The 144179-nt window shown below is 37.9% G+C and overlaps 4 protein-coding genes across 4 annotated transcripts; 2 read left to right on the top strand and 2 right to left on the bottom strand.

Annotated features, from left to right (window-relative positions):
- Positions 1-1856: 1856 nt before the first annotated feature.
- Positions 1857-35667, top strand: LOC139735544 (uncharacterized). The gene is made up of 14 exons (XM_071646299.1): positions 1857-1932; positions 3564-3706; positions 10982-11117; positions 11520-11608; positions 12754-12850; positions 14424-14572; positions 18437-18563; positions 19546-19628; positions 22527-22611; positions 31530-31708; positions 32556-32700; positions 33637-33795; positions 34958-35104; positions 35516-35667. Exons 1-14 carry the CDS (start codon positions 1857-1859, stop codon positions 35665-35667), a joined length of 1767 nt encoding a protein of 588 aa, XP_071502400.1.
- A 12353-nt stretch (positions 35668-48020) lies between these two features.
- On the bottom strand, positions 48021-91639 carry LOC139735560 (uncharacterized). Its single transcript, XM_071646317.1, has 14 exons — positions 91501-91639; positions 76818-76876; positions 75349-75403; positions 66519-66593; positions 65178-65272; positions 61671-61835; positions 58346-58472; positions 56832-56906; positions 55365-55495; positions 53708-53768; positions 51838-51882; positions 51207-51263; positions 50025-50237; positions 48021-48685 (listed from the first exon to the last, which is right to left on the bottom strand). The coding sequence occupies exons 1-14, from the start codon at positions 91528-91530 to the stop codon at positions 48578-48580; spliced, it is 1296 nt and encodes a 431-aa protein (XP_071502418.1). The 5' UTR covers positions 91531-91639; the 3' UTR covers positions 48021-48577.
- Positions 91640-94694: 3055 nt separating this feature from the next.
- LOC139735561 (fas apoptotic inhibitory molecule 1-like) lies at positions 94695-102917 on the top strand. Its single transcript, XM_071646318.1, has 5 exons — positions 94695-94805; positions 98639-98766; positions 99394-99616; positions 100426-100475; positions 102470-102917. The coding sequence occupies exons 2-5, from the start codon at positions 98656-98658 to the stop codon at positions 102617-102619; spliced, it is 534 nt and encodes a 177-aa protein (XP_071502419.1). The 5' UTR covers positions 94695-94805; positions 98639-98655; the 3' UTR covers positions 102620-102917.
- Positions 102918-111629: 8712 nt separating this feature from the next.
- LOC139735545 (uncharacterized) lies at positions 111630-130646 on the bottom strand. The gene is made up of 16 exons (XM_071646301.1): positions 130519-130646; positions 129391-129489; positions 126682-126782; positions 125738-125833; positions 122767-125023; positions 122329-122424; positions 121361-121522; positions 120414-121066; positions 119367-120140; positions 118452-118666; positions 116623-116858; positions 115669-115854; positions 113906-114093; positions 113356-113473; positions 112274-112448; positions 111630-111785 (listed from the first exon to the last, which is right to left on the bottom strand). Exons 1-16 carry the CDS (start codon positions 130644-130646, stop codon positions 111630-111632), a joined length of 5640 nt encoding a protein of 1879 aa, XP_071502402.1.
- Positions 130647-144179: the final 13533 nt, after the last annotated feature.

Below are 144179 nucleotides of genomic sequence, written 5' to 3' on the forward strand. Positions count from 1 at the left end.
AATGTTATAGATGATGATTATGTAAAGAACATTTTCAAAAAGGATTTAATAATGATGGCCTTTTAAAACCGCGGTTTATATACAGGTATATTCATGTACTTTTTTGGGGTGATGGGGGGGGGGGGACGGGGGAGAGATGATCCTTTTTCCAAGAAATCTATTGATATATCATTAAATTAAGCATCCACAAGTCAAGTTTGGTTGAACTTTTCAAAAATAAAAGTGTTCTCTCTGTTTTGCCTTTTACTGCGCATAAAATACAATGACTGCACTGGGGCAGATACATTCCATTACGTACATGACGTAAAGTATTTGAAGTACATCTATAACATATCCTCAGGAGCCTATACCCCCCCCCCCCTTATTTTTTGTTAGCTGTTATACTCTGTCACTAACTTAATCTATAGCTTCATGTTGAATTTCATTCTATGTGAACTGACAGTAATTAACCAATTAAGGAAGTATGTATTTCGGTATGCCGAAAGACTCTTATATATCTTTATCATAATTTTAGCACCTTCCGAAATCATGTGATTCAATGAGTCATTGCGTGTATGATGTTATCTCACCTATATCAACTGCGTAAGCCGCACTTCTGATACACGTACTGCAGTGACTGAAATAAGTATAGTGTAACCAAATGAATTAAACCATATAAATTGCATTAAAATCGGACAGAAAATTGAAGAGAATTAAATGGAATTTCAAGATCCATGTTTACAAGAAACAATAACAAACGACAAAGCAAGACTAGTGTTCCGTGTAAAAGAATGAGCACTAATAATTGTTGTCACTGATAAAGTTCAAAATTAAGAAATTAGCAAGTATTAAATTGAAAACTGAATGAATTAGATGGATTATATACTATTACAATATAAGCGATGAGAAGAATAAGACCTTTTCAGCAAACTTTTTATTGAAATTCAAAATCCTTGAAGGAAAATGAACTGGGTTGATATCGCACAAGCACAGTGAGGTAGAAAATTTGTAGTAAAGGTGAGTGACACAGCTATGTAAAACACAATACTCTTTCAAGGTCTTAAATGCGTGATTGAACCTTTCATGTAAATGTTTTCATGCTCCCATACACACTGGTAACAGAATATAATTATGCTTTCATTAAGATTCTTAAATAAAAATAAATCAAATACTTCCCTTCTGTCCATGAATATGCGCACGGTGCTTGGTAAGGCGTGAATGAAGTGTATATCTAGAACAGATCGAACTATAAGTTATTACAATGGGAATTTCGTTTAAAGTTCACCGACGAAATTCGCCAGCTTTGCTTTCATTCTCTTCATCGGCTTTCCTTGCCCAAATATTTCTACTCTTGCTTCTACTGTTCATTTTCCTTAATTCTCCTTCTCCCTCTCTTCCCTCTTCTTCTTCTCACATCCATGCCGTTCTCTTCCTTTCCTTTCTCCCACTTCATGGGATATTCACCCCCGCTATCTGCACTCCTAAAAGATGTCAAATCGTGTATTTTGCCTGTTGATTCAAGCGAAGTCCTTATCTATCGTGGGGCGGTTAGCTTCAACAACGCCTAGATCAAGGGAAAATCCCTTTCAAGCACGCTGGAAGCGCACTGGCACAACACACAAAAAAGTTCAGTTTCACACGCACGCACGAAGAGATGTTTTTCCTGGAGAGAAAGTAAAGAGCGGCATAACGTCACCCACTGGATCAGACGACTCGAATGCTTTCGAGGAGAAAGAAAGCAAAGAAGGATAGTGTCAAGCAAGCACTTACTTTCATTTAGTATATTCGCACATCGACAAGAATGGTCTAAGGGAGCATCTTGGTGATTATATGTTGTTCAAGACGGATATTTTGGAATTAACAGCAGGAGATTCACGATGAAAACTTCACCAATATCCTTTGCAACTTGCGTATTTGTTGGGATATGTTTGTGTTGGCTGTCTCCGGCGGCAGGTGAGTGCATGTTCTCGAAGCTGTAACAAAGCTCCAGCCGTATGCTAGTCAGAATGACGTATGGATTGTACACCGCAGAGCTTGGCAACATCGTTGAGTTTATGCCAAACCATGATTGAGCAAGCTTTCATGACTACTTTTTTAAGTGTTTACTGATGCTGTGAATATGCTCTGTCAGTGTCAGACCATGGAGTCTTGACTCTGACTGTTTTGATTCGTGAAGTGCCAGTTATTATGTACTGCTTTATAGTTTCTCCAAAATTACTCGTGGATCGAGCGAATGCAGCAATAATAATATTAGTTTATATAGCACATTTTATCAGCCTGAGGGAAGTCTTGAGTATGAAAACGAACAATGCATTCATTTTAAAGTTTTAGTGCCACCATTGCTGGATGAGAAGAAGTTTGTGATGTTGTGATAATAAATTATACTATATAGTTGGAGCCCTTGGGGATACTTCCCCTTTATATGAACAAAATGATCATAGGAAAGCTATAAAGTGTAACTGCATTTTTGCCCCATTTTGTTTTTACTGTCAATCAGAATTAAGTAATTATTCATTTCCACAACTTTGAAAAAATTAGATGCAAAACTTTATTTTTTTTAATAAAAAGTAATTTAGTGAACTTACTGGTAGGCCTACACTGTATTGTGTATAAGTCACAGCTATGAATACTGTGAGGTGACATCAACCAGTGCTCCAAATTTCCAATGAAATGATCACTCTTAATTGTTTTGTGAAAACATTTAAAACTTAAGAATTCTGCTGTTTTTTTCAAATGATGTAAAATTTGTGTGAACTTTTGAACTTTAATGTTCAGATAATGTTTATTTCTTCAAAGTGAATTTGAAAATGAAGTAGAGCAACCCTTTAGCAACCTATAGAGATGGGGTTAAAGAGGAAATCCACCCCAAAAATAAATTCATAAACTCTCGAAGAAAGAAAAACAATTCCCTACAGAATATTCCAAAAATGACAAAAATCGGATAAGAAATATTTGAAGAAAGAGTATACATATATGTAATTTTGAAGTTTCACATTTTTCCAGAAAAGATTTCTTTGCCTGTCCTGATGAATATTCAAATAAGCGAGTTGATGATGTCATGCTGTCACAATGTTCATGAAGGCCTATGTTATGTATGAAATTCTGAAAAATTGTTATTTTTAGCTAATACAGGTAAAAACATTCTCATACGGTACCAAAATATATCAGAGTTAACATTTGTGTTTTTTTTTATTTTAGGTGGTTTAAGCCAAGGCAAGTTTTGCAGGCTTTATACAGCTTAAATATTAGATTTTCGTCATTTCTTTATGAAGAAATAGTGAGAGCATGATATCATCAACTTGCTGATTTGAATATTCATAACAAGTGGTCAAGAAGTGTTTTCTGGAAGAAAGAAGAAGAAATGTCAGAATGTCATACCTTCCTTGTTTCTTATCTAATTTTGATCATTTTTGCACTGAATGGATTTTTTTTGTATGAAATTGCTAAAATTCTTTGGTGGACCTCTTCTAATGCTAGCGAAAGCTTCAGCCTCTGAATGAATGGCTTGTAAATATACTAGCTCAGAGCCAACTTCCACCATTTGTTGTTACTTAATGCTATTTACTCTGATTTGTCCAATACAGAGGCTCGGTTTAAGCCAGAGTGTGTGGCATGGGATCAACTAATTCGCACCATTTCTCGCAATGCGAGGGCCATCCCAACAGCATCTGCGAAGTGCTCGAGATCGGCAGACTGCACTCGCTTTGCATGCAAGTTTCTTATGCTGGTATGTAAGCCAGGACACATAATTGAATTTGAAGTACAATGACAGAGACTCCAACCCAAAGCACCTTCTGATCTGGAGATTCTCCCGCCTGAAACCCCTAGCAAACGGGAGACTCCAAGTTGATATGCGCGAAACGCGAAGTTCCTAGGGTTCTAGATGCTCTCTGGTGCTATCGAAGGCTTATTTTTTCAATATACAATAGCAATAAGTAAGAAATCCTTTCCAACGGGAGACACAGAGCCAGGGCGGGAGAAATTAAATCTCAAGCGGGAGAATGGGAGATTTTGCAAAAATGGGTTTTCGGTGGGAGATCTCCCGTCGAAAACGGGAGAGTTGGAGTCTCTGCAATGAATGCTGCAATCGTGGTGTGTCACAAGAAATAGGCACTGACGACTGAGGTGTCCAAACTCTGTTTTGCTGCATTCATTTCTCATGACCTGTCAGGTTACAGCTGCTACATGGTATGACCTTTGTGAAAAAAACAGAACGTTTTGCATAGAAATGAGCTGTCAGTGTCTCTTTCCTGTAATTATGACTTAATATCCTTTGCAGGGACCTTGAATTCCTGCCAAGAGACACTCTTTCTTGCCATTCAACTCAGATCAGTGGTATTCTGATTTTAGGGGAAAAAAAATGGATTTGAGCACAAAGACTGCAAATTTTTGAATTTTATCTTTAGACAGAAAAGGTTTGTTCCGTAGAGAGAAGCTGTGATCATCCCCATAGCATATTGGTACCTACTTGGTCAATTTATATCCAGGATCACACGTTTAACTCGAAAGGGAAGTATAGTTTACATCATAGAGCAATAATTACAGAAGCCCTTGATGAAATTTACTCAACTTTGTAGATTGTTAAAAAAGGCTTTATCTTCTCTATTCTTGGTAGATCGGGCATTGCAAAAGTCAGATCAAATTATAATCTTTCACAAACACTGACTAATTCAGTGCTTATTTGCATCAGTAATAGGGCAATTTAAATCAATCAGGTGCAATAAGGTTAATTTACTCTTCTCTAAAAAAATGGATGTATTTCTTGAACTTTACAAACCTCCTACCAAGATTTATCAAGGCATTATGCTGATATTATTGTGAAAGAGATCTGCCAATAAATAACCAAAGGCCTTGCAGTGTAACTTCCTTCTTTTTTGACATTTTTTTGACAAAATTTCATTTTTAATGAAAGTTGATTTACACATATGATTCCTTTTACTTGTTACTGACGTTTCCCCCCCCCCCTTTGAAGGAGGTAAGTCATGAGCTCTTTTGCGATGCTAGAAAAATGAAAATATGAGGAATTCTCTTTGTATTTTCTTTCCAGTGTTCACTATTACTGTGACAATTCATGATTCATTTCAAATGGGAACTTTTCTAAGCATTATAAAGTTAGTCATTTATAATTTGATGACGCTTTGCCCATTAATAAGTCAAATAGTGAATGATGGTCTTATTTTTGAAATAGAATATGTTGTATGGTATTGTCATGCTGAGTGCAGTCTTGCAAACTTAGAAAATATAACATGCCTTCCAATTTCTTCAAGAGTAGCAAGTGATACATAATGAATCTCATGTGCTTGACAATATTTAGTGAAGTCTAAAGCATTTATACTTTGTATGACCCAGTGAAGGGGTAATTTGGCTACATCCTCGACAGGTTGAATTTGTTAAAAATAGCATAAAATGCGGCATCAGCTGGTTATATGACTTCATGTGACTAAGGCAGTGAAGTCTTGAAAACAAGCAACCTTTGTGCTGCTCTGCATCATTGTGTGCCTTTTCTGGTCTTTAAACTCAACTACCAAGAGTGTCTTGTGTGTGCATGTACCACATATAGTTTACTGTCAAAATCCAACCTCTTCAAAATTATGTTCACATTATACATGGACACATCTGCCCCCATCTTGTCCCTCTTCTTGTTGATATTACCCCATTCAGAGCGCATAGGAACCTCAGTCATCCTTGCTTTCCCCCTACCACCTGTATCCTCATTGCTGATTTTCTCTTTTGTTTGTTTACAGGAGGTATACTAGTAGTCATATTTGCACCCCATTTGTACCTCACCCCCTCTTCCTGTCTCCTTCACCCATATTGTCAGAGTCAAGGATGTCACAAGCCTTACACTGGAAGCACTCAGTCGAAGCTCCAGACAGGTCTAAAAATAAGCCTGCATCCAGCAGAAAAATTAGAAAAATAGAAAGAAAGAAGTGCCTAGTAAAGTTGTGAATCTAGCTTTTGTAACCTGAACAGATTTACTTGTACCTTTATTATGTCAGTGCTTGACAAAAATCGTAAAGTGACTCATTGAATGTATAGCTGATATGATCCTTTTCATCTGTTGTTTTATATTCATGACTGTGTACAAGGAGCATGAGATACTATACTTATCATTTATAAGCTTTGATGCAGGGCCCGGCTTCCACCGATTGTCCTCAAAGTAATTGAAAGAATTTGGATTCTAGTGGCAGATGGTTGATTTGTATGCAACTGGATTTATGGTAACATTTTTCACCCCATATTCTGTCATGTACCGGGTATTGGAAAATACCCAGTATGTCAATAACTTAACAGAAGCAACAGAATTAAGCATAAATGAATCTGTGTATTTTCCCAGAAAATAATGAGTATTCCTCATGCTATCTAAAACATTATTGGTGAAAGCAGCAACCATTGTGACGCGGCATTCTCTTTCCTAGGATCTATGATTTCTGATAATCAACCATCCACAAGAATGAAGAAACATGGTATTTATCAGAAGGATTAATTTTTCAAACATGTTGTACACAGTGCATGCACCATGACGTCAGATTTCTTTTAGTCACCATGTTTGTATCATTTTAGCTCCTATTTTCTGTTGTGCTATGACTGGTATGTCATCCTCCCTCTCCCAGTTATAATTGGTATATTGTCTACTATTATATAAATTACATTAAATGTAAATATAGAAAGCAAACATTTCAATGTTGGCAAATGTCACAGGTATACACAGTATACATGTAGATCACAAAATGTTGTAATTGTGCAAGTGTGGCACTTGTTCATGAAATCTTTGTCAAAATAATCCAAAGCAAACACATAATTGATATTTTAATAATATCTTATATCTATTCCCCCCCCCCTTCAGATATCACACTATTACAAAGATTACTTGATACTGCATTGGAAAAGCAAAACCTTACAGCAAGCTTTGCAGTATAGGTACTAAGTTCTCTAACGTTAATGATATGGTTACAGAGTAGTAGTATCCCACTTGCGATCCACAGTCACATGCCACAGAAATATAGCAATCAACAATTCTGTAAAGTACATAATTGTAGAAGAGCAAAGAGTACCAGAGAAGATAGCTTTAGTCAGACAATGACAGACATGGCATTGCCACAACTTCCACAATATCAGTTTGCAACATACCCAATCTCCTGTTTTTATCATGGTAAATTAGAAAAGTGCTGTGTTGCTTGAAGGAAAAAGTGCTGCTTTCATTTCTGTGTTTTAATTGATGTATACATCCAAATTGAAACTTTGTTAGAACTGCTACTTGTAGAAGATAATGTCCCAGAATTTAAACCGTTCGTTTGTTTGGAAATAAATTGTGTTGGGGATTTTTTAGTTTGTGGCAACATTGGCAGTAATGAAGGAAGCTTGCCTATCTGTCACCTTCTTAAACTTCTTAAATGACACATGAATAAGCAGGTAGGAGAGAAATTGGCTGAGGAACAAGTTTGGAAGGATATAAGTTATTCTGGAGAGTTTGAGGTGTGCTCATGATGATGACTCATAGCCATCTTGCTAACCTTTTGATCTGTCTAGTAGATTAAAAAAAGAATTAATAGCGAGAGATCAGTGAGAATGGCAGCTTTAGTGATTTACATTACTCTATGTCTTACAGACATGTGAGTAGCATTGGTTTATGTACATCCACATTTACCCTTGTGACTGGTGATTTGAATTGTCATGCTTCTGAGTAATGGATGTTCAGTATGATGCTAAGTGCGGTACATGGAAAGTGAAGAGTCAGCTTCACCTGACTAAACCTGATGTTCTCCCTTACCAAGAAAGCTTGTCTGCCATATTCCAGACACTGGCTGAAGCCATGTTTGTTTCTTTTGTTTTGTTTTTTAGAGAAGAATACTGGTGACAAATAATTCTTGTCAAGACTGCAAATCTGTCATGTACTATGGATAAGTTACAAGTAATTCATCTGCACAGTTTGATAGAAGTTACTCTTATATGAACTTTGCATGCAGTTCAAACAATTGAATAACAATGTACTTTTGTAATGGTCGTTTTCTGATTTGATTACAAATTATGTTTAGTGCTGATGAAAACAGTAGCAGCATTACTTTTATTCTTATGATACAATAGTGTTGGAAATGGTAATGATAATCAAGCTCAGTGAGAGGACACTTTACTGTAGCCCTTAGAAGTTTTTCACATGGGAGCCCCAGGAAAGCACAGGTGCTGAGGATTTGTTGGTGTGAGCAGAGATCCAGTTCTTTTATGAGAATTCTAGCAAGGACATTAGGCCTATTGACCAGACAATTTAAGATGTCAGTTGAAACATCAGTGTCAATGTTGGAGTCTTAAAATAATTAGTGTTTGTCCTTGCCTCTTCATCATGTTGATAATTGTTTTGTCAAGTAAAGAAAGGAAGACTTTTCTTCGAAGTTGCTTAACTTAGTTCACTGATTGGCATACATGGTGGAGACATCAACACAAATGTCTGGAAACTAATTGTCAATGAATAGAGATTATCTAATCTCCCTAATCCCTATTGTGTCACTATGGACTTCCTGTTGGACTGAGGTACATTGCCACACCTGAGCGCACAGGGTTTGCTGACTTTAGAACTAGGTCAAGTGTAGATGGATTACTGACTGTTGATGATAAAGCTTGGCAAGTTAAACCAAGTGCCTGGGCATATAAAGGATTAATGCATGAGATCTGGTGCTGATGGCCTACAGAGAATGTTCAGGAGTTTGAGGTTAAAGTGGCAGCCTGGTTTGGAGCTTCCAAGAATAGAAGGGTGAATGTTCGAAGACAACCCCATGTCTGCAACCGCTGATGGTGAGACAGATGCCCTTTTCAGATGTAGGCCAGTTTATACCAAAACTTGATAAAGAAATGACGTATAAAGAATCATCGTATAGCGGACAGACCACTCAGGTGCTAATCTTGACATTTCTGTAAAATGTTGTATAGATGCGCAGTTTCTCACTGTGCATGTTGTTATGGCCATGGCGTCACCACTAGTGAATGGAATAGGGTCACCTTTTGCGCGTTCACACAATAAGCCCCGCTCAGTTATTGTATACCATTAGATCTGTATGGTTGCGTATGTTCAGACATGATGGAATGCTGATCTGTTATCGAGTTCTAGCTTGAAACGATGCTCTGACCGTTGTTTCGTTACACATCGTTTCGTTATATGTCGTTTCGTTAGTCAGCATTCACACATATAAATTCATTGCATAGCCATTTCGTTTTGGTATAAATATTTTTTCGTCTGAACACCCTGAGAGAAGACAGGGGAGAACTGGGTATCCATGATGGAGTAAGCCACAAAGATGTGGGAACAAACTGTCCAGTGCAGTAAAAACATACACTGTACTGTATATACCAAATATTTTGCAAGGTTTTAATTTTCATGAATTTTGCGAGTCAGGTGCTATTCATGAATTAAAAGACATACCAAAATATTAACTCTGCTGTCATCATGAATGTGACGTGCACACATACATTTCTCTGTTCAGTACTGTGCTCCACAAGCGCAAATTTAACCACTTGTGAAATTGTCGGGAAGTCCCGATTCGCGGAAAATTAGACTCACTAATATGACATAACAGTACATGTAGTGGAATGAATGGAAGCCTCTGGCAAGCAAACTGCTTGTTAACAGTTGGCCAGAACTGCCAGGTACTTTATTAGTCATGAACCAGCTCCACTGGGGATGATGAATACAGGGAGCTTCATGGCTAGGAATACAAAGTCTCGAGCAGGCCCTGTTACCATGGTAACATGTTGGCTCTTTAGGGAGAGGAGACAACAGCCTGTGACAGAAGGGATCAAGAGACTCTGCATTAAAAGTAGTTTTTATGAGCATTCACTATTCCTTGACCTCACAACTCCAACCCTGTTTAAAAGAGGAGCTGAACAATGATACATTATAAAACTAACCAGATATGGCATACAGTAGTGAGACCTTGATGTTGCAAGGGAGATACAAGTTGTTAGACTGTCATAATATAGACTTATGTCAGGAGGAGGTGGAAGTCATTGGCTGCAGAAGGCTGCAAACTTTTCATCTTGTGGATCAAATCAACTTTCAATCTGCTGGATGTTTGAAGCCTATTTCCCTCTGTATAGTGATTGAATGCTTGTTGGCAATCTTAACCTGGGAGCAGGAGACGACCTCGGGGCCCAGAATTTGAATGAAGTTGTGCAGGAATTTCCATCATAGATTGCTGATGTTTGGATGATTTTTATTTTTATTTTGTAATATTTATTCATTTTTTATTGTCTTACAAGGCTAAGGATTTGAATTTAGCTGTGCAGGAATTTCTGTTAAGCCCTGCCAATGTTTTGACGATTTTATACTGTTTTATAATGCCTAAATTTTACATCACCTACAAAGATTCTTGCTACCTGATTACTCATCACATGGCATTAAACTGAGTACCGGTACCTAAAAAGTGCAGTCGAGTTCGTTTGCTGTTGCCTTGCCTTGTTCAGTGAGGCATCTCATCTTCAACATCATGAGAAATCTTGACCTGTACACTTGTAACCATTCACAAATTGTGGGACCTATATTATGCTATATTTCTCCAAAGTCGGTTGTGCTCTGAAAGAAAAAAAAAGACAAGCATAGAACAATTTTTGTTATCACATTTGGGCTCTCATCTGAATATTCAATGCATGAATTGGGCTATGAGCATATTTACTTTGTAATCTTTTTGTCTACCATCAGATACAATACTCTGACCCATAATACACGAGGGTTACTCAGTGCAAAGCAAGCAAGAAAGCATAAATTATTATATGAGAGTGATGTCTAATATTCCTCTAGAAATATGTTCATTGAATGTTATTAGCCTAATGCAGCTGCAAAAGTCATGATTCAAAGTTCTCCATGTACATGATTGTGATACTTCGGAAGAGCATTTATCGTGTATGTGCCCTGTAAAAATATTGACATGATAATATCATCAATGATTAGTAAAATGTGAAAAGATGAATATATATAAATACTTTCTTTTAATTCTATATCTCTCTGTGTTTCCAGAGAAAGGATATAATATTTGATGTGAAGCTGCTTCCCTGTGCCACCCCAGCTCAGATGAGACTTCTTGTACTGAGCAACACCGATAATGTTTACTTCGAGCAGACTGTCATGCACGGAAACACATATCCAGTTCCAGGTAAACCAGAGGGATATGATTCACATTTACAATTTTTTTTTTTCCAGCCAGCCTTGTAAATCTTGCACTTATCTTAAAAAAATTACATAATTGCATCTCCAGTGACAACAGTATTAGCCAAGTATGTTATTGCTCTTAATTTAGCACATCTTTTTTAACTCCTGAAAGGACACTTTTAAGGTCACAGTTTACAGACATCAGAAATTTATTCAAGATCTGATGTATATGTCTCAGAAGCGTGTAAAGGATGACACACAACGGTCCGTGCTCACTTGCAAGGCAAGTGGTAAGTCAGTACAAGAGTATTAGCTTGCTGTGGAATAGAATGACTTGATATTACATATCTCCATATTTCACTTTCTTGTTGATTTCACAGTATTATATCCTCTTTTCATGTTTCAGGTTTAACATACAACCTGTTTCCCGGAATGCGCCTTCAAATATCAGTCCAGGTTCACTTCAAGAAAGTGACAGCAGGTCTTGAAATAGGGGTGAGTCCTGACAAACAGAATCTATCTAAGACCACAATTGACAGTCTATTGCCAGCAAGCTGAAGATGTCACAGATATGATGAAATACATCATCATTTTTTTTTTAAATCCTTGACGGGACAACATGCACGCAGGAATGGACTGTGAATTATTCGTACTGTTCTGAGATGTATAAGACACTTTGATTAACTGAATTTCATTAGAAAATGCAAATGGACTTAGCTGGCTGGTCTGAACACCAGGACACCATGAAGGGACTGTAATAGTGTAGTACAGTACTACATACAATTCTCCTCCAATGTGTTAAATTTTTCTTATGCGGAACTTGTGAAGTTTATCACATGACGATAGTCAAAGAACAGAATCAATTCTAACAATACAGAACATGAGCAGATTAAGGTGCACTGATTTTGGAATGACTTTGATCGCCCTTGAAGCACAGCAATATGAAATGAGCCATCTGTTCGTTCAATGATCTTACATGATTTCAAGCTGATTTTGCAAATATGTTAGACAGCTAGACAGAGCACAGATGTTTGCACTTTGTGAAGGGTCAACATTTCTGGTTCACTGTATGTCTCTTCAGTCCATCTGATTGCCAAATGTGAGGATATTCCAGCTGTTGCTTTCAGAGGTTGACTCCCAGCTTTGCGTGATACTGCGATTATACACGGATTGTTTCTGTCTTATTTATGTGATCAGTTCATCGGAAAGTTAATAATGATTTTTGATCATGTTCTAACAGATCCATTGTCATGCACTTGTTCCTAACAGCCATGAGGACAAAGATAGTTTAAAAGCTTTAAGATTCAAAAATGCCAGCCAGAAGGCACATGGATGAGAGTGTGATTTTCAGTGTGATGAAATTGATTCAGTCTATGCTCTGAGAAAGCTGATGGCAATGAGAAATGTTGTGACTTTGGCATCAATATATATATTTTTTTTTCATCTTGTTTCATGGAGATGACATGAATGCTTGGTTCATAAATTTGAGAGTAATCTCAGTGACTATTGCTTTGATATAGAAATAGATGAGTTGATGTTTGCAACAAACTTTATCCAAAGAAAGTACCAAATGAAAATGTTTGCTGTATCAGCATCACTTTATCCGTTTTAGTTTCTGTCTTATCCACTTTGCCTTCCAGCTGCGCCTTAAATTCAGTGGACCAACGCCCCTGATTACATTCTCCTATCCGATATTTCCAGATTACGTCATTCCTGTGCGTGACTGCACAGCAGCAGGTAAAGTATACATCATCTATTTATCAAAGCAAGCTGAGGTTAGGGCTAAGTTTGAGAGGCCAAGTTTATCAGCATGTATTGTATATCTACATGTCATGTCTTTTATGTCCTCCCCCCCCAAAAAAAAAAAAAAAAAAATTATATATATATACCGGTATATATATATATATATATATATATATATATATATATATATATATATATATACATATATATGTATTTCATTTCATTTCATTTCAATTTATTTTCATATTTCTCACATATATCACAATATAAAGTAAATTGATACGAAATTTATACAGAACATAATTCAAAATAGAACTTCACTGGAATGTTCAAAAGTTTGTCTTGGTATACACAAGGTCTGTATACATGCGAGTTAAACTGAGATCATAATGCGAAAAATATGATGGGGCCTGCGTAAAAGCAAGCTTGTATAGAGCCGCAGGTCCCGTGATAAAATCAGATTAGGGGAAGCATAAGTACAGATATTTTTAGACCATACTATAACTGGGGGATCCGATTAAAATGAACAAAGATCAAATCAAATAAGTGTTACTAAATAAAATACAGGATAAAATACAGAAAGGTCACATGTTGCAACTATAACCTACTACAAGTATATAGACAGTATACAGAGCGTATCAAAAAAAAAAGGTAATCCAACTTTGAAGGGCTACTATTTTATAATTGTCAGCTATGGAGAGCGCAATGTTGGATGTGAGGAAAGGGGAACTCTTCCTCTTTCCATTGGTACCTAATTATGTTGACAAATGTTATGCATGACTGAGCACATGAACTTTAAAGGCACCAATGACAAATTGCACTATTTCTAAGTTCGTGTGTTATTGTGAAGGAACAGTGAAGGTCTCATTGCATGAGTGAGATCTGTCAATGAAAGGGGTCAAATCATCTGGCCAGCCTGCATGACTGCAGGTTCATGCGTAGGATTTCTTCTAACCTTCTATGATTCATAACTTTCAACACTGCCACGTTGTCGATAACGTGGTCCTTCCCGTAAAGGCTAAACATTACCCATTTTTCTCTCTTCATATTCAAGACATGGTTTGTCGCTGTGAGCTATGTGTTGAATATGAACAGAGAAAAATGGACTGTGTGGGTTGGCCTCTGTGGGAGTGACCAAGTTATCGGACAGGTGGCCATGTTAAAGGTTATGGACCATAAAATGTTAGAAGAAACCCTAAACACAAACCCTAAACACAAACCTGCATTCATACAGGCTGGCCTGATGATTTTACCACTTAAGTTCCAATCTGAAATCCAAGAGTTTTCAGATATCTGCTGTCAAGTGTTGGATACTGTATCAAATACAGCCTGCTATGCTTTCATAGTCTTTAGCAATCCAAAGTGTGTGTGACTGAATGTGGCAATATACAGTCATCATTAACAGCTTCATGGAGCTAAGGGATTAGAAATCTGCTGAAGAATTCAGAATAAACTGTTTTCTGCTGAAAGCAGAGGTTTATCGCAAAGTGTGCTAGTTGTTTTATAATCACAAAGTGTGCTAATTGTTTTACTATATTTAACATGATGTTTAATTTTCACCATGCAGTGACCCCCACACAGATGCACTGTGCACAGATGAATAAGACGATCACTGGCTTGACCCTTCCCCAGAGCCACCTGTGTACGATGGTCAAAGGATGTGGAGGGTTCAATTGCAATGGACTGATCCCTTCTGGACAATCTTCCACAGCAAATGTAAGTCACACATCCTATCCTATGTCCCCCTATACTTACAATACTTGTCCAAAACTTTAGTTAGCCATATTGCCCAAATAATGAATCAAACCTTTTCCCTTTCTCCCTGAACCATACTTATGGGGAGATATTGTGCTACATGAAAGACAGCACTAAGCAGTTACAATAGTAACTTTATCATCATGTTATGAGAGCCATGATAGCGTCTTTTAGGTTATATAACTGATTTTTTTCTCATCTCTTTTAGCTTACTAGTCTTCGGAATCCTCATTGTGTACTTTATTTGCATACCCGGAAATAGGAACATAATCGTTCTATGCAGACTGTTCATAGAAGTGATCACGAGTATGGCAGGTCATGCAGTGAAATATGGATTTGCACTTGACATATTAAAGGGAATCTCTCAGATGTTTTTAAATGCCCTGTTAGACTGTGAACCCAAGGCGTATGAAGTCGAGTCTCGCTGTCTTTTTCTTTCAAGTAAGATTATGGCCACCTGACGTAAGTGGTGCTTGAGTACCTGATGCTGTTAGTGGCAAGTGCAAATGGGCTCCAAGAGGACCGGGTATTAGGAGATAAACTAATTAGGAAATTGTACTCCGGCAAAGTAGATAGTTCAGTAGTTGCCAACGGCATGAAAAGAGCGAAGCATAAACAGTTAGCCGTATGGATACAGCTACATGAGAGGGAACAGAACTGTGGCATTTGGTTCAAGACAGATGATGATAGCAAAAAGCTCACTCTCCACAGAGTCTATTCAGTGTATATAGCTACAGACAGTGACATTATTGTGTACTGCTACATTGTAGATTAACCAGCAAGTACTTTTTGAATACTGCAAAAGATGATATAAAGTCATTTCCATCTTATGAGACACTTAACTTAGTCTGAAAAACAAAGTGTATTTTGCTTAACAAAATAAATACTTAAAATCTTGAGGTATATTCTGAAGGTATATTTTTAAGAAAGAGGCAAAAAAATACAATGATTTGCATACTGGGATCAAACCTGAAGAGTAAATCATTTGAACCTAAATTTTCAATTGAGTTCAAACTTGATTTACCAGATATTTTCACAAAAAGTAGACAGTGAAATACAACATTTTGTTTAAAATTTGAGAGATAATAGTTTAAAAATTATGTTAGTCATGACAAGAAAATGTTCAATGACATGCATTTGTCTTACCCCACAAGAAGTCTTAGAAATGAACAGTGGTAGATCTGTATCTCTTGTAGATCAATGCATACGGTACTAAATGATTGTATTTAGATTTGTGAGCAACAGGTGGAAGGTGAAAGAATGACTAGTTTGACAGAAGACACTGGATACCATTTAGAATTTGCAAGGGAGAAAAATGGGAGCACTCTCCTGTAGTAATCCATAAAGCAAATGCATTCATATAGTCACTTAATTAGTTAATTGTCACAAAGACTCATATCATCATGATAAATGTGATAATGCATAACACAAGTTGTTAAAAGATACCTACATCACCTCAGGTGTACAGCCAAAGATAAAATTCTTATTTAAAGCATAGAACCATTGCTGTTTTCTATTCAATTGAACTGATGCCAATGTGGCTGCTAATTGATGCAGTCTGTGGTGCAGCCAGCTAAGTATTTGAGTCAAATAAAACATTTCTTTGTGCATGTTTCATCATTAATACGGTTCTCTGTGCTCTGCTCACTAGAGGCAGATAGATTGAGGGGTGGGGGGGGGGGGGGGGGGGGTGTGCTTGACGTGATGCCATTTTAGGAGGAAGAAGATAGTTCCCCTATGGAGTGATTCATCAGACTTGAATAGCCTGTCAGGTTGCATTTCCATGGGCTCTAGCCTGTACCCTAACAGGTTTATTTCCTGAGCAATGTCAAAGCAATATGAGCCGGTAGCCACACTAACTTTATATAACTTTTATAATCTCTCTCTCTCTCTCTCTCTCTTTCTCTCCCTGTCATTTTTTAATCTTTAAAACTCCCAATACCTGGATATACTTAGAATATAACTCTACCATATCATACTGTTATCATTAACATCATATTAGCTATGATTTTTAAATGTTGATAGGGTAAATCATGTAGCCTGCTATGAGCTCTTATTTGTAACCTGTGACCCTTTTTACATGCATACCATATATGTTATGCCAAAACTGCTTAGCAGTAATGACCTAGTGTTGCAAGTGTATTATTTTGCTAAACTGTGACATATAGAAGACATCATGATTTAGAATAGAACAAATCTAATGGTCATCTTTATGGCATATATGGAACCAGTCACAACAAAACCACGTGCTCACTTGTTAAACCTCAAATTCACAGTCAGGCATGTAATTTGAATGGGCATTGGCTTATTTAAAATATTGAAGCTGTCGCTCAAATACCTGAGTGTGAGAAGTATAGCTTTTGCAATGCCCTGTGGAACTGAGGTCTGTTGTTGAAGCAGTCTAATGTGACTTTGATGATATCTGTTTATGAGAAATTTGACATGTTTTCCTGTTCTTTTCATGATTGAAATGCATGATTTTAATTACTAGAAAATATATTTTGCACCACCTCTATACAGATATGTGTATACCACACAGGAATGTGTTGAGATGCATGCTCATATATACTGTAGTGTGTGGTATATATAGACAGATATGCTTTATATCTACATAAATGATGTATTTTTTTAAGCATGATATTTTGTGAATGGGGGCTTGAAAGTCAATACTATTAGTGGTTGAATTTGGGATTGAGAACAGCAAAGACTAATAAGAAATAAGAATTGCCCCTTTTCAAGAGAATGCCCGGTGATGGTGATAATGAAGATGATTGTTATGATGGCAGTTGTATAGCACATTGCTGATGCTTGTGATGATGATAATGATGATAGTAATGAAAGTGACCATAAATAATGATGATGGTGAAAGAAGAGAGTTAATATTGAGAATGAAATGGATGACAGACATCACACACATAGATTAAGGTTAATTTGTTTATTCATCACTACTTGTCTAAAGAATAACAAAATATGTACCTAAATCTGACAAAAAGCATGATGCCATCTAAGAGGAATGCATCGTGGTGTAGGAAAACCACTGCATATCAATTCTTGTAAATCAATTTTATCAATAGAAGATGATGTTGGCATGTGGACTAGGCACTCAAAAGGTCATGTCCACATTGTTTAATACCTAGCTGCTACAAGCTTGCACAAGAATGATGAAGGCACACTCTGGATCGTAACATGACTCAACTGTATAAACCCACAGGAGTATTAGCGGGGTCGCCATGGTCACCCCACAGCCCTTCTGGACGTCATAAGATGGCAAATCTCATCATGAGAACAGCATGAATCACCAAAAGTTCCTCGCAGGCTCCTAAATCCGATGGCAAATACATGTCCTTTCTCTCAGCAGGTTCAAGGCATACTACAAAACTCTAACAGCACCATCATTTTGTTACTAGTAACTGGGGTATATATTATAGTACATGTCGTAGGGTCTTCAGAGCATTCATATTAATGCATACCAACTTTTATGTGATGATCATCAATGTAAGATACAAAACCTCTGGAAGAGATGATGCAGTAGCTGAAACTCAGGTCACAAACGTGGTTTGCCCCAATAGCATTGAAATGAGTGTATTTCGACCACAGCAAAAGAGGCCATTTCTGGGATGTCGGGCCATTTTCTGTTTCCAGTGTGCATTACCCCCCAATGCAATATAATGATCTTTAAGAACACGTTAATGAGAGATAACTTTGCCCTGAAATTACTTCAAACAAGCAATGTTTAAGATTTTTTTTTGTGCTAAAATGAACATTTTTGACAAAAAAAATCATATGATTTTAAATGATCTAATCCTCCCTTTTTTCAATTTGCAGCCCATAAAGTATGGCGTGAGTCTTGTCATGAATGGATGTGACAGCCCTCTGTCATACTCCTTGGGGATCCGCTCAGCCTCTGGTAGCTGGCAGTACAAGTTCTTTAGGTCCAAGGAAGTCTTCGTCAGTGAGTATCAGAGTTTGTCTGTCTATCTGTCTGTCTGTCTGTGTGACATGGTGTATGTGTATTTCTTTAATACTGACCCCAAAAAGTGTGTATGTGTGTGTGGGGGGGGGGGGAGGGAAGGGGGGCTGCAGATAATATTGAGTTATCGAGGCTTACTCCTCTTCTCCCCCCCCCCCCAAAAAAAAAAAAAAAACAAAACAAAACAAAACAAAACAAAACAAAACAAAACAAAACAAAACAAAACAAAACAAAACAAGACAAGACAAAACACATCAGATGATATTTTCTCCCCATCCTAACCCAAGTCTAGACATTGGCCAGATTCTGAATAATTTGACCTTATATCTTATCTGTGATTGCTATAAGAGTATAAGAACAAATAAAAGGTGAAAGAAAAAATCAGATGCACATGAAGGATCAGCATACGTTGCGAGTTTGAAAATTTAGTTTATATATGTTTGATACCTAATAATTTCTATCGTTATCGCTTTCCAACTAGATAATTTGTAACTGAATTATTCAACATTTTTGACCATCTATCTATCAAAATTCTTAAGATATGACATCAAATTTATAGAGAGAGATAGGTGGACAGATAGAAAAAAACATAACATATGAGTTAAGTCATCTTACCAAAGAATGAATGTATTGGGTTTTAAGAAACATATTTGCTCTTTTTTCTCTCATAGATACAACTGAATTTTTTCCCCATCACATTTATATGTTTTGTAGCATTCTATGAATTTGATTTCCTTCCTCAATGTTGTAAAAGCTTTCACTGTCATATCGTATTGATTTTCTGTCTCATGAATAGCTGATTTGAAATCTTACCACCATTTACACTTGTCCTCAAAGTTTTGCATGCATATATATTTTATGTACATGTATGTCCTCATTTTGTAGGCAGGAGGAGCCTACGCACTGTAGATGTTATTGAGTTATTGAGGCTTACCCTGCTGTGTTCTCATTTTACCCATAACAGACTTGACGTTTCCCCATCAGACAGTGCTGCATGCGAATCTCATCATGACACCTGACATCAACCTGGAGACAATGACAACCTCGGTAAGAACTCGTCACTCTAGAGGGCAAAACTCCACTCTGTATCCAAACTGACTTTAAAGGACAAGTTCACCTTCATAGACATGTGGGTTGAGTGAATGCAGCAATATTAGTAGAACATATCAGTGAGAGTTTGAGAAAAATCGGACAATCCGTTCAAAAGTTATGAATTTTTGAAGTTTCTGCTCAGTCACGGCTGGATGAAAAGACTACTATAGCTTGTGATGTCACATGAGTACAACGATATGAAGAAAGAATAAAGAAAATTCAACATATTTCCGTTTTTCTCGCATAACAAAAAAACACTTGACTTCTCTCTTTCAGAAGGCAGGGGGAATAATATTACCCTCAACATACATCAGTAGCAAGTCAAAGAAATGTGCACTTTATTCAAAAAGTAAAGTTTTGTGAAATTCTCTTTTTATTTTCCTTATATAGTCGTACGCATGTGACATCATACACTGTAGTAGTCTTCTTTTCCAGCAGTGACTGTTCAGATACTTGAAATATTTGTAACTTTTGAACAGATTGTCCAATTTTCTTCAAACTTTCGATGTGTTGTACTAATATTGCTGCATTCTCTCAGTCTTTAAATGTATATGAAGGTGGACTTGTCCTTTAAATCCTCTGTCCTGGTAACGAGTATGACTGCCTCTCAGGAATAATCACCAAAGTAACCACACCTGCTCTTATGTGTATATTATTATAATATGTAAAATGTATGTGTAGGGACCTATAGGTGTGTGCATGTATGAGGTGCAGAAGTGTAGAAAATATGTGTGTGTATTCTTTTGTATGGCTCTCAACCCTGCGTGCCAATGCCTTTGAATATACCATCAATTTCTCTCATCCGTGTGGAATTTACTGTATCTGACAATGAATAGAAACTGACATTCTGTAAAACTTGAAGGTGCTGATATGGGCTTTAAGGAAGAGATTAAACACATTTTCATTTTCAAATACTCAATCTTTAAGGTCATAATGCAAGAGTTATGTCATCCCTTGGAAACAAGACCTTGTATCTCAATTCACATGCATTTAGACATTAGCTTCTAAACTCAATTCTCAGATGTCAAGATGTGAGCCTTCAAAGAAAACAATTGGTAATTTAATCCAAAACAATGTTTCTACATTATGTGGTGTCAGCATTTAAGTTATATTGACATTTTGAAGAAAAAAAAATTGTTTTCGCTCTCCCGAAAATTCATGCTTTTGAGATATGAGGTCTATATAGTCACACCAGAGATGATATGCATCATTGAAATGTTCTTGTTGTGTGGAAACTATAGGACCTTTATGCAGCATGTACTAGAGAAGACAGCTCGCAGAGAAGTACTGTAAGGTTTATTTCCAACAGCCAAATTAAAACCATATATTTTAACTAATCTATTTTGTCTCTGCTTGACACCTGAAAAGAAATATCATGAAGCTTGTATATGAGAATTAAGTAAACACTTTATGAATATGATTAAGTGAATATGTCTATATGATGTAAATTCATCTAACGATCAAAATCTATGAATTTGGTAATTCCGGTAGATTGTTTTATGGTATTCATATATCTTCCATAAAAATATTTGCCACTTGCACCAAGACATTGCCTGTACGCATGTGTGTTCAAAAAAACGTTGCGACCAAGGCCACTGAGTCATGCAGACCGAAGCGAGACAGATTAAGTAAGCTAAAGGGGATATGTGGGGGTTAGCTGTCATGCACATGCTTTTTCGTATCCCCATGGGATCAAGCCCTTGTTTGGAGAGGTTCGTGGCCTCTGGTGGATTCTGTGCGTCACCCAGAATTTTGCTTCCTTCCATTTTGCTTTGCCTCCCCGTCCGTCCCTCTCAGATTCCAGTGCATGTGGTGCACACTGGGGGCCTGGTGTCAGATTTTGTTCAAACTTGAGATTAAATACTGATGGTGTGATAATGAAGTCATATTTAAAATGGATAGTGCTGGGAGGAAATGAAAATATTTTTCAAAGATTCAATATATCATATAAATCATATAGCAGTAATGCAACTTGCAACTGGTTTAGTTATCACGCACTCAAAAGAAATATTGTGGAGCTGTATTTTGTAAGTATTCTGTGAAAGCAGACATCTAATGATGCCAAACAAACTTGGTGGAGGAAAAGCAATGCGAGACCAAATGTTAGACCTTCTTATACCAATAATAGGACTTAAATAACCATTTGTCTCATGCAATGTATCAATCTATTTTCATACAGTCTACTTCAAGTTGTCATTCTATACAAGCTGGTATAAAATGGGATTGATACATTAGATAATCCAGAACAGTGTGTTGACCAAATTCATTCAAATCATGTAATGAAATCATCAAATTTTAGATTGGAATATCGGAATTGTGCAAGGGCTTTCATGTCATATTATGCTCTCTTCTATGGCTGTTTTGTATAGAACTACCCTATTGAGTGTTCATAAACTTGTGTGTTCAGTGAGAATTGAAGTAGATACGGTAATGGAAACATTTGTTATTTCTTTTTAGGATTAGGTATCATGGCAATTTGTATATTATTGTATTTGTTCTATTTATCTGCCATCAATCTATTGAGTGATATAGTGATTTATAAAAGTCTGAACTATGATTTATAAGGTAATGATTCTAGTGACAATATGATTTCTTACCTAGAATATGATTTGTTTGTTTTCCTGTTTAGAAAGGGCAAGTAGAAATCACTACCTCACTTGTGAATGTGTGAATCATATATACAGAGAGGAATGCTATTAGTGGTAGTTAGAATGACAATGTTTATGATAATAATGATGATAACGATGCTGATGTATTTAGTGAAATAATAACAGTAATAAAAACAATAATGCAATGCCTTTTCCTCATATACTGCCCTTACAGACTAAGATACATTTTTCTTTTAAATTACAGCTTGCACTAAGGAGCTGTGCTGGACGGGAGCCTTGTTTGAATACAACAATTTTGGATCAAACAGAAGTACCCATCCCACCCTGTTGTAAGCTCTCAGTCAAATCATCATTTCATTTAAAATTGTCAAATATTGATTTTGCTACAGTGTCCTGAAAACACCATGTTTGAGGAGATAACTCCTTACTGTGTTAAGACAGACCTTCTCAATCACATACAGTAGAATCTATTGAGCATGGTCAATGTTTCTCTTGTGTAATTGAATATCAAACTATCTGCTTTGTTCATGAGTCGAAGTATTATGTGTCTCTTTATACAGTTGAACCTCCCTTATCCAGCCTCCCTTTATCCGGATCTCTCTATTATACGGACGCAATCTCGCCGCGATTTTTTTTTTAAATAATTACGGTAGGAAAGGGGGATTCCCAACTCCTTGAGAATTCCTACACAAACACACATGAATTACATATACTTGATACATTTCTTAATAATTATTTAGGTAAATCATCCCAAGAATTTATAAAGGAAAATGATTTAATTCTTGCAAACACGAACCTCTATTTTGGGGTCTGTTACTGAGTGTAACAATGAAAAGGTTGCAGTATACACATTACTACATGTGGTACTACAATGGGCTACATCAGTACATGTGTATGTACATGTATAAAGCATTGAGTCTCCCGTATCCGGCCAAATCCCTTATCCGGATGAGCCCCGGTCCCGACTTGTCCGGATACGAGAGGTTCAACTGTATTTCATGTCTTTATCATGTGTGTATGTTTCAGACTGTGTTTTGAGGTAAAATGCATCTACAGTGTGCCCTAAAATAGATTATGATTCAAAGCTGTATGCACTTTGGAATGTAGTGAGTGAACAGGGAAAAGTATTATATTTTTGTCTTACACTGATTTTTTTTTTTTAATATCTGACTGCAGTTAATTGCCTAAAATCCTTAAATGTATTGAAATAGATGAAAGAAATAGTCCATGGATATCCACTTGTCTACAACACCAAATATACCTTTTTGCCATGATTCAGAATGGTCCAAAATCTTAAGTTAATACATTTTATAGACACTATATTTTATACAGTTTTGAAAGCTTCCATCAGTGTGAAAAAATGATGTATATAATGAAATTGATGGTCAAGAATGTAATTTTCTATATTTCGTGGGGTGGGGGGGGGGGGGGGTGGGGGGCAGAGAAGGGGAGAGAGAGGGATAGGTTAGCAACAACTATTAAAACATTACAAATACAATAACTCTCAGTTCTTGTTCATTTATGTGTTTCTTTGTTATTTTTGTAGAGTGGTTGTGGCATAAGGTGATTTTGTATGAATTACCCTCATTCGCACAATCTAGGGAGTGTGTAAATCAATGAAATATACCATTCTGATGAAGACAGCTTATCTTCAAATACTCTTACTGCACAATTGGGCAGAGGCTGTGTGGACTCCATGATGAAATGGATGGGTCCTAATTGAGACCATTTGCTTTTCTTGGTAGTGTGGAATATATTTTGGAGGACTGTGCAACTTGCTAAAATACACATTTAAATTTTTTTTTTTCAACAGAACACAAATTAGCAAGATATGCAGCTGATATTATCTGACAGGGATCAGCCTTAAAAAGACCTTAAGTGTATTGCTGATTCCTCCACTTGTAACATGTTGAAGTATCTTCAATAAAGTGAGCTGCAATTTTTATTTCATGTACTCATACTATGTGGAAATAAATAAATTGAATTGAAATGATGATACAGTGAAATCAATTGGCAAATATTTTCTATGAAAAAATGAAAACATACTTCTCATAACATAATAATAAATGATATTTATTATTATAATTATTATAACAGTGAATTCCCAGTCATGTACCAGGCACAGAATTTCAAGTGTAGTTGCTCCTCCGTGTTTTCATTATTTTTGTCAATTAGGAAAGTATCATAATTGTGTCTTTATCTGTCTGTCTGATTTGCCAGCTTTTACTGTGCCCACAGGAGCATGATACAGTAAAATCGATTGGCAAATATCATTCTTTTAAAACAAATAAACTTTTCATACAAGTGTCATACCAATCATGTGCCAGATATAGAATTTTAAGAGTAGCTGTTTAGTCTGGTAGGAATGGGGGGTCCCCATGCACCCCCCGAACACATTTTTTTAACTTACTTTTTTGTAACCATTAGGGTGTCTAATTAATGAATTTTTTTGTTCCCAAGAAAAAATCGTGTCCCATGGGGGTCATTGGCGGCCATCTTGGCAGCCATCTTGGATTTTCAGGGAAAATCATTATCTTCCATAACTTTTGAACTACACAGCATAAAATTATAAATAAAGCATTTCTGCAGAGTAAACATGACACGAGGAATCGATTGCAATGGTTATTTACATGATTAAAGCAAGTCTGAAACAAGGAAAGCCTAAAAACATGCAAATTTCGGTGTCATTTTCACAGAAAACTACCCAAATAGTTTAACTTTTGAATTACATAACATACAGGGACAAATAAAACAGTCATTTAGAGTTAATACGGCATGAGGAATCGTTTGAGAGAGTTATTTACATGATTAAAGCAAGTTACATACAAGAAAAGTCCAGACATGCGAGGAAAACCAGTGTCGTTTACTCTAGAAATATTCCCAAGTAGTCTATGTACATATATACATGACAATCTCATACCTCCTAAGAGTAAACTTACCTCTTTTTCTTAACAGTCTGGTATATAGGAAAGGGGGGGGGGGGGGTCCCGTGCACACTCCTTTTTGTATCCCTTAGGGTGTCTATTTGATATTTTTTTTTTGTCTCCAAGTAAAAATCGTGTCACATGGGGGTCATTGGCAGCCATCTTGGATTTGCGAGGAAAATCATTAGTTTCTATAACTTTTGAAGTTTCCAACATACAAGGAAAAATAAAACATTTTTTCAGGGTAAATGTGACATGAGGAATCGATTGAGATGGTTATTTACATGATTAAAAAATGCTTGATACAAGAAAAGTCCAAAATATGAAAAATTCTGTATCGTTTACACTGAAAAGTACCCAAATAGTTCAACTTTTGAACTATACACAACATACAGGGACAAATAAAACATTTCTTCAGACGAAACACAGCATGAGGAATCAATTGAGATTGTCATTTACATGATGAAAGCAAATTTGATACAAGAAATGTCCCAAAAATGAAAAATTAAGTGCTGTTACTCTGGAAATGGCCCAAATATTTCATGCTACATACATGACAAATTGCATACCTCACAAAAGTGACTAACAACTCTGTCTTTAGATCATTGCCCAAATAGGCCTTTTTGTTTTGTATCAAAAACATTAAATAGAATCTGAAGAGAAAATTCATTTCACCCCTCACTTGGTGAAATAGAATAAGAATGTAAGCACTGTGGTAATTCATATGCAAATACCCTTCAAAAGAGGTGACACATGATAATAATGTTGATCACAACACTTAAAAGTGACTAATGGACAAATATAAAACTTGAACTGAAATTTAACACTCTTTGTGCGCGTTCAATTTTGTTTCATTTTATATTTAAAACGAGATTGAGTTGGGATATATTCAAGAAAACAATCACTCTGTCAACATGTCGAGCCGATTAAAAAAATTTAGATGCCAAAATGGTTTCATTTATTCTCAGGTTAAAAAAGCAGTTCATTCAAATGTATTTGTTTAAAGTTTATTGTCCGAAAACAAAAAGAGAAACATTTCATTTGACAGCCGGATATCAGCCTGTGAATAGGGACTATCAATGTGGATTGCTGCTACTTTAATTTAGAAATATTTGCATATGAATCGCTTTTGTGCTTACATCCTGTATGCATTCAATTCAAGTTCACATTGATTGGAATTAAGTTTCCTTTCGAATTCTGTTAAAAGTTGTCTGATATAAGACGCAATATTCAAGCTATTATCAAAAGACATAATGATATTTTGAAAGGGTTAGTCACACACCGATTAGTGATTGGCTGAACACAGTCACGTGATGGAAGTACATTCGTTATGTTCGCCCATGGGCGAACATTCTTGAAATGTTCTCCCATGGGAAAACATTTCCACGTGACAAATGACAGAATTAAGGCCTAGGACCGCACCGCACTTATAACATCCCTCAATAGCATTTCAAACCCTTCGGGTGGAACATTGGGTATGTTCCCTCCGCCGCCAGTCATCATCTATATATTTCAACGTTTGTGACATGTGTAACATATGCTTTTCATGAAGTATGGAATTAACGTATATTGAAAAAATATAAAGTAACACAATATGACTTCACTTTTCTTAAAAAGTATTCTGAATGCTCATCCTGTGTAACTGTACAAACCACAGAAGCGGTTATGCGATATATCAGGTTTTCACTTCACACTTCTTTAATTTCTATACCGGTAGTCATCATCAAAACGATCATTGTAATCAATGTCTGGCTCCTCTTCATCATCCTCCTTCATTTCCTCAGTAATTTTCTGAAGCAAGTCAATGAGGAAAGTCGGAAAGATAGGGCCACTTGACCACACTGGCTCCATCATAACAAAGGCTACCTTCTGCCATCCTTGTCCAGAATCAAAGGAGTCATATACAGAGCACCAGAAGATTGGTTGGTCAGCTCTCTTTAAGATGGCAAGGCGATGGGTCACACATTTAATGTGTGGGATAAGGTTGTCTCTGCAAGGTGGGAGCATGAAGAAATCCACATTGGAGTTTGTCGTCATTTGTTCGCCCTCTCCCATCATCTGCTTTGGATGATGCTGCTGTAAATAGACTTCTCCAGCTCTAATGGTCATACTTTAGGCATGTGAATGCTCCAATGTCTTCTGTCACCTCTTATTGGCTCTATAGACCATCCATCTCCAAGGTTTAAGAGGGGGACAAAAAACATTGGCACATTTCAAAGTCATGTTGTAAGATTTCAGCAGTGTTCATTATAATGTAATATTGAACAATTTACCACATTTCAGTAAAATATTGCAGAGATTATAATGTCATACCACTCTCTCCTGAATGCTGTATGGTACATGGGGTGGCTTTGTAGGTTCTTTAGGGGTCCGACTTTGCCCCTACTCTTGAAGGCACTTGCTATATCTTCCCCTGTAAACACATGTCGTCCAAGTATTGTGGTACAGTAGCCAGCTCCCTTTGATTCTGTATGCCACCTCAACGACATTCACAATCTGGCAATGCTCGACAGTCCATTTATCAAGGAGGATAGTGAGGGTGACGGAGTAAGCATGGTGCAAGAAGATAAAGAAAATGTCTGTGTCTGGTGTCCTTACCACAGCTGCTTTGTACCCAAGCTTAATAGTGGAATATTCGAGGTAGAGCGCTACCCTGGTGTCCTTCTCCTGGTTAGACGGCAGCTCATGGATAGAGCTTATTGTCTCCTGGGATGAATAATTAGGTGAACAAAAAGAATGTAACAGGAATCACTTAAGCTTCAGAGAATGTGATTTCTGTTACATTCCTTTTGTTTACACAATGATATGTTCCAAGAGACAATGGCGCGATATCCATGAGTGACTGTCTAATCAGTATAAGAAGACGGACACCAGGATCGTGCTCTACCTCAAGTGCGCTGCTAAACTTGGGTACAAGGTAGCTTTGGTGAGGAATCCAGACACACATTTTCTTGATCCCCTTGGTCCTTGCTTAATCCATTCTACAATGTAGTATCTTTCTTAATAAACGGACTGTCACGTATTGCCAGGTTGTCAATGTCAATTAACTTGCATTTATATAGAATCAACGGGAGCTCATATACTGTAAACACTTAAAGTGCCTTAATGGGTTGGGAAAAGTTGGACCCCTAAAGAATATACAAAAGCCATCCCATATACCACATAGCATTCAGGTGAAAGTTGTTTGATTTCATGATTTCAGAAGTATTTTACTGAAATGTAATAAGTTGCTCAGTATTATATCATAATAAACACTACTAAAATCTTAGAATATGACTTTACAATATGCCAAGTTGAGTGTTTTTTCCTCACAATTCTTGGTGATGGGTGGTCTGTGGAGCCAGAGGTGACAGATGACATTGAAGCATTCACATGCCTAAAATGTATAGCGAGGCCCGGGAGAAGTCTATCATAATGGCGTTCGCAGCATCATGCTGAAACAGATGGTGGGAGAGGGCGAGCAACTGATGACCAAATCCAAGGTGGATTTCTCCTTGCTCCCACCTGGCAGAGGCAACCTTATTACACACTTTCAATGTGTGAACCATGGGTACCACCTTGCCATCTTCAAGCGATCTGACTAGCCAATCTTCTGGTGCGCTACCTCTTTAATCCTGGACAAAGGTGGCATAAGACAGCCTTCGGTATCATGGATCCGGTGTGGTCAAGTGGCCCTATCCTTCCCACTTACCTCATTGACTTGCTTCAGAAAGTTACTCCGTAGACGGAGGAGGATGAAGAGGAGGAGCCAGACATTGATTACAATGATCGTTTTGATGATGACTGGAAATTACCAGAAGTGTAAAACCAAAAGCTAAGATATTATCGCTTACCGAATCTGTGGTTTGTATAATTGCATAGGATGAGAATTAAGAATATGTTAGACAAATTAAAGTCATAGAGAGAGAGTGGATTTCTGACTGTCAAGTGATTTTCATATGTTTATTTTCAGACAGGAAGGCTTTAAACAAATACGTTTGAATGAACCATTTTTAACTTAATCTTAAATAAGTTTAATGATAACAATCTGACACCTAAATTGGTGAAACCGACAGAGCATTTTGGTACAGTGGTTTCCTTTATGAAAATACACTTACTCAAACTCTTCAAATACAAAATTGTATGAAATAGAAGATGCACACAAAAAGTGTTCAATTACATTATAGGTTTGAATTTTGCGATTAGTCACTTTCACATGTTGTGATCAAAATTTGTATGTTCACCTCTTTCGATCTGCTTTTTTAGGGGTATCTGCATATGCATTGCCATCGTGCTTACATTTTTCATTTGATTTCAACAAGTGAGGCGTCAAAATGCTTGGAGTTGCATGTTGCATATTTTTTTTAAACATACAAAACACCATATTTGAGCTATGATCTAAAGACAAAGTGCCAAGTCACTTTTGTGAAGTAGTTTGTCATGTATGTATACGGATTTTGGGTACTCTACGGTGTAAATGACACCAAATTTTTCGTATTTTGGACTTTTTGTATCAAACTTGCTTTAATCATATAAATAACCATCTCAATCGATTCCTCATGACACAGTTACCCTGAAGGAAATGTTATATTTATCCCTGTATGTTGTGAAATTCAAAAGTTACAGAATTTACTGATTTTCCTCTCGAATAAAAAATGGCCGCCAATGACTCCCCCCCCCCCCCCCCCCCCCGACACGATTTTTACTTGGAAACAAAAAAAAAATCATCAAATAGACACCATAAGCGATACAAAAATTTAGGGTGCATGAGGATCCCCCATTCCTAGACTTTAGTGGTTAGTCAATCATATGAGGTATATAATTGTCATGTATGTATATGGACTATTTGGGCAGAGCAAACAACACTGTTTTTGTATTCGCATGTTTGAATTTTTCATGTATCATAATTGTTTTAATCATGTAAATAACAATGTCAATCGATTCCCCATGCCAAATTTACCCTGGAAGAATTATTTATATGTCCTTGTATGTTGGAAAGTTCAAAAGTTATAGAAATTAATGATTTTCCTCGCAAATCCAAGATGGCTGCCAATGACCCCCATGTGACACGATTTTCACTTGGAGACAAAAAGAATCAAATAGACACTCTAAGGGATACAAAAGGAGGGTGCATCGGACCCCCCACCCCAATCCTACCAGACTGTTAAGAAAAAGAGGTTAGTTTACTCATGATAGGAGATATGAGATTGTTATGTATATATGTGCGTAGACTACTTGGGAATATTTCTAGAGTAAACGACACTGGTTTTCCTCACATGTTTGGACTTTTCTTGTATGTAACTTGCTTTAATCATGTAAATAACTCTCTCAAACGATTCCTCATGCCATATTAACTCTGAATGACTGTTTTATTTGTCCCTGTATGTTGTGTAATTCAAAATTTAAACTATTTAGGTATTTTTTGGTGAAAATGACACTGAAATTTGCATATTTTTAGGCTTTTCTTGTTTCAGACTTGCTTTAATCACGTAAATAACCATTGCAATCGAATCCTCGTGTCACGTTTACCCTGAAGAATGCTTTATTTATAATTTTATGCTGTGTAGTTCAAAAGTTATGGAAGATAATGATTTTCCCTGAAAATCCAAGATGGCTGCCAAGATGGCCGCCAATGACCCCCATGGGACACAATTTTTTCTTGGGAACAAAAAAAATCATTAACTAGACACCCTAAGGGTTACAAAAAAGTAAGTTAAAAAAATGTGTTCGGGGGGTGCATGGGGACCCCCCATTCCTACCAGACTAGTTCTTCAGGGTTTAAATTTGTCAAAGGGCATCATAATATGGTATCATTATGGCATCAAAATATTGTATCATACTATTGTCTCTTTATCTGTCTGTCTGATTTGCCAGCTTCTACTGTGCCCACAGGAGCATGATACAGTGAAATCAGTCGGAAAATATTCTTTTAAAAGAAATGTGCTTGTCAAAACAGTGATTTACCAATCATGCACCAGATCTAGAATTTATAGAGAAGCTGCTCCTCAGTGTTTTGATTAGTCAAAGGCATCATAATATGATATCATAATAGCATCATAATATTGTATCATAATATTGTTTCTTCATCTGTCTGTGTGTCTGATTTGCCAGCTTCTACTGTGCCCACAGGAGCATGATGCAGTGAAATCAGTTGGAAAATATTCTTTTAAAAGAAATATGCTTGTCAAAACAGTGATTTACCAATCTCGTACCAGATCTGGAATTCATAGAGAGGCTGCTCCTCAGTGTTTTGATTAGTCAAAGGCATCACAATATGGTATCATAATAGCATCATGATAATGTATCATGATATTGTTTCTTCACCTGTCTGTGTGATTTGGCAGCTTCTACCGTGCCCACGGGATCTACTCCTACTGTTGCCACCACCCCACAGGCTGATGAGTGTCAGGTGTGGAAGAGAGTGGAGAATGAGTTGATACAATCGGCTGGACCGGGGTATGGCATTACCTCATGCACGACCATCGAGAACTGCAGTGGCTATGACTGTACAGGAGAATTTGAGGTGAGCGTGCACACAGGGAGGGATTTATTATTTTCTGGAAGATGTTTACTGTTTCCACCACTTGATGGTAACGAGTGAAAACACTGATTTTGCAAAGCATATTGAGACTTATCAAACAGAAAAGAAAGAGAGATTGATTGTCGCCGACCATCATTTATAACCTCAACGTATCATCTTTAAACATTAAAATGATTAAGCTTTTTTTTTAAATCTATCCTTGCATCTTTCTTCAAGAAGTTTATAAGCATATCGTCGCTGGGGTGACACGACCTTGTATCTGCAATTTTGGTGAAAATGACTTTTTTGCATTTATGGTCAAATAATCGGTTAAGTGATGTCCTGTCCAATTCCTAGCTGTGTTACCCCAAAAATGAAGCCACCATGGCAAGACAAAGGAACAGCTGTCCCATTCGGTATAGTGCTTTGGCCGCCATGTTTTTTAGCTCTCCTGAACATTTGACATTTTGTAGATACGAGGTCTTGTCGCCCCAGCGACGATATATTGTCACTTATTGTCATGAAGTGATTACTGTAAAGCAAAATATTTTTGTGGCATGAAATTTTCACAAATTGGAGCTGATGGCTTTTTTTGCGGCATGACATTTTTGTGAATTGTCACTGCCATTCAATGCATATAGTGTAGATGAGAACTTCTGCGTGCATTTTGACTTCATGAATCTCGTGAATTTCACAGAATTAAAATGCATGTGAACATTTCTGGTTTTACAGTATTCAAAATGTGACTCTTTGTTGAATGTTGAGGACATACATGGCAAAAGAAATAGAGGCCAGTCATGAGTAAGCAGTTACAGTGGAGCAATTAACAATTTATTTTGTGTGTCCCCAGGGTCACAACTACACCATTGTGACAGTGCTCAGACACTGTGCAAACCCTGTCGTCTTGAGTATGACTGTGCGGAGTAAAACGGACAGGTTCTTCTGGAAGAAAGCTGTAACTCACAATGACAACATCACAGTGGCAGGTAGAGCTATAAAACATTGCACTTCATGCTAAAGCAAAAAGTGTTATGTTCACCCTCAGTTTAGATGATATTGTAAAAGTACATGTACCTGGGCCCTATGTTATAAAGTTGTTAAGCAGCAACCATGTACTCACCTGTTGTGTGGTAGCGTCAATGAATAATTTGGAGCAATTTATGCTTGAGTGAAACATGTTTTTGTAAAAGAGAAGCATCGTTATGATGTCTTTCTTATGGGATATGATTGCATTCTCATTCTATGTATGTTTGCTTGAGAGCAAGTAGGGGATTTAATGCATATTGTATAATTTTGAATTGTTGGGGGGGGGGGGGTTATTAACCTTTTGACGTAAAACAGTGATGTTTGTGTTATCTTTAAACTTATTCTGAGTTACTTTTCACTTTAATCCCAATAGTTGTGATATATGACAAGAATAGCAAATTTGAAAGCTATTTAAGTTGATGCTCATAGTTTTAAGCACCTAAACTTTGACTCGTAACAGAACGATGTTGGCCTACTTGTGTATGTTGTTTTACCTGGGAGGGGAACTTACTTGAAGCATTTTCACTTTATGTATAAAAAATAATTAAAAGAGTGGTAATAGCATGACAATTTAACTCAGTGTGCATGATTTATAGATTATGTGATCAGTGTTTACTCCCTCCTTCCTGGTATTTGTTTGACATTAACTGAATCCACATTTTTCATGATATCAAAATCTATGAGTGGCTGATGGAGGAACCATCTAAAGGTGATGAAATTATTATGGTACGATACTGTAGGACATAAACATGAAATGTAGCCAACAAAATTAAAGATTGATTATTTCGTGATTAAAGCAGGCAACTAGTGCTCTGTACAAATCAAAGTAGTATGTCTGAATTCACCAGAGGATATTAGCCATGCCTTTGTAAACCTTTCTCTTTGTGCATGTATTTCTCTTGATTAAGGTACACATGGAATGCTTGGATTTCACATCCACCTGTTGAAGCTATCTGCCAGGCAGGTGTTAATAGGGGTGTATGCCAAGGTGGGCCTACCTGGTCTCTCACCACTCAGCGTACCCCTCATCAAGGATCAAATAATGCCTGTCTCAAGATGCAGAGGTGAGACTCCAGCTCATTGAGAGTGAGCAAAACCTTTTTTTTTTTGGGGGGGGGGGGAGGGGCAGAAATTCCATCTAGCAATTAGTTGTTAGGATAAAGGGCTATCCCTCATTGGCTTGGAGATAAGGTGGCAACCTGGTGGCGACTCGGGTCTTGCTGGTTGCAGAGAGGTTACGGAGACATCTCTGGGACATCTCCGCGATATCTCCAGGAGACTAGCCTGGTCTCTGGGGAGTCAGGAGAGAATCAAACTTTTTTTTTTTTTGGAGACTTTTCCCAGTCTCCAGCTGGTCTCAGAGACATTACCGTGATGCCTCTGAGATGTCTCCTTAGTTGCAGCCAAGTCGCAGATACTAATTTTGTCTGCGAGGTCTCCGAGACATATCCACAACCTTACGGAGACCCATTGGCGGCCTACTAGAGACATCGCATCTCCGAGGCAAATAAGTTTTCACCTTGTTGAGAGACATCTTGGATGTCGCCTTTGAGTTGCCTTCTTAGTGAGAGCGCAAGCCATTTCTTGATCTCTAGAGTAGCAGGATTTGCGTCATCTGATTAGTCGTGGAAGTTGCGGCAAAGTCTCCTTCAGTGAGGTAGACCTTTTCGGCTATCCTGTGGCAAGCTTTGAGGTCGTTAAGCCAGTCATTTATGAACAGAGCATGCATATAATAACCTTTATTTGAGTATATTATATGGAATTGGTCCAATTAGTTAGCCTTTGTGAATCCTATTGTTAATCCTGTGTCTGATCCAGTTTGCATCATAAGCTGATAGCCAGATGAAAGTTGGACAAGCTTTTGCACAATTGTGACGAAAAAGCTGATGTCTTTGTTCAGGCTGATTGTGTACAAGATTGGAATGAGTTGTGGAACTCCCATATTAGTCTTCTTCATAAGCACTTTGAGGTTGAGGAAAGAATATGTAAACAAATAGCAATGGCACATAACCATAGTAATGTGAAATTTGTAAAGATCGTATGTACATGATTATATTTTTCTGTGCTGCAAGATGAGCAATCAAATGAAAATATGTGTTCTAAGCCTTGATTTAAATAATGCTACAGTTAGGGATATTGATGAGAAGGATTTTGAATGTGACTCGCAAGACATAAAGAGAAGGCATGCAGCTTTTGAATTTTTGACCACCTAAACATTTTACACAGTTCCGCCTTGGAGAGGCCCTGGAGGAGGTGGGCGGGCTGGAGGTAACAATGGAAGAGGCGGGGCCAACGAGAGGGGCAGGCCCGATCATCCCAACAAGCCACGCCCAACCAAGAGCCCTGTACAGAACATGAAATCAAGGACAGGGGGTAAGTTGACCTTACTTGACTTGCTGCGGTAGCAGTGATATATGTTTGTTGAGACACTTTCATCAAACACACGTGTTACCAAGAAGAAAAAAAAAGAAAGAAAAGTCTTCCTCGGCCTGGAAGTCCCCTATAATCTTTAGAGTTATAATTTTATTGTCTCATTTTAAGCTGAGAAAACCTTCTGATAATGAATTTCCAACTAAACTGAGAACAGTAAAGACAAAATTAATACTAGAACAGTTGGAAGCATATCTGTTGCCATGGTAAATGTCAAATATGGAATGGCATTGTTTGTTGAAATGACATTTTTTTTTTTTTTTTTCAACTTGTGAATCAGACATGAAACAATTTTGAAACTTACCAGAAGTCATTGTGTTTCTCTTTTCAAACTTCAAACCTCATCTTGTGTAGTGAGTGTTGGCATTGGACTAACGATAGGAATAGGCATCGCATCTCTGGTAGCGGCTGTCATGATCTACGTATACTACAAGCAGTTCCCCAGCCCCGACCGCGTCATTCTCGTCCACCGAACAGCGCCCCCAACTACGGCACGAACATTATGATGTAGTGTGTTAAGTAATAAGACTGACAGACAGTCAACAAGTGAGTCGGAGTAATAGAAAAAGGGTCAAAGTGTGTGTGTGTGTCTGTGTGCGTGTCTGTGTGTGTGTGCACACATGTGTGTGCGTGTGTTTATGTTTGCAGATGTATGTGAGGGATAAAAAGTGAGATATAAAACAGACATGGAGAAAGCAGGATGGTTACAAAGATTATGTATTCATGGGCAGCAAAGTATGACAATATGTGATCTTGAAAGAGCCAGACATTGCTGGATTGTTTGGTCAAGTTCAATCTCACAACTACTGTATACGCCATATATTTCGCGAGTCTAAATTTTCGCGAATCGGGAATTCCCGACAATTTCGCGAGTGGTTAAATTCGCGATCGTGGAGTCTGTACTGAACGGAGAAGTGTACACGAGTACGTCACATTCACATCAGGATCAGAGTCAATATTTTCGCGTGTCTTTAATTTCGCGAATAGCACGTGACTCACGAAATTCGCGAAAATAAAAACCTCGCAAAATATTCGGCGTATACAGTAATTTTTTTTTTGGAGGTGAGGAAATAAAGTGCAAGTGCAATAAACTTCACATGAATTGAAGTCAGATAAGCCACTCATTTCTTTACTGGTAGCCAAAAACAAGTCCGTATTTTTCCCTATGAATTTGTGTGCAAAATGTTTTCAGCCAAGATGGAAGTTACAGTATAACATCAGACAAGTCAAAGGAAAACTTCAGTCCTTTTCTCTGAAAAGTCATGAGAGCTTCATTGTGTGAGTCAAAATAGAAATTTTGATTTGCCAGATATTTGTCTGACTTTAACACGGTGGTGGCAGAATCCTCTGAAAAAACTCTGCACAAATTTGTGTCATACTACAATACAACTCAAGTACACTCCTCTTAATTTTGGCTGAAATATTTGTCTGGTTTCACAAGCCATATGACCATTCGTGCCTTTTATGTAGCTAAAGCAGTTGAATGGTGTAATGCTCTGTTATGGCTATGAAGTAAATGAGTGATTATCATGTGTAAAGCCATAGCTGAACATTTGGTTTGGATTTAGTATTTTTGTCTGTTGCTGAATGTGTAATACTTTTATTTCAGTTATGAAAGCATCAAAGTTTAGATAATTTTGGTGACTACTGATGGGAATGTGTTTGCTGGCAAAACAGTAGTAATTCATGATTTAACTGTCAGTAAATAGTGTTGACACATACATATCTAATATATGAACTCATATCTATGCATTAGCTCATTTTTGTTGTGCAATGTAAACTTTCAGGGAAATGAACACAACTCATGGAAAACTTTAAATAACAGCAGCATATGCATGGAACATGTCTATGCAGCACATATACGTGTACAGTGTAGGACAACTATACAAACAGGAGGAATGTGAACAAGAAAATAAATGTGAAACTTTGACTCTCATGAGAATTGAATATTGCTTAATTTGAATGTCTTTCTTCAGCCCGCAGGATTTCAACTTGTGCAAATTTTACTGTATATATATGTTTTTAATAAACAATAAAAGATTTTATTAAACTCTAAAGTGATGACTTATCCTTCTAGAGCAATACTATTGTATGGCATGTAAATATAATTGCAGCAAAGCGGAATGTTCCAATGACATCACCAACTTTCTCACTAGACATACCCAGACAGATTTAAACATATACCACTTGCTGTATGGCTGCTCTGTTTATTTTGATGGCTCAGGTCAGAATTGCATTAAAATGTTTATGTTTTGGAAACGTATGAAGCGTACATGCAATGTTCTGCAGACTTTAAGCACGATCACTGACACATGCTTGAACCTGTGTAGTTTTTTAACATTGAAATCAAGATACTAAGTGCTGAAGCTCAGCTTGTAAGATGATTGTTTATTAAACTTCAGCAGTACACATGCCAATATATCAGGGTACATGTGACCCCATGAGTCATGGAACTTTGCCTATTTAACGTATTCCTATGTATTGTACAAATAAAAGTGCCCCCCCCCCTTCCCCCCCCCCTCCCCCGGCATGTTGTGTGTGAAAGTATTCACATATTGAATATTATATATTTTTCAACTAAAAATGTGAAAAGAACGTCATGCTTTCTGAGCCAAATGTTGATTACATTATCCTACAGTGCCCACAACGCAAAGAAATCCGTTCAATCAGTGCATAAAATGAAAAGAGAACAGGAGATGTAAATTACAGGGTGCTGCTTAATGTTTTTATAGGTGCAAAGTTTGTAAAATGAAATAAATATTTGAAGTATCTATGCATCTCTGTTTCTATGCAGTCATGTATTTTGTTAATGTTAAATATGTTCCTTTCCAGTGTTTGGTAATTTCTGAATGACCGCTTAAACTATCATCTCAGACAATCTGTTCTGACTGAACTTGGCAAATTATAATCGACATAAACTGAAACAGAGACCAATAAGAACACATCTGCAGGATAGTTCAGATTTTTGTAGAGTACTAGTTTGTTTCCTTTATTTTCACATGATGTGACAAAGACATTATGAATATAATATGTATATATCTAATTTCATATAACCATTTCAATGATTCTTCATCTTCCAATCATTATTTTAAATGTGTCATAACTACAGACCTATGCATGCCATCTCAGCTACACACAAAGCATTTTTAAGCAAAGCACAGTCTCAAAAGTTTCACATCGAGTATTCCATTCTTGCCCTAAACAAAAAAAAAATCGAGCTATATTACTGGTTGTCCCCTGGAACAAACACGTTAGAATCGTAGCGATCACACAACTGAATCTCACCTTTACCTGCTGGCACCGTATCCTTCATTCCTCACTATGCGTTTTTAATAACAATTACTGTCTGCGCTAACAATAAACATAAGATGCACTGTGAATACTCACTTCAATACTGTGATTCTCTCAATAACGGTTGGTGAGACAAAACATTTGCAGTCTGCTAAAAATACAAGTTCGCATAGTACACAAATTGCATTCCCCTCAGACTTTTGTACATCAAACACTTTGTGAGATTCTGTTACTTTACATAGTAGTCATGCTATGCCTTATAAAAGAATGTCGACAAACAGCATTCTTTTTGATGAGCATTTTGATCTGATGTATCCTGTACAAGCCAACGATCAGTTGGGCTGACGTGTAGTAATTACGTTCAGTTAATTTAAAAAAATTTGCACATTACATTTAAATATCTCTATAGTCTCAGCCACATTTTAAATCACTACCTACTTGTGCAAGTTTTTGCGATGATAAAAGCTGACTAGCAGCGTGACTGGGCTCTTAAATGATCGTAGTTTGTGCACTCTCACAAAACTTTCTTTAAACAACAGTTTTCTTAACCGCTCGTCCCATGTCCAACTTTCATTGCAAACACAAATAATTTACACAGTAAGTTTGGAAAAATATGTAGGAACAAAAATTATCAAGCACACTCTTGATCACATCCTAAACAATGTCAACAGGTCATCAGAAATATTGTTTTGTTGGTTTTTGTTTCCACATCACTCAAACAGTACATACACCACACTTCTGCAAAACAACGACACAATGATATTTAATTTCTCATATGATGTTTCAAGTTTCACAGGAGATAATTATTATCATCATCATCATAAATACTGATGCTTCATTATTTATCATGCAACCAACATGTGCAGTAACCATCTCTGTTTAAAGAATACGAAAGATCCCTTTTGAATCGATGGAAAAAAAAATGAACGTAACATTTTAACCATAAATACTGTCTGTGCAAATGTGGTTCACATTGTGCAGTGAATATTTGTGTATGTAAAATATGAGAATGTCATATTATATAATGCAGTCATGCACAATTGTAAATAGTGTAACATGAGATGAACAATGATCTAATCAGTATGTAATGCCAACAGAATGATGTATTCTCATTTCCTTGACTTGAGTACACCCTAGAATATGATTTTCCCAAATTTTCAGTGGCATAAATCTGATTTTCTTTTTGTTTTCCTTTTTTCCCTCTAAAGATTTTGGTTTTTTTTTTAACACTAACATCAGCACATGAATGAAACTTCAATTTTTGGATACTAGATGTGTGTATTGCACCTGTTTAAATTAAGATATGAAACATGACAAAACTAAAAAACACATAATGTCTCTGTCACTTGTCAGGGGAGCAGAGGCCGGAGCACAAGGCACCCCTTCATGTACTTGACGCTTCCAAACTATTCTTTGTGCCTCACAAATTATGATGCCCTTCTGGTATTAAAGCACTGACATAGTTTGCAAGTCTGTGTGATGACAACGTGGGAAAACTTGCTACTTCACGGAATACTTATTTTAAAGACACACAAGGAAAACCTTATCAGGCAATATTACTAATGTTTCATAGCAAATTGCTTTAGGACATACAATTACAGATAGTTAAGACAATGTACCAATCACAGTCATTTCTTTGATCATTTGGTATAGTCCTCTTCTGAAATATATAAATACAACCTTAATGAACCAAATAAAAATAATACATCTAAATTTTGGCGTATCAAATTATATTAAAAAAAAACACCAATAAAATACCAACCACAAAATATGGGAATCTCCTGCCTTTTAAGAAAAATATACAGCAAATATTCAATAATGTGTTCCTTAAGTTTTGGCCAGGAAGCATTATGTGGCACACACTGCAATTCTTTACATTACCATAGTGCTTGCTTGTGTTACTGAAAGTGCTCCCAGTTGCAAAAATATGTAAGAACCAGACTTAAACTTCTCATCTAACATAGTTCTTGAAGAGACACAATTCAAACACATTGTAGGAAGTAACACCAAGCTCCTCCCTCCTTCATTGTATACTTTCACCTCCGCACATTTGGTAAATGACGCAATATTGCACTCTCACTTGAATTTCAGTGAGAAATGACTTCATGGACAGAGTGGGGGTGCATATGTGGTGTCACACAAATAGATAAGTAAAAAAAAAAAATACATCAATTTAGGCAGATTAGGAAAATAGCAGACAAATTGACATAGTTTGGGGAATTTGCCTCCTAATCACAATACAACTTTAAAATCAAATTTTTCTTTTCAAAAATAAAGTTTTCCTTGGTATGTCAATTTCACTTAGAATACATTATCTGCACTATAGCTCTCAGCTTTTGCAATGGCAAACAGTGACCTAATACAGGACAAGCACTCCTAAGCCACTGTACATATTTCACACCAATGAAGCCAGCATAATCTATATCATGAAATGAAAAAAAAGAAAACAGGAATTGAAACTGTACTACATATTAAAAAAAAAACCCAACATCGTAGTTGTAAGAAAAGAAATCACTGGTCATTGATAGAGCATGGAGGCAAGATTTCTGCATTGCATGAATAAAGGTAATCTGTGAATAAATAAAATGATCATTGTACCACTGTCACATAGCACATTCTGCTCCAGATACATGTTTCTACACAGGCTCTTGCATGAATCTACATCTGCTTTCTGTTTGAACGCACCAGTCTCCTTCAAGATAAGCCAACTCGAGGAACAAACTTCCCACAGAACATTCAAACTTTCAAGGAAAAAAAAAAGAGAAAAAGATGATTTAGGAGCAAAAGAATTAAAATTACTTCAGTTTCTTGATAAGAAAACCCCTTTTGGGGTTCTCTACCAGATCTACAACTGCAGTAAGGAGAGCTTAGCCTGCAGCACAAAGCATTATGATCTTTCCTTGAGGCATACATGTAACATAATTTCACTTTTACTAAACATTACTATTTCACAAGTGCTCTAACAGCAAGTAGTATGTTTGCCATAATGTGATTAATCCACATGGACTGTGACTTATCAAGGTTACACTGGCACTATACCTTCCTCCAAAATACTCTTCATAACTTGCCTGCTGTCCTGAAAACTAAGAGAACCGCAGCACAGTGCCGAAAAACCTCAATGAAGTCTACACAATATTTTGACCAACTTGAGATGTTGCGAATTAACAAAAACTACTGTACAGCTTCTGATCTGATTTCACCAGATGCCTGTTGTATAAAACTTTTTACCTGAGAAAAATTCTGGTAAGAAATGAAAACTCAGGTTAATATGATTCTGCCATTGGCATTAGCAGAGGAAAAACTCAGTAAAAAAGTAACCAGAGTTTTCTATGGTAAAAAGATTTGTGCAACAGGCCCCACGTACAAGTTTGGGCAGGGCACATACAAAGGACCATAGGCAGAAGTGAGGCTAGCTTTCATTTCAACACAATGATGGGTCCACAGAAATATTTGAGTCATGTTTTGTTTCTTCTGGACAGCAACCAAACACAGGTGAAAATTTTTCTTCTATGAGGCTTAGCAAAACAAGTCTCACCAAAGTTCATTACCCGACTACTGAATTGCTAACCATTTACGGAGCAAGGTCGAGAGGACTTAAATTTCCATTCCTTAAAACTCAACATTGTGTAACATGAGATATCAACACAATACAGCAGTATTGTGCTTTGTGATAAGTCGTTACAAAGTATCATGAAGTTTCTCTTTCAAGACACAAACGGGGAGAATAATTGCTTCTCTGATTCAAAGGGACATAGACATCCACTTGGGAAAATGAACATGAAGAATCACCACTTCCTCCATTTCTCTTTTCATTTAATATGTTTCCTATTTAAAAACTGCTCAAGACATTCCTTTTTCACTCACAGATTCATAAAAAAATTAACTTTAATATGATTTCAAATCACTCTGAAATGCCACATATGAATTCGACTTCCTGACAGACACTATTGACATGTAACCCATGGTTCTGTCAAAACGTCCTACAGATCAAAAATGCTGTGCCTCAATACCATCATATAATTTGCCAGCTGCCTGAAAGTGGATGGATTACTGTAAAAGTGGATATTTTCGCATGACTAATTTTTCGCACTTGGCTGGGTAAGAAGAGTTTCGCGGGTTTTTATTTCTACAGAATCAGGACATCAACTACTGGAACATATGGCAAGCAAAAATATTCGCATGCTTTTATTTTCGCGCTAGTTTCTGGTTGCGCGAAATGCGCGAAAATTTCCACTTTTACAGTATAGCAAACTGGAATCAACACAGGCACAATGCTAGAATATTATGGACAAGTTGAAGAGGATTATCTCTATTTTAATAATTGGTCACTTAATTACATGTAGATACCATGCCTAAACAGCAATGAATCACTTCAGTGCACAAATATCCAGTGGTTTCTGTACCCCTCTCCCCTTTTGTGCCAAGCAACATGTATGTCAGCAAACTGTGCTCTTGTTCTACAGATACCAGGACGTTTGCTTTGGGGTCACAGAGCTTCGTTTGGAAAACTGTGTTCACAAACATTAATTATTCACTTGAAGTCTTTAAGCGCTACATTGATTCATGAGCTATGGAGGAAGATATTTTTTCACATTTGCCAAATGCAAACAGTACTTTTCCTATGTGCTTCATTACACAACAGGTCCCTCCACTTACCTTGCCCTCATACTGTAAAGATACAATTTTGGCGGCATGAAATTTTTGTGAATTGTAGCCATCAGCTTTTTTCGCGGCATGAAATTTTCATGAATTTTCACTGGCATTCAATGCATATAGCGTAGACAAGAACTTTCATGTGCACTTCAATTTCGCAATTCTTGGCTCTCACAAAATCCGTGAAATCAATATGCACACGAACATTCCTTGTTTTACAGTATATCTCAAAACTTCCAGTCGCTAGTCTCATATGAATGGAATACCATGCCCTTTGAAGCTATCTGATGACAAATCTCACACTACTACAAATTCCCAAGCAACTTGACAAAATTTTTGCAATGCATACTACAGCCTACATAACAGAATGAGTGGAGTTATCATCAGTGCTGCAGTAGTACTTGAAAAGTTTGACAAAGGTAGGAAACAAGAATAGAAGTCAATGTTCATCAAGTGTTCCTCTCAAATATCACCTTCCACAGATGTTGTATAAATATGTTCACAAATAGTATTTACAAAGCCATGCAAGTTCAGTCACCCTTGCTCTCTCTCTCTCTCTCACTCTCACTCTCGACTGCGCACTGTTCATGATGTGCACATTATACAGTCACGTTTGTTTTCTGTTTGGCGTGTCTACAGCTCAAGCGATTATTCCTCCATGCCGACACATAAAGTGAAAAAGTAACCCTTGGAAGATTAGGGGTAGAATAGAAAGTCAATCACAGTAATAGTGGTAGTAGATGGAGGGTCTACTACCAACAACCTGAAACAGCTACCTCAATGGAATTTGCATGCTGTGCATGGGCTATTCCTGCCCACTAATTTATAGCAGTTGATTCATTGAGTAACAGGTTATATACAAAATAAAAATTATTGCAGTGAATATTTAATTACAGTGATATGTAAAAAAGAAAGAACAAAAAAAAAATCAGATACAAATAAAGGGTCATCTGAAAATTCAAACTCGAAATGCCGTGATAGATGGAAAGTAATTGTATATACTGCTCTTCAGTGGGAAATAGCAGAGCTTCAAATCAGCATCCATTTAGAACTTCTCCTCAAGAATATCACAGAGACTTGTAAGAGACTACAGATGTTCTAGATGAGGCAACATGAAACACAGCTACTCCTACCTACCAACATCCTCAGCAACTTTCTGATGACAAACACTAGTAGGATTCAGAAGACCTACGCATGTCCCTCAAACGCACACAGATTCAATCTCCAGGATTTCATCCCGGTGTCGTAACCCTCGACTGAAGAGAGAAGGATGGTGGTACAGTGGCTGGCTGAACTTTGCTGAATATAATAAGCTCTCCATGAATACAAACTGATCATAATTTCTCTTGCTACAGATAACTGTAGGACTCAAATCTAGAGCACAATGTGCAGGAGTTGATAAGGTTTGCCGACTGCTGCTAGTCACCTGGGGTGAACCACAAAGAGTCGGCATCTTTCGCCCCTTTTCTGGTGTGGGAAGGTAGGTAGACCACTTACCGGGTTAGCACCCTACTCTTTGCACAATGAATGAACAAAGAGGGATCTTTACGTGCGGGAGTACCTAACACATGGGACCTCTATGTAAAGTCCAATCTGATGGACAGTGTTTTGTCTCTTATCAGAGCAGAGGACGGTATGTAGAATCGCACAACATTTCTCAGCTTGGCACGGAAATTGAACCCGGGTCATATGGAATGAGAGGCAGACATGCTACCACCTAAAGCATATCACTGCCCAGACTCACGGCTAATGAGATAAGATGGGAGAGGTTATTGTTTACCCCAGCCACCTGAGGGATAGTGTACATTTGAAATAATGAATAGTACCTTGTAAGAGGAAATGGCCAATGCAGGATATCTCTCACAGCATCAGTATTGCATGAGCTTGCATATTTTGGTAATCACTTCAGGTTCAACTAACAATTACTTGACCTTGCCATGAAGACATTATTTTCAACAAACTCAACAAATTGCAGCCTTCACATTCATGTGATTATCCAATCAGGAATGTAGTTAAGACATTAATCTGGATGCTCAACAGGCAATCTCAATGAGCACATTATATGAGCTAATCTACTTCTAGGATAAACTTGAAAGCTTGAGAGCAAACATGAAGTTTGGTTTAATAGGTAAGACGCTCATTTCCATTCACCCTACAACAATGTCATATTTTAAGGCAGGCTTAGCAAGACTGTTCACTGCATGCACTCTAGTGGAAGTCAACTGACAAACATGCCAACAAAGGATTCTTTATCATGCAGCACTTTGACAGGCAGTTACCTGCATCTCAGTGCAAGTTTTGAAAATGAGAAACACTCATTATTTGCTGCAAAGATGTAAATGTAGATATTTGTTTAGTTGTTGATTTAATTCGCTTTTATTTGTTTTTACACTCTTTCGAAATCCTGAAGTGTACAAAATTGATAACCCTGCACTAGTCATACTAAATGAAGAATATATTTCATGAAGTCATATAATAACCATCCTCTTGGTAGAGTGCTTGTAGATTTAAAGCACAGGGAAAGCAGTTCATTCTTTAACAGGATGCAGTATTGCTTAGATCAATTACTGTTTGAAAAACAAAGACCAATAACAAAACCCTTTCCATTCATCCGCTCACATTTTTTAAGACTTACTAGGAAAAGTTAAAATTGCAAATGACAACCTGTCACCTGTACATTTGAAACAATAAATGTGCCATCTGCTTTTGTACATTTGTATCGAAGACTTATAAATATTCAAAGTGCACATGAGCCGTTTGCTTACATGATACATCTGGAAAAAATTAATTAACCTTAGATGTGTAAGACTAATATGTATGAGAAAACCACGGAAGAGTAAACTCTTGTTTTTGTTTTGACCATTCTATCCACAAACTATTCAAATGTGACATGATAAGCTGCTTGGTTGGGGTGTGCCACTGCATGTATAATACATGAGGAATTTCTCCAGGTTCACAACTTGTGCTATACATACTGAGAGAAGTCATGATTATTTAATTTTTCTTTTCAGTTGGAGGGAGTGGGCAACGAAAACATACAGAACTTATTAAACGGACCTAAAACTAAACTTCTTTGTTTGAAGGAGAAGGCATCAAGTTGGGTTGGGAATGAATTTTTTTTTTTTTTTTAAGCTGAAAACTGACAGTCTCATAATTTGTTTTGTCCCCATGTCATGATCGGCAACTGATAATTCTCTACACCTGGTTAGTAATTCAAATAGCAGTTTGTATGTGTTTCGGTATATTTTACACGGATTGTTGCCTTCTCAATCTCCTCAGTCGGTACTACTGTTTTGTTGGCATTCTCAAAATTTCGGCAGCGAGAACATCCTTAATTAACACTTCATTGTTTTAATGATAAAAAAAAAATATGTAACCCTTCATACCCTTAAGCTGCACAATGATGACGGATGGTGGAACAAGCCATATGAAATATAGATAACTTAACAATGCCCTTTAGTCCCAATCCAGTATTACCACTGCCACAGAAACTTGGAGCATACAATCCCACTGACTCATCACGGTACAGAGCCAAATAATGGCTAATGCAAGACAAACGGCATGAGGATGAATACCTGTGTATCCAGTGCAGGCCTTTATCTGATGATATGGAAGTTATCTTTACATTTATCATCTGCATGAAAATTAACAATGACTGCAAACAGTATGCTGTGGGGAAATCTTGTGTCCCTACTCAAAACATTAATGATTTTAATAGAGATAGAAGTAGCCATAGCCCATCCCTGTGTCCGAGTAGTATTAATTGCTCTGTGAGAATACCTTGTAATCTCAAATTAGAAGAATCTGCTGAATAAAATTTACAGAAAATATTATCAACTTTGGATTTCACTTAAGGGTTCATTGAATAAGCGAGGCATCAGAATCATTGCCATCGGCACTGGAGACAAGCTGTTAACACAGCTGCCACACTTAATATGGGCAGCCACCAAGTTCACACCGATTACCCTTCTTGCAACAGAGTTAACCTGTTTGATATGAGGGAAAGCAGGTTCTTCGCAGGAAATCTTCACTAGTGACAAACTAGGTGGTCTCTATTACACATCCTAGGATAAAAAAGGGGCCAACGTTGAACTTCAAGGATAAACCATCACAGCATTCATATCAGAGATCAGCTAGTGTCCTCTTTATCCACGTGTGACAATTAGCCTAAACTCACAAACAAGGAAGACATACCTGCAAGCAGTGTTCTGTTAAGATAGAAAAGAAAAAGGCGCACTATTAATGGTTACAACACTTACATAAAGTAGACAGTTTTCTTTCTTTTTTTTCATAAAGTTTAGGCAACAGGTTAAACACCTAAACACATCAATCCAAGAAAAACAAATTCAAAGAATCCCTTTACAGGATTTTCTTTTGGAATGCAACCAAATGCCACGATCACATGACGTACAACATCTGTAGCATAATCAACTCCTAATATTCTATCTGAAGTGCACAATTTTCCCCTGTATATTCAAGACCTTCCCTTCACACTTATTTCACACATTTATGTGACAGATGACATCCCATAGCCCTTTAGGAAGCATCTTGCTTATAGCAAAGCTAACAATTTCTACTAGTGTGACTTCTCAATCAGTGTTACCTGTGGATTAAAAAAAGCTCCCTCTGGGTTCACTTTTGCCACAATCATCCTAGATACCATCCCCCACCAGACATTCTTATTCAGTGACAAGTTAGAATATGAGTGGTAACCCTTAGTTCTGTCTTGATTAGGTACCATCCTTGTGAAGCAGTCTAATCTTTCTGACAAAGTTAGTACAATGTGTAGAAAAAGGAACTTAAGGGCCCTTGGCATGTTCCTTTGCACAGAAGTTGCCACAGGATGCTTGATTCTTCCCTTCAAAAGGTTGCTGCATGCTAGGTGAAGACAACATGATTAGATCCTGATACTAATGGTTATCAAAGCATGACTAGTATGTGGGCGGCAGGCAGTTACAATATATATTGAGAGGATATTGCATCATGACGAACTCAACGTTGCATGGGTTTCACAAAGCCTTTCCTCTCCCCTCTGTGAAGAAGCAGCTTGTGTGCCTCCCACCCAGGTGGGCTTGAAGTTTGACAGCTTGGCTGGTTTTCTCCTTAGTGTGGACTGGCTAATTACGTAATGATATGTAAAAACCAGCATCAGCTGTGGTCTGCATTGAAGAACTCGACGTGTTCTGCTCTTCTAAGTGCATGTTACAGAGAGGAGGAGGTTTTCAAGTTTCCAAGCAGTGTGTTCTCAGTGCTTGCTTCCTCCGGAAATAGAGAACGCATCTCACTCGCTGTAAATGGTCTACATCATCAAAGGGTTGCATTGCAGAGGTGCTGTGAGCAATGCTTTCAGAATAAAAGACATCGTGTAGTGACGACAAAACTTCTTCTTCACCCGTCCATCTACAGTCATCTGCACTCGTGTCTCGAGAATTAGTTCTGAGTTGTGTCACAGCCATGAACGCCTCACAGTCACTACAATATAACACAGCATCGGCAGTACCGCGGTCTGACTCCGCCTACAGACGGAGGGGGCGTGACTGGTGCAAAGTAGGCATGGACCTTCACATTCGGCAGCTGTGCCTGTATCAGACATGTATATGGAAAACAAGGATACACAAAATACAATATGAGAAAAGGGACAGAATTGGTTCACTTGCAAAGCACTTGGTCATAGCTGTGTCTTCAGATAGCCCCTGCTCACTATACAAAATATACGTTATTTGGTACCCTGGTGTTTCAACTAAAAAATCTGATCATTTTGTTTAATTCTTTTTTTTTTGCACAGTAGCTTGGATTATAAACAAGGCATGTGCCAAAATGTGTCTCGCCCATTAATGTTTAAATTTATGTTTTTCTAACTCCCGGAAGTTCATTGACCCCACCTATGACCTTTGAACTTGTGGTGACCTTCAACTCCCCAAGGGACATTTACCAGCCATGTTTGGTCACAACCAGACATATGTATCAAAAGCTATGAGCCATAATCGGAACGCGCCGTAAAAACTTAACATTGGGCCCTGAAAGTTTGTTGATGCCTGTCTGTGACCTTTGACCTTGTGATGAACTGCAACTGCCAAAGGACATCTACCATCAAAGTTTGGTCACAAACAGACACGGGGATCAAAAGTTACGAGCCATAATCGAAACACGCCGTAAACACTTAAAATTGGGCCCTTAAAGTTTGTTGACCTCTGTCTGTGACCTTTGACCTTGTAATGACCTTCAACTCCCAAAGGGACATCTACCATCCAAGTTTGGTCACAAACGGACAGAGGGATCAAAAGTTATGAGCCATAATTGAAAAGTGCCGTTAAAATTCAACATTTGGCCCTAAAAATTTGTTAACCCCTGTCTGTGACCTTTGACCTTGTGGTGACCTTCAACTCCCCAAGGGACATCTACCAACCAAGTTTGGTCACAAAGGGACATATACATCAAAAGTTGTGAGACATAATCAAAACGCGCTGTAAAAACTTAACATTGGGCCCTAAAGTTCATTGACCCCTGCCTGTGACCTTTGACCTTGAGATGACCTCCATGTTTGGTAACATGTGTAACTTTGCATAACCACTCTTCCCTCCAAGTTTGATTGAAATTGAAGTCCTCAGTAGAGCGTTATTCAAGTTTTTGTAGCGTTATGGAAGGACGAGTTACGGACTGACAACTGATGGATGGACGACGGACGGAAGACAGATGGACAGACGCCGCAGGCCATCCCTTAGTCCCCTCTCACCTCCCGTGAGCTCAACAAAAATGAATGAAAATCATTTTTAGTGCTATATGCAAGAATATTTAGTTGTGTTTGTAATTTTAATACACTGAGCATGATAGCATCCTGACGTTACAGCGTGCCACATCATAATACGTGACATACTTTGACTGGTCTGTGCCAACAAGAATTCAAGACACTGGTACTCACCCTAAGTCTTCTGATGCCTGCCCGTGTGATAAGCTGGCAGTCATAGAGCTCTATCCGCTGCAGCCCTTGACAGCCCATCAGGTGATCTAGCGAGGCGTCCGTGATGAGGGGACAGTTGTCCAGTTCAATGACCTGTAGGTGCTCTGTGGCACAGGCGCTAGTACCAATGAACCTGATGCCCTCGTCTGTGATCAGTTCACAGTGTGATAGCGTCTGACGGATAGCAAAGAATCAACGATTAATCAGTAATTACATCGATTAATATATGGATCAAGGATCACTTTCCTCAATTCTAAAAAATTCATTGTAATATATCTGCCATTAACCCATAGAGGATGGCTAATTTTGCTACAACACACATTTCCCATAGACACCTGCCCAAGTGTACTCGGGACTAGTCTTCAACGGATTAAGGCAAAACGAAACATGGCACACACCATATTGTCAACAATGGTTATAATCAAAATACAGAAAGAAGAAGAAACAAAGTAGTACATACAGTATTGTCTGAATATCATCTTCAGTTTTTGCTATGTAATGGAAGACTCTGATTGTCATCTCAGAGCTTTCTTTGCATAATTAAACAAAATCACATGCCTGGATGAACATATGATGGACATTAAAAACCTACAACATTGTCTTATTTCTGTTTCATGAGCATCTGTGCTGTCTGGAGGGTATAAACAAAGCACTAAAAATTGTACTGTGTTCCTCTTTAAAAATCACTAGAAATAAAAGATGCACATTACTGCTAACAGTTTGTATTACATCTAGCCCACTTACTGAGGGTACCCTGTGGGTTTTTTGCCAACATCCATGTATGTCTTTGAGACTGAAAAACATTTCAAATTGGATGAATGTTTGTGCATAATTGTGGGCTTGGCATCCACTTTCACATATAAACACATAGACCCAATTTCACAAAGGGTACTTTAAATCAAATCAATGCTTTGAATTTATCCAATGTACTAAACATTAGGCATATTAATTCTGCATATGCAAGTTGCCGTGCAGCTATTATTGGAGGTCTGTTGGCATACTTGATGTGTCACACACTTTTATGCGGTCAAAATTTGCATGTTCCATAAGATTGGATTTAAACTACCTTTGTGAAATTCCCCCCATTTAATGGCTCTGCCTTTTCTCAAAGGTGTCTAAATGATCTGATGCCTATCAACATACCAGCTTCTGCAAGACTTGACATCCCAGGGCTAGATAACTTAATGTTGTGTCTGTAATCTGCGTAGGTGATAAAAGCACAACATATAGTCCAAGAAACAAATTAATCAAAAGTACACACTGCAAAAGAGTAAATGGCAAATCAAGTAATTTTCAGGTAGTATTGTTTGATTCGATTTGACACAATAGATTGATTAGAAAAACAATCAATATTTAAAACCTGGGGAGTTTACACTTAGTTAATTCTTCATGCTGGAGTCCCATATCACACAATGGGAAAAATGTATTTAAAATAGCTTTCTTGCCAAGACACCTGAGTTACAAAAGGGTCTGGAAACAGAACTTCCTCATGATGTACACACTAAAAAATGGTTATAAAATTCAGAAATGCACACATACAAAAGGGTAGGACAGGGAGGCAAACTTTTTTTTTTTATTACAAAGATGTCTTTACACACTCATTCGTTCATAAACATTGCATGCACAAAAACCAATAACTCTGCAGTAGTAAAAAAAGATATCTAAGTATATCAATATTATATACTTGCCATATTCCTGAAAAGGCAGGATCCATACATGAAAAGAACTCATATTAATTCAACAAAATTTCAATATTGAATTGTCTCATACTTACCAAAACACACTCTTCTAGGTCCATCCTTTCCAGCTCTGTACATGTCTGATATTGCACAAACAAGACATACATAATGGATTAACAAGTACTCACACTGCATGGGTTCACTTTTCAAATTGCAATAGACCTATTAAACAAGTGACTGCCTCTAGACCCTTTTTCATTTTTGATCAAGGCAGTTATGACATGAATGCTGGCTCTTTTTCCCTTCAAATTCACGGGGGTAGGACTTAAACAAGGTGTCTTTGATAAATTTGTAATTCTGAAGATCTGTTCATAAACACTGCCATGAAACACATGGATGGCACTCAGAAAGGAAACAGTTCAATGAAATTCCACATGGATTGACACTTGTCTGAGCTTTAAGATGATTCAAACTTGACGTTTATCCTTGTGATGCTTCAACAAGGGATATGTCAGTGATGAAATTGTAACTGTATCTTATAAGGAGCTGCATGAACACGCGTTATTTATTACCTGGAAAGGCAGCCACTCACAATATTTGAAATTGCGCTACTTTCGGAAAGAGAACAGCAAAGTTATGCTTGAAATTACAGAAGACCTGCCACATAGCGCTTTGAAAACTTCTGCAATCCTTATTCCTGGGGATGATATTGGCCAATTTCAATTAAAATTCTAAATCTATTGAGACAGAAACCCAGACAGGTGATTACTGCCATCTGATCTGGAGCAGCAAAAGATGATATTTGCCATCAATACAGTTTCTAGGTTTCCCAAGGTGGACATACACCACCGGATAGTACTACAACTTTATCTATTAATGGTATATATATAGCACATATCACTTCAGTCTCTACATGTATGTACTAAAGAATGAATATGTAGGAGGGTACAGATTCACATTGAGTTCTCAACTTAAAAAGCAAAAGGTTTACAAAATAGGAGTGCTTTTCTGCTTTCTTAAAGCACATTAAACAAATACCTAAAATATAGTCTGGTAAATTGTTCCATAGTTTCATAGAGGCAGCTAAAAGTGAATGTGACCCATTAAATTTTGTATATATCTCTCCACAAAGCAGAAGTGATCTGGACAAAGATCTTCATCAAGGATTGCATTCATGCATCAATGCAGATACAGTTGAACCTCTCGTATCCGGACAAGTCGGGACCGGGGCTCATCCGGATAAGGGATTTGGCCGGATGCGGGAGACTCAATGCTTTATACATGTACATATACATACACATGTACTGATGTAGCCCATTGTAGTACCACATGTAGTAATGTGTATACTGCAACCTTTTCATTGTTACACTCAGTAACAGACCCCAAAATAGATGTTTGTGTTTGCAAGAATGAAATCATTTTCTTTTATAAATTCTTGGGATGATTTACCTAAATAATTATTAAGAAATGTATCAAGTATATGTAATTCATGTGTGTTTGTGTAGGAGTTCTCAAGGAGTTGGGAATCCCCCTTTCCTACCGTAATTATTATTAAAAAAATCACGGCGAGATTGCGTCCGTATAATAGAGAGATCCGGATAAAGGGAGGCCGGATAAGGGAGATTCAACTGTAGATAGACTGAGGCAGAACCTTTCCGACATCTCAATGTAAGGGTCAAGGGCTAATTGCAAAAGTTTGTATCCCTTGCCCCTAAAACTTATTTTTCAAGAGTTTGATTAACATCTGAACAAGAGTATTAAGAGAGATAAAACTGTACCAAATACACAGCAGACTAACAATAAAATAACAACCAACAAAAAGAAATTGTGGTGGCACAGCTAAGCTCAAATGAAATGTAAGAAGGTAAAAAGAATAGCTCAAAATAGGTCATACTGGATCAAGCATGCAACAGTTTGTACATGCCATAAGATATCCCATTGTAAAGTGTACGCTGATACACTTACTCTTGCTAGGGCCTGGAAGCCACTGTCAGTGAACTGTGAACAACCAGATACTTCTAGTGTCCTATGGATCAGAAGATATGGAAGGTTATAGTGAGGTTGCAAGGGTATCACATATCAAAATAATGGCAGATCTCAGTTTCAATTTGCTGCACAGAAGTATGTATTCACTTACACAGAAAATGATTATGATATCTCCCTCATATCATGTTCATATGCCTGCCTTTCACAATCATTCTCGCTGTGATAACTTTAATTAATGTTTAACTCTAAGTATCTGTAATCATGTCCGCGATGAAAAAAAGAGAGTTATGACAAATGAAAGTAGCCTCTTAACCCATTGAGGACGATTCCAGAGTATACTCGGGCAACATCTGCGTGTTGTAGCAAAATCAAACCGTCCTCAATGGGTTAACATAGTGTTTTGTTCATACTAAAACTTTTAAGATGACACCAATGTGTACTTTCAATATCATAGTCCATGACCACAAGTACAGACCACGGTCAATTGTGTTTTAGACTTTGAATGCAGAGGCTGCTAAATATCAAGACAAGAGTGAAGAATTAGGATGAATATCACTGTATGGAACTCCATATTTAAAGGACAAGTCCACCTTCATATACATAAGGATTGAGAGAATGCAGCAATATTAGCAAAACACATCAGTGAAAGTTTGAGGAAAATTGGACAATCCGTTCAAAAGTTATGAATATTTTAAGTATCTGCGCAGTCACTGCTGGAAGAGAAGACTACTACAGTGTATGATGTCACATGCGTACAACTATATAAGGAAAATAAAAAGAGAATTTCACAAAACTTTACTTTTTGAATAAAGTGCACATTTCTTCGACTTGCTACTGACGTATGTTAAGGGTAATATTATTCCCCCTGCCTTCTGAAAGAGAGAAGTCGAGTGTTCTTTTGTTATGCGAGAAAAATGGAAATATGTTGAATTTTCTTTATTCTTTCTTTATATCGTTGTACTCATGTGACATCACAAGCTATAGTAGTCTTTTCATCCAGCCGTGACTGAGCAGAAACTTCAAAAATTCATAACTTTTTAACGGATTGTCCGATTTTGCTCAAACTCTCACTGATGTGTTCTACTAATATTGATGCATTCACTCAACCCACATGTCTATGAAGGTGAACTTGTCCTTTAATATCACTGTAATGAACTCCACATTTGTGAAAACATCAAATTTGTCACAGTCACCAAAGTACACGTATCATGAACATTTCATTCATTAGCTTTGAAATATATTAAGAGTTTGAAAGTAAAAACAGATAAAAGCAATTTTTCCAGTTTTTTAAAGTAAGGTCATCATCAAATAGAAACAAAAAATCTTTCAATGATACTGCACTCATGAATTAAGAAATATTTAGAAGATATTACAAATTATTACATATCATATCTAAATTATTGTTTTTTAGCAGACATGATCTCAAATATCTCAAACTGATGAACATGGATGTACAACTTGTATCAGTTTTTGCATTTAAACTCCATATCTAGATCAAACTATGATTTATGTAGAAAGAAATAGAAAGTTAGGAAAATCTCCACCATTACCCTATGAAACTGTCTAGACAACATTCATAAGTTTGGCCACTAGATAGACAGATGATGCTTAGTATGACCTGATTAGAGTGACTCACTTGAGTTTGTGACAGTATTGACTGAATGCACCAAGAGTCTGGTCAGTCAGGTGGGTACAGCCGGACACACAGAGTGATTGTAATGTCCGACAGCCTTTGGCCAGTGCCAGCATCCCGTCGTCACTTATTAGCTGCATTATGGGGAATGGAAACGCAGAGCTTATATCATACACACGTTGCTCTACACACAGTGATGTCAATTGTGATAGCCCTACATACTGTCTACATGAACATAACTGTAAAACCAGAATTTTTTGGGTGCATGAAACTTTCATCACTTTTGCGAGCCAAGATTCATGAAATTAAAATGCATGCAAAAGTGTTTGTCAACAAGGTGCATTGAATGAATGCCAGTGGCAATTTGCGAAAAAAAAAAAAATCATGCTGCGAATGTTTCTGATTTTACAGTAATCTGCACAGGGGGCCTTTAACCCTATTCTAACTGGGCTATTTGAGACCAAGTTTTTACTGGGTGGGGGGGGGGGGTTCAATTTGACCCCCCCTTCAGATCTCGGCCGCCGATCACGCGATCGCCGCAAAATTTTGCCTGAAGATAGAGCCGGATGTCAACTACAAGATTACATGGTCATACAAAAGAAAAATATTGGCTTTCTATTTTTAGTTAATTAATTATGCAAATTTACGCATTAAATCATATTTTCATCTATAATTCCATTAAAATTACTTAAGGATTCAATTTGACACCCCCCCCCCCCCCCCCCCCCCCCCCCCCCCCCCGCAGTTGGAATAGGGTTAAACTACACTGGGTTCACTATGCAATGACATTGCAACTTAAATTGTGGTTGACAACTTTAAGAATTCAATTCATGGTCACAGATGAATCTAACACTTTACACAGTGTCTCTAAATCCTCAAGCAAGAGACAGATATAGTTAAATATAAAAAAAAAGAAAAAAAAGAAAATGAGGCTATCTTGATATCCACTCATCACTGCTGAATGTATTACTATTTGTTGGAGAAATCTGAGGCACTTATTTTGATTCCACAGCTACTTTTGAATAAAATATCATAGAAACTGGAAGGAGCCATAGAAAAGGCCATTTAACATTTAACTGCCTTCACTTTAAACTGTTGCATTTTGAATCTGAAACTGAAGATATTTCTCAAATTTCTCACTTTAACCATACATGAACATTGTCTCAAATCACTAGCTATACAATACCTTACTCCTATATCTTAATCACAAACAGGAGTAACACAGAGATCGGGCTACATCTGTAGCTGAAATCACAACTTACTGTCAAGTATGCAATACTGAAGATATCAATTGTCAAACAATAGTTTTGATGAATAGAACCTAAACGATGACAAACTCACATCTGACAATCAAGGCATCTCAGAGCAGGTGGTCAGAGAAATATTTTCATTCAGATTTAAAGCTACAACCACAGCTAGCTCACAAATTGCTTACAAATTGCTCACAATAATTCTCAACAATTTACTTACTGCACATCCTTGGACATTAAGTGTTGTTAGATTTTTACAATGGCTGCCTATGTGGGTGATTCCATCATCTGTAGTCTGTAGATATAAGGAGTACAGGAAATCAAGAGAAAACAAAGAAACATCAAGCTATGCTGCACTAGCAATACTTTGAGAAATGAGAATTTGTGGACAAACAAGGAAACAAAGAGATTATTCAGCAGAGGGGTGAAGATATAAGGTAGGAGTTTTCATCAATTTGTTCAATTCCTGCTGGTTCCTTTTTCTGACACGCTTGTTAAAATGTAGATCAGCAGTTGCGATCCTACAAATTTCATTTATACAAAGGGCAGACAAAATTGAAGAAAACTCATATCTCAAATAAGGAAACCCACTGTTACAATACGTGTGAATCACACATAAACATATCATGTTTTTAGTTTACTTCAAACATAACAGAAACGGGTGGAAGTGAGCCATGGTCATCACAGAGCAGCCCAAGAGCAGCATGACACAAAAATAAGGCTCATAAATTCAATCCACATCTGATAATCCTGACATTCCAATTGATCCATATCCCCTTCTGACACACAAACTGCTCTTTCTTGATATACAATGATACAATGTAATGTTATTATCAACTCAAGTCTTCATATCAATTCATGCTGTAATATAAGTACACTTCTTTTCTAGCATTGCCATACAGTGTGTCAAAATGGTAAGTACCAAAGAATGAAGGTAATGCCTAGAATTGATGTATTTATAAATCAGGTCAGATCTTCACTATGTTAGCTTTGCACTAAAAAGTTGTTGGTGTGTGTTGTGCATCTCTAGAAGAGCAATGAATGCTTACAATTCTTCTTCATTAGTGATGTAATGTTGGATGTCAAACCATACAATGTTCACAGACTCGTCGCTGGATTAAATGAGTCATTTTGTTTACTCATGGCCAAAGTCCTCAATGAGCTCTGCATCTACTTTGCATGTGAACACACAAACAAGGTATAGCTCCTATGAGTGAAAGATAGATTCTGCATCTGAAGAAATGTGATTCTTCATGCCCTCTGTAGCTTAATAAATATCCTCCTGCAAGAAAACCAATGTACTTACTTTATTAACATTCTGTGAAAAGTACAAATGCAGATAAATCAGTCATAAAAAGAATTCATAGCATCATTATGAGCTCCCGACTGAACCACTGCTGTCATTTTTTTAGTCTTAACCTTCTTAATACCTTTCTGGTTTTGCTTGCAAATATTCATAATTAATCACAGTTCTGACACAGGTTACATTGTAAGACAAATTCTTGCTTGTGTTACAATGAAATCTCATCTCCAGAAATGTAGGTCATTAAACAGCAAAAAATGTGTGCACATCCCCCCCAACTGATTTTAACAGGGAAGCACCATCTGTTATACGCAAACAAAGACACAAGTACTACACTGTACTTCAGGACAGTGCTTAGAACTCACATTAGCAAAAAAAAAAAAAAAAACATAGTTGAAATTCTCAAGTTTTGTGTGTAGCACGGAACTTACTGCATGACAACCTTTGAGGATGAGAACCTTGATGTTTGGACAACCACGGACAAGGGCCTCGATGCCATTATCGCCAATTTGGTCACACCATGAAATGTTTAGATGACTAAGAAGATGACAGCCATCGCTGCAGAGAAAGAAAAATTTGTCAAAGAAGTGGACTTTATATCCCTGGCTCTCATTCAAAGTCTTGTAGTAAAAATGACAAGACCAATAACTTTGCACACACTACCTGTTCAAACATATAACAACACCATCACAGTGAAACACATTATGGCTACTATAAAAGTGGATATTTTCGCGCGACTAACTTTTCACGCTCGACCGGTTAAGAAGAGTTTTGCGTGTTTTTAATTCCGCAGAATCAAGACATTAATTACTGGAACATTATGGCAAGCAAAAATATTTGTGTGCTTTTATTTTTGCGCTAGCTTCTTTGCGCAAAAATTTCAACACCGCAAAAATTTCCACTTTTACAGCAGTTTGAAAAACTCTCACGAACCTACCAAGACTGGAAAATAGCTCTCTGTGTCCTTTGCCATACATATCAATGTGTTGAATGCACACAAGATGGTCTTATCATTGGCAAGTTCCTGCTCCTAATAACACCTGCACTGTTTTCTTGATGTAAAGTATGTATGTGTGTGTCTGTGTGTGTAATGTTAGCACATAGATAATCACCTTGGTCATGTGATTGCTTAACACGTAGGGACAGTATGCTTCTTACAATTGTACATATACAAGTTAAAAAACCTGGCATATCAGCCCTACGCCCACTCTGAATTGTGATTTACATTATAAATGAACAATTTTGAGAAACATGAATCCCTACTAAACCACAAGATTGATGGGGTTGAGTTGGTAACGAGTGGATAAAGAGTGGATATGCTGCTTTCAAAGAGCAAAGTTGATAGGGATTTCCCCTATCCGTATTACAAACAAATTCTGTTATGAGACAAAGGTTGCAAGCAGTCACTGCACAGCACAGATTCACAACACACACACACATAAGATGCACACACCAGACACAGACATTAATGTGTGCAAACATAAAGTGGGTCACAAAAAAACTTAGGGGCTAGAAAGTGCATAAGTGAACTCCACCTCCATAAAAATGCATGTTTTCAGTGAAAGGCCGTTATCAGAGCATCATAACAAATAATATACTGTATACGCCATATGTTTAGCGAGTCTACCTATGTCCCAAAAAAAATTACAACAGGACCCTCCGAATTAAATCTTTAAAAATAGAGAATCAATCTAAATACAAATTCAGGGTATGAAACGATAACTCATCTTACAGAAAACCCCATTCGATTTGCTTCAGTGGTCAAGAGAAATGAGGAATTTTGTAGAGGATGTCAAGAATCTCTTCGATCCAAGTTCTGTCTATTGTATTCACACACAAAAGCATCGAAGTGCTAAACTTGGAAGAATCAGACCCATGACAAGATTTACAACTTTTCACATTTCTTTGTGACCGCTTAACCAAATTGAATGGGGTTTTCTGCAAAATAGAGCTAAGATGTTATATTTTAAGACCCTGAAGTAAGCATTTAGACAGTTTAATCATATTGGGTGCTATCAATGCAAAAATCTTATTGTAATTTTTTGGGGGGACATACTGTACATGTAATATTTTTTGTGAATCGGGACTTCTTGACAATTTGGCAAGTGGTTAAATTTGCGATTGTGGAGCACAACCCTGAACAGAGAAATATATGAGTGTAGTTCACGTTCAGGTTGTGATCAGAGATAATATTTTCGTGTGTTTTTGAATTTGCGAATAGTACCCTATTCGCAAAATTTGCAAAAATGAAACTCAAGAAATATTCGGCGTATACACTTGAAAGATCAGACAGGGGACTGCACACAAAATGTCACCAATCTGCATTTTTCTCAAATATTTGGGCACAGACAGAACTTATCTGCTGAGAAAGACACACAAAAACATTTAATTATAATTATTCTGATTATATACCACCAACAATTGTTGAGAAAATTTTCTAGGGAGAAAAATGAAAACTATTGATTTTGTGTGTTTGAGTGCGTGTGTGTGTTTACACACCGAATGAAATGCTGCTTAAGACCTAGGTGACACAGAGTTGCAAATTTGCTTTACTCTCTTAACTTTCAAAATTCATAACTTTTTTTAATGTGTCTGATTCCCCCCCAAAAAAAATAAACAAGCAAAACAAATCAACGATCTACATCTCTAATTTTTCTTTTTTCTTACAAAGCGCCATAATATTCAAATTCAATTCAATTTATTGATTTCATAAAAACAATGCAGGCAATATTTTTTACAACAGTCAAATGTGGAATAAACCACGAAAAAGCCAGTGGCTTGAAGATTGTGATTCCCTATATGGGATAAAATTTCCCTTAAGGATGGAGGATGCTTGGGTTTCCTACATATGAGGCAACCTCTATCATTTGGGGGAAAAAAATGGTATGTCTAGTCCTCATTATGACACCTATGTATTACGAATACAACATACACAGATTAAAAGCGACAATTAGTGGACACAAAGCAATTACAACAGCTCACTCGAGCTGACACTTAACAAATCCAGACATGAAGCTATAGTCACAACTTTCTGTGACTACAAAATGTATGTAAGTTTCAATGGCATCTATAGACCACAGAACCAGGCTATAGTGATGTTTGCAGTATTTTCATATGATACTTGTGGAACTCTTTACATGTCTCTAATACTACTGGGCAATTAGTGCTGCTTTCTCATGATATTGTTGCCTAGTTTACAAAATCTTGAAGCAATACAAACAAAAATACTGAGGATAGATAATACAGCAAAAGACATCAGAGCCAGCAGATAAAAATACAATATTTTAGCTATAAAACTTGACTAAAATGAAATTCAAAATAAAGAAATATATAAATACTAATTAATAAACTGCTAGGCAGTATCTCACTCTGGCATTTATGTTGATATTGAAGCCAACTTTAGGAAAAGAGTATTCTGCCTGATATAATGAAAATCCACAGTATAGCTGTTCAATGATTAATAGAAAGCTTCATTTTCAAGTAAATACTGAACTCTAATTACAAACAATAGTTTTCAAGTAGAGCTTGACTTTTTAACCCGCTGAGGATGGACTGATTTTGATATAATACACATTTCCCATAGATACCTGCCCAAGTATTCTTGGAACTTGTCTTCAACGGGTTAACACTGAAAAAAAAAGGACAAAAAACATGCTTTGTTGCTATGACCAGCAATGAACAACACACATAAATCTCCTCTTGGTTTACGTTGTGCCATGCCTGACCTTACATGGTGTATGACAGTTTGTATCTCACCTGAGACTCTTTAGCGCGTTGTCTGTGATGGCTGTACAGGACACCATGTTGAGCTGGCTCAGCTTCTTGCTGAATTTACTTAGACTCTGCGCTGTATGATCTGTGATTCTTTTGCAGTCTTCTAGGTTCAGTACTTCTATATTTTTGCAGTTACCGGCAAATGTGCTGCAGATACGAGTAGGGCAGAAATACAGATTAATGAGAATGAGTGACAACACATTATTCGATGCAAAATATCCATAAAATCATTTGAAATTGGAAAAAGCTACTTGTACCTTTGAAGAAATTCATCTTTACCCATCAATGTTTTTTTTTGTCAGTAAATTCATTTCATTTCACAATTCAATAGGCATATATTCAGAGAATTATTGTTATTATTATTTTGCCATAAAATGATATAACGAAACTTTATAAAGCACTTCACTACACTGAAACTTAGTCAATAGTCTTTACCATGGCAGTAGGCGAGCATCAAGCAAACAAGCAAGAGCAGTTTGATCATAACCATGGAAACTGAATAAGTGTCGCTTACAAAATATTCATATCTTTTTCTACAATTGGGCTGGATTTACAAAAGACAAATTCTTTGATAGAACAAGGAAAATTAATCCCTTTCTCCAGAGTGATCATCATACATGTAGTTTGCACTTAAAGTCTGACAGGTACATGTAGTGCAAGACAAATGTTTAAAAGGTTTACATGTCATACACAAAAGACAACATCAACTTGGATGACATTTTTTAACCAAAGACTGCTTCATCAACTGGGGTGGCACAGGCAAGCCCCCCCCCCCCCCCCCTCCAAAAAAAAGCATCAACATTTTAGCATTAGACACATCGCAGCAGACTTAACTTGTTTTTCAATACAATGTGCCTACACCTACATTTGTAGTAAACATGAATTGAGATACTAGCAATGAGGACTTGAGAAGATACAGACTGGCTGTCCTGGGCCCCATTTTATCAAAAGTTAAAATTGATTTTAATTTTCCGTAACACACAGGCTGCCATAGACTTACAGTTGAAATCAAATATATAATCAATTTTAACTCTGCATAAAACAGGGCCCTGCACTTAAAATCGATATTACTGGATGCACAGTCATTGTCAGGATAGGATACTTTGTATGTATAAAAATTAACAAGATGAAGAATGTTGCACACAATTTAACTCTCAAAATGTTAACTCTTCACATTTCCTGTGGTTTCTTGATTAACATCATCTCTCACCAGCCTTCTCAGTACCACTATCTTCACACTCTCAATTCTGGGTCTCAAGCCAAAATCATTTACATTGCACGGAGACACAGGCTTTCTTGAGAGTTTGTGAAAGTGTGCAAATACCATCTATCAAATATCTGCATTGATTCGTAGTACATGTATTTCTTCAATGTACTACGAATCACTGTAGAGAGCACTTGTTACACATATGGGTATGAAACCAGGATACCAAGGCTGCACTACTGTTAAATATCAGGATGGACAGATCAAAATGCTGAGTGGCTGATGACAAGAGCACAAATTCTATCCAATCAGTGGAAAATGAATGCTCAGCTTGAATTTGATGTATTGCACACAGAGCACAGTTCTCCATGATGTACTGGCAAAACTCACTGGTGGTGGCAGGATTCAGGTAGTCACTGCAATGACCTTTTAAAATCATCCATACTTTGGTCAACATTCTCAGGTAAGCTGTGATGTGATAATTACCCTCTGTACTCATGCTCTGTACTCATTTTTGGCAATGAAATAGGGCTCAAAATGCTTGGTTACACATACAGTGTAGTATTAGCCCTGTAATATTGGAATCATGGAACAAATGCTGATTTTGAAATTACCTTACTTACATAATTGCATTGGTAGTAATATCATTAAATGGACTTCTGTGATAATTCACAAACATACATGGATAAAAAAAAAAACGAAAAAAAAAAAAAACTATGGTGTGAAAACTGTCAGGGCACGTGCATACTGGCTAATGGTATCTTCTGTAGATATAGAGCTACTACCAAAGTTCACGCTCAAGGACAATTACATCTAGTTTATGACATATGTAAGCATTTAATCTCACAGCATCCTGACCACTTGTAGCCCTATGCAAAAGACTCATGGCTGTCAATTACATTGTAAATTTTTGTTGATATGCATAATCATACAGATAGACTGTGCCAAATCCCTTTGAAATGTCAAAGGGATTCTCTTTTTCATCCTAGAGCAGAATATATTTCAACTGTTGTTGACGATGTTTCAGTGATAGGGTACATTTTTCCAAAGACGTGATTGTACAGTGTTGCCAGATATCTTATAGGACTATTACAAAGTGAGTGATTTCTGTCCTTTGTTTTGGGAGTTTTTGTTGCTTTTTGTTGTTTGTTTTGACAGAAAGATGTCAGAAGACTTCACATTTTGTCAGGGAACACAGTTTTTTTTTTCTTGCTGAGTTAACCATAATTATATGCACACAACCTTCAAAGCTCTCTAAGGGCTCAAAAGGCAGTGTATCATATGCACAGTAGAAGTTAGTTCGGCAGACCCATGGACATTGTGCACTGTGTGCATTTATTGCACACATGATAGGGAATTCGCCCCAAATATGCATGTAACTGTGGGTTCAGTAAATGTAGAAATATTAGTGGAACACATCCATTTAAAAAATGTTAGTTAACACCATGTGCTGTAATCACTGGCTGAGGAAGGTTACAAAACATGTGATGTCCAGTAGGGCAATGGTACAAACGAAACATAAATAGAGTGCTCCACATATTAAAGTTTTCCTTGCATAATGTAAACATCACCTCAATGACATGAGTTGCACTATAATCATTTTGGTATAAAGCCAAACAAATACAGAGAGAAGTGAAAAGTACAGTCTGCAGCCATAAATGTTCCTTCTTCGTAAACTATTTGCTTTCCTTCTTTCTTTCAGCAAACAAAATAAAGTTTGATTTTTTTTGTATTTATTTGATATTATTCTATTTTTTAATTATTGTTATAATAATAATAATAATCATTATTATTATTATTATCATCAACACCACCATATTATTATTATTATTATTATTATTATTATTATTATTATTATTATTATTATTATTATCATTTAGATTATTATTATTATTATTATTATTATTATTATTATTATTATCATCATCATCATCATCATCTACATCCTGTGATGTTTTAACAGCATAATGGGGCTGGGGTGGCTCCACACACTTCTGGCCTAAAATAAAAAAGAATAAAAAGATATATAAGACCAATGACTACCAAACTGTTGTGCTCAGAGATTCTACAGACTACCAGAGACTATGCCCCCACCCCCATTTAAAGCATCACACAGCCCCTGTGATGAGCTACAATGTATCAAGCACTGTTCTCAAGAAATCACACACACACACACACACACAAAATTGCAACCATGCAAAGCTCTATCACGGTGTGTGTCCTCTTCTTGGAAGTGAAAGTAGTGAGAGCTCTGAACTCTCTGAGAAAAAAGAAAATCAACTCACTTCAAGGCATCATCAGTGACACTTTTGCATCCATGTAAACTTAGATTCTTCAGGAAACCACCACAGCGCTTTGATATGTGCTCCACAACTGGCCCCTGGGAGGAGGGAAAAAAAAAAGAATGTGAAATGGTCAGCTCAGTGAGAAGAGTTTAAGTGACTTGCCCTAGTCATGTCAGACATGTAAGCAAAAAGAGAAACGAGTGTATAAATTATCAAACTTTGATAGAATGACAGTGAATTCTGTGGAAGGATTACAAGTAACCAATGCATAGTGTCTACAAAGAGCAACATTATTATATCTCATAATTTTCAACACTTTATTTTCTTTTTTGTCCTTCAAAGATCAGTCTTTACATACATTACTGGCCTATCAATGGTATCTTTTTCAGAAGAATTTCTTACATTCATCTGTCCAAAATTACTGCATGAACACTTTTCCCACATTTGCAGTTAAATTACAATGCAGAAACGAAAAGCGCTTGTATGAAAATATCTCTAGCATTTTAATGTCCTGAAGATGCTGTTTGATACTGTAAATTTTTTAAATTGTGAAAATTGTGGAACTTCGATGACTGAGCCCTATAATGATATTCAAATGGACGAAAAATTCAAAAATTCAAATGACGAAACACTCGAGCATACCAAAAATTTGAAATCATGCTGCTAGTACCAAGATATCTATGGGGGGAAAAGAAACACAATGCTCATAAACTCTAACCAAATCCAAATTGGCCTTTGTTTACAACCTGTCATTTAAGTAGATTTTTACAGATTTTTGCCTTCATTATCCTTTACAACCACTTTTTTTTTCCGCAGCTAAATTTCACATGATATCAAAGACTTTGGCACCTAATAACATGATGCTACTCAGACTTTTGAAATGGAATCATTGTTCAACAATTGATAACAGGGTTTTCAGGGTTGTAGGTACATCTAAACAACTATTGTATCTCAGAGGCTGTACACAATCGCTTGCACTTCTTCAACCGTCAGACATGTCTCAGGCATTGACGTACATGTACATATTTTATCATTATCAACAATCATTTCACAACTGATACATTCTTATTGCAAACCTAGACTGAAGCAATCTTTAGTTTTAGGGGGATGGGTTTTATTTAGATACAATATACTTCCATTTCTTTTTCCTTCAGTCATCGTTGTATTATTGACATTTTATTTGTCATATTGAAACATGAAAAAGTATGATTATTTCACTTATCTATACAAGAATTATTCCCTTATGTTTGCACATTAATACCAAAGAGAATTGATGTGTTTTGTATAATTTGATTGGAAGTGAATGAAAATTATTTGGAGGAAAAAAAAAATCTTTCTCACCTCTATATCTGTCTGGAAGTTGAATAGGTCCACCTTCTGCCAGTTGCTACCATCCAGGGCAAGGATATTCCAGTACTGCAAAGGAAAAAAAAAAAATCATTCCACAGATCTATTGTTAGACCCATTTAAACTTAGTATGAGAAAGATGGACAGACAGACAGACAGAAAGAGACAGACAGACTGACAGACAGACAGACTAGGAGAAGAAGAAGAGGGACTGAGACTGCAACAGCATCAAATTACTGGGTACACAGTTGTTTGCAAGTTCCTCATGTTTGAAGATGAAAATTCTGCTAATAAATTCCAGGATATCTGTGCATCGTGGAGTTATTACTCATCAAAACTTGACATGGTATACAATGCTCAGTGTTTATGTACACATGTACATGTACACGTATACTAAACAAATAACTGCAAATATGCTGGTATGTAGTAGCTCCTAAGGCAAGGCAAGCTCGCTTTTCACACAGTCCTGTCACCACTACGGCTACAAGTAACCTACATTTGTACAATGTTACATGACATTTATGGCTCTGCACATACACAGTACTTGTAGGTATCACATAATTTTTTTGATTATTATCATTCTGCTACAAATGTAGGTCTCCATGCCTTAATATGCTGCTGATTACTTCACATAACATTTGTACATAGTACAGGATGGACATCTCTTATCACTTTTCCTTGAATCTATGTGAGTCTGGAGGCAAACCAAAAATAAGACAAATATCTGGAGATGTAATATACCACATTACATCTCTGTGGGATTTATACTTTCCCCCAGGAGATTATATTTTCCCTGAAGCGCATCCAATATAGCATTGAGATAAACTACAAGTACTGTCTTGAAGGGAAATCAAACTCCAAAGAGACAGTTGAATGTTACAGTTGTACAACAATAGATAAGGCAATATTTGTTATGTTATACGGTCACCTTGTACCGGGCACATAAATGTATGCATTCCATTTCAGCCTCATTGGCAGTCAGTCAAAATCTGGAATGACATTACCTGACATGACATCACTGTGCCAGGCAATATAACAATTTCATTCCTTGCTCCATTAGTCACTTAATTGCATTATGACCACCCACTGACCAGTATTCATGCAGCCCATTTAGCATGTAGCATTTTTAGTCAGGATTGATGAGCTACACAATCACACACTGTTACCAGCCAAGATTTCCAAGGGTTGTATCGTACTTAGAGCTCTGCCGAATGAGCAGGAAGCATTTTAGTGGGGCAGATGTATGTAGCAAAAATTGGTCGAGATGCTCACATCCGGCGGAAAATGTGAAATTTTGCATAGAGGGGTATTTTTTGGGGCGCTGATTTCAAAAATTGCCGGATCCAAGAGATCTGACTACGGGGTCAGCCGCCATTCTGAATTCCAATATGGCCGCCATCACAAAACATACATGTATTTAAAGATCCCTATCTTCAGTTCTAAACGACCTGTGGCACCAAAATTTAGTACATAAAAGCGTTATGACATGCTGAATTTGATGACAGATTAATTTGAAGTGCCTGACAAACATAGAATGGTCGCCATTTTGAATTCCAAGATGGCCGCCTCAACGAAAAGGTCAAAATCCCTTTCTCAAGTTCTAAGTGACGAGTGACGCGGAAATTAGCTGCAAACAGGTATTTTTACATTCTGAGTAAAAAAAAAAATGGATAAGTAATGTGATGTGTCTGACAAACGCAATGCCCACTATTTTGAATTCCAATAAGGCTGCCAAGACAAACATGACTAGCATTCACAGGCATGCCATAAAGTGCAGCAAAAATAAAGCATAATGCACCTTTCACTGATGTCACAATGTAAATACAGCAGCTCATACTCAATCAGTTACAAACGTGCGCTCAATCAGGTAGCCTAATTTACAAACCCGAGATAGAAATTTTCCACACTCCAACATGGCAACTACGTAGGAAAATTCAAATTGGCTGCCGTGCAGCTTACCAGACATATCAAATAAGTCTGTTATTGAAGTCGTCATATCACCATGCTTTTATGTATCACGTTTTAATGGCCTATGTTATTCAGAATTGAAGATAGGGATCTTCAAATGTTTTGTGATGGCGGCCATATTGGAATTCAAAGTGGCGGCCGACCCGTGGTCAGATCTCTTGGATCGGGCAATTTTTGAAATCAGCGCCCCAAAATACCCCTATATGCAAAATTTCATACTTTCCGCCGGATGTGAGCATCTTTTTCACATATCTGCCCCCCTATTTACTTTACAAAAGAAGTAAAGAGACCATTTGTATGTTTACCTTTATTTCACAAGATGAAATCAATGTATTCATGACTACAATGCATGTTAATTACTAGTACTGTTAAAGTAAAGTGAGAGACCTAAATTGTAAGTTATGGAATGAGAAGTAAAGATTGCTGTGACTTCTAAAGAAAATCTTACACAGAATCACATTTCAATGAACACTGTTACATTAAGTACTACAGATTTAAAAGAACATGACAGTCAAGACTTCAACATGATGTACTTCACTATAGAGAATATATGTCAGGTTAACATTCATATATCATCTGCTATGAAAATCACTTTTAAGAGTATGACTGCAAATTGTCTGTTGAAACATAATATCATAATTATATCCTACAAGACACTTAATTGATGAATACCAAGTAAAGTTTTAACATGAATATCAAGCTACTTAGAAAAGGAGTCATTTTCAGCTCTCTACTCTAACAATTGCTGAGGAAATGTATACAATCTGCTCAATGTTATGTCAACAATTTTTTTTTTTATTTTAGATGTGTTAATGTTTTGATAAAATCATACCAAGATGAAATACATTTAAAACAAATTGAAGTTATTATCAGTACAAGATAACCAGCATTCAGTCTGGCTCATGTACAATGTACATGTATATTTGCCGATGTTCAGTCATTATGCTCTATCATTACGCAATATGGGTGCTAGAGGTGAATGTGAATGGTTGTAGGTAGGAATGTAGATGTCGGAGTCATCCCTAAATCAGCATTCACAATTATGACCTCCATAAGATTGATCTTGACCTGCAGCATAATTTCAAAGAAACAAAAAACCTACAATGTAAAAATCAAAAGATTTATTCTAATACCAGTTCATTTCATAAATGTAAGTCACGAAATATCATTAAATAATGGCTGTATACACCATCATACTGCAATCCATATACCTAGTAGCCTTCAAATGACATTCAATGTCAAGCAACCTTCAAATGACATTCAATGTCAAGCAGATTTACAAGCCATCTCAATCAAAAGACTTGTACCAGGCATGCATGGCCCAGGCTGTACAATGAAATTCACTGCAATCAATAGTCATTATAAATAACAACAGAGACTCCAACCCAAAGCACCTTCTGATCCGGAGATTCTCCCGCCTGAAACCCCTAGCAAACGGGAGACTCAAAGTTGATATGTGCGAAGCGCGAAATTCCCAGGGTTCTAGATGCTCTCTGGTGCTATCTAAGGCTTATTTTTTCAACATACGATAGAAATATGTAAGAAATCCTTTCCAACGGGAGACAAAGAGCCAGGGCGGGAGAAATCAAATCTCAAACGGGAGAACGGGAGATTTTGCAAAAATGGGTTTTCAGCGGGAGATCTCCCGTCGAAAACGGGAGAGTTGGAGTCTCTGTAACAATAGATGTTATACAATATAAAAGCTGTCAAAAAGGGAACAAATGTAAAAATTGAGCTCAAGATTGTCAAACTTTCAGGTTTTACTGATTTAATAGCTAGTTTGTACATGTACAGATGGTAGAACTAAAATCTAAAAGCAATCTTGCTGCACGGAAAATCCGATCTTAAGGACTACGTACAACAAACAAAACTATTAAAGTCAGTGTAATGATATGTGAGACAGACAGAACAAGACGGATGGACTTGTAAACAGACAGCTCGAAAAACATAATACATACTGTCATCCTTCAGAGCAGAGACATCAAACTAAATATTCTTAAGCTATTAAATATTGGCTCCAGTCCAATCTTGGTTGAATGCTTTTCAAACTCTAAGAAAAAAAAAAGTCCCTAGAAAAGGCTTATGTCACAGATTCTAACATGGCGTACTGCAGAAGTCTGATCAGGCAGCCAACCTCTTCAGATCATATTCTCAAAGCAATACCATATCTTACTTGCATGTGGGGATTATTGCACATGATACCAAATATGCTATAAATCAAACTTGATCAACAGAATTTTTTTACGGGGGGGGGGGGGGGGGGTGTGAAAATGTTAACATCATTATAAAGAAAAAAAAACATATAACAGTGCTGCATGATGTTAAGGACAAGAGACAGTGCCATGTAGGACACAAGTACATGTAAATAAACTTGTAGATACCTCATCGTCCTCTTACAATTGTACATGAACAAATTCTGACTGAAACTACAATGGTAGTTGCAGAGTATTTTTTGAAGTCACCTACTGATACATTGTACATAGAGCTAATGCCTCTATCAGACTGTTTCCTGCGTACTGACCACTCCTCAAGGTTTACACCTTACTTTTTGGATAAAATATTGTGATCAGAGCTGAATGTTGTAGTTATACAACTACAGCAATGCGGAAGCCCCCCTGGTGAGGATTATGCCAAAGGTCTCCAGCATTTTTGCACTTTACAGCTTAAGGTATGCAGAAAGAACATGAATTACTTAGAGCAAATGCTCTCAAGTCTCTTGAGACATTAAACCACAGGCCATGTGTGCCTGAATTATAAAAGCACTATCCTACATTGTAGCTAAGGTACTGTTGTTCATACTGTATTATCTACACTGTATATACAACAACAACTTCAGTCCATACAATGAGCTTCAGGTACATCTTCATAGATGTATACATTACACGTGTCTTGGATGAAACATATGAATGCAAGACCAGAGTGAATTGTTTTGGTAGGGTTTTGACATTTTCACAGCTGTAGAGCACTGAGGTAACTTTGCACTACATCCTCGTGGAGTTAAATATTTTCCATTTCTAATAATCACATTACTTACAGTTCATACATCCAACAGCTGACATGCAGAACTGTATTCTGAATTAGTGCAAGTTGGACCCCGACTTTTTTTGTCAAATATTACAAAGGATGATGGTTCTTTTTTCTCATCTTTCATGGTACATGTACCTTACCACAATCGAACCATGTTCATCCAGCGACAGTATTGCACATCTCAGTGCACTAATCACAGCTGTGCAAACAATCCATCATACTCCAGTCGCCAGAGAGTTATACAGTGCATACAATGAGAATAACAATAATAATAATAATAATAATATTCAATCATATACAATGTACAGTACCTTGACAATTAACAATAAGTACATGTGTACATGGTGTGTATGCATGATGTGTGTATCTGCAGTATGTATTATAACAGTGAAAGAGTTGATATGTGCTGGAGCACAGCTAGTAGAAATCACAATCGCTCACTTTTGTTTGCAGCTTAGTTGAAATAAAATGAGCCTTCACATGACACCACATATTGTACACAAAGCAACGCTGCCTTCTGAGTAGGCTTTAATACTGCTACAAGTTTGGAGCACATGCTGATTAGAATGCACTACACAGGCTAGCCCAGGTTTGTGCACACTGTAATGCCCCAGCTCTCTTACCCCTAAATCAGCCGCACTGTCCAGAAACCAAACACACGGTAACATTTTATAAACTTGGCTATAAAAACATTGAATAATGCATGATGTACCCTCTTTACGGCAACCACAAGAAGAGTACCTGAAGCTTCAATTTGCCATTAATGGTGATTTTTTTTTTTTCTTTCTTGACCATGCATGCATATTGAGCATCAGATCCACCATGATAGACCGTGACCTTGTACATGTATCTCAGGTACATGTATGAAGTGTTTTCTTAATCCATGTCAAATTAACAGAGTTGTGTCAAGCAGGAAGTTATCACCATAAAATTTCTGACTCACAATATCTTTGGAAAAAGTCCAACAACATAGTGTTTTGCTGATTTTTTAACATTGTATTTGTATATTGTACATGTACATGTAAATTCTAAGAGTCTTGTGATACCATCAGAAAAGAAGCATTGGTTTTTTTTTTTTTTTCAATTTACTTTCACAATACGGAAGAATTCATTATGTTTAAGAAAGGTTTAGTAACAGTCAAAATAAAAAAGATATAGGAAACACTCACCAAAATTGTACTTTCTGAATCTATATTCTTGAACTAGCCCATATTCATTGATCTTTGATAAATTCTAATATATGTGCTTAAAATCTCTGTAGTGCACCTGATAAAAATAAATAAATAAATAAACAAACATCATTACTTGGCATGAAAAAAAAGAGTAAAACACAATCAGTGTCAAAAAAAAAACCCCAACAACCTAGAAATGTTGCTATGGCGACTGGTATGCCTCAGCCATATCACATGGTTCTCTAGTATTCAGTACCAGCAGATTTAGAGTATGTCTTGACAATAAGACAACAATCACATAATTGGCAAAAATTGAAATGACATATTTATCACAAATGTGTTCAGTGTTTACTTTCCTTGATCTGGGTTTCATTTGGATGGATGGCTAATTTAAGAGAGCAAGTATTCAGGAATTTGAGCATTTTTACCTGACCTTTGACCCTTGCCCTTTTGACCCCAATGACCCATAATTCTTCAAATAATCACTAACTGTTAACATCCATTCTCATGACAAAACGTATAGCTACAATTATGAATTCTCAAAATATCGGGAAAAATTATGACATTTTAACGTTATCACTTGACCTCTGACCCCATGGCCAAATCTTTCCCTAAAGAGTTATTGTGCGGTAATCCCTAGTTTGATTTAAGTTTATGCATTGAGTAATCTCCATGGTATGGAGGAAAAATGTAATTTTACAGCATTAAATAGTAGAATTTCAGCATTTTAATCTAACCTTTGACCCTTGACCTTTAAATTCCAACGAGAATCATTGACAGGCCATACATGCATTGTATGTGCACCAAGTTTCATGAAGATACCTTGAGCCATTTGAGATATGGAGAAAAAAAGTGAAATTTTAGCATTTTTCACTTGACCTTTGACCCCATGGCCCAAACTTTTTCGAGAATCTTCATCTGTTAATACATGTACACACTAAAGTTTCCAGAAAAAAAAAAACATTCAGGCACTGCATAGATATGGGGGAAAGAGTGAAATTACAAGAATTTGACCTTGAACTTTGACCGTAAGAATCTGCACCCAAAATTGATAGAGAACTTCATCTGCTCACACACCAAGTTTCATTAGGATGCCTCAAACAATTTTTAAGTTATGCTGTCCGCAAAATTGATTACCATACAGAAGGATGGGCAGACGGACAGAAGGAAGAACAGAAGGAAGAAAAACGTGAACCTGAAAACATAATGCCTCCAATGACACTTCGTGGCTGAGGTACAAAAAAAAAGAAAAAAAAAGAAAGAAATCCTCAAAACAAAATGTTCACCATAAAATGAAAACTACACGGCAGAAATGAAGTGTTCATGGCTTATAAAGCCTTTAAATGTCACAATAAGTGTAGACGAAGGAAAATCTATTATTGAACCATGAGTCAAATCTCAGGTACGGCTGTAGAACTGTCTGCCAGTTGAAAGACAAGACTTTCCTTCAGGTTTCCTCCAGTGATTCAGGACATTACTAACAAGCATTAAAGCCCAAGTATAGTATTGGTAACACAAATATATTGACAGAAAAACTGGGGAAGGTATGTTTTGAACTATAAGGAGCACAACATTTTTTTTTTTTTTTTGCTTTTTTTATTATGTGGATCAGCACCATTGTTACATCATGACAAAAATGAATACTTGCAGCTCTAGTTGGCGCAGTAGGCATTTTCACATCAGCCCGATGTTTCGAAATAGCATGCTATTTTCGGACTTGGGAAATTAACCCGATCACGGAATAGTGCGCTATTTGATAATGTGAATACAAATTAGCGTGCTAATTTTATCGCTCTGATCAAGAAAATTTCTGAAGTCCAACTCGGGAAATTTCCGAAATAGCGGGATAATTTGCAAACTAGCGCGCTATTTGATAATGTGAAATCGCCTCAAGAAATTAGCACGATGCATCCCATCATGCCCAGCATGTGTGACCCGGCAAAGCGCGCACTCTACTGGTATACCCGACACTGTTTGCGCATGCTCAGCTGTCGAATTAGCTCGAAAAATTGTCGGGCTTATTCTCTAAGGCTGATGTGAATAGGAAATGAAATAGCGCGCTTATTTGCGATTGCGAAAAATATCTTGAGCTTGGATTTTTATCGGGCTGATGTGAAAACGCCTTATATAAGCATGAATACTGACAATGGGCATGGCGGACTTAAACACACTGAATATTCATGTTTTTCCCCTACAATATTCTTTGATTCAATTACAAAAATTAGGACTTTGAAGTGAATTTCTTGTCTGATCACGAGCACATAAAATATTTCTTTCATAAAATCATGAAAGGAACTAGAGATTTGCAGTAGCATTTCCTGTAATATTCCCGATACTTCTTTACATGGGACATGTTAAGAAATATATAAGCTGTAAGACATCTGTATACCAAATTCTCATATTTTTTCTACCTGAATGGTCACATTCACTGTACTAGCTCATGACCCATCTCTCATGTGCCTGTTTTACACAATACAAGTAGTTTCAACGTGCTTAACATTTTCATTCAACCAATTACCTTCTTCTTTTCCATCATATATGTGGACAGCTTCAGTAGCCACTCCAGCACGCTTCACAAGAGATCACTGTTGCACTTCGATGGTGAAAACCAACAACTCTAAAAAACCTACTTTTGCTACATTTTTTTTTATACTAACCTTTGAAACTTGCGCACATCTGCACAGACTAACCACATCCAGATAGGAAAAAACTCTGCAAAGAATAGTAAGCAGCAAAAAATCAGCAAATGTATACACAAGAATATTGAAGGAACATGGTAAAACATATGGTACAAGTAAATGGCTGGCAAAGCACACATCATATTTATTTTATTTGACATAAGTTTGTTCTTTGAATAGGTGTAAGACTAACTAGGAAAAAAAAATGTATATCAACTCCCATGGGTATATTTAGAATTTAGACATTTGTTCTTTCATAAGCACAAAGGTACAATACATTTGTTATCTATGATATTTGAGGGGTTCTTTTTCATGGGAGAGGCAGATATTCTTTCAGCTGCATATACAACCATTCATTTTTGATATTCTTTTCACATAACACTGCAATTATTTCTGACTGAAATTGTTGATTTAAACAAATCACGTTCTCAGAAAAGGCAACAAATTGCAAGCAATACGATTATAAGGGGCACAAAATTGAACTTTGACCTTCACATTCATTCTCTCCTGCACCTTTACTGGGATGGTTTACTTTTAGTCTGTTCTGCCACACTGAGTACCTGTAGCCCCCTACATGTATATCCAAAGTCTACTTACAGTTCCAGCTGTCATTAGGGCTTAAACATTTCACTTTTGACCATATAAGGTTTTTCTGAAAATATTCACAGCATTGCTGTGACCTTGTCATGAAATTGTCAATTTGTCTCTATAACTCTGAGCAAATCCATTGAAGACTCTTTGAATTCTGGTAAGAAAATTATACTTTTAGCCAATATCTACTCACCTTTAATATCAAAATGTGATCAGTAACTCTATCTAGACCCCTATGGAAACCAGCTCTGCTGATCAGGGTGTTCATGAAGAGGAAATAAATAAATTATTCATTTCAATAAAGTAATTGTCCACATATCACATTATATTATACCTGTGCTTATCAAACTATGAATGTCATACTGATATATTTCACTTAAGCAGAGACTCCAACTTTCCCGCTTTCGATGGGAGATCTCACGCTGAAAGCCCATTTTTGCAGAATCTCCCGTTCTCCCGCTTGAGAGTTAATTTCTCCCGCTTGAAATGATTTCTTACTTAATTTCATTTTATGCTGAAAAATAAGCATTAGATAGCACTAGAGAGCATCTAGAACCCTAGACCGCAAGGAACTTCGTGCTTGTGATGTGCGCTTTGCGCACATCAAGTTGGAGTCTCCCGTTTGCTAGGGGTTTCAGGCGGGAGAATCTCCAGATCAGAAGGTGCTTAGGGTTGGAGTCTCTGCTTAAGTACACTATTTTTTTTTTTTTACCTCAACCTTTGACCTGTCAGCATAATGCAATTAACTGTTTATGTCTACCCGTTCTACAAAACTTACCGAACATTACCACTGGGAATTCCTAGCTACAAATGGCTAGAAATATTGTGTAATTGTTACAGAACAAATGTACATGTACCTTAGTATATCTTCCTTTGGCAATTTCTGGTTAATAAGGGCCTCCTCCTCCGTCCGAATCTGGAATCAACATTGAAAAAAAAAAATTGTCATGATCATAGTAACTGTCAACTGGGTTAATTTCAAACTACACTTCATGCCATCATTGCAATTTGTCCTTGAAACACTTTTGACAGAGAGCCTCTACTTTCTTACACAATTACTACATTGTGCCCTTTATAAGCACTTTGACTACATTAATTGATCATCCATACTGACCATGAAGATTAACCCTCTAACTCTCTCTGCAACAAAGGGAATATCATCAAATTTATTTCTATCTATTTTACCTACAAATATTATGATTGGACTTTCCATATGAAAGCTGGGGCCAGAAAATGACTTTTTTTTAAAAGCCACATCTATCATCCAACATGTCACCTTGAGCTTGGATCTTTCAATGCTGTCATTTTTGGCAACTAATATTGTATCCTTCTCAGCCAAAGTCAACACTACATGTATGTACTCTGTGTATTCAGAGAATATACATGTACAAATAGTTATTTGTGCCAATGCTCACAAACTCCTTGGCAATAGCTGACCACTAATAGACAACTTTACACTGAAACTGGTGACTTTAATTTTGCTTCAAGCATATGAATGCATTTCTGGCGCGCAAGCATTGGATGGTAGATCCAACATTGTACCACTCACTTTGATAGTTGCAATGATCTTGAGTCACGTATGCGTGCATTATTTTCTTCAGGTATGCACTAAGAAGAGTCTCTCTTCCACCTCCCTGGCCTGACGTACGTCACAATGTTTTACACTAGCAGTGCGCACTCAATCAGTTGTTACAAGTGCGTCACGCGCTACTATACGCGCTGTCAATCCTGTAAACAACTTCTAGTTCGGGCCGCGGGCTGCCACAACAGCCGGCGGCCTTTCTTGTGCATAACAGTACGTGGCGTACGTATACTCTTATACGTACGTACAGTACTTATGTGCGGGATTTCCGAGTGCGACGTGCGTAAATGTTTGGGACGAAGATCTTCGGACATCTTGACTTTTGAGCGAGTGCTACATGTAGCTGACTGGTATTGACCCACAAAGGTACGTGAATAATGCTGTTAGTTTTCGACCCATTTTATAAAACAAATGATGCACAGGATTATTTCATGGCGTTAGTGAAGGTGCGGCGCACTCTCGAGTATTGACAACGGTTGCAAACATGTGCATGTCGCACCATTGTCAATACTCTCGAGCGCGCCGCACCTTCACTAACACACTCTATCCTGTGCATCATTAGTATAACAACTATAAAAATTCCCTTTTGTCCCTTGATGTCATCAGTGCTGAATTATTCTTACAAAATCATACAATTGAAGGATACCAATCTTTTTAAAGCCAATTTCCCCCTCTCTTTAACCATCAAAAAAGGGGAAGTATCATGGAAATTTATGTTCAGGTCAATGGAGACTTGTGAGGTAATAACATTAGCTACCGGTACCTAAATTTGGATATTTTGTTACGACTAATAATGTTATGGTTTCATGAAAACAAGAGCAGCATGAAATGACCTTTATCTTATCTTATCATACTCTTTATAGAGTCTTATAATTATGAAACCTCTAGTGTTATGTATAATTCAATTCTATTCATTAAAACCAACTAGGGCATGGTGTGGAAATGACCGATTATAAATACACAAGAACAGGTTTAAAACAGACTTGACACTGCTGGCATTAACAGCCATTACTCTTCCCCACCCAACCATGATACACAAAACCTTATAGCAATCATTCCCAGTTGAGAGATCTAAACTTTTCGTACAATGGTTACATGGTTATATACTTTGTTTATTTTTAGGCATTAGTTCCTGCACATTATCCTGGCTTGATTATTGGAGTTAATTTAGATAAGCCTCATGTCACAGAGAAATCAGGAGATAACAGAATACAGAGTGCACAAGAAAATTCTCTGATAAATGAAGATTATTTAACTTCAGATACAATGTACATACTGTATTGTATTCAAGGCAAATGCCACTTGATGTCTCGCCTGCATATTGCAATGTGTGATTAGAGTGTTTTTCAATGTTAGTTCATTGTCCATTTGACCTTTGACCTTATCAGACTTTGCCAATATTCGAACTTGAAAGGCATCTTTAAATAATGTACCTGTGTGTGAGTTTTGTGGTCATTGCTCAAAGCTGTGGAAAGTTATTGAAAACATATTATATGGTGTTTATCAGGAAAAGTTCAATGTCATTTTGACCTTTGACCTTGAAGGAATTCACAAATATTCAATCTTGAATGGCATCTTTAGGTGGTACATTGTACCTGTGGGATGAATTTGGTTGTCACAGCTCAATGCTGTGGAAAATCATTGAGAGTACACCACAATACTATCTCTACAGTTCTTCTCAGGTCAAGTTCATTGACCTTTTGACCTTTGAACTAGTCAGATTTCATCCCATATTCAAACTTGATAGGCATCTCTAGGACGTAAAATAACGATGTACCTGTGATGTGAGTTTGGTGGTCAGCTCAAATCTGCGGAAAATTATTGGGAGTACACCACAATACTGTGAGTATCCAGTGCTTTATTCATCAGGGAAAGTTCACTGATATTTTGACCTTTGACCTTGTCAGCCATCACCTAATTACAATGTATGCCAAATTTTTTGGACTTTCTCTACTGAATCTCTTACTATACAGGCAAATATAACAATAATGTGTGTGTGTGTGTGTGTGTGTGTGTGTGTGTATTAAAAAGAAGGAAAGAAAAGAAAGGGGTGGGGCTGACATACATAATGCACACTGTATGAATATGTACATAAATTATACTCTGTAAATACACACTTGCAGGACTGTATACAATGTACAAAATATATTTCCAAAGTATATACATGTAGGCTTATGCTGTATCTGCTTATCAAAAATAAAAGTCATAATCAATATGAATGACACACACATGCATGTATAAAGCAACAGTTTACTCAGGCATAGTGTGTGTGTACCTCTAAATTTTGTGTCACCCAATAACAATCAATGTCACACAAGCATAGGCCCTGCAATTCTGTGAAGGCCCTTTCTCACTTCCATGACTAATCTCCCTTTTCCTCGTAGGTTAATTTCTTTGTTTAAAAAGACTGACATGATATGAACTCATGAACAACTGTCCACAAACACAATAAACAAACACAAGTCGTCTTTCCTATTGAGGTTTTTTTTTTTTTGTGGTATTTGGCAAAAGCACCTGCAGTGTATTTGTTCAGTGGAAACAAACTTCCTCCTCTGGCCACAATTTGCCATCTTCGGGGAATATATTACAATCCTTTCACAGTAGGGGTTCAACATTGTGTTATTTATGGTATCTGACTCACAGCTGCTGAATAAACATGAGGGAGTTGGGACACACTGAATATAATATAAGAAGGCTGAACACAAAGAAAGGAGAAACTTAAATCTGTACATGTGTGTGAGTTTTACAAACTGGCCAAGTGCCTACTTTTCCCCCTAGAACACAAGGATTTTAATTAACATTCCCTCACAAGAAGTCAGATACATGTAGGAATACAAGAACACAGTTCCACCTTTTAAAGCATATTCCTCCCACTCCAATGCACTGTTTCTACTTTTTGGGAACAAATCAATATGATAAAGAAATAAATGGAACAACATGAAGACTATGTCTTTGTATTATGCCCATCATCAGAACTTCAAAGTAGAAATACAGTTGTATAGGTATAATGTTAACAAATTTTCATTAAAAAAAAAAGGCTGATGTACATTGTATTGTAGGGGGTGCATGATGACTGATTTCTCCATTTTGGCTGACCACTTTTTAGATCCATTTTCATAAAAAAAAATACAGAACCCTGGACTGCTTTGTGCCACATACAAGTGTACATCTAATTGCATTGGCAGTCATAACTTCTACTGTGAGTTTGATCTTTGACTCTTGACTTTACAATGTACTTTCTTTCCTTTTGACTAATACTACTTGAGGCTATCTATGCTTAGAGCAAGCTTAATGTTTATTCTTGAATTAGACTGGCCAACTAACCACTGCAACTCCTATACAGTACAAAGAAACTTTTCTTTTTCTGGTGCAACATCACATTTGCAGTTTCATGCATATCCTTTGAGTCAGTGAAATATTATGTTTATGTCCCTTAGAGCTGCATGGCTTAATCTGGGGCACTTTATTTTCTGTGGCACCTGTCAGTCACCCATAGACAAAAGAAAGACCTATTTGACATCCTACATGACAATGCCCCTACTAATTCCAATATGTAACTTTCATGTAAAAAAGGGCAAAGAACAATAGAGCACCTTATTCATAACTCAATTTTTAAACATAATCATATTTTAGCTTTTGAAGCTACCTATTATTCATACAATTGTATATCTACTCACACTAACAGTGCAGTTCATACAAGTGTACACTGTACATATGTGTTAAATGTTACTGTTCCAATTCTACTCTTGTGTGTCATCTGTTGTAACCTGTGAAGATAACAAAAAAAAAGAATTAAGCTGATCATGACGAAATCGGAGAAGTGTTTAGCCTGACTCTCCGGTGACATAGGCAAAAGGCGAGGTTGCTGCAGATCGAGACACAAAGGATTGCCAACATGTGCCAACCTCTCTTTGTTATGTTCTTCTCGGTAAAGATACCACCTACTATTCATGACCTTTGAGCCCTAGAATGAAAGAGGTTGCAGCACACTTGGGAGTACATAGTAAACAAATGACACCAAAATCTGACATATGGTCAAAGTGCTGCATGGAGTGTCAACTACAAGTGTACAGGGAAACAGACTCAAACAGAAAAATTATAAAACACAGCCACGCTTTGCATATCCCCAATATGTAATTCATCTGGTTGACTTCACTTTACAAAGATATCAACCAGGTGAAAAAACACAAACTACGACACAAAGAATATCAGAGAAATTTATGCAAGAATACAATGTAGACAACTGAAGCAAATGATGCATACATACTGTAGTTTATCATGGCATATTGTATGCTGATGGACTGATCTACAGTAAGTATGGTTTGTCTTGTCTTAGAAATAATAACTGACATCCTTGGCTTGAAAACAAAGAAACCATTACACATTTGTACAAATGTGAACATGTACATCTTTGATGAAATGATTAGAAATCACACTCATCTTTGCAAACACAGAAACCACACACATACAGCTGTACATGTACATGTGTACATGTACAAAACAAGGAGTTCAAATGCAAACGCAGCCATCCACTTCTATTAATTTGAGATTTCAAATTAAAGCTGCTGAAAAGTAAAGAAAAGTCATTAAAGGGTGTGTACAGTTCTGGTCGAAGTGTAGATTTAGCTTTTAATGTTTTGCGAGATATTCAGAAACCACTCTATGAGATGTCAAAGAGCATGCAGTTCTAAGGGGTATCAAAAGTTTATTCGATGAAAATCGGTTTTGTAATGGCTGAGATATCCAAAAACAAGGTGAAACAAAGAGATCCTAATAAAGTTGTGGAATGTCGCCTTTTATTATTAGCACTTTTTTGGATATCTCAGTCATTTGAAAACCAATTTTCATCAAATAAATGTTGAATCCTTCTTAAAATTACATGCTCTTTCATATTTCATACGAGGCTTTTCATTATCTCACTTAGGAATGTTCAAAACATGAATCCCTACCTCAACCAGTACTGTACAGTCCCTTTAAAATGTGTGATAATTTCAATATCTTTAACATCATTTCTTGTTATTTAACCCGTTGAGGACGGTTTGATTTTGCTACAGCACGCATTTCCCATAGACACCTGCCCGAGTAAACTCGGGACTCGTCCTCAACGGGTTAATGAGCGTGGCATCACTGAAAAGAATGTATTTTTCTCTATTTGATGATGATCTTAAAAATTGAAAATGGTATTTAATCTGTTTTTGCATTCAAACTCTTCAAACATACCACAGTTCATCTGTATCTCAGGTTCAAAGACACAAAGCAATGCACTCTTCATGTGCAAGGGCATCACAGAACACATTGCAGCAGCACTATAAAGGATGCAAATTGGCTTAATTTTGAGGAAACTGAAAAAAAAATCAATTACTTTATAACCAGATAGGAAGCCCTCTTTTATAATAACATGAAGACATCTAATGCAACACAAGCAAAATATGGTACTCCACATCCTTGAATTTGCCAGCTCTCCTCCATGCACATACAACTTGTACATGATTTGTATTTTAAAGCACAATAAGTTTGGGTTTGGGTGGGATGGGGACAGTGGTCATCACTCATGCCACCTCACATTCTCCTTTCACACACAGTTTATTTAGGAAACCTTAGAATCTTGTCTGGGTCTTTCCTGACAGCCAATATTATGGCCCAAATTCATGAGGGAGGTACAATTGAAACTACGGTTTAAACCATGGACAATTTATATGGAGTGCCAAGTGTCACATGGCCTATTTCGTTACGAAATCAGTGATTTCATAACGAAATAGATGGTGCACTATGAAAATTGTAGATGGTTTAAACCATGGTTTCAATTGTACCATCTTCGTAAATTCAGGTCTACATGTGTATGATTACAGTGTGTATAAAATACTAAATTGAAGCCAAAGAACAATTTGAATTCAGGTCTACATGTGTATGATTACAGTGTGTATAAAATTGAAGCCAAAGAACAATTTGGATAGAAAACTACAATGGCTGGCATATATGCGCAGCCTATTGTAGACATTGTACAAAATACGAGTATACAATGTACTTCAGGAAATATCATACAATCGGTTTACAATTTCTCTCTAAGGATATCAACCGCAGTTCTGTATGCCGACCTCGGAAGGTTATTAGCCCATTCTCCCTATTTAATGATCATCTTCTTTCTGGTCATTAGTACCAGCATATCATACATGTACACATGTGAATTTGAATACACACTGACCTCTGCATTTAGCCAGGGCTGCACACCAACCCACTTTTTCTACTGGTCTGACCTGCCTGTCGGACCAGTAGGTGCCCAGTTTTCCATGCTTTACTGGTCCATTTGTAAATATGTTACTGGTCTGACACTAGTGACAGTGATTCAGGGTCAGGGACTGTCGGACCAGTGCTAGTGTGCAGCATTGATATAGCCATTAGATGTGAACTACATCGTGTCTTACCAAATGAGAGGGTATTCTCTAGGGTATTCTCTATACATGTACACGCATGTTCTTTGAACAGTTGTACAATGTGAAATGGAATTAAAATCAAGAAAATGTGACTTTATCAAATTAATGCTATCTTGTATTTAAACTAAGTAGTGATCACTCTAAGACAAAGTGAGACTGCATTACCTTGATTATTGACTAATGCATAATTATTTTACTTTTGTGTACAAATCTTATTGCAATTGATTGACAAATTGTCCTATATTGACGTACAAGTATGTAAATCACTGTATAAATCTTGCAGTATGATAATCTTGACATTTGTGACTGATATCACATGGACACAATGGTTTGTTTGTTTGTATACTTGTAAGCCATCTCAACACATATTAGGACCAGTGGCCATACTGTATGATATCTGACAAGCTAGCTCAGCATTCAATGTGTAATGCCAATGTCAGTGATGTAATCTTTCTAATTAGTGCCAAGAGCTCAGATCACGATTTTGAAAGTAACTGCAAGATACAGGGTGATCATACTTATTATGTATACGGTATGTATCGGTGCTTGTTCACATTTCCATATTTAACCCCCCCTCCCCCCCCCCCCCCCAAAAAAAAAAAAAAAAAATCAAACAAGTACTGTACATTAATAGCCATGCTATTTATGGGGTACACCCCAATTTAGGAAAAAAAAAGAAAAAGAGAGAGACCTGCAGGTTTAGCGCTCACCTGAATATCGCAAGTTCACCTTTCACGCAGTCACTAATCTAAATTATTCACAGCTCTACCAAAATTTGACCAGACATTCTCAAGTAGAAGATGAAAATGTAGAATAAAGGCCCAAATTGTTAAAGATTCCTTAATTTGGGGGAATGGGGCCCCCTGGGGCCCTCTGGGTGGGGCATAGCGCCCATCTTGATAAATTGAGATCCTGACCCCCTAGGGATGCTACCTGCCAAGTTTGACAAAAATCCATCATGAGGTTTTCAGGAAGAAGATGAAAATGTACAATTCAGGCCCCCATTTGGACCTTCCCAACCATACCCCCCCCCCCCCTGCCCCCAAGAGGGGCACCCCTGGATCTGCTATGAACAAACTTGAAACTACAGTCATTAATGTACTCACTGATAGTATTATCTTAGCTCTATAACTTCTGATACTAGAGAAGATTTCAAAAGATTCCTTCATTTTTTTTTTCTGGGGGGGGGGGTTGGGCCCCCTGGGGGCCCCCTGGGTGAGGCATGGTGCCCATTTTAATAAATTGAGATCCTAACCCCCTAGGGATGCTACCTGCCAAGTTTGGTGAAAATGGGTCATGGGGTTCTCAAGAAGAAGATAAAAATGTACAATTTAGGCCCCATTAGGACCCCTCCCCTGGGTCCCACGGGGGCACCCCTGATTCTGCCACGAACAAACTTGAAACTACAGTCATCAATGTACGAACTCATAGTATTAACTTAGCTCTATCACTTCTTTTTCTAGAGAAGAAGATTTTTACAGATTCCTTAATTTTGGGGGGTTTGGGCCCCCTGGGGGCCCCCTGGGTGGGGCATGGTGCCCATTTTAACAAATTGAGTTCCTAACCCCCTAGGGATATTACCTGCCAAGTTTGATGAAAATCGGTCTTGGGGTTTTCAAGAAGAAGATGAAAATGTACAAAGTTTACGCACGACGCACGCCGGACGCCGGACAAAGGGCGATCGCAATAGCTCACTTGAGCCTTTGGCTCAGGTGAGCTAAAAAACCCCAAACAAAACCTGCCTATTCATGAGCACTGTGGTACATACATGTATAGGCATCCCTCTCTTAAGACCACTAACATGTCTTAGGATGTGATCGGTGTATTTTTTTTTCTCATGGCGAGAAATATCTTCATGAACTTCAGGAAAATATCCCAGGTAAGGTTGAATCCAAACAGCCACAATGCACAAATGGATTCTGGGGTCTATTGACATAGTACAGTGAAACCCCGTTATAACGAGGTCCGTGGGACCGGCGATATTACCTCTTTATAACCGGTACCTCGTTATAACCGTACGCATCAAAAACAAAGAAAAACATAGGCACTATACACCCATCAATGGAACTTATAAGAACACCCTTTGCGTTGTTATTACACAATAATATGGGTGAATGTTATTGAGAGAATAAAGGGAAGTTGTTTGTGAATTAGACGAAAAAGTAGGGGCTGATATGAGTTAATTCTTTATCGTAATTCTTGTTTTGTTAAATTTTTCTACACACCAGCGCAAATAAAGTAACATACAGGCGTTGTTTACCGTAACTTGCGAGGTATTTTTACGCTGTTGGTGTTCAGCGGGAATGCGATGATTTCATGAATCATTTCGGCTGTAATCTTGTACAATGTATGATCGTTGTGCCCGAATGGATTAAAAATGCGTTCTTTATTTTCTTCCGAAAATCTCTTCGCGTTTTGTATATCCGTTCGTGAAAAATATGCGACAGAATATTGAATGTGGAAGGTTGTGATCCTTTTTACTCAAATCTGTACCTGGTAGACCATTCTGAAAGAAAGAAAAATCTTCATTGTGAAATGCAGTGTTAAAATTGTGATAATGAACAAACCCAGATCTATTCAAACTAGTAAATGCGTTTGTTTCTTTTTCTGATTTAGGTTAACATGCGTTATTCAACTTTTTTACGCTACTGTCACCTGGCGAGATCGCGATGATTTCAGAGTAACACACATGCGTTGTTTACAGTTAACTTGCGAGGGATCTTACGCTGTTAGTGCCCAGCGGGAATTCGATAATTTCATGAATCATTTCGGCTGTAATTTTACACAATGTATGATCGTTGCGCCCGGAGGGATTAAAAGTGCGTTCTTTATTTTCTTCCGAAAATCTCTTCGCGTTTTGTACATCTGTTCTTGAACAGTTAAACGCGTTTGTTTCTTTTTCTGAACACCGATTAGTAGGTTAACATGCATTATTCAACTATTTTTACGCTACTGTCACCCGGCGAGATCGCGATGATTTCATTATTTCGGCTTTAATCATACACACTCATATTCAAATTATCATTTGTTAAATGACAATGAACAAATCCAGTTCTATTCAAACTAATAAATGCGTTTGTTTCTTTTTCTGAACACCGATTATAAAGTAGGTTCAACATCTATTATTCAACTACTTTACGCTACTGTCACCCGGCGGGATCTCGATGATTTCACTACTATTTCTGCTATAAACACACACACTCACATTTAAATTATTATTTGTTAAATGGTAATGAACAAATCCAGATCTACCCAAACTAACAAATGCGTGTTTTTTTTTCTGAATACTGATTACGTAGGTTAACATGCGTTATTCAACTATTTTTACGCTACTGTCACCTGGCGGGATCGCGATGATTTCATTAATCATTTCGGCTTCAATCATCCACACTCATATTTGCTAACCAGCAAAAGAACTGGAAGTCGAAACTAAAACTGGAAAGGATATAATGATGAGTCGCACACGCATTCCAATTGTCCATTTTTGGTCACAAGTGTCGCTATACATGAAAAGTTTTTGAATGCTTTTTTTTTTCTCTCGTTGCGCTCTTGTCTGACCTAATATCAAGCATGCGTATCTCGCGAAAAAGAAAATTGAATGATTATGTTTAATACATGTAATTTAGTAGGAACATCAGAAGACATTCCTGCGTAAAATCGCGTGGTTTCGAAGAAAACATGGAAGGAACAGTTCTCTGCAAAACGGGAAAAAGACGTGGATAGCGTGAATTCGGCTTTCAATGTTTCGTTTGTCGCGTGTTTGAAAACGGCAATTTAGTCAAGAAATGGAACCTCGCTATATCCGATCAAATTGCTCATGTTTTTCTTTATCGTGATTTACCCAAATTGTCCTTGTTATAACCGGAATCTCGTTATAACCGAACTCGTTATAAGCGATTTGTTCTGTCATAGGTTTACACGCAAAGGAAAACGGGACCGACGCGATCACCTCATTATAAGCGGTTCCTCGTTATAACCGAACTCGTTATAACGGGGTTTCACTGTATGCCCAATTACACGTAGACTGCCAAATACATTGTTCTTCTCCTTCTTCTTTTTCTTCTTTGTGTGGTTGGAGCACAGCACACCATCTGGTGTATAAACATTATAGTACATGTACTCATACTTTTTGACTGATCTAGCGCATTTTTCCTGTGTGTATTTTGGGCAGACCACTTCACTTGGTTTGCACCCTGCAATTTTGCTGCGAATGAAGTGGGATCTTATAGGTATATGTGGGTCATGATCTCTCTAACATAAGGGACCTGCAATTTATGTCCTCCCAAAGGGACAGTTCTGCCTCTTACTGGAGGGTAAACAGCACTCAGCAAGATTCACTGGGCACTGTTCAGACCCGGGCCATTTGATTTCAAGGCAAACATACTATGCATTGAGCCACCTCCCCATGTATTATTATGATATTTCTTTTTTTTTTTGTCTTTCCACTCAGCCTTTTTCACCATATTATAACTGGGTTCTTATTGAGTCTTGGTAGCATCTTCCTCTTCTTTGTTAAGCTATCTCCTTCAATCCTGAAAATTCTGGCAGATATCAGCTGGTTGTTGTGGCAACTTCAAAGGAATGTTACCCTGCTCTTTGCAAGAGAAGTGAAGTGTTTTATTTTTTTTACATGCATTATGTATAGGGTATCGTTCTCCTGTAACACGGGACCAACAGCTTTAGGTGTCTGTCGAAAGACTTGGCAATGTGGATAAAGTGACATGGCAAAGGGCATTACTGTCGGGGTGGGGCTCACACCTCCCACATGCACAGAAGCCTGCGATCTTATTGCCGTGGTCTTAAACCACTCAGCCATATCAACTCCTCTGGCGGATGCATATGAGCAAGTTGATATTATGGAAGAGAGGTGTATAGTCGGCTGTCGGACGGGGTAGAAAAGAGCGCAATGCATACAATGTACACAGAAACTAGTGAATGTTCAAAAGAACATAAACTGGATTCAATCAATAACTTTTTGGACTACCACTACAGGTCAAAGAATGCACAAAATTATAGGAAAGAGTTTCTTTTGTACCCCCTATGAAAACCTCAACACAAGGTCCAGGACTCTGGAATCCTGCATAGGCCCCATTTTTTTTTTTCAAACTTTCTCACTTTAATAAGCAATATTAGTATTACATGGTTGGAAATACAGTAAACCTCGCATGAGTCGAAGCTCTCGGGACTGACAAAAATGCGTCGACTTAAGTGAAATTCGACTCTCGCGAGAGTCGATTTTTTTTCGACTCACAGTTATGTACATGTAGTATAGGACATTTGCATGCATGTGTGTGTGTGTGTGTGTGTGTGCGTGCTTGTGTGTGTTTGCATTCAAATTTGTCTGTTCTTGAAGATAATGTTCTTATTTTGTTCTAAATTGAACATGGAATTTGTATCAATACTAGTACCTAGTAGTTAAACGTAGTTCGCTGAGAATGTCTGCGCTAATGTGGCAATGTGCATGTGCTATGTCTATGGTGCAACATAGGTAGCCATCTCTGTCAACCTACCCTGAGACAAACACTCTCCCAGGCCCATCCTACCTCCATTAAACAAAACTATACAGCCAGCCGGGCACGCACAAACAAGCTCCACCCACTTGGCCTGTCACTAAAATATTAAAGCAGCGATTGGTTGACCAAGGAGTTCTGGCTTGACATGGATAAAGTATGGATGTGCTGTGTGTATGGATAAAGTACATGGATCGATGTGCTGTGTGTATACATACATGTGTATGTATTCGACATGCGTGCAGAGCGGTACGGTGAGTGTGCATGCTTACCTGCAGCAGGCCAGGGACGGGGTTCTGCGACATGCCGATTATTTTGTTCTCCTCTAAATGTAATGAGAATGCCAGACAAATCTTCTTCGGCTCAAGTGATGTAAACTACGTGTATTTTGTACAAAAGGGACTGACTGTTTTACTTCGACACAGCCGAAATTCGACTCTCGTACTTCGGCTTATCCAAATATTTCTTAGAGAAAATACATAGGGAAAAATTGGGACTTTTTATTTTGCTTCGAGTTAAGTGATTTTCGACTCACTCGACGTCGACTTATCCGAGGTTTACTGTATCATTTTTAGCTACACCTGTATCCAGCCATTGGCAATCCAGGGCAGGGTTTAGTTAGGGGCCACATACTGTTTTGACCTGACCACAATGACGCTTATCGATACTTTACATGCAGGAAACAGAAGTGTATTCTGACATGTTTCAGCTTCTCAACAATGCCAATGCAAACCAAATTTGGTTATCAATACAAATTATTGCCATAAACACTGTTGGACATCTACATTAGTACATAAATCGCATAGTTGCTGCACTACTCATCCACTACCCCCCCTCCCCCCGATACGAACACGCATATGCCTTGCAGCGTACGCACATCATCTGCTGAAGTTGTTCAACCACTCTGATCGAAAGCATCTAACGCTCCATTGGGCCCAGTTGCGAGAAAGTCTAAAAATCACACACAACTCCCCCAGATCATACGCAACTTTGTGTTTAAACACAAGTCTGTGCTGAAAGGGTGTTTGATTTTGTACAAAATAACAAATGCAAAGTTTCGGGCAATAATTGTGTTTGATGTGAAGTGAATTGCGTTTATATAATCACAAGTCCACTTTTTTAATAGCAACACCTGGTTGCACGCCCGCACTTGGCAATTCATCTCATTCGAGTCCTGGCTAATTTCAGAAGAATGTGCGCCTCCACCAAGCACATGCACGTACCCCTCCGCCAAGCACATGCACGTACGCATACAATGTCAGTGAGTAATCTTGAACTGATATTCATTATTTCTGCATGCACCAGGCAATGTTTATTGCAATGATTTTATCATGGCCAAAGTTGCAATGTAATGACATGATGCCATGACATTGTACAGAAGCTGAATTGACACACCATGCATGTTATCTAGACTAGTGAGAATACCAGATATAATTCTGGAAAAATATCAATTCAATCTAAATTAGGTGGGTTCTACAGCTACTGGACCAAGGTCTAACGTTAGAACTCTGGTATCTAGACTAATCTAGATCTAGATCTTCATGTTGATCTTGTCTCTGGAATTGAGTAATTGACTATTAAAGTGTTAGTGTTTGGCAAAAACTGTGACCGGAACGTGTGTGTCCATACGGGCCCCTACAAAAATGCCAACCCCCCGACCCTGCCCTGCCTGCCCTGCCTGCCCTGGATCGATTGATTGCCAAGCCATTGGATGAATTAAATTAGGGCCTAATATGTGGGGTTAATACTTTGGTGGGGTGTAAAAGGAACTCTTACTCCAGCTCCATTACATATTATACATTAGTAAGCCGCACTCTGTCTCTATGACTGTACATTTGCAGATCCAAAACCAACGATACACACACAAATAGATCCAGTCGCGATCGCAGAGCAGAGGAGAGTACAGGTGCTACACAACATAACAGACGGGTAGGCTCGCGCTCGTTGTCGGATCAAGTCTCAATGCTTCTGCCAAAAACCTATGCTTACTTGTTTCATTTCGACATATCAGACTCACCTCACTTCTACTTCTTACACTACTCGTCATTTTTTCCACAGGTAAGTGCGATTCCAAGGTGATATAATTTCAGCCGGGCGTCACACACTTGCAAACCATAACAATGCACGAGTTGAGCATAACATTGTTACCGTCTCCTGTCTGCATTTGTGCATGTCCTATGGTGTGTTATGTTATGGGAATAATGGCAGGACTTTAACAATTCCTTACACTCGTTAAGAGCGCGACTTTCATTGGCTCGCAGTGTCCCCCTTACCAGGAAAGGAACCGGAGACTTCGCATGCTTACGTATTTCATGACGATATGTTTACCACATTATTTGTGTATTTTTTCCATTTTCCGTACAACGATTGTATCGTAGCTGTCTTGTTACAGAAATGCTAACTTTCTCTCTGATTTGATGTGTAATCTAACAACCAATCAATTTTCCTGTCTCTTCTGGTGCGCATAATCAGCTGTAGCTGGTGTTTTGAGTAAACCACGCATGTGCAGATCAATTAGTTGGCATGAGATCGATGTTGTGATACTGCTCTCAAGCGCGCGAAGAATCACACGCTTTGAAACGAGCTCGCGAGTTTTCCTTTCAGAAGTAGACCAACTCCTCTTGGTAGTTTGTGTGTGTACGTGATACGGCGATTTTTCGCCAGCTTTTGTTTTTTGTTTTTTGTTTTTTTTTTGGATTCCATGCCCATGTGGAGAGTCTATCAAAATCCAGCCTGACATACTGACAGAACAAATACTAGTACTAGTAGAAAAAAAGTAAATAAGCGGCTGAGAAATCCAGCTGGTGTTATTCGGCATGGATGTTAATAGCCAACCTAAAGAATCTACACAAGCAAATATACTATAGGCTTGTGATTATGTACATGACAAGTTTGACAAGTCAAGTCATCGAGACGAGTAATATCTCACACCATCTATAGGTCCTGTAATAGATAACGAACAGTTTATACAGAGCACTGAGAATATAATGTATCACCTTGTTTTACCAGGGAGGTGAGACGATTATTAGGTAGGGTCTATATTTCCGAAGAGATACGTCCTATACTCCTATCATCTCTTTGAAAATGTGCTCAATTTGATGACTGAAATGCTTTATTTGAAAGGAATCATCCTAGTCATGCATTATAGTGGCGAAACGGTAGTCTGTAGGGGCCGCGGAACGGGGTGTGGGGCTGAATCGTAAAAAACAACTTGAAAAAAAAAAAACTACTGTACAATGAATGTACAAAGACTCGTCCTTACATTCCTCCAGGAGGGGTTGTCAAGATGACCACAAAAAAAAAAAAAGAAACTAAAAACGTTACGCGGTTCCTGTTCTGTTGAGTGAAATGTTACATGTTTTGTTCGTCGTGGAGCAAATGCGCTAAAATTACGTCAAGAGAATAGGTGCTGCTTCTCCTATTAGATAACAAGTAATATTGGTTGCAGCTCCTGAACAATTCATGACGATGTTCTATCACCACACAACTCTTAAATGTTGTGTAGGCGTTGCACAGCGAAGAAGAAAAAAAATCACAAATACTGTATTGCACTTTATATGGGTCGGCATCACCAACTACAACCCTTCTGCAAAGAATAGATGTACAGATATATCTTTTTGGTATAGTTTGAAGAAGGAAAGAATGTAACTGGAAGACCTGATATCGTCATCATTCTCATCTCACTTGAGCAAAGACATAGGCCTAGTGTTTGTAACCAAGATTAGGCCTACGTAACATATTTTCAAACGCAATTTTAGAATTTCATAGTTTTCATTTTTACCCCAAATTTCACTTCAATGTCGGCAATCATTGTTTGTTTTTTCCCGCAGACTGCTGAAAAGAGATTATTCTGACCCCCCCATAAAACAAAGAACAAAAAAAAAGCAAGCAAAGAACGCTCCATTTCATCTTCAAACTGGTTTAGTGGACTCGTACTTGGTACTTGGTTGGGATCCTCCTGAATACCTCCACTAGAGTTTTAACTGGAGGTGCCGGAGTGTGGACGTTTAAACAAATAGGCCTATTTCATTGCATAACATATTTTTAAATTTAGCTGGATCAGTTTAAGTGTGATTACAGAAGGGGGAAGTTCATTTCATGGTTATTGTGCTAGGAAAGAATGAATTCCTGATAGGCAGAGACTCAAACCCAAGCACCTGGAAGCTATAGGGTTCTAGATGCTCTCTCGTGTTATCTAAGGCTTATATTTTTTTTTTCAACATACGATGACACTAAGCAAGAAATCATTTTAAGCGGGAGACACAGAGCCAGAGCAGGAGAAATTAAATCTGAAGCGGGAGAACGAGAGATTTTGCAAAATATAGGCTTTCGGCGGGAAATCTCTCCCGTCGAAAGCGGGAGAGTTGGAGTCTTCTTTGGACCTCCAGTCTGGAGGATGGTTACTTCAAACTGGAGAGTAGAATGAACCTAGTACATACATTATCGAACCTTTCTGATGTGTAGTGTGTCTGTTTCTTCTCAGTCATCAGACACTCGTCTCTTTCGAGAATCATAGGAGCAAAGAAAGACTTGCCGAACTGACAGCCATATTCGAAGTAGAGAAGATACATTATCAACATTTGCAGGGAGCGTTTATAATTGAAAGCATAGATTATGCAAAGACTGAGCCAAGGTTCGCCGAGAAAAACACCGTGCTGTATCCCAAAAATACGGTACTGAGCAGAGATTGCATTTTCTCATCCCCTCAAGACAACAAGTGCAACCTAAGTAAAAGGGTGCTGTTCTTTATTCCGAAGGTTCGCTATTCCGAAGGTTCGTTATTCCGAAGGATCGTTAATCCGAAACACGCAAATTCCCTATACCTAGAGGTTCGTTAATCCGAAAATGAAAAAGGGTTCGTTAATCCGAAAATTTGTGGCGTTATTCCGAAGGTTCGTTATTCCGAAGATTGGTTAATCTGTAACTGAAATTCGGAACAATGAACCTTCGGAATAACGAATCTTAGGAATAAAGAGCCTTCGGAATAACGAACCTTCGGAATAACGAGCTGTAACCGTATACAGGTACATACGGCACAGTGCCGTATACGGCACTGATACGGCACTCTTGCCAGCGCCATCTACGTTTTAAACCGTAACGGGTACGTAGTGTGTTGTATGTACACAGACAGTCCCAGTAGTACAGAGTACTAGTACATATGTGCATGCATTGATCAGCTGTGAACCGGCTTGTTTTTCTGGACAGTTGTATCACAGAACCTGCTGCGGGTTGATGGTAATTTTTCGTCTCCATTCCAGACTGCTGAAAGACCGGTTGTGGCTTTGCACAAATCTCAAATCGACAATAAGTGGTGACCGTGAGGTAATATTAACTGGTTGACAAATGGTTTCATTCATTAACTTATACCGTAAATTCAGTCTCATGGTCATGCATGCGAGCATCACAATTCCGGAAACTGCACTGGATGCCCACGCCACGGCCCACGAAGGCCCTAGCGACAAGGCCCAGTCCGACGCCACACCGTGGTTACATTATTACATAGCCAGGGTAGGCCGATCTGACAGTTAAAACAGATCCCACATCAATTGCGGTAGATCTAATTGTAGCCAATTTGTTAACGAAATTATGAAACTACTAGTCTGTAGTAGGCCTAACTGCTGTAATTTATGATGCGACGTAAATGCTAACATTAAACAATTGGTCTGTCGTAGACAACATGACCAGATCAGATGCAGATGACAGATGAGACAAGCTACCTATCGTAGTAGGCCCCTACTTTTAAATGCATTGCCGCCATTGAATTCACGAGGATTCTTTCACTCTGTATCTGGTCGTTGGGGAAATGTTCCGCGGAGACTGTGTCTGGCTTCACGGATCCCCTCCGGAGGCAATGACGTAAAAAAAAAAGTTAAAGACTCCTCCGGACAGACAAATCTTTCTGTCTACCTTTCACTAAATTTATACACTGATTTATATCAGTTTCAGACAAGTAATGAACAATACCTGTGTGAATGTGTGGCTGTCATTTAGAAAGACGTATAAAGGTCTGGAATCTAGATCCTAGATCTATCTAGACTAGACTGGGGTCTGTAGACTCTAATATTTTCAAGACAAGGATGTGTAAAACAAATGAGGTTTCGTTCAAATTCAGATCAACAAAAACATACGAAAAATAGGTATCATTTAATACACTTATGCCGCCCACTGCATCACTGGATGTCTGTTGGTGTACATGATTTATTATGCTCATTTAAGGCTGTTTATGCGTTCAGAATTGTAGATTTGATGTGGTCAATAGCACAATCAGGGTATGCAAATGCATATAGACCTTTTAGGGCCTAAGGGGAAAAATTAGAAAACTTGGTGAAAATTTGTTTTTTGCTATTTGTTGTAGCTGAGTGTTCAAATTTTCATTTCATGTAAAGAAAGAGTCAAAATTTTGCATTAGAATGCACATAAATTAGCATTTTAATTAGGGGTGTCAACTTACATTGAAATGACTAGTATAGTGGAAAAATTCATTAAAAAAAGGAGAATATTTTTTCATCTGAAATTGCTTTTAGACATTCCTGATAAATACCCCTTTTATTCACCACTAGCACATACAATTGTAGCCATGACATATCACAAAATATGAATTAATGTCATATTTTCACTACTCAAAATGGATGATCAATTTTGTAGCCATTACTTTGAATTCATATAAAACCACTTTATATATTTGATAATATTTCACTATTGCCAAAGAGTGAAGAAGTGAAACTTTCAGGAATAGGTAGCAGACATATACTGGCCATTATTACAAAGTTTTATGCAACTAGGGCTGGTATTTTGGAAGATATGATATTTTTCATCGAAAAATTATCTGTACAGTTTGACCTTGAGTGTGCGCATAGTGTTTGGATCCATTCTCATATTTGTAAACACAGATAGAGGAATGAATATGAGATTTATGTTGACTTGAGTTGATGTCCAAGCTGTGACACTCAAACAATGACATATTGAGCCAAAATGATAGATGTTTTTGCTTATATGATGTCTTTAAAAATTGGAAAAAAAAGCATTGAAATAAGAACAGTGAACACTTACCATATGACTTTCATGCAGTAGAAGATGGGCGTGGATCAGTCTTATTTTTCCTCAGCAATTTGTAAATATATATATAAAAAAATGTTCTTATTGCTCAAATTTGCTAAAAATTTCCCCACAATAGATTACTACAATGTACATAATGTATAATTCATGGCTAGAAAACCAAGGATATTCAATAAGGGGAAATGGTTCTTTTAAGTAGTCACATTAGGATATACCTCACTGAAAAAAAAAAAAAAAAAAAAAAACGGCTGCACTTATTTTCCTCAGCATTTGAAAATGGCACAAAACTCAAAACTGGCTGAACAGCTATTGGCAAACAGCACACCATATTGTAGTGTATCTTCGGTACTTTTAGGAAAAGGAGAAAATACAACTGTATGCTGTTTCTCCATGTATAACTGCACAACATGGGATTGAAGGTCACAATGTCACAAAAATAAGCCAGCATTACACTCCTACAATGCCGGGATATCAGACCTCATAACTTTCTCCAGCTGAAAGGACCACTGTATTTTATTGCATGCAAGCAATGCCAGGAAAAAGTCCATTAATTTGATACCGCACACATAGGGGTAGACTTAAAATTCAGACCTCAAATCTTGATTTTACGTAAGTTGTAAAACGCTTTTTGTGATGCATTACATGGGTTTTGGGGGACTTATTGGTAATTAATCTTCATTGATTAACAGTAAATGAGAAAAAATTAGCTATTGTATTACCATATGTGATTATTGATGTCAGCATGCTGCATGTGAATTTTGAAGTCAGTTGGTGCATTCTTTTAGAACTTGAAGTTACAATTTTTTAAAGTGAGAAAACCATGATTGCATACCCTGATTGTGCTTATCACAATTTCCATTGTGAGTCCTGGCCTAAGTTTGCAATCCCCTACAACGAAGTTAGAGAATGCTGCATGATATTAAGGGATGTTCACACGATCTGCATGATAAACTAAATTTCAGAGATATTGTATTTTATGAGTCAGAACTATGTAGTTGAGTAACTTGCACCGCACATTGAAAATGTTCAATGCAGTTAAGAATTAAAGAAGACTTTGCTCATTTTTCTATACGTTTGCGATTTTGTCTCAAAATCATGTAGATTCTATATTTGAGATCTAGAATAGCTGTCAAAATGACAAACTCATGTACATTTAAAATGGAAAAAGCTGCCACTGTTTAATCTGGACTTATATACACTCTAACATTGCTCTATTGGAACACAATTGTAACAACATTTTCAAGATACAGTATCAATCACTAATTTCTTATCAAATAATCATTAAAAGTAGAAACTTTGTATAAAAATTCATTTTGCCATTGGAAAAAAAAAGTTTATCAATGTAGAACCAAGTGTAGCCACGGGGGTTTCAATGTCCTGGTATGAAGGGATATTCAAAAAGTGCACATAATTAACTGTCAGACAATGCACTATGTTCTATGTAGTCCACAAGCAGTATGGACCTACTATGGCTCTAAGTTTGGCCAGTTTACAGACACTTCCAAATTACAACACAGAGCTAAAACAATGGTTATATTGTAGATTATCTGGTAGGACCCGAGTTTCGATCACGTCTAAATCTCGCTAGCACATGTATCATGCAATGCTTCGCTCATATGATTATGAATAAGATTATTACATCTTTCAGCAACATACAGCTGTCTCAAAACAAAACAAAACATAGCAGAACAATCCAACAGTAACAGTGAGCAACAAGGTTTTGAATGTAACATAGTTTTTTGTCAAATTTTGTGTACATTCCCGTGCTTGAAGATCTCGAGCTCAAGTTATGATGTGATACCATTATATTTTGCACACAACCAGGTGCAAGTACAGACTATATTTTATCAGGATAATCCTTGTATGAGACCTATTTTTATAATGCCTAATTCAGTGCTTTATTTTGTTTTGTTTTGTGTTTATTATTTCACCTAAAGTTATCTCTCATATTCACTATCACATAACCAAACTCTGAATTGTCCAGTGAAACTGTGAATCTTGCTTACACCCCTTCTCATGTTAAATTTGGTACCACTTGTTGTCCCATAGTGAAAGTACATAGACAAAAACCTGGCATTTTATTTCACTTTTGTTTGCAGGCCGTTGCATTCTCGCAATGACAGACGTGGTGGCAGTATGGACAGTGGCACTTAGTGATGGAATACACAGAGTCAAGTTTGAACATGGGACTACCACAGGCAAGAGAGTCATTTATGTTGATGGCAAGGTGAGAGTTAGTGTCATGGTGTCTTATGAGCCAAGCCCTTTGAAATCGCTTTGATTGTAGTTCAGTTTGACTCTAATGAATCTGCAAAATGCAGCAATCAACACCATGCATCTATGAGTGGTATGCATTGTATTTCAAACAAGATTTCAAAGTTATGACATTGATTAATCAACCATCTGCTTTGTGTGTGTGTGTGTGTGTGTGTGTGTGTATGCTTTTTCTATTGATAGAAATTTAACATACGCCTGTGCAAGCATAGGCCATAACTGACAGTCTTGGTAATTTCAGAGCAGCTCTGCTTTCAGTATACCACCCATATGCATAAAGATATAGTTGCAATGGCTACCATGTACAGTAATTTTTCAAGGGTGAGATAGGAATTTTAGAATCAACAGCACATACCACAAGTTCATGAGTTTCACTTATGTTACTCTTTGTTGTATGTCATATTGGCTACATTTCAATTTCCTGGACTGGTGGTGGAACTGCCTATTTGTAGACAGTGTCCTACATAGCACAATTAATGTCACACAAAGATGTGAAGAAATTTACTTGACAGCAATAATGCTAAGTACACATACATGTATATGTTGCTAAACTGGTGCATGCTGATTGAAACTTTATCAGGAATTATCCAGAAAGAACTGGATGTTCAAGCTGGTCGGCAGAGAAACCTTCACCATAAGCGGGACCAAGGCCGTCATCAACATCGATGCTTGCAGCGGCTTTGCCTACGAGTATCAGCTGGAGGTCGGTGGCAAGAGCTTGGAAAAGTTCACCGAGCAGCGGGCACGAACATGCAAAGTTTGGACTCCTGTTGTTGATGGGGTTGGCCACAGAATTGTACTAGGTAATCCATCCGATAAAGCCCTTCTTTCTTCTATTTTGCTAGCACAGTCGACTGTTGAGTAGTAATCCTCTTTCCTCTTGCAAGTTAGTAGCCTTCCTTCTTTCTTTCTTTCTTTTTTTCGATACACAGTAGTTGGTATTTCATATCAGAGTGACATATTTTTTCATGTCAGAGTGACTTCTTTTTTTCACTTTCAGTAAGTTTTGTTTCTCCACTTGTATAAAAGAAAAATAGGTATGACAATATCAAACATATTCACACATCTTGAAAATGTAAACAGGAGTTCTCAGTACAAAGATATAATCATGTGAATAATAAGTTATATTTCATGACAAATCTTTAAGCATACAGGTGGGAGAGACCTTTATCAATTAGCAACTCGCTTGACTTGTACAAAGGCCTCCAAACATTATGACTTATAGCAATTTATTTGTTTTAAACCTTTGAATTCATGTCGGGAACAGGTCATTTACTGAAATATTTTCATGAAAATCATTATAACTTCAATATTTCAGTCATTAGTTTCAGAGTTCTTTGATATAGTGTGGTCCACATTACAGGATGTCTTCCTACAGGTATCACATGTGACATGCAAAGGGGCATTAAAGTAAAATGAGACTAAATTGTAGGTAAGACAGAAATTCAGGTTAATTCTTTTCTGCTAATAGCAGCAAACTGCAACCTTGATCAGCAGTAATATCATGAAAGTGTTGAGAATGTATCATAATACAGGATAGTCACCATACCTTATGAATCATTCATCATTGTTAAGTCTAATTCATGTTTGTTTGTGTTTTTTTTTTTCACAGAAAAGGATTCAATGCAGATTTGGTGTGATGGACATGTACTAGAAACAGCAGTAAGTATTCTCATCAACTTGACAGCAATAGTTTGCTTGTGGGGTTATTGCACTCGGAGGGAAAACATTGACTGATATGTGCATGACTAATAGGCATTGGTATTAAATATATGTGTTTAGAATTGGTAGTGACTCTACAACTTATTGTGTACATCATTATATTGTGTTTTGATTTGTCTTGATCTACAGATATCAAGTATGCATTGTATTGCAGTGGATGCTTTCAAGTTTGGTGGTAGTGGTGATGCTGGTATTACAGTGCACTCGCGTTATAACGAAAACGGTTATAACAAAATTCTGGTTACAGTGAAGTAAAAATTTAGGCCGCAAGGCTATCCACACTATGTATTTTTATTGTTTATTTGTTCGGTTATAACGAAATTTCGATATAACTAAAGAAAACTGGCGGTCCCGAGGACTTTATTATAACAGGAGTACACTGTATACCTAATCAGTTGCATTAAAATCAAGCTCCAACATTGCCGGTCAGATTAAGACAAACAATACTGATCATAGATATTCGTAACCAAACACTAGGTTTTTAAAGTGATTACTTATGGTTCATGTCAAATGAAACTACTTTGTATTGTACAGATGACTGGGAAGAATGAAAATGACAAATTACATGACAGCTCCCCCATACAGTGATCCTTGGCTTACTCCTAGGCACAGATTTATGTGGCCATATCTAGACTGTTTGTTTCTATTAAAAAGACGACTATTGCATCAACTTGCTGTTAGTAGAGGATGCTATGAACATTGAATGCAGACCTCCCAACCATTCTGAATTTGGAGGAAAGATTCTGAATTTTGACAATTCTTAGCTTGTGTTTCAATAAGTGTTTATTTTTCTTGATAATTTTACTACACACTCCTATGGGAACTGCTCTTTCTTTCCTACTTTCAAACTAAATAAACTCTTTTTTTTTCAGTTAGAAAGGTTTGGAGGTCTGTGAATGTGGTTCCCATGGTGATATGACATTTGCTCCTTCGATAATTGCTTTAGTGTTATTTTCTCCCAGGACTTAGGGTTTGGGTTGTGATAAGGTGTTTAATTTAGTTTGACGTGAGGATTAGAATTAGGGCTAGGGTTATGTTTGTGGGTAGAATTTATGTTTGGCTTAGCGTGCAGATATTCATGGGAGCAATTGTCAGAGGAGCAAATGTCATGGATCCGGATCCCATACATGTAGCAATGCCAGCGGCAAACTGGGAATGACAAATTTGATAGACCCTAGGGGCTGGTGTTAGGCAATGGGGGAAGAGTATGCAGTCATCAACATGAACAATGAAACTTAGTTCCACAGACACCATTCAACATCAAGCTCAGCACTAGCAACCTGTGTTATAACAGTATGAGCTTTATAGCAACAGACACAGCCATAAACTTCCTCCAAGAACCTTGCTGCAGTGTCAGTATATATTTACTGACAAATAGGGACTTGATGGACATAATCATTGAGTAGTTGAATCTGTGATGAAGAACCATAGTTGTGGAGTGAGAAATATGTGATATCCCTTTTCAAGAGAACACTTGGCCATTTCTCAATTATGCATTTTAATTTGATTTCACTTACTTGAGGCAATGTCTCTGTTAATGGTTTTCAATTTAGCAAAGACTAGTGGACTTGCAAAAAAATTTCAATATGACAACAATGTTGAATATGATGCCCTCCTGTCATAACAAACACAGTTTTAAAAAAAATCTTGTTACAACAATGTCAAAAAGCGAATTTGAATTTTAAAATTATCATCTTTATATCTTTACGTACTTAAGTGTTTGGCTGTCATAAAATTTTGATGTAATACAAATAAACTGCTGGTCCCAAGAACTTTGTTTTAATGGGAGTCACCAGTAGATGGTATACACAGTATATATACCCTGGTATTTTGTATAGCAATGCTTTTATGAAATAGATGATTAACTTTACACTTTGTCAGGAATGGTTCACATTCAATGTATGGTGCCAATTTTTGTTCTGCCTCTTTGCCAGGGTGAATTTGTGGACGACGGAACGGAGACCCACTTTGACATGGCTGGTCATGCCTGCTACATCAAGGCCGTCAGCAGCGGCAAGAGGAGAGAGGGTATCATTCACTCCCTCGTCATTGACGACGTCGAATACCCAGAGACGATAGAATGAGAAGCCCAATTTCCCTTTCTGCAGTGTGGTAGCGGAACTTTACACGTAATGTATTTCATGCATTTGCCCCATTTTCGACTCGATGCCACTGGGTTTTGTTGTCAAGAGATGAATGAAGTAGGGCTTATGAAGAGCTTTATGTATCTATGTGATTTTTGTCTTTCTTTGTCTGTTTATTTTGTCCAGAGCATTTTAGTGGAGAAAATAGATTACAGACACGTACAGAAAATATGCCATATCATGAGTCCTCTCACTCTCGACGTTAGTAATTTGTAACTGAAATATGTCATGAGCAAAAATAAACCCGCTGTCCAGCCCAGCATGGTGTTGAGAAAGTGCTATGCCTTAATCCAGGCCATTGATTCGCAAGCTATGGACATAGCCTTGTTGGATTGGAGGTGGGGGGGGGGGGGGGGGGGGGGGGTTGTGTGAAGTAGGCAGTAAGATCAGAAGACAGTTAAGTCATCTTGTGGAGAGAGAACAACTGTGGTTGAGTAAAGACAGCAGCTGAGATGGATGTATCGGCAGTATATAGACAAATGAAAAACAAAAATTGCAAATGTCATATCTCAGCGGCTCACCCATGTTTGTGCGCATTTCATATGATTCTCTAATTGATTTAGCTAGTCACAACATCAAGTTCCTTGATGCTGTGTGTATCAAAGGTATGTTCACCAAGCCTGAGTGACTGTTTTACAACTGTGACAGAGTTTGTTGTTTTTTGACAATAACCTTCCTGTGTGGTTTTATCGTTGTAAATTGGACATACAGCATTGGACTTTTTGTCATTGCTGTGCTTGTGTTTTACCTTGCATGAAGTAAAATCAGAAAGCCACTATGCTCACTGCCGGTCATATTGATTTCTATGGACATTGTCATATCTATGTTTACAATGCCTGTATTCATGTGTGTGTGTGTGTGTGTGTGTGTACTCTTATTACGCATCAACTGATGTTTTGCTGCTTTGTTGGTTTATTTTTTTCAAATGAGATCTAATCAATCTTTACCTTGAAATTTATTGATCTTGCCCTTGTTTTCAGGGCAGTGACAGAGTAACTTCAGCTCCCATGAAAGAAAGATGTTCCTGCATGCCGGCAGTGCAGATTATAGACAATGTAGAATGCATTTCTGTACCTCGGACTTTGTTTCGTATTATAAATGAACTGATGCTATGGTTTAGCAAACTACAGTAAGCACATTCAATCTTTTGTGTGATGTGGTATTGCAGATTACATGTAGGTTGAAGATTTTCAAAAGAAGCAAAATCAGGAGTGCACTCTTCTAGGCACAGAATGCAAGTGAAAGTAGTTTATAAGTACAGTTGAACCTCTCGTATCCGGACAAGTCGGGACCTGGGCTCATCTGGATAAGGGATTTGGGCGGATACGGGAGACTCAATGCTTTATACATGTACATATACATACACATGTACTGATGTAGCCCATTGTAGTACCACGTAGTAATGTGTATACTGCAACCTTTTCATTGTTACACTCAGTAACAGACCCCAAAATAGAGGCTCGTGTTTGCAAGAATGAAATCATTTTCTTTTATAAATTCTTGGGATGATTTACCTAAATAATTATTAAGAAATGTATCAAGTAGATCTTGAAAATAAACAGTACGAGTCGACGAAACTACGCTTCAAAATTTGATCATCACGGCTCGGCAAAGTCGACTGTAGTTCGCCATTGTTAGATAGTCTCCCTCTCTCTCTTTGTGGGAACAATTTTTGAGTGTTCAATATCATTCGTTGCTCAGCCAATGACTCGAAACAATTCATGTCTATCTAGTCATATCGACGGCTGTGTATGGACCTATATGTGCGCAATGCGATATGAGAGGACTCGAGCGCATAATCTGTCCATGTTCTTGCGATGATTTGGGGATGTTTGGGGATGTTAAAATGTCTGAAGGCAAGCAATTTGGAAGGAAAGTTGATGTAATGTATGTTAATCATGTTGGAAGTAATAATTATATGTAATTCATGTGTGTTTGTGTAGGAGTTCTCAAGGAGTTGGGAATCCCCCTTTCCTCCCGTAATTATTTTTTTAAAAAATCACGGCGAGATTGCGACCGTATAATAGAGAGATCCGCATAAAGGGAGGCCGGATAAGAGAGGTTCAACTGTAGATTGTGGAAAGGCCTAACAGTGCTGTTGTTTGTGGAACATAGCTGGCTATCTCACTGGCATGTGGTAGCCCTGTGCTAGTTATGAACCTATATTTGATTTACTTGAAAAAACTGGATGTCCCAGAAAACTGATGATTTAAAACTAATCAGCACTTAAAAAACAAAATGAAAGAAATGTTCATTTTTCATCAAACAAGGATAACTAATGGACGATGAGCTGATGCATGTAAGATGATAAAGAAGAGGGAATTTTGGAAGGTCAGGGTCAAAGGTCAGTATCAAATGCTGTGCTGAGTCTCTTCACACAATAACTTTATGCGTATTTGCCATTGTTTGTTTTGTTTTGTTTTGTTTTGTTGCATTTTTGTTTATTCAAGGTGTAGGTCAAGTTTGTGGATTTTACCAGAAATGCAGCTAATCCATAAGTATTGATGCAATTCTGTCACTTTTTATACAATTGTAGACTGCATGTCAATTAACCTACATTTATTTCTTTAGGCTAGCAGAAAGGTTGACATATTCAATGTGGTCTTGAAATGCATGATAAGATTTTGATTACACTTTGCAGATGTCATCTTTTAACTTGTTGAGGACGAGTTCTGAGTATACTTGGGCAGGTGTCTATGGGAAATGCGTGTCGTAGCAAAATCAGTCCATTCTCCGGGGGTTAAAGGGGTGTGAAACATATCACATTGATGATAGGAAACTTCATTGGAAACTGATCGAAAAAAGTCCGTTAGAATTAAGCACATATTGCAGAAGTTTAAGTATTGTGATTAGGATTACATGTTTATAACAAAGACATGGGTTAAATTTGAATACACCATACTTTGGTAATCCCTTAACCTCAGAACTGCTGCCAAATCACAACTTGTATTTGTGTGTGTTTTATTCAACATCATCTTTGAGCACAGTTTAATATTATCCACTGGTATTCTTTAACATCAAGGAAACTTCATAGTACAGTTTAACATTCTAACCACCTTTATATCAACAATCTGTATTCATGATTTGATGAAATTATGTGACTGCCAAAATTACTGCATCTTCTCTGATACAGCCAAGATATAGATCAGTACCAGCAGAATGTAGTGTATATACATTATCTTCGTAGATTGATTTTCCATGCGTTGTCAAATATTTGATTTGATGTGTTTGTTGGTTTCTTTTTTTTTTCTTCATTAGTATATCCAGGTTTTGTGATGTGCTTTCATTTGAAAGTCAAATCAGATTCAGGACTCGAGGGCAGTGTTCTTTCTTTATTCTATTTTACACTTTATGTATGGATTGCCTAGTCTCTTTCAGAGGCCCTCGAGTTGTTGTTGTTCATACTGTCAGTCATGACTGAAGAGACAGAAAGCTGAAACAGAGCTTGTCAATGAGATAGCTTTCTTTTTTTGATCCACAATTGTGATTATTTTTTATGAGTGGAATAGAGACTACCCTGTACACCACTAAATTATTCAGTCCCTGAAAAAAATTCAGAGATTCACTTTGACCAATGAAATTGCTTTGTACCCTCATCGATTGTGTCTTGATGGTTTTGTATACTGATCAGATCAGAGTACTTCAGCTCTGTACAAGCCAGGGTACTGTTTTTTGAACATATATCTGGATATATTTCTGCAAATTAAAGCAAAGGGATAAATAATGTCAATTGCTGGAGAGTACATGTACAATAACATGTCCGATTTTTTCCTAATCCTGTGTTGCATTATGTGTTAACACTGATTTTCTGTCTTCAGAAAATTCAGTTAGGACTGAAATTTGCATTGTTTGGTTGTATTAAATCAGTGCATACATTCCATTTTGAGATTTGCTGTTAAGATGCATTATAAAAGAGAGAAAATGTTTTTATGTGCCAGTGGAGCTGGTGAAGAATCATCCAAGCATGCAGAAGTGTACAGTTGTTATCATGGTATGAATGAAAAAATATGCACTTTTACTGCCAAAGTAAACCATGGACTCATTCATTCTTGGCCTACTGTTGATAAGAATTTATATATCAAACTATGATTGTATTGTAAATCTAATCAGTCATACTCTTTCACTTCGGTGAAACATAATTGCTTTTCTTACAGTGTCACTTTTGCACAAGAGTAGAAACACTAACTGGCAAGTGGGACCATGGATCTCATTTGTTGTGGTTTTTAGCTCACCTGAGCCAAAGGCTCAAGTGAGCTATTGCGATCGCCCTTCGTCCGGCGTCCGTCGTGCGTCGTCCGTCGTGCGTCGTCCGTCGTCCGTCGTCCGTAAACTTTTTACATTTTCATCTTCTTCTTGAAAACCCCATGACCGATTTTCATCAAACTTGGCAGGTAGCATCCCTAGGGGGTTAGGAACTCAATTTGTTAAAATGGGCACCATGCCCCACCCAGGGGGCCCCCAGGGGGGCCCAAACCCCCCAAAATTAAGGAATCTGTAAAAATCTTCTTCTCTAGAACCAGAAGTGATAGAGCGAAGTTAATACTATGAGTTAGTACATTGATGACTGTAGTTTCAAGTTTGTTCATGGCAGAATCAGGGGTGCCCCCCTTGGGACCCAGGGGAGGGGGGTGGGGAAGGGTTCTAATGGGGCCTAAATTGTACATTTTCATCTTCTTCTTGAGAACTCCATGACCCATTTTCACCAAACTTGGCAGGTAGCATCCCTAGGGGGTTAGGAACTCCATTTGTTAAAATGGGCACCATGACCCACCCAGGGGGCCCCCAGGGGGCCCAAACCCCCCAAAATTAAGGAATCCGCAAAAACCTTCTTCTCTAGAACCAGAAGTGATAGAGCTAGGTTAATACTATGAGTTAGCACATTGATGACTGTAGTTTCAAGTTTGTTCATGGCAGAATCAGGGGTGCCCCCCTTGGGACCCAGGGGGGGGGGGGGTGGGGGTGAGGAGGGGTCCTAATGGGGCCTAAATTGTACATTTTTATCTTCTTCTTGAGAACCCCATGACCCATTTTCACCAAACTTGGCAGGTAGCATTCCTAGGGGGTTAGGATCTCAATTTGTTAAAATGGGCACCATGCCCCGCCCAGGGGGCCCCCAGGGGGCCCAAACCCCCCAAATGAAGGAATCTTTAAAAATCTTCTCTAGAATCAGAAGTTATAGAGCTGAGATAATACTATGAGTGAGTACATTAATGACTGTAGTTTCAAGTTTGTTCATAGGAGATCCAGGGGTGCCCCTCTTGGGGGTAGGGGGGAGGGGGGTGATTGGAAGGGTCCAAATGGGGGCCTGAATTGTACATTTTCATCTTCTTCCTGACAACCTCATGATGGATTTTTGTCAAACTTGGCAGGTAGCATCCCTAGGTGGTCAGGATCTCAATTTATCAAACTGGGCACCATGCCCCACCCAGAGGGCCCCAGGGGGCCCCAATTCCCCCAAATTAAGGAATCTTGAAAAAATTGGGCCCTTATTGTACATTTTCATCTTCCACTTGAGAATGCCTCGTCAAATTTTGGTAGAGCTGTGAATAATTTAGATTAGTGACTGCGTGAAAGGTGAACTTGCGATACTCAGGTGAGCACTAGACCCGCGGGTCTCTTGTTTTTTAAAGGTCCTGTTTACCTTTTGGAACAGAGATTTAAAAGATGTTCTAGATATCACATTTGATGCATAGTGTAGGTAGTTGTATCACACAACATCCTACCTTATAAAATTTTTGCACTAAAGCCTACAATGTAAGGAGATATCACTATTTTTCTCATTAAATGGTAACGGTAGATGGTTTAGTCTGAAAACATTTTTATTACAAATATTTTTCACATGTTGTACATGATATTAACAATACTGCTTCAAAATTTTCATTGGTCATTTCTATCCCTAACTCACATTTTGGAACTGTTTTGAAGCACTAATACTTGGTTTTTGCTTCATCTGCAAATGTTAAATTATGCCTTTAAGATAAACACAATAACCCTGAACAGTACTTTGCAATGATTATGTTATGATTGACAGTGGCGGATCCAGAGGGGGCGCACTGGGCAAAAGAGATAGAAAGTAAAATGGGGGGGGGGGGGGGGCATGTGCGTCCTCTTTAATTTTGTAAAGGCGCCTCCCCCTTACGGAAATTCCTGGATCTGCCTCTGATTGACATATTCATGCAACCCTCTACCTGATAATATGTTAAATATTCTATTTCGTGTGCTGATTGTAGAAGGATTGTCCTTTGTCATTTGCAAAAAAAAAAAAAGCAAGGTTGTAAGCAATGATTTTCATCAAAACATGGCTGTATGTTACATGAGTAGATTGAACCTTTGTAAAATCTTTCCTGCCAATAGGTTTTTACTTCCTTATTTGGCCATATGTGTGCATGTAAGTGTGGAATGTCTCTAATTTCCGTGCAACCTTCACAAGGGATTTCCCCCACACTGTTTGGGTATGTGTGTGAGCAAGCATTGTCACTGAGTTTAGACATGTACTTCAAAGATGGTAAATGAATGCAGTCCATTCACAGATAGAGGAAATGCATACTGCATTTGAACAGGCTGTGAGCATGCACATAAAGTCATATCTTTTGTCATCATGTCCTTCATGTAATATTCTCATGACAGTACAAAGAAGAGTAGCTTTGGACCAAGTTTAAAACCGACTTTGTGTTCAATAGTTATATCTAATTCAAGTACACGTCGTGTCTTTATTCCAATTTAAAAATCATTTGGAAGGAGTAGAGTGTGTGCACCTCCTGGAAGGGATCTATTCAGATATTTGGATTGTCAAAATTTTTGTGCTAATACATGATCCTTTTAGTAGGGATTTCTGTTTTGCAAGAGTGTGTTATTCAACAGAGTGCCAGGACCAGAAAATGTTGTACAGTACTTGGTTAATGTAACAAAGATATTGTAAATAATAAAGTTTAGAACATTATTCCCCATGTGTGTTTGCTTTTGTCATGGGGGAGGGGCTCTGCTGTATGGCAACACTGACTGTAAGTCTATACAACTTCAAGGCTCAAGTGGAAGTTAATCGTTTTCATTAAAAAGAATAGATAAATAAAAACAAGAAAAAATGCTGCATACATGGTAAGCAAATGGTGACTCTGAGAGAGAGGTAAAGTACATGTAGACAAATGATGGTACATTGTAGAGAGAGACAGAGAGATAAATAGATGAAGAAGGGAAATGGAATTAAGAGGACGTGAAAGTGGAAGAGCACTTATTCAGGAAGTCACGTGGTACATGTGGATACATTAATGGATTATCAAGAACAAAAGCACGACATGTAAGGTTACATCATTAAAGATGAGAACCACAATATATCAAGACATACATGACATCTTGATAAGAATGGAGCTGTCCCAGTTACAACCCAGTAACATTGTAGATACAACGAATGTGCAAGCTTCAAGAAGGGCATGCTGAAGACTGAAATAAAAATACACCATGCACATGTACTCTTACATTCTCGAAACTGCCAGTGTTTATTTTTCATTCTCAGTGGCTGTGATGAACAATGATCTGGGGAAGGATTGGGTAAGGAGGGGGGGGGGGGGGGATGATCAAGGGGCAATGAGGAAACAGAAATATACTGTTGCGCTATTAAAACTACCGATGTTTATTTTCCATTCCTTAGCGGTTTGTATGAACGCCTGATATAGAATGCGTCTTAGAACCCTCGTGATGTAAAGTGATTGTCTTCCAATCAATAACGATCACTGTACCAGCTCAATAGACGTGCAGTTAACGTGATTTGTATACAATCACTCCTCGTGACCTAATGAATGATCAAAGACCTTTCCTGTCTCGTGCCTGTGTTTATGTGCTATACACTATGAAGATACATACAGTTCATTGATTATTTGAGGATACAAACACTACTTTTGGTACTAATATTATAACGAGAATGATATAATCAAATGCAATCAAAGACGACTTTATTTAGCCTGCGATGATTCTCATATCGATCAGAAAACACGTAAATAGGAATTACCCTTTAAAGGTTTATGTATATCTTCATGCATTTGCTGCTATACATTGTGCTGAAATAAAAAATGATATGCGAGAGAAAGTGATTGACTGGGCACAGATGCCAAAACCTTACATCCTGTCAACAATATTAGCAACTTTGCCAAAGATCCGTTTTGTGCTAGCGAGTATGTAGCTATCTGATACTCGTAATACAAGAGTTAATTTCCGATAGGTAAACATAATCTATTCCGTCATTCATTCAAACAGGAACATGTTTCTTGCGTGCACACGTGTTAGTTACATTTTTTTACTCACTGTGGTGTGTGACAAATTAAGTTTCTATATGCATTTACTGTAACGACTTTCGCAAAACATTCTGGTTGGGTATATTTTCCTTTTACGTTTTTGGTTTGTTTTAAGAGAAAAGTGATAACATTCTATTCAAGGAAAATGTTTACATTAAAAAAAAATAGAAAAAGTCACTACAATAGACTCTTACTGCTCTATTATTACTATAATCAATTTAAGATTTCAAGAGAATCATCTTCTATAATTCATTTGAAATGCATAATAGCTTCCTTCTTTCTTTCCCCGATAAATTTATTGCTCTTGATAGATATATCATGAGCAACAAAGGGTTAAATTTGATATCCTATACAGGAACGATGTTGCCCATTGACTTGCAAAATATTGTATCAATGGTGTCTCCTTTGAAACAAACATCTTGTGTTTCGTAGTCTTTCTATGCATATTCACGATTTATATGCGAAAGGTTTTTGAAATCGAGCGTACCAGCAAGTATAGTTCTTCCAACTTCACGTTGTGTTTCCATGAAATATATTTCTCGTCGCCTGGATCATGATCACTATACATATAACGAAAATGCCACGCAGGGTGCAAAATATAAAAAGAGTGCTATGGTACAAAATGCCATGAAGAGATGAATTCGTTCTTCTTAGACGTGACGTGGTTATTTGTAAGTGATTCCATAGAACTCTCCCAAAGGGACGATGCAACGGAGGTGATCGGTGTAGCCTGTATCTCTGGACACGCCCTCCTGCCACGCCCCATAGAGCCACTGGATTCGATCCTCTCTTTCGCCAGTGCAGCGATACCACGCTTCAACCTGAACAGGAATATGAGTCATGGTTCACGTAACTATCAAGGGCAAATCTAAACTGAAGATAAGACACCATAATATTGTAGGACCTACACCAACACAGTTATGACGTTGATGATGGAGCAGACATACAAAATAGTTTATTATGACATGAATACGATTGATGTCAATGTTATGTTCTTATGCAGAACATTTGAACACCACTTTAGCAATGTCAAATCACAAATGTCTTTTATTGGGTGAATAGGCACGGTAAAAGGTAACAAGGGATGGAAATGATGGGGGGGGGGGGGACGGCGAGAGAGGCTGTCAGAAAGGACGTCACACCAGCAAATACGTGAGCGGTTTTGGTACGGTACATTCATTTAGATTACTGATGCTCTGCAATCTTGAGACACAATATTTTGATCGATCTGATAATTTTGAAAGGCCTTTGCTTGAATTTAAAAAAAAAATGACCTGCAGAAGCGTTCATAAAACTTAGATAAGCTTACTGATAGTGTGTCCGTGTTGTAGGAATTCGGACTGATTCCATTGACGTCGAGAATATTGAGACAAAGATCAAGATGGTCACTGCGACCCGAGAAATACAGATCATCCGGACTCGCGATGCGATTGCTCCAAAGCTGACGGCACGTGATTCCATTCGGAAGGCGTTTCCCATCAACTCTATGGCATGATTTTTAAAAGAATTATTATAAAAAGAGTTACAAATCCTCCATTCGAAATAACGGTAGCTTTTGGCCATCCTCTCTGTCTTGATATAAGCACTAATGTAATCATAGTAAATCAACTATAAATTTTGTACCTTTGACATTCCTATAACCACATAATGAATAATTATCGTACTATATGAAAAATAAATCAAATTAATTTTTCACCAACAAAAATCATTGATCAAAGTTACGTGCATGTGTTAAAAGGCCAACGTAGTGGCTTGAAATGGAGAAAGGCTAATGTTCTCTTCAAGAATTATTCCAGACCTCAGTACAGTACAGTACTGTGCTATACTGATACAGTACAGTAGTCCCCTGCAATGTTCTGTTACATTACAATAATGAAGGACAAATTAAGATTTCATTTATTCATAGCTACATAGTCGCTATTCCAACGAACATTTCCGCGGAAGTTGTTCTAATTTAGACTTTATAGCAAGAGTATAGGGATCTGGTTGAACCAGTCCTTTATTATGTATATATGAAGAAATAAAAACAAACAAGACACCCCGATAATCACTACCTCTGCAAACACTCATGTACGCAATCAATGTTTGAATAAGAAATATCGCAAAGTGTACACTTTAACTATCATTCTTTCAGCAGCCATCCCGTTCATTCACCACAATCACAAGTTGCGTCGTTATCTCGCCCTTATTGTCATAACTTTCGTCACATTGTTTTGACCGCCCTGGCAACGGCAGTGAAATACATGTACATCGGCGCGCACTATCCGTACTGCCTACGCCAATATTTACCGCACTTAAGATTCGTGTATGATCTCCTGCCACCGCTTTGTAACTTCCTGTTTAATCAATTCAGTTAGAAATCTCCGCCAAACGGATCTTCAAGGTACATACTCGAGGGATCGGCATTCAAAGACATGCCGCTCATTTTCGGCATCTACCAAGTTTAGGGCGTCCAGGCACGTCACTGCTTTCCCTTCCAGAACCTGCCTTGTCCTGAATCCGATCAGATCTTGCAGTAAATTGAATGAAACAAGTCAGACTTAAGTACAGTTAAGTGGAATTGTCAAATGCTCTCACAAATAAAAGTGGAAGTACAGCGAATTGTAGTTTTAGCATGCTGATTATTTCTGAAATATTTTTCGATGTGTTGGAAAAATGGGAGACCATCTATACATTGCATTCACAATACATAAAGAACAATAAATTTCGTTGTCCAACCTGGCAGCACTGACGACGACAGTAAACTCATTTGATATACTCAGTAGTTCCGTTTCGTCTCCGTTTAAGGGTTTAAGGTTAGAATTAGGGTCAGAGGGATAGGGAAGATGGTATAGTGGGGTGTATAAAAGGTTTTAAAATTTCTTGCAACGTTTCTCACATTTGTTAACTGTAGGAAGAAACTGACATGATATTATCCAACCAGTGATTACGTTTCGAGTACCTCTTCTCTCGCATTCATCCCCCTTCCAGCCTTCAACGCAGGTACAGGTGCCTACTACGGGGTCGCAAGTGGCGCCATTTTGACACCCACAGGTCTGGAGGCAGCCGACGCCAAACTTGTCACTTTCGCACGGATATTGGCACAATGCGCCATTCCAGCCGGCCGTGCACTCACAGCTCCCATCAAATCTGAAAATTCACGCCATCAAAGCTTCACTTGGTAGCCAGGGCACTTCCGGCGCGGGGCATAATTTGCACAACGCTAGCGTGCGCGTACGTGTACCTTACCTATAGCGCAGCGCCGACCACGGATACTAGTACAGTAGGCCGCTGTACTGCCCGAGCCAGCGAGTGGCCAGGCCTGTCATGCATACTCGTACACTGAAGTCCCCGCCGCCGGCGGTCGGCCTTTCTTGCTATGCTAGCATGCACCACTCACTGCACGCATGACGCAGCGCATAAGCTAACACATACCGGTACGGCGTACATCACAGATCAGTCATCTCTGCATACGATGAAAATATGCTGGAAAATATTCACCCACCTCGATATACAGTATATCGTCATGGAATGCCCATCTTTTTTCTTTATTTGTTCTCTGTCGAAATGCCGTGAACACAATCGGGAACGAACAGTGATCTCGAACTTATCCTGTCTCCAAAGCAATTTCTTCCAAGTAAGTACACGTACGTACAATGTACGTAGGGTACTACCCGCAAACTTCACCCACGCTGCCACGTCACGTCTCGCATGCCAGTAAGGGTCCTATTTCTGCAGATTTTTTTCATTTATTGTCGTGCGAACAACACATGGCAGCTTCGCAGCAACAACCAATAGTTGTAGTAACAGCAATTTCTTAAGAATGGAGAAATTTCAAATCATATTAAAGCTGTAATTCAAGTCGAGAAAACCGCTAGTACACGTAGAATACAGTCGGTTGTGTGTGTAAATCGCATTAGTCACGTATCACGCGCGTACGAACGGAAGTGACTTTGCTACCGGACTATCCCATAATGCACCGTAAATGACGCTTAAATCAACATCCGGGTACTTTTTACGTCATTGGCGGTAGCGAGAATTGCAAATGATCAGTCACACTAAATTCTCCGAAACAGTTGATATTCAAAATATCAGGATCACAATATTGTCATGTCCGCACTTAAATACTTATGTTTTTTACTACAATTTACGCGTCATATAGGGGAATTCCACACCAGCTGAAAGTAATGTTAGCCCCAATAATAAAAAGTAAATTTTTTGAGCGTAATAGTGGGAACTTGACCAAAATCGCATGAAGAATTAAAGGAAGTTATGACTTTGCAAAGTTTCGCTCAGTGTCACTGAACAGTTCTTAAACGTCGTCAGTATAAATATGCACATGAGCGAGTTAAAATGTCATCGCCTCACACCTCATATAGTTTGTACACAAAATCTTGAAATGTTCACTTATTTCTTCTTTCAAGCGAAATTATGTCCCAAACCTAAACATGTTTGACTGATCGTTATTTTTGAAGTTTCAGTTATATAGGAAAAACAGTGTGTTTTATGCTTTTACGGCAGAAAATCAAATTTTCGTTTTGTTAAACGATCAATGGGAAGTTTTGATGTGATTGAAAGCATCAGCGTAATCTTTAGTCTGCATGGTCATATCAACTGTTCTAGAATTGGTTTTTTTCTTTTAATGAAAGAAAAGTACATATAAACTTCATGCAGTGAAGACACGTCCCTTCTTCAGGTCCACAGGTCGTCATACGGTAACAGTACCTGGAACAAGTAGCACCGTTTTGACAGGCACACACCCCATTGCAGTCTGGACCGTAGAAACCCGATGGACATGCTATCTGGCAGTACTCCCCAGTCCAACCTTCAGTGCATTGACACGACCCGTCTATCGGGGAGCAACTGGCTTCGTTTTCACACAGACATAAACTCTGACACTGTATTCCGTATCTGCAAATCAGAGATCAACAATGCCGTAAACTTGACTCAAACATTTTGTCGTGGTTTTTTTTTTCAGTTTCTAATGGTTGCGCTGCACCATCGCTACTTCTGTCAGAGCAGCTAATCCTACTAAACAAATACTTGCTGTCAATGTCAAACATGATTTTCACACTAAAGCATCACCCATCTGAGTCAATTGCTATGGAGAGAGCATGCAAAAAAAATGATGCTATCAGTATACACATTTACTTCAGCAGAAGATGTGATTGACACTTGCATTCCTACCAAAGGGATAAATCTCAGAAAGCTTTATCGATGAAAAGGAAAAATAGATATTACCCTAAGCTGAAGCTAGCTAACAAAAGAAGTGTCTAATCTCATTCAGACACATTGAATAACGGAGAGATATCAACATCGTATAAGCAGGTGTTTGTTTGTTTGTTTGTTTGTTTTTTACAATTCCTGACAATTTACAGAATATTCCGTAAGGCATATAAAAAATGCATCTGATCGAACTAATAAAATGCATATTCTTCATAGGTAGTTTCTTTTGTCGGTTAAAAAAAAAATCAAACTGTATTAGATTATACAGGGCCACTTTTTCACTGATCTGACATCGGCATTTATTCAAACCTTTAGGCAGATCAAGCTGTACAATGCAAATTACATAGTACATTGTAATAATTATTTATATGCCTTTCTAACATTGACATAAAAAAATATATGTCTGTAGTGACTGCACAAGCCTATGATATATCTGAGAAGGAATCACTTTACCGCGTCCTATCGCAGGTCACGTCACATCTCGCCCCAGTCCATCCCGGCAGACATGTGCAGGATCCATGAAAGCGATCGCAAGATGCCGCGTTCTCGCAGTCGCACCTTTCGGCGCAATTCGGCCCGAAGAAGCCGGCATTACAAGGAGTGTCGCACAGTCTTCCCGTCCATCCAGAGACACAGGTACATCTGCCATCCCTGCCACTGCATGTTGCTCTGTTCTGGCACCGACAGATCTATTGCAAAGGGGGATTCATTAACTGGCTTGAGCTAATGCACAATGATTATGATATAATGTCAATGAAGTTTGAGGAAAGTTGGACGATCTGTTCAAAAGTTATGAATTTTCAAACTTATGGTGCCGCCATTTCTGGATAAGAAAACTACAACAGTTTGTGATGTCCTATGATAGTGGATTGATATTGAGGAAATTATAAGTAGAATTCCACATACTGAAAATTTTCAGCATAATAAAAAAGCTTTTGACTTACCTCTTTAGATGGCAGGTGTAATAATGTCACCTGACCTTAACATTATGTCAGTAATAACTTGATCTAAGTTGTACAATATTGCTACATGTCAGTATAATATATATATATATATATATATATATAATTATATAATAAACAGAGAGAGAGTGAGAGAGGGCGGAGAGAGAAATAAAACATGTATACGACCCACTAACATACAATTCCTAATATAGGTATATAAGGATATGTGTGTGTGTGTGTGTGTGTGTGTGTGTTTGTTTATCTGTGTGTGTGATATCAGTGGTATCGATAACTGGCCATTCCCTGTTCCCTCCCCCCTTCCAAGCGAGAGTACTGTTCGCCATCCGTGATTCGTTGTCTCGTATACGACCTTTAACTTGACAGAATTGTTTGCGCCCAATAGACTTTGCCCATTTTGACATTATCGGGCACATTGTCGTTTGGAGTTGTATGTATTCAATTTATTGAAAACATGACCTATCTGTAAAGATAAGATACGCCGAAAATATCTCTTATTTGGTACGTGAGGGCACCAAGTCTGGCCGTTCAAAATACTACCGCAAACTACGATATGTCACTCTCAGTAAACGATAATTCCTTGAGACGATACGATCGTTTGGTGACACTGTTTCATATGATTTTTAATACATACTAGATATTGGTACACTCACGGACCTTTCACGTTGATTCAAATAAGTATGATAATCAAACAAATGATTGATTAAGGGAATACAGCAATATTAGTAGAAAACATCGGCAAAGTTTGAGGACAACCGTAGAAAAACGAGAAGACTACTGTACAACATTTTGGGGACGTCACACATGGACAACGATATAAAGAAAATAATCATTACATATTTCCATTTTCCTAATGAAAGACCACTTGACTTACCTCTTCAGAAAAGCAGGGAAACCATGTTACCCATAACATATCAATAACAAGTCGAGGATAGGTGTACTTAACGTTCAAAAGGATTGTGGACTTTTTTTATATTTACTTTATATCATCCAACAGTGACGTTAAGAATTGTAGTAGTCTTTTCATCTAGCAACGGCCGAACCAAGACTGTAAGAATTAATAACTTTTCAATGGATTATCCGATTTCCTCAAACTTTCCAGATGTGTTCTACTGATATTGCTGCGTCCACTCATACGTACCACCTTTATACATGGGCTCCATTTACCTTTTTCACAATTAGGTATCACTCCAAGCTCTTAAGGTGGGATTAAGCAGGAATGCCATAATCTATACTAAATTTGCTGACCATTACAATACCATGACATGAAAAAAGATAGACTCAAAAGGATCTAATGTTTCAGTGCCATCTGTAGTATACCTGTATGCAGTCGACGCCGTACCGTCCTTCCGGACATGCTGTGTCGCACTGGTCACCCTGCCAGCCTTCGAGGCAGTTGCAGGCCCCGTTAAAGCGGTCACACTTTGCACCATTCCTACAGTTGCAGCGTTGTCTGCAAGACGGACCGAAGAATCCATCCTCGCATGGTAACTCGCAGCGATCCCCAGTCCAACCGGCGGGACACAGACACTCACCTCCATATCATAGTCAAATGACAAGCCAAAAAGTAGCGGGTAGAAGGATTTTCATTATGGGAGCATACAAGTACATAATTTACATCACTATATTCCTGTTACATAGATAAGATATTAAAGACAGATAATGATCACGTACAAATACTCAAGACTATAACCATAATAATGCCCCGCACTCAAAAGAAGACTTCACCTGGTAATGCTACAATGCTTTTGAATGCAGACATTACCTAGATTTCTGACTAACGTATCAGTGCTCTTGTAAAGACCGCGACAGGATAAGTGACCAAAATGTTGACAAAGTAATTTGAAACCTAACGAGACTGGACACATACAGTAGATGAAAATGCACATACAGGTGTATAAAATGGCTGTAAGTTGGAAACACATCAAAAGCCACCTGTCAACATTCTCCAATTTCTTATATTTCCTCCTGACATCACAGTGCATGACATAAATGTGAATTCTACTGCATATATGTAATCAAAATTTATGCCTTTCAGTAATTCATCTCGCATTGTTTCTAGCATTCCACATGGAATACATGCTCAGTTTTGTGCGAGCAAAGTTGCATGTCTATACTTTGTAAATGTCATCAATGTTTCTTCACAAGAATCAGGAAATGGCTCGATTTTTCCCTTTTTCGCCTAAGTTTCTTTTAATACGTTTTTAGGGTCTCGCGATAATACGAAAGCTTTACCTGTGCTGGCATCGCATAGACCATTGTTTTGGCACAGACATTGGTGAATGCATCCTGGCCCGTACTGATCTCTGCTGCATGGTGTTGAGCACGTCAGGCCAGTCCATCCAGCGGTACAGTGACAAACTCCAGTGAATCGATTGCAAGTACCTTCGTTCTCACAGCGACATGTCGCAGCACAGTTACGACCGAATCGATCTGGCGGACATTCTAGGTGACAAAATGTACCCGTCCACCCTGCCCTACATTGACAATTACCGTCAAACCTAGAGCACAATGCGTCATTCTGGCAGTAGCACTGTTCGGTACAGTCAGGGCCGTGGAACCCTTCAGGACAAGGTACGTCACACCTATTGCCTGTCCAACCACTAGGACACTCGCAATCACCTGAAACTACGTTGCACGACGCCTGGTTCTCGCACTGGCACTGGTGGCGGCAATTCTGGCCAAACGTGCCATCCTCGCAGGGTTGATCACACAGCAGACCCTGCCACCCTGGCTCGCAGACACAGGAACCGTCGAACCGGTCGCAAGTTCCGGAGTTTTCACATTGACAAACTGAGGTGCAAGATGGCCCGTACTTTCCTGATGGACAGGCAACATCACAACGTCTGCCGAACCAACCACTTGCACATTGACATGAACCATCAAAGCGGGAACATGTTGCTCCGTTCTCACAGTTACAGAGCGAATTGCAATTCAGTCCGAATGTGCCTTCTTCACAGGGTGTGTCACATGTACGTCCTTCCCAGCCAGCATCGCAAGAACATTCACCTTTATATAAATGACAGACAAAAACAATATTAGCTCATAGATTTTGCAGAGTTTCTTTTTACTTTTCCATTATTTTTACATTGAAACGGATTATTGTATTATTATCCTTGATGCAAAAAATTTAATTTATAGCAATTTCTCCAGATTTTAAATCTGTAAAAGGAGGGTTTCCACAAGACTGAAGTACACTTATAAAATCCGATGAAAGGCCTATATGGCAAAACAAATACAAAACAAACAAACTCTAACATGGACAGTGAGAGTCAGGTTTACCTGTAAACCTATCACACGATCCGCCATTCCGACACTGACATTGGAAGGCGCAATCTTGTCCCCATCTCCCAACGGGACAGGGATCCTCGCATAGCACCCCAATCCACCCTGGAGTACAAATGCAACCGCCGTCTTCAGGGTCACACACGGCATTGTTCTGGCAGACGCATGTTTGACTGCACTGGATGCCATATCTCCCACCGGGACAGGACTGCTCGCAGCGCACACCTGTAAACCCGGCGGGACAGGTGCATGAGCCGTCTAAAAAGTTGCACGTAGCTCCGTTTTGACAGTTACATCTCCCTGCGCAGTTACGGCCGTAGAATCCCTCATCGCAGCGACGTTCACATCTCGCCCCTGTCCAACCTGGGGCGCATTGACAGACTCCAGTAAACCGAGTGCACAGAGCACCGTTCTCACAGTAACATCGTGAAGTGCACCCTGCCCCCCACTCATCGACTCCACATGGTGTGTTGCAGAAGATGCCCTTCCATCCTACAGTACACTTGCAGGAGCCGTTGAATCTGTTACATTCAGCGTTTCGTTCGCAGAGGCATGTACGTGAGCAGTCTGGCCCATAAGAACCGGATGGGCATGGAATATCACATGCCGGACCAGTCCAGCCGTCGGGACATGAACACCGACCGTCGATTCTGGGAAATAACGTTCAAATTTGTTGTAATAAAAGAATAGCCACTTTGACTTTCTTAACAACTAAAAGAACAAATATTTGGATTGTATCGAATATTTTCAATAAAATACACTCCTGATACCTTTATGAAATGCATTTTTTTTTAAACTTGTGTATTAGCCTAATCTTTAGTCATTATGTATTCTAACCAATGTGATATAAACGGGATCCTTAAAATCTTATCAGAGTCATCAACAAGACTCACAAAACGGCAATCTAATATTTCTATTCCAGAAATGTCAGAAAGAAATCTTACCTTGAGCATACAGCATAGTTCTCACAGCGGCATTCAAATTGGCAGAACGGACCAAAACGACCTTGAGGACATGGAACGTCACATCGGTCTCCCATCCACCCTGCTGGACACTCGCAGGAACCGTCAAATTGCGAACATGACGCTCCATTTGCACACTGACATCTATCATTAGGATGAGGAGGAGATGTCAAATTGCATTATATACGTATCGATAAGTCACAGTCTCATTGCTCTTTACGAAACATAGATGGTGTCCAATGGCGTCACAGTCTGATATACAACAACGGAGCTTCTTCAAGGGTAACAGGGAAAAAAAAGATGGTCATGCACAAAATCACGAGGCAAGCAGCCCTTCTGACATCTCACGTAGGAATTATCATTATGATGTGTTCTCCATCCTTCTATCCGCTCTTTCATTTTGCATTATTACAAGGTCCAAACCATCTACATATATCTTATACTCAAATTTGTCGTTTCAACTGCACTACGAGCAGACCCAGATAACTCCTGATGGGAGCCATTTCATCTTTTACTGGCGTTGTCTCAGGATTATTAAACGAAATCCTATGCCACATCTTTTTTTTAAATTTGTTATTTTGATTTTATGATAGGTCATGTATGCAAACTTCTATTCGCTAAAAGAAATACATGTATCCAAAAAGCTGTGCCTAATGGATGATATGTCATTATCTCGTTCGCATGGTTTGCGATTGCAATTTCCATTTTCTTTGCCTGTTAGTCTCTCTTTGGTCTCTCTGTGCCGTTTCCTTCAGTAATTTCGCATGATAGCGAACATTAAAAACTGAGGAAAAATAACGCAAAACGCAATTGTGCGAAATCTCCTAATTGCAGTTGGTAACACCGTAGTTTTGTAACTTGTCTGGTAAAATTGTGATGACGTCACGTCAAAACTCTACTTATACGCAACCGTACGGTAAGTTGTACGAGAAGGAGATGGTAACGCTTACTGCAACAAGCAGCCTACACCGTATGTTCCTTCTGCACAGCGATCTTCACACTCTTGACCAGTCCAACCCGAGTTACACTGACATGTTCCGTCGACTCTGTTTGGAGAGATCATGTTTTACATAGTTTCAGCGAGGTCTGTACTCAACATGTTTTGCAACAGGTGGAAAATTGGATAACAGAATCTTATAAGTTCATCATTTCACGAAATTAAAAGCTAATTTAACTCATATACATCAGGATACTTAAAAAAAAATCATCACTGAGTGTGCGCATAACTAGATTCAAGGAAGAATGATGGCTTTAGTTCTTTTGAATGAAAAGGATTCATGATAGATCTAAGAAATTTCTGATGAAGATACAATAACGTCATGTTTTAGGCTTTTAATCCTTTCCTGGTAGATAATGAAAGACGCAACAGCAGCTGCATTGTTACATACCTTGAACATGTAGAACCGTGTCCGCATCGGCATCGAAGCCGACAGTTGGCCCCATAATATCCATTCTCACACGCTTGGTCGCAGTTTTCCCCGGTCCATCCGGCCAAACACACGCATGATCCATCAAAACGTGAACAAGTCGTTGCGTGCTCACACGTGCATTCGTTACCGCAGTTTGGTCCCCAGCTACCTTCAGGACAAGACAACTGGCAGAAATTGCCCGTCCAACCTGAAGCGCAGATACATGATCCATCCACCGCCGAGCAGTTTCCGGTTCGGCACCGGCACTCATTCTGGCAGGAGGGACCCCATCTTCCCCTAGGACACGGAGTATCACAAATAGGACCTTGCCATCCTGGGCTGCAAGTACAGCGGCCGTCAAAACGATCACATGACCCTCCGTTCCGGCATCGACACACACCCCTGCAGTCTTGTCCAAAATATCCAGCCATGCATGGTTCGGCACAAAAACCTTGCCAGCCCGGCGGACAAGTGCAGATGCCTGTCACTGCGTCGCATTCGCCTCCATTTCGGCATCTACAGATCTGAGAGCAGTTGGCTCCAAAGAAACCTTCTGCACACGAAGAAACGCACAAGGGTCCCTGCCAACCGGGAGTGCAGATACATGAGCCGTCCACTGGATGACAGGAAGCTCCATTCTGGCAATTGCAGACTTCAAGACACTGTACACCGTACCTGGATCCATCACAAATGTTTTCACAGGCATCGCCCTCGAATCCTGGTGGACACGAACAAGTACCATCGAATCGATCGCATATTCCATCAAATCGACATCGACACTGCATTTCGCAGTTATCGCCGTAAAAACCTTCATTGCATGGGAGACTGCATGCAGGACCAGTCCAGCCGGCAGCACAGTAACAGCTTCCAGATACATGGTCGCAACTGTCGGCATAGTCACATTGGCATTCCTCAGCGCAGCCTTGTCCAAAGTACCCATCGGGGCATATTTCGGTGCATGCCAGTCCAGTAAACCCTGATAAACAAGTGCAACGACCATCAATGTGATCACATGCGGCACCATTCTGACATCGACACTGGAGATGACATTCATACCCGAAATACCCATCCTCACATGGCTCACTGCAGTCAGGACCTCGCCAACCAGGTGTGCAAGAACATGTTCCCTCCTCGTGGTCACATTCTGCACCATTTTGACATCGACATACTTGTAGGCAGTCAGTGCCAAACATGCCTTCTTGGCAGGGACGAGAGCATATCGCACCTTGCCAGCCTGCTCGACAAGCACACGATCCGTCGATGTGGTTGCAGACGGCATCATTTCGGCACAGGCATCTCTCTGCACAATTGAGTCCGTGACGTCCAATTTGGCATGGCTCTGCGCACAAATGTCCGCGCCAACCTGCAGTGCACGTACACGAGCCATCCACAGGGTCACATTCCGCATCATTCTGACACTGACAAAACTGAAGGCATCCATCTCCATATCGTCCCAAAGGACATGGCAGATCACAGAGCTCTCCGCTGAACCCAGGTAAACAACGACATGACCCATCGACATGATTACACAGAGCCCTATTTGCGCATTCGCATCGCATTGCACAGTTCACGCCATACGTTCCACGCGAGCAGGGGATGGTGCAGTTGTCTCCAATCCATCCAGGGTTACAGATGCACTCTCCAGTCACATGATGGCAATTGCCAGCCTGGCAAGAACAAATCTCAGCGCAGCCATCCCCGAAAGTGTCTGACGGACACAAGTTTGCACATGTCACACCTGTGAAACCTGGTCGGCAGTCGCATCTACCAGTCACATGATGGCATCTTGCTCCGTTTTCACACATGCACATTCCACTGCATCCAAGCCCATATGATCCTTCTCTGCATTCGTCCTGACAATACTGACCAACGAAACCAGGGGCACACGAGCAAGTGCCGTCAACAGGGTTGCAATGTGCACCATTCCGACATCGACATAACTTGCTGCAGTTAGGTCCATATGTACCCTGCTCACATTCCTCTTTGCAGAAGTCACCCCTGAATCCTGCTAAACAAAAGCAGGTGCCGTTGACTGGGTCACAAGACGCTCCATTGAAACAACGGCACGATTGAGAACATCCCTCGCCGAAGCTTCCCTGACGACATTGGCTTTCGCAGTGGACACCCGTCAAACCAGGAGGGCAGTAACAAATGCCATACGCCGCTTGACACGTTCCTCCATTTTCACATAAACACTCTTGGCGACACTGGACTCCAAACAACCCTTCCGGACACGCTAAACATAACAAAACAAAGAAAATACAACAAAAAGTATTGATTTTGAAATATGCTTAACTCTTTGTGCGTATGACTGATTCTGCTGTCCTCCATTAATGCACTTATGTATCCCTCACCATGTGTGAAAGATCACTTGTAACAAACAATCTTGAAAGAAGTGTGATATTAATTCTTGTGTAAAATAGTAATCACTTTCAATTATCAAGAGAAAGAGAAGAAATATTTTCCTTCGATCCACATGGTAAAATCTATAATGTAAGATCCATTTTACGTAGGGTATAGGCCTATATAGGCCTACTAGTAATCACATTATGGAGATTTTTTTTTAAAGTATGCTGTAACTTATGTTGTTGTTTATTTGTGATGCCGAAAGCAAGACACCGTATGAGGCACCTCGGAACGACCCATCTCTATCTTAACGCATAAACATAAATGCAACATCAATGAAAACAACTGACTTATGGGGTATTATGAGCCACCAGCATGAATATGCAAACACAAACAAACCATTGGTGTCTATGAGTTATTTTCGTAAGCCTTGTATTTATTCTGTTACTTACAATCATTAAAAGTAGGATCATGGATATCAATTAGCTAACCTGGATTTCATTCCTGCTGAAATCATATTTCATATGTCATGTTTCTGCTGCTGATAATCTGAGCATTAGCCTTGTTGGGAAGGCAGTCCCTGCAGAGTAACACGGTTACTCACCCCGTTCACAAAAGTCACCAATCCAACCTGGCAGACATGCGCAGTGGTCAGGGGCTACACAACTACCACCGTGTTCACATTGCTGGGAGCAAATGGCTGTTGATGGAAAAGGGCATAATAGAGAAACAAAGAGATAGACATTTCATGAAGACGGAAACAGAAAGAATGTATAAGGACGAACAGGACAGGTTATTCCCTATCTAAAATAAACCGAATGTCACTGCAACAAATTCATAACACAGCGATATATACTAAGGTATTTCAACCGTCTATGTTGAAGATTCCTTACTGTCGGGACTATAAAGGAAGCTTATTTTATGATGATGATGATGATGATGATGATGAAACAGCATTTACATGTATATAGCGCCATTTATCTGTAGAAACATTCAAAGGCGCATTTTTTTTTTCTGCAGAACTCACCGAGTTTGATTAGACAGTCCTGTGACAATTACGGAGTATTGACTAAGTTTCTCATGTGAACATGCTGCAATCATCCTGGTGAGTTATTGGCATTGTAGATTACGTATAGTACAATTGAGCTGATTGTGTGAATTGAGCTTTGGTGTTAATATGTCCTAGAATATAACGCTATACTTCGGCAGCTCGTGAAGCGCCTGGTTTGCACACAATATTCAATAACGATATCACACAAACAACATCGAACAATACTTATGTAATTTGCACGGACCGCAGCGCATCCTTTTCACAGTCTTCTGTGTTTACCTATATATGAAGGACGTTCTCTTGTCATAACTCACAAGCTATGATAAAAGTAAAGATGGAACAGAGTTATTGTCAATACTGTCTATATACTTAATGATTCGTTTCATCTTATCATGGCATTGCAAAAGTCGCTGCGCCTAAAGATCTTGTTACAGCATGAAAATGAGAAAAGAAAATCTGTAAATGAGCAGGCCCCAGGGAAAACAGAAAGCACTCACGTTGACATCGTCCTGTGGTATTGGCAAACCCAGGACAGCATCTTGATACTAATCTGGTCGCCTCTTCCACTCCAATCACAGAGACCTGGTAGTACACAGGCCTTCATCAAAGAAACATTACAGTGTAGAAAGCCAGGCGTATCAGTTAATGATACTCGATGAGATAATCGTGACGCAACGAGATATTGTCTGTATATCATAATTAGTAATGATGGTGCTGTTATTATCAAGACAAATGTATTTGACACATTGCGAAATAAGACATGAATGAGATAAACACAATACCCAGTGGCGGATCCAGAGGGGGGCGCAACCGGCGCACGCCCCCCCCCCCCCCTTTATTTTTCGTGAAAAACAAAAGAAATGAAGAGAAGAAAAATGAAATGAAACCCGGAAGTGCCACCAGAAATATTTGTCACGCCCTCCCCCCCCCCCCCCTTTACAGAACTCCTGGATCCGCCCCTGATACCTACACAATATTTATCCAAATATTTATGACACAATACTTTGCTCTTTACGCTTTTCCCTTCTTTTTTCATGCCGTAAATCAGGTGTACGTGATTGTAAGTTTTCCTACTCGAGATGGGATCTTTTTTGATTGACAGGCTATTAGTTTTGATTGTGAAATGCACGATTTTAGTTGATTTTTCTTTTAATAATAATAGTTATAATAACAATAATAATAATGATAGTAATAATGATAATAATAACCAATATCTATATAGCGCTTTTTCTAAATAGACACAAAGCCCTTAAACAATTGTAAAAAAATACAAAAAAAATCAACAGTATCTACAAAACAAAACAGAGAAAGTACAAAGCAAAACAAACAAACAATCATTTTACACTTGTCAGATCACTAGCAGTCTGTCATCTGTCGCTTAAGATATTGGTCAGTGTACATACAATACAAAGTTACTATTGACTTCGATGAATGTCTTCCAAAATCACTTCAGTGATTTTATTGAACTGTACAATGATTAACATAATCGAGTTTTCATGATTTTTGTTTAATGTTCGACACTTTTCTTATTTCAACATTTGCGATACTTGCTCGAGAAATTATGCACTCTACGGGAGCTTTGTCACGGAGGTGTATACTTTCCATTTATCAAAGTGGGACGTGTCATTTTGTTTCTCGAGAACGTTAAACAGCATTATGACCAAAGCTACAACAATTGATGTTGTGACACTTTCTCTTTGGTTTATCATATGAGTTATACAATAACATTTTGCATTTCGCAAGCTATGATTATAAAGAAAAGCGCCACTGAAAACAAACTGTCCCGTGGGAAACAGGTCATCATGGAAGCATTCTACATATTATTATATCAAGCTCTTTCTCAAAATAATTATGATTGTTCAAAAATAATCTGTTCATTCAGAACAGATCTATGTTAACATTGTTTTCATAATACATAAGATATTCAATCCATCCCTCAAATAGGGCAAAGTTGGATTAGCAGTCCAAATGAAAAGCATTACAGAGATTGATTTTGCCGATTTTAAATTTTGTTTCTATACACCAATCAGAAATACTTTCTAAGATGGCATAAATTGGTCTTTTGCTTTGAAGCTATGTTGTTGTAAACGTATTGTTCATGGACGTTATGGGACAATGTTTTTGTTGCAAGTGATTGACAAATTGCCAGAGTTTGTTCAGACTCGAAATAATTCATTTGAATAAACACGCAGCGTCCGCTGCTATAAGGGACAAGAACCAGCACTGGCTATGATAGGGCAAAAGTTCGGTGTAGTGTATGTTATATATCAGAGATCCTTGGTTCGAGTCCTATATCAAAGTATGTATGCCCATGATTCTTCTTTTTTATTCTTTTTAATCATGGCTACTGCTAAGGCACTGAATAATCGGTACTTATTTTCGTCGATGTAAGGCGATTTGTCAATCAGTTATGTTAAAAAAAAAACTCGACGCAAGAAATCATTAATTTGAATTTGCGAACCAAGCCATATATTTCTACATCGCTTTGGGTGTGCCAAAATGTCTAAATGCATGCTCGTGTATTTATTGATATATGTGTGGGGTGGTGTAGGCCCGGTAGCCATACTATGATAAGAGGGTTGTGGAATTTCTAGGGGTTACCAATTTTTGAATAATATCACATGTATACGTCTATACTTGCGGTTGCATTGCTTAACTGTACACATGAATACGGCTACATGATTATGTTTTCAGCATTCACACATTAAATCTCTAATCTTATCCGAGGTAAGCTTACCTGAAAAAAAAAACAACAACAACATTACTTGCGCAGTGCTCGTCGTGCTATCGGCCAACGTCTTGTAGTAATAGATGCTTTAGAATTTGCTAATAGGCCTACACAGGCAAACGTTTAAAAATAATTCATTCCAAGTCTATAGGGATGTTATTTCAAATTGCAGTCTGATGTCAATAACAGGTAAATAAGCACGATGACGGTGATTTATTCTCATTTTGATCCTCATCCACTATGATTGGTGGAAGGGAAAACGCAATTAAGAGGGGATGATAATTATCAAATGCCTGTCTTCTGTAGATTGAAAACCACCCCCCTCAAAAAAAAAAAAAAAAAAGAGGGGGGATATGCACGCCACTCTGATTAAAGAACGTCGACTAGAGGTAACAATCGGCCTTACAAGGGCGTGCGGATGATTTTGACCAATTTGATAATAATTATGCTTTCGAGGGCTATCAAAGCTTTCACATACCTATAGCGGGTACATTTGGAGGTTCCCGCCCAGCCGCACAGGACTTGAAATGCCTCGGCTTTCGATGCTCGAATCAGCTTCGTGCGTGTTAATGTAAAACTGCGAACAAATATGTGTGAAATGAAATCCGTGATGTCCAAGTAAAGAAGACATTCAATTTCAACAAGCATTCAAGATCTTTATAAAGTGATGGATAGATCTAGATAATTAAGATAGTGAAAGTTGATATATTTTGAAAAAGGAAAAATCATAAACAGTAGGACGACAGGAGTAGGGATTACAGATTTAATCATAACAACACTAGAGAATAATCTTCCTGATCAAGGATTATTGCTCCAACAAACCGAGTTAACCTGTCTCTTAAGTCGTTCTTCAACTGCGATTTCGAGAACATGGTTCAGTGTAAGCGATGTATCCCAATCGGCCCTGCTATTACATGTATCATAATTATAGTCCCAGAACTGCTCGAGGAACGAAGTGATGATGTCACAGTCTTTTGTTAAAGCTCGAGTTGGAAGCATGCAGTTGTGCGCATAAACATAGGGACAAGGTGAGGTTGTTTGGAACCAGTTTCCATGACGATGAATATATGACTATGACATCACACTTTGATACCCTATAAATAGACGGTGACAGATGACCATCCAAGAGATGGATATCCTTAAACAAAATTCATATCGTCCAAGAATTACGTATGTAATGGTCAGGGTTCGAACTCGGGATTTATTGTTCTCTCTTTACATCAGAGTCTATACCGTGTAGCTTTATTTACTTTAACACAGTTCTGGAAAGACATCCATAACGCGAAAAGCAAATGTCAATGTGATTTTCGTACAATACGAGACTTCACTTTCTATAGTACAAGGAACAAAATGCCTGTAAATAGGCCTACACACAACGATCTATGGACATGATAGGCATGTGAAGATTTCAGAGAAATTGCCATTGAAAGAGAATGTACGTTTGCCCTTAATATCAGTGATGACTCACGCATTATATAATATCTGAATCTCGTACTTGTACATTATATCCATTCACACATGTCTTTATCATCTATTGATATTTCTACTTTAAGAATGATTTTCAAAAAACCATAAAATAGCAGATGAGTGTAGTTTATCCACTTACGTCTGTTCATAATGACACACGCCGGTCTGCTCTGCAATTGGACAGTTCCCTGGAAACTCAACATTCTGCGCCGCCGTCGGACCGAGGTACTGAAAGAAGAACGTGCACAGACAGAGCAGATACAACATATTGAGACATCGGTTTAGTTCATTCCTCTTTGAAAAGCTTTCTTCCTCTTGAACAACTGTCTTCTACCACACCAGATTCGAGACTTCTTTGTGGGCCCTCTCCGACCGCTCTCACATCTCTACCCAAGCTCAAAGAATCCTTCTGCTTTTGTATCCCTGTCCTGTTCTGTTTTATTCTTTCGACCTCTTTTTGACTTTTTAAGTCATTTCAGAAGCTCTGTGAATCTTTTAGTTTACCCGGAGTAACAACAGTTTCCCATCAATGATGTTACGTTAGTACAATGTTTTCATTCCGCCTCTCACAACATGCTACTGTATTCAAGAAAGAATGCAAATATTTTATAGATCAAGGCATGAAAGTATGCTCCCTAGCTCGTTATCTCATTATCCCGAGCCACTTCACGTATCAAACATATCAAAGCATCAAACTTAAAACATACTACTGTAATGAAAGTTCAAGTATAGTTCGTGCTTACTTTTCACAGAGCGAGAGCGTCTTTCTTCTCGAAATGGTAGTAGAGCGTGAGAATAAGGTAATAGCCCTCATCATCCCCCAGTACTTCTGATGGTGGTTTGTCAGGTATACATGTCGATTTCTAATTAATCAAATAAATATTTTGATATTTCTCCTCTCTTTAAATATCACCTCTTGACCAAATACAAGGCTTTGACTTTGGACAGTTTATTGGAGAAGAGTTTATATTGGAGTTTGTAATTAATTATGTAATCTAAAGTTTATAATATATATCAAAATTTTGTCCACAGCCCCCAGTGAACGATGCGCAAGAACTGCCAACAACCCTAAACACCTCTTGAAACAAACAGGTTAATCAGTAGTCTACAAGTGCAACATTGCACATTGCTGAAATCTGGCTATTTCATCTGCCCTGGATGTGAGATATATCCAAATGCCACCTTGCGCAAAAGAGCGGGAGTAAAGCTAGGATGTAGTAACAGACGACGAACGATGACGTGGTATACCCATGATCAACAAACAACAAAGGCACAATATTGTGCAACTGTAGCTTTCCATCCGTTTTCGTTTCTTGATCAAGAATTAGGGACATCCAGTTGATTAAAGCCTCATGAGGTTTGCTTTTTGGAAAACATCCTACAAATGGATATTTGAGCGTCAGATTGCTAATTATCGTGACGGGATAACGCTAGTATATTTTTATCTAAACAAACCAAAGTCCCCAAACACAAGAAGAATTGAAAAAAAAAAACCGTGTGGCCAAGTCTTATGCAACATTATATTAATGTGCATCACTGTGCCTGACGTATCAAAGGGTCACTATAGTATCATTCTAAACTTTGATTACTATTTTTGATATAGTTGGGGAAATATATTTTTGGTCTGAAAAAAAAAACACCGTGATCATCCTGGAGATTAGCCCTACGTAGTCTGCAGAGAACAGCAGTCCAGTATTCCTCCTTAGGACGAACAAAGGTGTTGCATGACCGTATGTCCAAAAAAAAAAAAAAAAATACAATGGGAATTCCGCAACGATAAATTCAAAAATTCAAAACAGTGAATCAATCCAAATACAATTTCAGGGTATGAAACTATAACTTATCATCCACATCTATACATATTTTCTCATCGGATTTGCTTCAGTGGTCAAAGAGAAATGGGGATCTTTGCTGAGCATGCCAGGGATCCCCTTCATCCCAAATTCTGTCCACTGTGTTCACATAAACACGCAGTTTCAAGAGCATCCAAGTGCTAAACTTGGAAGAATCAGACCCATGACATGTTTTGCAACAATTCACATTTCTCTGTGACCGCTTATCCAAATTGAATGGGATTTTCTGCAAAATATTGGTAAGATGTTAGATTTTTAGACCCTGAAATATTATTTAGAAAGTTCAATCATATTGAAAGTTAGCAATACGGAAATTCGATTGTGTGTATTTTTTTTAATTTTTTTTTTTTTTTGGGGGGGGGGGGAGGGTGTGGACATACTGTATAGGTAGATAAAGCTGACGAGACCATAATAATTATTGACATAATAGTTGTCTTTAATTTGGAGTCCTTGTGCGCGGCAAAAGTGATTTTTTTTTCACCTATTAATCAGAACGTACAAAACTGTTACAACTGAGAACCCCACATTATTTTTCGCAATCGAGCACTGTGATGTTTGATCATAAGACTTTGGTATACAGTATATGCTCAAGACTCCGAGGATAATGGAAGACTATTAGCTTACAGATGATGGCTGGAGTTTGGAGTCAGGTATAGCAACTATAATATGATAATTGTCTTAAACACAAATGTCGATGCCTTTGAAAGTATGCCACCTCAAAACCTCCAGGGTAAAATTTGGCCAGAATTTCTATGCGGAAACATACCAAATGACGTCATCGAGCGAAAGGAAGCGGAAGCAATTACATGTTTATGATGAATGCGAATAAGCCAGTTCAGGGTTCCTTTTTGCGCATGAACAGAAAAGAAGTTATTCATACCAACAGGCATGTTGGTTAAAATCATTGGGATAAGCATCTGCGATGTATAACAATTATTCATGTAATCCTTATAAATGCTGCTTGCCAGCACATACATCTGACAGCAAAAGTGGTATTTGGCAATATCAGTAGAAAGAGATTGTTAATACATTCAATGCAAAATGATGAAATGGATGCCGTCCCAAGTGTTAATGGACGAACCATTCTGGTCATCTGGTCTACGCAAGTTCATTCTTTGTTTGAACAGGACTGATGAGTCCCATATTGTTACTTAAAGCTTATGCATTCCGTCACTCTGAGAACGAATGAAGTGCTCCTAACCGGCTGAAAAAAAAGAAAGGTCATTCGTATTAATGCACTCACGAGCTAACTCCTAATTGCCTCATTCAATACATTCCAATCTTGCTAGTCATCAACGACGACTAGAGGTACAACGGATGCTGAAAATCAAGAAAGTACTTCAACCATCATGGTTTGGTGATAGTAATTACATTTAAAGGGATGGTATACAAGTAGTATCGGTGGAGATGAGGATTGGGCTTTTAACTTTTTGTGAGATACCAAGGTACTACTTTTGTAATAGCACAGAACATTAAAACTATTATCATCGTAAGAGGAATTCAAAGTTTATTTGATGAAAATTGCTGGGTTTTGAATGGCTCAGACATTAAAAAAAGTAAAACAAAAAAATCTAAAGAAAAGGCTGGTCCCCCTTTTTTACGATCGCTCTGTATTGGATTGCTCAGCTATGTCAAAATCAATTTTCATCAAAATAGACTTTGCATTCCTCTTAGAATTATATTATGCTCTTTCATATTAAATGTTTTTCATTTTCTCAACGCGAATGCTAAGATGACGCAGCCATCCGGGTGGACCATGGAGACAGCCGTCTCGCGCATGGATTGTGCTGAACACCATTTTTGTCTAATTAGCGTCGTCTATGGCATTCGCATAGCAGATTTAACGCTTGCTTAGGGCGGACTCACACTGTGCTATTTTTACTGCGATTTACACTTTGCGATGTCGCACCACCAGAAATCGCACAGTGTGAGTCCGCCCTTACTGCGTGGCTGCATAGCAATCGGGGGGGGGGGGGGGGGGGGGGGCGTTTCATGAAAGGTCTTGTCGGATGAAATGTCCGACAAGTCAATTATATCCGACAAGTTCAGAGAAATCAGCCAATCAGACAAAAGAATTTTTCAAAACTTGTCGGATATAATTGACTTGTCAGATATTTTATCCGACAAGTTCCTTCATGAAATGCCCCCCAGATCATACATGTAATAGAAGGCTCCGACAGCAATAATGGCGAAGCGCCATCTGTAGCCGGACCTGCAGTAAGCTGTAGTGACTGTCCCATCAAGTCGTGTGTGTATACAAGGTTACAAGCTTCATTACGAGACGAAACACATTCCTCGAAAGACCGTGTGTGCTGGAGCTGAAAGGAATTATCACAACATGTAATACCTAGGACAGGTAAGAATATATTCTATGTTAAATTAACGTAATTGTGCAAGTAGATTATGTTGATGGTCTTTATTATACAACACACTAATCACCTTCTGTTCCCTTCATGTAGTAGGAAAGGAGAGTGGACTAAATAGACATGTATATTCTACACACTGTGAGCATGCTCAAATCACCTGGGAAAATTAAAAGTAATGTGATTACTTTTGCGGATTTGGGGAGCTGTAGATGGACAGATGCCTTGTTTTGATATGAAAAAGGCTCATAAACGGAAAGGTCATCTTTTGAACGTTCTATTTATATGATGTATGGTATGTGAAAATACTATAGAGGAAACGGAAACACAACTAACATAATTAAGATTATCTAAAAGATTGTAGAAGAAATGTTTTAAGAATGACGCAAAACACCATGGCCGTCCATTTTTAATTTATTTATCTTATGGTTCATGTTTTGTTGTTTGAAATTGTCCATTTGGTCATTATTGTCTTCTTTCTCTCTATATGGTGTGAGTTTATCATATTATTGTTCTTTTGTAATTTTTGTATTGTGGAAACTTTGAATAAACTTGAACTTGAACTTGATCTCAAGATTTATACTGTCTGATGTGTGTACAAAAGAAAAGACACCACAGGGTCACCTACCAGTTAGTATCATTTCAATATCTAAATGGGGTAAGGGCGGGGTAAAGAAAAGAGGGTGAGGAGAGAGTGAATGTGAAGTAAGAAAGTTATCTCTTCTTTGAGGGGAGGGGATGATGGGGAGAAAAGGGAAGGAAAGTTTTATCCTTTAACCCTCTTAATGCTTTCAGTGATGATTGAGACTGAAAACCCCAGAGCAATGCGTACGCCGTCCGAAGTCCTTGACATAGAAGGGGTTAAGAATCTCATTTTGTTGTTAGCGTTTTGAGCCTATTTCTATTTCATGTACATGAGTCTTCTACTATCGATATTTTGCTTTGATTTAGTTTTGTATTAGCAGTTTAAATCGTTTTTAAGTGAAAATATGTTTTCTGGTATTTTGTTGGATACTTGACAGAAATTGGCTTAAATTGTCTTTTGGAAATCTGGGCCCAATACACAACAATGACCATAAAAGCATAACGGTTTGATCAGCATTCAAAGATACCCAGTTATTTTCCCCAAAGTACTTGGGTACATTTAGCCATTAGCATATTTATGTCTACTCATAGAGATGATAGGAACCCAATTTACGTCGACATTTAACCCTACTCCTGATGTAACATATTGATAAGCTGCGATATGATCATTTCCTTCTTATAGTGGGAAGTTGTAAATTCGTAATATGTGATCTTTATTTCAGCACTGACGTCAGCTGGCCTCTGGTAAAAGAAAGTTTTGTAGACGTCTTTTCTGTGAGTAATATCTATTTCTTATGGATACATGTTTTGATGTTAAGTAATATACAAACTATTGTATATAGGTAGTGTAGGCCTATATCTCAATATCCAGACTTGACTTGTTGCACTATAATGCCAAAATGTACTGCCAAAATGCGCTCAGTGTGAAAACGAATATCTGACGTTGATTTTACTTAACCATCACATTAAAAGAAACTCCAAATGATCTGTGTATTCGAAGAAATTTCATTTATCATTACCTATCATTGTAATATTTCCGAAAGCGGTTCCTGAAAATAAATAAATAAATAAAAAGAATTCACACTTTTTGAATTATATGTTAATGTATTGACTGAAACCTCATATTGAAGTGATCAATATATCACATATTAGTAAATCAAAGTATAAATCAGACGTTTCAAAGATCCAATAACAGTTTACATATAGGAAGTCACTCGATTAAAAAAGATGAGGCAAAATGATATGACACCATAATGCCGTCATGCATAAGTCAACAAAATGTTCGTGAGTTGCAGGAGTTGCTTGTTATTTCACGCGTCGGGGTTTTCTTACAATGAGATGTTTGGGGAGGGAGCTATATAACCATGCATTGGCTTGGGTTGCCGTTCTACTCGATATGCCGCTAGTATTTGCAACCGACCAGCATAATTCAGACTTATTGCAGTGAGCCTATAAATCAAGCAGCAACGATACATAAATGTGTCTGGTCTCCGTTAGTTTTGTTCTACAACATCTTGCTCTAGAATATCGAGATGACTATCTAGTTGCCTCATTGAATGAGATTTCAGAGGCAATACAAGATTTTCCTCATCACTTTCAAAGCACTATACATGGAACAGTCCCGCACTATACATTACAGAACTCCTAACCCCATACAAGCCTTGTAGATGTCTGCGATCCTCTGCTCGAAACTTACTTGTTGTATCTACCTTTCGAACTGTCTTATGGGGAGAAGTTTTTTTTCTTTTTTCTTTTGCCGCACCTACTCTATGGAATTCTCTGCCAGACCCACTGAGAAGTCAGATGCCAATACACAATTTCAAACAAAAACTCAAAACTTATCTATACAAGGAAGCCTATGATTGTTAAATTTGAAGTCATTAATGTAGTTTAACTATATCTCAGTAGTACTGGCAACCCTAACCTTTTTATGTACGTTTTAAGAGTAAATCAGTTATGGTAGATTAATATATCATTGTGTTTGGTAAATTGAAATTTTTTGTTGTTATATTTTGTATTTATGGTATAATTTGTCTTGTTTGTAAAGCGCGCTGAAATTCTTTTCAAGTCTGAAAATGCGCTGTATAAGAATTCATTATTATCATTATTATCTATAATTATTATTATTATTATTATTATTATTATTGTTATTATTATTATTATTCTCATCATTATTATTATTATTATCATTATCATTAGAGGCATTTTTATCTTTATGTCAATTCTTGTCAATCTCTGACATGAAACTTTAGCTCTCTCTCGTTCCGATCCGGTCACGATGATCCCCGTATCTATTACAATCATGGACAACCTCCAGGGATGATCATTACACGGAAGTTGAAACTGTGATTTCCTCTTCGTTCATATTTTCATGTATGGCCCATTTCAGTGATAATACTGGCAAATATTTTCACAGTCTTTCTCTTTTGCACAATGGACTCTCCAAGGTATTATGGCTGCATGCTTTACAACATTTTCCAGTTAATGGTGTTTTCTGGGATCCCAGTCCTGCGTCTAATCGAAACAATCCAGTTTCCGCAGTCTGTTTCTATTATTCAGGAGTTCCTGTATATCAGACGGTCACTAAAGTTGTTAATAAACATAATGTCAAGTCACAGTTTGGGAGAGAAATAAAGAGAGATCCTAATATGCTTACAATTACATGTTGCACTGTCATAAATCTGGTCTATCTTACATACGCATTGACAGTGTCTTCCTCGGGGACTGTGTGCAACCAGGAAGTAAGTTCATTAAAAAAAACTATAGTTTTTGTCCTCCTTCGTCTTTTACTCCTTGTTCACTGAATTTATCTATCAAACAAAATTTTGTATGTATTTTTATCGGCTCATGCAGCAAAGACTGTAGGGGACTTCATCAAGCGGTGATGTCTTGCTCAGTGGCATGCAGTACTCGTATTGTTTCCATTACGGGCGTATGCTAAATGAACTTTTGCTCTACCACGGTAACCCATAAATGCGATATTGTCGAACACACTAATCCCGCCCTCATGATGAGCTACACCTATACGTGCTCGGACTGTACAAATTGATTTTTGCTTCTCAGGCAATAACTCTTCGATTTGCATATGGGGGGGGGGAGGGGGGGTGTATTCAGAGAATGAAACACTCCCCTTCCCTGATTTCAGACATAACCATACCTCTCTTCTCTCTGTTTCTTTTTTTTTTGTTGCTTTTGCTGACGAATGATAAGTATGTTAAGAATCATGGTGATAATGATGCTAACAATAAGATTTCATGACAGCAACGACATATTTTATGTATGACGAGTTCTTGCGGAAATCAAACACTATGTCAGTATGAGAGAAATCTGTTAGGACTATTTGTTATATGTAGGCCTACACAAATTTTGTAGTATAGATATATACATGCATATCATATAAATTCATACAAAACATATGTACATATAATATCTATATTCATTCATATTTATATTATAGATACATGTATATACATATTTCTTCCACATATGCGAAATGGCATTTCGTTCAAGATCGATTTCTCGCACGATATTTGATATCCAGTGATATCAACTGAAAAGACAATTTTATCATTTTCATCCCTGACGAAGGGGGAGGCCACCGAAAATATGGATGTTAATAGATAGAGATTGGCATATAATGCATTCCCGTATCGTGACATTACTATTGTACATGTATAATATATTTCTGTAATCACATATATCACATACAATTACATTGATATGACGAGTTCTTTCGGAAATCAAACACAAGACTACGCAAATGTATGATATTCATGCATGTGTGATGGTGAGCGTGTACGTAAGCCAATTTCAATTCTTCATCTTATATACACTACAGTGTTAGTAGACAGGTCAAATACTCTGATCCTCCCCTGTCTGTTAGGAATGCCGTGCCGTCATGATATATGTTCAAGCTCGGGTCATTTACTTACTCCATCCAAGTTTTGGTTGAGATGTAGGATTCAGGTTGTAATACATTTTGCGAGATGATTAAAAATGAAACATCAAAAAACATACAATACAAAAGGGGATTTTAGAACTTAATAGATGAAAATCGGTTATGAAATGGCTGAGATATAAACAAAAACAACAACATCCCCATATCAGCACAAACTAGTCCATCCCTTTCAGCGTTACGACACTGCACTTTCTCTTCTACATCTACTATATATAATATTATCATCACTTACTGGGTACTGTACCATTTCATCTCATCCTCATCTTAGAATATGTACCCGAACGCACTGTGTCTCCTCCAGCACCCTAGTTCTACCGTTGTCATATTTTATGATTTATCATTTCCTTTTCCTTTTCGGACACAAAGGAAAACTTTGACATTTCGGTAAGGCTTATTTCAGGTAATATTCGCTGATGTATATTTTGAGACGTGCAAAGTAATTTTATGTTGTTTTTGTTGAAAACAAAAAGTTGCTAACATTCCTGGCATGGATAGGGCAATGCCATTAATGCCATTTGTGGGTCTATATAGTAGAAAAAAAGCCCCTCGAAAACATGACCAAACCCTCTACCCAACCATACACAACGGACAGAATGAGTATGCCAACTTTCAGAGTGATCTCATTGTCCCTTAACAGTGGTTACTATGGAGACAGACATCCCCTTTTCGTGTCTTTGTGCATTTATACAGTAGGGAATGAGTCAGTGCAATTCTAAAGACCTTGATCTTTAAAACCCCTTTTCTGCAAAAATGATAACTTTCATGGAGTTTGTTACTGGAATGTAATATAATTTTGATTGATCGAGGCCTATTTAGGCCATTTATTCGGCAAAATAAAACACAAAAACATAATAGTGGCGTTTACAACGAGAGCCAGGCAGCCTTGAAAGCATCTTGTGCTTGTGTTATAGGTTGCCTACACATGAAAATACTATATACTTTATAATAGCAACATTACAACTGATTCTGTGTGAAATCAAGTAAATTAGCATAAACAAAATACCATCACATTAATACGTACATATCATATACACTCACACGCACACACACACACACACACACACACACACACACATGCAGTAAACATAAGGATAGAAGACAGGAAAGAAAAAAGAACATTGTCTACTCAGTCATGGCTAACTGTTCGAAGAGAGAACGCTTCAGTAAGCACTTAAATCTAGAAAGAGTTGTGCTGCATTTCAAAGCAGTACTTATTGAATTCCATTCACTTACACCGGTGAACCTAATAGAATGAGATCGCACAGTCAAACGAGTAATAGGGTACCGTAAAGTACTTCGAGAACGAGTGGAATACATGTGAAAATGAGAGTTTGTTTGGAACATATTATCAAATACAGAAGGGAGCATGCCTCTATGATGATTTAAACATAAAGATAAGGATATTCAATCTGACAAATTCATGCAATGGCAAAATCTGTAATTTAGTTAACAATGATATACTGGGGCTACAATATGGGGCATTACTTATTAAACGTATATTGTTCGTTTTTGAAGAAGAACAAGTTTATTAATATGCGCATTATATGTTTTGCCCCAAATTTCATTACAGTAATTCAAATGTGGCAATACTAAAGAGTTATAAATAATAATCAATATTTTTTTTTGGTTAAAAATGTTGAGTTTTGATAAAATCCCAACCGTCCGTGAGATCTTTGAAGAAACATTGGATATATGAAGTTTCCAACTAAGGGATTCATTGATAAGTATACCTAGAAAAGGAATTGATTCAGTTCTTTCAATAACATTGCTATCTATCATTAAAGTATCACTATTCAACAATATTTTTTTATTTATAGAATGAAAAATAACGTTTTGATAACATAGTGTAAGTGTTGTTAAACAAAACAAAACAAACAAAACAATACAGAATCGGACAAAGTATATCTGAGCTATGTGACTTTCATGTTTCGAAACGTAATCATTATAGGTAATCACTCCCATAAACACAGGTGATCGTGATAATCGCCTCACGGTTCTCCCTAATCAGATAGATTTTGAAATGAAAGGTGTAAAAGCATGAAAAGAAAACTTGCTCTTTGCGACAGATTATTGGTGTATAGTATAGTAACACAGCACTATGATTTTTAAAGGGAAAAGTTTTGGTCGAGATGGGGGATTCAGATCTTGGCTTTAGGCGAGATAATTAGAAATTACTTATGGAATATTAAAGAGCATACAATTCTAAGGGGTATTGAAAGCTTGTTTGATGAAAAATGGTTTTGAAATGACTGAGATATCCAAAAACAACGTTAGACAAAGTTGTCCTGAAAAAAAGGTTGGGTCCCACTTTTTATTGTAAGGACTTCTTTGTTTCTGGATATCTCAACCATTTCAAAACCAATATTCATCAAATAAAATTTGAATAAGGCATATCTCTTAGAATTGTATGCTCTTTCCTATTTCATAGGAGGTTTCTCATTATCACACACACACACACACACACACACACACACACACACACACACACACACACACACAAGAGTTGGAAACCCATCTCACCCAAAATTATAGTTACCATCCTGCTAAAGGGCGTGCAGTTACCGGGGTGCACTTATCGCGTGAAACATAATAGTGTATATTGTATAGACCGAGAAAAAATATGAAAATGTGCTCATTTTAGTCTGATCTATTGTAAAGGTCAACTCGGACCCGACTTATTCAGCAATTTTAGTGGCATTGCATCGAAGTTGGTAACGCTGAACGAATAAACATCTCAATTGAACATCGGGTACAGATTGGGAAAACAAGGGAATTCCCACGTCAACAACATGGCCTGCGTGCGTCGTACAGGTGACGAACTTCGAACTCTTTTTGTTGTCGCAGTCATACATTGTTAGTCTCTGTCAAAGAAACTCGTTAGCGATTTGGTTGTGTGTGTGTCTCTTCTCTCTCGCACCATACCCGATCATACAGTTTCTGTCTATGAAATAGACAGCATGTATAAGTGTTGTGAATAGCCTGCCACTGCAACGCTTTGCTCTCCCAGCTCAGGTAGATAGCAGTTTGGGCACTAAAAGGAGCAACGCAGATAATAATTATAGCCGATCGTTTTATTCTAGCGGTCGTGCTGTGCGTCTCGGTGGGTCTCCTATATAAACAAAAATATGGAGTGGCATTATTAACACAAGGAACAATAAAACAAGGCTCTTTGCTGTCTACACGGACAGAGTGACTTTGATACCCTTTGCTGTCAACTCTGTTACTGTATCGGCCTACTGCAATTTTGTTGTACCCTCATCAATCCAAAGCTGGGTAATGAATATTACACGGATAGAATTAGTAATGATGATACGATAAAATGGGAACAGTATCTGAATGTCGCTAATAATGTCACAATATAATCATGGTACGTGCCAGGCCATAATTATCAAACCTTATTCTCTTCAACAGCACGTTGCCTCATATACCAGCAGATCACATTACATCTCGAGGGCGACGTAAATTACTTTATCGTGGACTTTGCTCAGCAGATTGTGGGCGAGACACGCCCTCGACTCCTACAGCCGGTCTATACTTTATGGATGTAAATACAAAAATGAGGGCATCGAATACCATTTTGCATTTTCTACACTACGATGTTACATACACAGGTCAAAGGTAACAAATGATCTGTTGACATAGGTTTGCATTATGTCGGTGTCGTGAAAAACTGTACGCAAAGTTTGATTTCATACAGTGCATACAATTCGTATATTCCGGCAAGAAACTGCATCGTTTTTAGACTACGAGTCACTGATTTCCTAATCTCTCTGTTAGCTGTCTGCTTCGCTTCGTGCTGGAGCGAGCGATCGTGCGTTGCTTGTGTACTTGTATTGATCCTGGGAAACATGTTAATGTAGGTGTGGACAGCTGTCGTATTTACAATGGAGACTCACAGTACATGATATTCATTATACGTCAAGTAAGCCATAGGACGACAAACCACAATCCTCTTCACCGAAGAAGCTGACGGAACATATACTTTGACTTCAGCAGTTTCCACCGTTTACTGGAGCGGCTAGCTCCATTTTCATACGCCACGGTATGCCATAAATGTATACATGAGTCTCGTTCACTGCATGGAGGTGAGACAAAATCATCCCTGTTCACTGTGAGGTACTCACTGGTTGCGTTAGCATGTGCTGTTTTCAGAGTTTTATATGCATTTTAACTGCGTACTATAATGATAGGCTTTCAATTTTGATTTCTACGCTCTCTTGTCGTATATCTCTCTCCACCATGTAATATTGTTTACGTATCACTTGGTAGGTGTGTGCATATTAAATGTTATGTGCGTGTGCCTGCGTGTGTGTGTGTGTGTGTGTGTGTGTGTGTGTATTTATGAACTTCTTCGATTTTTTATTTTTATGAACGAAGTGTGTGTCAATCCATATTCAAGTTTCCTGTGACACATTTAGTTGGGGTTATTTTCCTGCAAGCAGTTTAACCATTAGAGGGAACAAATAGTAGCTTTGTGAATGTATTTACGTTTTATTGTGTCTGAGCATGAAAACAGTGGATATGCATTTCACCGCGGGAGTAGTATTGCAATGTTTGTCGACCATATATAAAATTACTGTTTTAATTTCATTCTGGAAAGTAATGCCCACCCCGTAAAGATTATTGGATAATAAAGAATATAACCATGGAAATACCAAGTAGGCCGAGTCCGATATGTAACAATGATATTTATCTCAAAGGCAGAAAACTGACTTAAGCCAATATTTCGATTGCAGTTTTTTTAACCGTGCATGTTGATTACGTGTTGATTTACCCCCCCCCCCGAAAAAAATCCACCCCAAAACAAACAAACAAACAAACAAACAAACAAGCCAAAACAGATGTATCTGATGGCAAGCAAGGCCTCAAAGAATAAACAGTTTTAACAATAAGTATGGTCTATCAAAGTATATTTTATGGTCAATCAAATTTAGCACATTCGTGTGGCGGTTAATGCATGTTTACACTTACCGACATTATATTTTCTTTTTGACACGATTTTTTTTTCTTTTTGCATGCATGCCCATACATTCATTGAAAA

This window comes from Diadema antillarum, unplaced genomic scaffold (assembly GCF_040938485.1).
Source record: "Diadema antillarum isolate AM-2024a unplaced genomic scaffold, OU_Dant_1.0 seq00000585_RagTag, whole genome shotgun sequence".
NCBI classification, from domain to species: Eukaryota; Metazoa; Echinodermata; class Echinoidea; order Diadematoida; family Diadematidae; genus Diadema; species Diadema antillarum.

Bases quoted from the DNA above. Each gene is read 5' to 3' on its own strand.
- LOC139735544 (XM_071646299.1), top strand. From the start codon at position 1,857: ATGAAAACTTCACCAATATCCTTTGCAACTTGCGTATTTGTTGGGATA. The intron at 1,933-3,563 runs GTGAGTGCATGT...TGTCCAATACAG, and splicing joins TTGGCTGTCTCCGGCGGCAG to AGGCTCGGTTTAAGCCAGAG. The intron at 33,796-34,957 runs GTGAGACTCCAG...CATTTTACACAG, and splicing joins GCCTGTCTCAAGATGCAGAG to TTCCGCCTTGGAGAGGCCCT.
- LOC139735560 (XM_071646317.1), bottom strand. From the start codon at position 91,530: ATGACGAGTAGTGTAAGAAGTAGAAGTGAG. The intron at 65,273-66,518 runs GTGAGAAAGATT...CCCTCCTCCCAG, and splicing joins ACTTCCAGACAGATATAGAG to GGGCCAGTTGTGGAGCACAT. The intron at 58,473-61,670 runs GTGAGATACAAA...CTTTCTCTGCAG, and splicing joins AACGCGCTAAAGAGTCTCAG to CGATGGCTGTCATCTTCTTA.
- LOC139735561 (XM_071646318.1), top strand. From the start codon at position 98,656: ATGACAGACGTGGTGGCAGTATGGACAGTGGCACTTAGTGATGGAATA. The intron at 98,767-99,393 runs GTGAGAGTTAGT...AAACTTTATCAG, and splicing joins TCATTTATGTTGATGGCAAG to GAATTATCCAGAAAGAACTG. The intron at 100,476-102,469 runs GTAAGTATTCTC...CCTCTTTGCCAG, and splicing joins GACATGTACTAGAAACAGCA to GGTGAATTTGTGGACGACGG.
- LOC139735545 (XM_071646301.1), bottom strand. From the start codon at position 130,646: ATGTTGTATCTGCTCTGTCTGTGCACGTTCTTCTTTCAGTACCTCGGT. The intron at 122,425-122,766 runs GTATGTAACAAT...CTCTCCAAACAG, and splicing joins CACGGTTCTACATGTTCAAG to AGTCGACGGAACATGTCAGT. The intron at 116,859-118,451 runs GTATACTACAGA...CCTTTGCAATAG, and splicing joins ACGGCGTCGACTGCATACAG to ATCTGTCGGTGCCAGAACAG.